At 36.2% G+C, this 135,124-nt stretch overlaps 4 protein-coding genes across 8 annotated transcripts in view; 1 reads left to right on the top strand and 3 right to left on the bottom strand.

The window, feature by feature from the left end:
• Positions 1–17,812: 17,812 nt before the first annotated feature.
• Positions 17,813–44,774, bottom strand: Rab3 (RAS oncogene family member Rab3). 4 transcript variants are annotated; one of them, XM_017905775.1, is made up of 4 exons: positions 44,559–44,774; positions 28,638–28,859; positions 26,991–27,281; positions 17,813–21,424 (listed from the first exon to the last, which is right to left on the bottom strand). In XM_017905775.1, exons 2-4 carry the CDS (start codon positions 28,857–28,859, stop codon positions 21,272–21,274), a joined length of 666 nt encoding a protein of 221 aa, XP_017761264.1. In that variant the 5' UTR covers positions 44,559–44,774; the 3' UTR covers positions 17,813–21,271. The 4 variants fall into 4 exon arrangements, with proteins under 4 accessions (XP_017761264.1, XP_017761261.1, XP_017761265.1 ...); XM_017905772.1 differs by lacking the exon at positions 44,559–44,774 and adding an exon at positions 29,537–29,680; XM_017905776.1 differs by lacking the exon at positions 44,559–44,774 and adding an exon at positions 29,365–29,442.
• A 2,635-nt stretch (positions 44,775–47,409) lies between these two features.
• On the bottom strand, positions 47,410–68,192 carry LOC108551554 (facilitated trehalose transporter Tret1). Its single transcript, XM_017905768.1, has 5 exons — positions 67,741–68,192; positions 53,081–53,301; positions 50,504–50,917; positions 49,429–49,994; positions 47,410–47,994 (listed from the first exon to the last, which is right to left on the bottom strand). Exons 1-5 carry the CDS (start codon positions 67,770–67,772, stop codon positions 47,674–47,676), a joined length of 1,554 nt encoding a protein of 517 aa, XP_017761257.1. The 5' UTR covers positions 67,773–68,192; the 3' UTR covers positions 47,410–47,673.
• Positions 68,193–72,865: 4,673 nt separating this feature from the next.
• On the bottom strand, positions 72,866–79,165 carry SCAP (SREBP cleavage activating protein). Of its 2 annotated transcripts, none has more exons than XM_017905770.1 (13): positions 78,910–79,165; positions 78,276–78,458; positions 77,957–78,190; positions 77,710–77,890; positions 77,461–77,606; positions 76,294–77,389; positions 75,922–76,195; positions 74,786–75,849; positions 74,555–74,714; positions 74,298–74,481; positions 74,082–74,221; positions 73,795–74,006; positions 72,866–73,612 (listed from the first exon to the last, which is right to left on the bottom strand). In XM_017905770.1, the coding sequence occupies exons 2-13, from the start codon at positions 78,389–78,391 to the stop codon at positions 73,433–73,435; spliced, it is 3,987 nt and encodes a 1,328-aa protein (XP_017761259.1). In that variant the 5' UTR covers positions 78,392–78,458; positions 78,910–79,165; the 3' UTR covers positions 72,866–73,432. The 2 variants fall into 2 exon arrangements, with proteins under 2 accessions (XP_017761259.1, XP_017761260.1); XM_017905771.1 differs by having other exon boundaries at positions 78,934–79,165.
• A 15,452-nt stretch (positions 79,166–94,617) lies between these two features.
• Positions 94,618–135,124, top strand: part of LOC108551553 (probable G-protein coupled receptor 158) — a 254,840-nt gene continuing 214,333 nt past the window's right edge. Inside the window, exon 1 of the mRNA XM_017905767.1 lies at positions 94,618–95,980. Coding sequence (XP_017761256.1) covers positions 94,618–95,980 — 1,363 coding nt within the window. The remainder of the gene's footprint in view (positions 95,981–135,124) is intronic.

Here is a 135,124-nt window from a genome sequence, read left to right as displayed (position 1 = left end):
TCTCCATTTCTTGAATCTTTATTTGACCATCAAAGATTTCTATCTTGTATGTCATATGGTTAATCGACCTAGAATGCAATAGACATATCATACTTTACATATTTATATTGCTGCTACAATTTTTTCTTGCTATAAAGTATAATTCTTGGCATCTACGCTGATGATATTCCATGACTCCAATATTTTTCTATTGTTGCACGTGCCTGTTTATTTCAACAGGATATTGTCTTTTCTAACTTACACTATTTAATTACAGCTAAAGGTTATGTTAATACAAATACATTCTTTTCGTGATGCAGGCACAACTGCATGGACACAATAATGCTTCCGGCGTTTGTTTGTAATTTTTTCTCATTTCCCATGCACTCTTCTGTTCACTTGGAGAAAAATTAACAAATCACTCAATTTCTGTGATTATTTTAGGAAATTTTATAATTGCGTTGAAAAGGCATAGCTTTGCATATTTGTCGTCTGTCAGATAAAGAAACGAATGCTGATTGGCGAATTAAAAACGCTGTTTCAGCTGAATAATGAAGAGAGAATGGTTGGAAAGAAAGCAGCGGAAGGGGAACGGCATATTACGTCCAATCAAGAAACAGGAAAGGGGCAACATATGTATCACAGAGAAGGATGTGTGGCATGAATATGCAAATATAAGGATACTTAACTTAAGAAGTTAAGAAGAATTAGAAGTTATAAATAAAGAGAAAGAGTTAGTTTATTGTTTACATTATAATTATGTTATAGAGGGTAGAATTTTTCATTGACTGTCTTATATTTATATTTTCCAAGTAACGAAGGAAAGGATAAAGAATAAATTGAGAGATATAAAAAAAGAAACGGAGAATTATGTTGTTAATAATTAACGTGTATATGTGAAACTTCAAAAGTGAATAAAAGGTACCAAAGTATATAACCATCGTAGTTTCATTTTCTTTTTACCAAGAACAAAATCATTCGCTTTCATCTGTGACTTAATGTTCGTCTATAATTAATTCATCTACTTTTATAGTTGCATCGTGAAGACACAGCCTTAGCGAGCGTTCTAATATAAGTCTGGATATGAATTCATTGTTATTTAATTTATTATTGGTGATTAATACATAGAGTGTTTGAACCATTGCCAAAGGTACTAATGGTTTGTGTTTCCATTAGTGTAATGGAATAATTAATAATTTCAGTTCATGAATCAATTATAGAAATTTGGAATTTTTCGCAACAGAAATAGATTTATATTTGCTTCATTGACATTATTAAATATAAGATACATCGTTTGATATTTTACACCTATACTTTATCACATAGCTATTTCAAAAATGCAACATTTTCCCGCTACAAAAATACCTAGCGTATCCGGCTGCAACCAACTTCCAGTTGGCGGCCAGCGGACATACCGGTAACGAATGGTGGAACATTCTCACGCGTCAAAGTGAAACATTAAATCTCAAAACGTTTCGTAAAGGAGTGATATCGCTGATTAACGTTTTAATTACTTTAAGAAGTTCAAAATTACTAACTGTGAATATTTCTTCGGTGCTAATATACTACATGTGAAAAAAGGGATTTTGCATAGTGCAAATAGTATAATGATACGTTTGGAAAATAAAGTGGTGCGAGTGCGACATCCTATAATACTACTGCATTGTCCGTTACAGTCTGCTGTAGAAGATTCTAGATTTCGACTGCTCATTGGAATATTTGATTAGCATTACTGAATAGACAGTTTTTTAATAGTTTTTTCAATTTCTCTTCAATCTTGACGTTCAATTGCAAAGTAGCTACGTATTATCGCTTATACATTCTAAACTTCGATTGTGGATTAGGATATTTTATTATTCCTACATAGAATAGATTGTTCTCCAACCAGTAGAGCAATTATGTTACGATTGAAGATGCATATATGAAATAATGTGACGGAAAAGCAAATCCCTGTGAAATCGTTCCACACAGTTTTCCTTCCTCGCTTATATTTCTGCACTTAGGCCTTTCGATTTGATTTCTTTCTATATACCAGCGTAGAGTGTAATTTTCTCTAACGGGATTGGAAACCTTTTTTCGGTTTCGTGCGTACGTTTTCGAAAAATAGCGGGGGAAGTGTCAGTGGCTGGCAGATCGTACTGCGCAATTGACTTTTTTGCTTTCTATTTTCGAAATTTGCTTTTGGATTCGGTGTTTTCTTTATATCGGTGTAGAATGAATTCTTTCTTAACTGGATTGGCAGTTTTTTTTAGGTTTGGAGCTAGTGTTTTCGAAATCTGGAGACGGAAGTGCATATGTTTTCGAAATCGTTCTGTGCAATGTGCTTTGTTCTCTAATATTTCTGAAATTATGCTTGTGGATTGTGTTTTATCGGTATAGAGGCGTAGTGTGTGTCCAAATCAATATTCAGTTAAAATAACCTGGCACGTGCAAGAGTAGAAAAACATTGGACTCATGGAATATCACCAGCTGAAGTCATATGATGGTAAGAATTATATTTTATAGCGAGAAATAATTGAAGCCGCATTGCAAATATGTAATGGTATTTCTATTTAATTCTAGGTTGGCTAACCATATAACATTCAAGATAGAAATCTTTGGTGGTCAAATAAAGATTTAGAAAATGGAGATGGCACAGGCAGAAAAAAAGGAATGAAATCAATTTTGGTGATGGACTGTTATAACAACTAAATATAGAGAATACAGTGAGATTGAAAGGTATGTTGTATTCCTGATCTAAATAAATATTAATATCAGTGGTTGAAGTCAATGATCATTACCAATGTATTAAATTTCAGAATAATGGAGCTGAGGCATATGCAGAAGAGATAGTGGTTTAAATGAAAACAGTGAGAGGAGTAAACGCATATTATGTCGAATCAAGAAACAGGAAAGCGGCAGCATATATATCAACAGAGAAGGTATTTAAAAATATAATAAAATTTTAATCATAGATATCTCAAAAACTATTGAGTAGTTGCGACTATAATGATATATATTCCTGAACTGCACGACGAAATCTACAAACTTGTGAAGTTTCAACTAAATCGGTGTCCTGAAGGACTTGCTCTCTTCTTGTAAGTTTGCCAGCGTACTCGATGGATCTTCAAAGTCGATTTTCTCGATAACGAAGTTTCGATGAAAAAATTGTATTCTTTACTTTCGATTTGTTCTTCTATGTAGAATCATGTCCTCGATTGTAGTACCGATATTCACGTATTAATGTTCTATCCACCTTAACCATAGATAAGTGCCCTCGTACTCGGTGAATATTCAAAGTCGATTTTCTCGTAAACGAAGCTTCAAATCAATAAATGTTGTTCTTTATTTTCGATTTGCTTTTTCATGTCGAATTCATATATACTGTTAGCCGCAACACTGTGGACCGTTAATCGCATACAAGTCATTTAATTCATCAAATTTACCAGTTAGCCGAATGAAGCTATTTGCAAATGTAATTTATTATTAGTAAAAATAAAAATTAAACTATATCATAACCAACTATACATGTGACTCTCATTAGACAAAATGATGTTACATTAAGTCTAAATTTTCTGTCCACAGTGTACAAGCTTTTACAGAAAAATCCGTACGGTCTTATGTTCATCAGATTTCATAACTGGTTGGTATTTCTTCGTCTGAAAAGATGAGATTCACTGTTGATGAGATTCATTGCGTGATCTAGGAGAAACGTTTCCTTTGCTTCCTTATATCAAGGCAGAGCGAATTCTTTGTACCTGACGATGAATGGCTGGAAAGAAATCGACGGTGAAAGGGTACCCTGGCGTCGGGGTGCAACGACGGTCCAGCGAAACCTCGTGCCACTCCTCGACGGGTCGAGTGGGGTCTACACGAGAGTGTATCTCAGTGTGCATTCGAGTGCAGAAGAAAACTGCACGCCAGCGACGCGCAACCCCTTTTCTCCCTTCGAGGAAGGGCTGTTCTGCAGCTTTTGTTCGTTCTCAGCGCGACGTCGTTCAGAATACAGGATGGCCTGAAAGTGTTTGGCCAAATCATGCCGGTACACTATGTACCAATCTTTCCTATGCACGAGTAGTGATTCAATTTTGAACAAGTATGCGATAAAAATTCAGCGAACTCCGGTATTCTACCTTAGGAACAAAATTCTGGTAATTTTAATTTTAAACACGCGAGAGAAAGTGCAGTGTGTATAGTAATGCTTGCTTTGAAGGGAAGCCAAGGGAATTATGGTACCGTTCAATATTCTTCGCTTTTGGTATGAAAGCTGCATGAAAATTCCTTACTCTCGCATAACCTTTTCAATGGAATAGTGAAACACCGTGTTTGCTGTGTTGATAGTCACAGTTTCATGCATTTTGAATCATTTTGACTGCTATTTCTGTTGCATTTCAAATTTTAATTTACTCTGGAAAGAAAATAGGGTGAGAGAAGATGCAAAGTAGAGTCTAGTGAGCTAAAAATTAACAGCATAAATAAAAAGTACTCTAACTTTCACAGAGAAGGTTCACCAACAAGTATATATTCTTTTGATATGCTAAAAGAAAATAACTCTAATTTTGATTCACGTATGATAGTCCTTATTTCAGTGGACGTTGTCATTTTTTATTTGTCAATCTACCAAAAACCAGATTCACATCTCCTATTAATTATTCAATCATCTCATGTTCCAAAAATTCCTACCCCAGGCTTACAGAAATTATTATGACACGCTAATGTGTTATAGTTAAAGATTATTGTTAGAAAAATATAGAAAAATTACACATATACGTACACATCAAAAGGAAAATTGTGAAGTCATGTCTACTGAGTATGCTTAAGAAGTACTCTAATTCTCACAGAGAATGTTCACCAAAAAATATATCTTCCTCTAATATCATATAAAAAGATAACTATAACTTTGAACAGCATCTGGCAGTCCTTATTTCATCGGACATTGTCATTTTTCATTTGTCAATCTACCAAAAACCAGATTCACATTTCCTATCAAATATTCAGCCATCGCATGTTTCGAAAATTCCTACTCCAGGCTTACAGAAATTATTAGAACAAGCTAATTTGCTAAAGATCACTGTTGCAGCCTGCGATATCTTCATGGATATCTCAATCAATCTAAATCAAGGGATTTGAAGTCACGATCAAGGCTGCCGCCCACTTTCTGGTAAACGCTTCCGTTGACAAGCCATTGTTTATAGTAAAAGTCGATAGGGCGTTAATATTCATCAGAGCACAGGCTGGTCATGAAATTCCAATCTTCTCAGTGGTCGTCATCGTATGTATAAGGGAGACTGTGTCTTTTAACCTTCTTTTGCTCGCAATTATTTTGAGACGAAGAGTGAGTCGAGGATCGATAAACCGTCGGGACACGTATGACGATCTAGACGTTCGAATAATGCATGAACGTTTCGCGAGATTGCAACGTAACCGGAAGGTTGACAGGGGACCTTTGAGGCTCGTCGGGCACTTGGCAAGTCCGATGCGGAATCGGAACTTAACGATGCACCTTTCTATTAGAGGAGCTTTTCCAATAACGAGATTCGCGTTTCTCGATAATTTACCGTTCGAAATTTGCCGCAACGGCACGAAAGAATGTTCCCGAATGTTGCTTTCACGTGAACGACGCGTGGCACTGTATTCTGCTTTTTAGGCGCTCAAAGGGGTTGGGAATTGGCAGTGTGTACGGTATTGCGAAAGCACGCTGGCACTCGAAGTTTGGGATCGTTGCTGACATTCGCGTTTTCACGGTGGAGAGGATAAAATGTTCCAATGGAGCATTAATTAGAATATCACGAGGTAATATATCTTCGCTTTAATTGCTTCATTAAGGAATATTTTAAAAATATTTTACCGAATTATAGGTATTTTTTGATTGGAAATTGTAATATAGTTAATAATTGATAATATATAAACAATAATATAATTAATAATTAATATAAATAATAATAAGGATTTTTTAAATAAATAATTATTATAGCAAAGAAACAGTTATAGAAATAAATGTATAACGTAATATTTCATTTGAGAAGAAAAATATATTCGAGGATTATGATTGATATTACGAAATATTAATAAATTTCTTTCTATGACCCTAATATGGAAATTATGGTAATTAATGGGTTAAGGTGTGCAATATCTCAACCGTACATTGTATGTATATATAATTAACTCTACAATATCTACAGTTTTTACGTAGCTATGTAAGATTAAATACGAGTGCAAAGAGCTAAAAGATTTAAGAGTAGAAAAATAATTTTTTGAGGTATTAATAATTATTAACAATTGATTAATACTTGAGAGTTAATAATTAAAATATTAACTAAAATAATTGAGAAATAAATTATGGAAAATTTATTTATTTCTCTGATTTAATAATCTTAAAAAATAATTTTTCTACCCTTAAATTTTTCATCCCTTTGCACTCGTATTTAATGGAATTTAATGGAAAGTTAATTGTTATTTCTCGTCAAGGAAATTCATATTGTTTCGATACAAGGAATAATAATGTTTCGATAAATTCTTACCTATATTTTCGTTTTTATTCAGAATCTGTGACTTTTTGGTTCTATTATTCTTGGAAATAATATATTCTCTATCTGTTTACTTTATTTCGCTACTATACGTATACGTAAATGCGACACAAAAGTGAATCCATATACTGCGATTTATCATCGACTAAATGCGAAAAAACGTTTGAACATGCCATTCTTTTGTCGCTTGTGTAGACCTCAATTTTTCTGTTTGCTTATATTTCAAAGAGAAACTGGAACTTTGCATTTTCCTCGATAGAGATATCCGTATCCAAGCTGAGTAAATTTTATCTGGTATAAAGATGGGAAACAACAATTTTTTAACAATATGTCAAGACCAGATAAATCAATTTCAAATAATTGTTTGTATCAGTCGGTTCTTTGGAATAAAGTAACTCGAAGCTTTCAATATTCCATTGTACATATCTTTGATACGTAAAATACGACGAAATTGAAATTATTTTGCAACGTATCGCTGTAATTACGCATATTTGCTTTCATGGGGATACATTTCATAAGAATACCATGATTAAATTTCTCATTCCAGGAAATAAAAACAAGATGAAAAGAATTATATTATATCGGTGAAAAAATGTTTAATTAATTCGTTAAAATTTGAAGCATCATTTAGAAATATATTTTTTCGAAGTACTGCAAAATAAAATCCATATCTCCCACATAGTGACGTAATTGGAATTCAAAATCATATCAGGAGGTACTTACTTAAGTATATAATAGAATAAACAATTATTTAATTTCGAAATAATTCGAGGAAAAATTATTTATTTCTTTAAATTAGCTACAGTAGAGCCTTTATGGTAGCCGTTAGAGATGATCACTCGGGTCAGTAACGAATAAGCAAATGGAGGTAGTAGAATAAAAAGTGTAGATTTTAGATTTCACACGATCGATTAGTTACCTTCTCATTTGCATGAGCCTTGATATATTTACATGCATTTCCAACCTCACTTCCATGCAACTATTTTTATCCTTAATTATTCGTATCTTACTGATTATGCCAATTATTGCATAATATCCATAACCAATACACAGTTATTACTAATATATAAAATAATATATTACTAATACTATATTACAAATACTATAAAATTATTACTAATACTATAAAATAATTATTTCATAATACCAATAATAATTATTATATTAAGATCCAAATATATCGAAATAACTTCTCTCCAAATTATATAAAATAATATATTACTAATATTACTAATACTATATTACTAATATTATAAAATAATTATTTCATAATACCACCAATAATAATAATTAAATTAAAATCCAAATATATCGAAATAACTTTTCTCCAAGTTAAATAAAATGATATATTACTAATATTACTAATACTATAAAATGATTACTAATAATTACTAATAACTACATATTACTAATACCATAAAATTATCACTAATACTATAAAATAATTATTTCATAATACCAATAATAATAATTATATTAAGATCCAAATATATCGAAATAACTTCTCTGCAAATTAGCCAATAATTTCTACCCAACTTTCATACGGATCATAATTCCTGTGCAAATGTACCCCATTTATAGAGTATGTCAGAAAGTGTGCCATTATTTTATCACGAGCTATATCCGCGTATTTATGGCCGACTCGATGGAAAGTTTGGCTCCTGCAGCTATGCTTCTTCAATGTCGATAACTGTCACGTGGAAAAAGGCTGACAAATATCGGCAAACACGACAGCATTTCTTTGACTTTTCTTTCGCCGGATGTCGGCCTACCTTCCCTCGTTTCTGGCTACATCGACTTGCTTCTCGTCGCAGGCGATTCCAATCGATCGAGTTATCCTTCTGCTACGTGCCAAAGTCCTTCCACCATGTGACACATGCCGAGGAGAATAATAGATGTTGATCGAGAAGCAGTCGAACCAGCTCCGATATTGTTTTAACAGTTATTTTTAAGATCGAAAGGAAAAGAACGAGAGAGAATTCGTATAAATCGAAAAATATATTGGACATTCAGTGGTGGCCGTATAAATAGGGAAACGACATTAACGCCACGTATAGCCACAGTCGCCTGATTTAAACCCCATTGAACATCCGTGGAATTACGTAAAGAAGGAAATAAAAATCGCGAAGCCTTGCAATCGAAATAATTTGCACGTTATAATTAAAAATGCGTGGAAAAATGTTTCATTCGACTCATGCATCACATAAATTAACCCTTTGCACTTGGCGATTTCTTCATCACAGAAAAATAGTAATTGCCATAAAGTCGAGGATATTTTTAATAAAACGGTAAATAAAAAATCGTATGCAAATTAAGACATGGAATTATTTTACCTCGATATTCCACGCATCGTTGAGTAATTTTAGATTTGATATATTAATTAACATCGGTCTTTTGAATGTGATTAAATGGCGACTGAGAGGCAAAGGGTTAATTCTATGCCTCGTCACTGTGCTGAGGTAATTAAAATATAGGGGGGTCAACAAAATATTAATTACTTATATTTAAATTCGTACTTTTTGAAGGAAATTCGCGTTTTTGTATTTAACTCCTTGTCCAATATTCTCTGTTTCCAGTAATACATTTTTTGATTAAAAATCAGATTAATCATTTTTGATTAAAAATGTTAATTATACAAGTTATACTCATAAATAGTTGAAGAATCATACTTTCAACATATGCAAAGAGAATAGGAGAAATATTAGTATTACTCGTAGGACACTGCAATGAATATTTATTTATTTATTTATTTAACACTTTGACTGCCAAACGGTGGCCATTGGTCACCGGAGCGCTTAAACTACTCGTAAAACTACAATTGTAAAAGTTGAATGAAAATTGACAGTTAGTGCATTTTGAATATAATCGCGAATTAGAAGATACTTTGAAATAAAAAGTGCCCTATTGAACAATTAAAAATTTTTATTAGAAGGTCGATCGAAAAAATATTAAAACATATCTTGCATCTATCGAGGTACACCCCCGTGGCGTCCTGAGCGAAACATATGATTTCGGCGTGGCAGTCAAAGGGTTAACGGGTGAACACCCTTTATAAAGAAATAATACAGTAAAATAAAAATAATTAAAAAAGTAAAAGTAAAAATAAAACTAAAAGGAGCACAATTACATACAAACTTGTACAGGAAGATACACTGTTCTACATCATAAGTACGCAAAAGGAGACTGTGAAATACTGCAGTGCTTATAACTGAAGATTTGTAGCCCCTAGCAGTCTGATTGCTTCAGCCTTAAAACTATCTGAGGATAAATTAAAGAAGTGAATATAAAAGATAGCAAATATCTCTTTCACTAATATTTTTTTCGAGTCTCGTATAAAGTCTTGGATAAAGTTAGTACTGTTTCTGGTTTTCATCTTAGATTTTATTCCAGCTGATTTTTGCAGATGATGGGAATAGCGAACAGTTGTCTTCATTTATCCTGACGATGTTTAATAAAAATTAAACAAACGAATGGTATTGGAACGGAAGTTCTCCAACTCAATTAACGACCTCCTGCGTCTCTCTCGTTCCTAGTAGTCGAGTAATTTGCATCCTCTTAAAAAAAGAAGAAGCAATGCACCTCTCAATCTCCGATAGAAAAGAAACGCGAATAAATAAAAATTGTGCGATTAAAATTCGAGTTTAATACAATTTATTTCTCTTCTTCGTCGATTCTGTATCTGATAAATTCCATATTTTAACGATCGGAATAGCTGCATTTTATTTATAATTATTCATTTTATTTGGAGTCTCTTTGCTGTTTGCGATGAACAATAATTGCCATTTGTTATTATACAGTTGTCTTGGATTTTACCAATGTCGAATTGCTCCCCGAGATACCGTTTGCCAAAGACAAAAATGAATTTATGTCCCTGGCAACTTTCACGATACTTCTTCCAAGTGTTAACCCATATGCAAAGATCTCGAGAATATTCTGACTCTGGTATCTCTATTATAATATTTATTGACATTTACCATACGTGTATCGAACAGATACCTTCTTCAAGCCGGTTGACAAAAGTTGAGAATAACGGAAAACAGCTGAACGATATTAGCCTAAATGTTTCCTCATAAATTGACTGACGGAATACCACAGAAGAATCTCACTTCATTATAACGTTTTCGTTATAAATCTTACTGGAATTTGATATACATACATGTATCGCGACAAATTTCTCGTTTAATATCATTGACGATAATTGAGAATAAGAAATATGAAAACGGGGAATCAAATATACAGGGTGTTACTGGACGGGTTATACCATCGAGCAGGTGGTGATTCTACGCGCGAAAGTAAGTGGAAAGAAAAGGAATAACGTTTTTCCGTTTGAAGCTTCGTTTACGAGAAAATTGAGTTTGAGAATGTGTGGATAATACATTTATTATTAGTTACATTACATTAGGTGAACTGTCGAAAGTGTCGACTTTGCCGACGTGTACATAATCTCGCTCTTCTTATCGGTGAATCGTGAACCGATGTCACATCATTTCGTTGCTTTACTTTATCAAAAGCATTTGTTATTCTTTTCTTCAGCCGCGAAAGATTCTCGCTAGTTTCAGCATACGGCGTTTCTTTAACATGACTCCAAATGTAGAAGTCTAGTGGATAAAGATTTGGTGATCTTGTTGGTTAATTTATTGTTCCGTCTTGTCCTATCCGACATCGATGTCGTTCATTTAGAAGTAATCGTGCATTTCGTGAAAAGCGAGGTGGTGCTCCATCGTGTCGAAATATTAGCTTTCGTATGATAGACAATGGTAAAACGACAACGAATGCGAAAGTGTAAATGAAAATGATCATGCTACGTGCAGGCTTGTGCCAATTTTGAAACTCAATTTTCTCGTAAGAGAAACTTTAAATGAAAAAATGTTATTCCGTTTTGTTCTACTTATTTCTGCACATAGACTCACCAGCTGCCCGATAGTGACACTCTATATACAGAGAGTATATACACTTTGGTCGTGCTATTTTTATTTCATTAACATAATCAATTTCCACTTTTGACAAACTCAAGGCGAGAAAGGAAAGGAGAAAGAGCACATGATTAACGGAAATAAAGTCTTTTCAAAGACCTCGTAATTATGTAGCACCAGTGCAGCCTTGGTTGTACCACTAAAAATATCAATTTTAATGATACAGTGCACACGTGGCTCACGCGAGGCGAAGAAAAAGTCACCAGAAATCAGTGTAGCAGGGAACGTGATAATCTTATAATTGATCTGAATTGCGATTTCGGCGTTCGTTAACGTTTCTCGCTAGCGAATGCAAAAACCAATCGTTTCCTGGTAAAGGTCTCGCTTAATGAAGCTAGATCGATGCCACTTAAAATTCCTTCCTCGTTTGGTTACGTGCCGGCAAATGTCGCGCCCCTTTATGCCAAAATTATGAAACCCCCGCTCTTCGTTACGGGACAATTAGGAATTAATTGCTCCGTGGAACTTAACGAGTCCCAACCTCCGGAGTTTCAATCGATCGATGTTCCTTCGCGAGATGCTGATCTTGGATGCCGACTTCCGACATCTTCGGCGGCCCAGAGGTCGCTGCTGAGTTGCTAGATACGTTCACAGAGGTATAGTAGCGATAGTTCTTGCAGTATTTGATAATTTGATTATCAGATTTCACGAAAGAGAAGATGACAGGTTCAAGAAACTGGAACCTTCGAGGAAACCTTTGGTGAAAGATGACGTGCATAAATTGCTAGGTCATTCGGATATCTTAGACAGTTCAAAGGTCACTGCTGAGTTGGTAGGTACCTGAGTTTGATAGGTACAAGCAGTATAGTGGCATTATATTCCGTTCATCGAGAATTTATAGCAAATATAAATAACTAATAGCGGTCATAGATAAGTACAATAATATTCAGCATGGAAATGCTCAAAAGGATTCACGAAACACTCTCAGTCATAACTGTTTGTGAGAAAATCTTCCTTCACTTCAGCGAAAGTTTTAAATTCTTTTATTAGGGTAAAAAGCAGCCTCAGGCTTATTGTTAGTTGATTTCGACCTCAATAGTTCACGTGGGTACCATGGATCCTCGACTTTTCCGAAAGGCCCGTAAGGCATGGCAGGCAGGTGACGTCCCATCATGTCATGCACCGCGGGCCCGCTTGACACCCCCCGGCAGTGCCAAATTTCCAAGCGCACTTCCTCGTAGGAAAAGAGTGCTAAAAGTTGTACAAAACAGAGGAGAGAAAAGTGATCGTGAAGACCCCGGATTGTTTAGTGAGCCAATGAGACTATTAACCAATCAGGGTGCCTTATTGACACCTTGAGAAGCTTCTCGGGCCCAAAGAGTTTCACTAGTCAGGACAGTCGAGTCCAAGTGTTTCGAGGAAACTTCACAAATCGAGCTATTTATACTAAACATAATAAAGTTTTAATCTTGCATACTAAACAAATTTGGAAAAATTGTAAGGGTATCTTTCATCCTCGAGATACCCAATTCCTTCAAGCTGCACGTGAACAATGATCTGATTAAGGTCCGAGCTGATGCAGGAGTGAGATTAAAGGGAACTTTGGTTAGCTTTATATGCAAGGGCCCCTGTTAAGGACTTTTCACAGTAGATCCTGTGCGTCCACGTTCGGTAGCCATTTATCTGCATCCTTAGCATCGATCACGTGACCGTTTTGTTCACATTTCCTTCGAATTTTCGTTGAACAGAGTATAGTTCTCGCAATATCGTAATTTGGCAGATTTCATAAAAGAAAAGATACTGATTGACAGGTCAAAGAAACTGGAACCTCTGAGGAAATCCCTGGTGAAGTATGACGTGCATAGATTGTTAGGCCAATAAATGAATGATGAAAATGAAAAAGGCAGAGGATTTTTGTTCATACAGATAGGGTGTTGACAGAAAAATTGAATCTTGTATTCTTTTACACTTGACTATTTCCTTTTAGAGGTTATTTCAGTGTAGCATGGGTAATAGACCTAGTAGACAACTCGAATGTTCCTCGTAGTGAAATATTAATGCTGATTCAATAGAACTCAGCTATAAAATTTGTCACAATGTACGTTCATGAAATTTTAAGTCCAAGTGTCATTCAAGCAGAGTAATTGGTTTTAACTCTGCATCATTTTAGTCATAAATCTAACAATTCGTCGCGAATTTCTATAAATATTTCGAAAGAGACACGTCGTGAAACTGGTGGTGAGAAACGGACGTTATACGATGTAATAAATCTCTATACGTTTATTGCTTAAGACATGTCTCGGTGTTCCACTTGCTATGCAGCCAGAATGTCTTGTAAAATATTTCTATGGATACCCTGAGAGGATTTTTATGTCTCAATTGTAGCAATATCGTTGGTAACGAATTTTCCTCGCGAAGGAACTATGACAATAGTAATTCAAGAAATTTTTTAATTCTCTGTAAGCGATCATTTTTGCAAATCAAGGAAAGCAGTTGATTGTCGAAGAGAGAAAGTAGAATTACGTGGAAATTAATTTTACATGCTATTTTCTTCGTCCTAATCGGGTTAATGGATAACGCTATTTTCGTGGAAAGAAAAATTCATATCCCAACTTCCGAATTTTATTCGAACGAGATAAACTGTCTTTTATAATCGAATTGACATCAGAATTGACATTCAGTAATGACAAGCGGGTTAAAAAGCAGTTTAAAAATTCCTAAAGCCTGCACCAATAGACTTACCTTCTTCTCGACATACCATGTCTTTGTATATTTAAAAATTTGTACAATTAGGAATAAATTATAATGCATTTTTTACTAGTATTATAGGATACCATTTCGATAGAAATTGCGAATCGGCCATTGCCAACAAAAACAAATTATAAATCGATCAATATTTTCAAGAAGCAAATGGAAAAGTTATTTTGGGTAGCAAAATTAAGTTGCGTGGCCCCTACGAATAGGTGAAGCGTAGATTAAGAAAAGCATAAAAGCAGGGCCTTTGACGACCAAAACAGAGTCCTTAGAAATTAACATTAGATTTACGAAACCCGTCAATTTGACGGATGGGTTGCTCCAATGATACGACGGTAACAGATTTAGTTAACTTCTATTAAGTGAAACCCGTCAATTTGACGGATGGGTTGCTCCAATTATACGACGGTAACAGATTTAGTTAACTTCTATTAAAACCGTTAATATTGTAATTATTTTTACATTAAACTAATCGTTAAAAAGAGAAAAAACACGTAGTTTCCTTTACCTGTAAATTTCATAGGTGTCAAATATGTAGAAATAGGTATGCAGATAGCGTCTGTAAACCTAGTATTAACCCTTTGCACTCGAGAGGTGACTCTCAGTCATCGTTTGTTTTAATGCTATAATTTAGATAATGAATGATGATAATTATATTCAGAACATCGAAATAAAATTATTCTACTCGTTCGTTTCACACGTAAATTCACGATTTTCTTTTTTTAACTTTAGCATAAACAGTATCAGTGAGCTTATAAAAATCTAAGAAGAGCTTCGAATTGCATCTTCGCAACGAAGAAATCTTCGAGTCCAAAGGGTTAATTGTGACTGACAAGAGCGTGAGTCTCTCGTTGTTAGAAAGAGAGTTAAATTAGAGTGCGTCTTTGTGTGTTTTCGTTGCATATCTTGGTACTCTTTTCCAAAGTTAAATTAGTTTTATGAGTTTTATGTTCGTGTTATTCTATCTTACTTTTCTGTCAGTTTTTGGTGTCTCAAAGCCAGTTTTCGCCATTCTACAGAATATAACAAACCAATAACAATAGAGATACATTAAAATATGCAAAATATTTTGCATCTCTGCATCTTTGCATCGAAGGAACCATCTCAACGCGAAAATAGACCTTGCGAGCTCTGCCATAAATAATCCGGGCATACTATTGTTACCTACCGTGTTACCTCTATGCAATGAAAGTTATCATAATACACATGACTGAATATTTCTTTATTTCTTCAGTCTTCCAATTGTACAGAACGAAAATTACGAGTGCCATACATTCGTGGTTTTATTTCAGAAGCTAAAATGCGTAGCCAAGCTGGGGTAAAAACGAAAACACATTGGAGTTAAAAACGAGGTTTCCTGCGCGCTAATCTAACGTGTAAAATAATTAGAACGCTTGATGCTTCTTTTAAAAGAACGGGAACGAATTTGCCACTGAACCTAATACCTGGCGCGGAAAATTCTAATTTAACTATGTGACCGCGTCGCGTCAAAGTCGGTGAGGAGGTCTAAAAGCTTGGCAGGAAGCACTCAACAGGAAATGGTACCGGTCTGGTTATCAGAAGTTCGTCATAGCGCGCGTGTTAAAAGCCTTTTAGCGATCACTTTATGCCGAGGGATTTGAACTTGAGGCCCTAGAATATGATCGAGAAGTTCTTCTAAAATGTTAGATACTCGAATGCTCGGAGTGCTAGGTACCAGGATGTTAGATAAGCTCTTGTACATAGGGTGTTAACACGTTCACGGTTCGTTGAACCGTAGACGAGACGAGCCTGTTCCTTACCTACGTGTTTGATGACCTATCTCAACGTGTACCTGAATCACTGGAGTTTGAAATCAGGAATCATATGTTTTTAACACAGGGTGCAGTTTGTTTGAATTTTCCTACGTATATCACAGCGTATGATATACACGTTCAGGTGGAAGAATGTTAGCATAGGTCTTTTTATTAATGAGGTTAACGTGATTGACAATTATAATTTAATTTAACGTCCTAGTACAGTATAGCTTCCGAAATCTTAATTAGGAGAATAAAGGAAACTCTGAAGAAGCTTAGGTTAGCATGTTGAAAATGTATCACTGAAATTATTGTGCATTACTTATAATCCGATATTATTAATTATAGGTTAAATGATGAGTAACCTCTATAATAGCATAACGAATAATTCGTTCGAACAGTGTAATTAATTTTATGAAGTACCTCACTTCGCTTCAGTACACGTCCTTTCTTTCATATAAAATTGGTGTTATGTGACGTTTGTAAGATTAGTATCTTTATTTGAAATGGTATCAGGAAAACCATACTTAAGGGGGTATTACTGTAATCCGTCATATAAAAATCGATATTTTGGAATTTTTTCTCAGGAAACTATGTTACATATTGGCATGCAGTTTTGGTATTTAGATTTATTTATACTTAGAAAATATTTATAATTTTTTTTTAACGAAATTATTGAAAATTGTGGAAATTATATAGCCTCAAGAAAATCGTGTTTTTAAAAAAGAGCTAGAATGGCGAACGTGATTCCGGTCCATCTGGTTATCCAAAAGGAAAGAACTAAAAAGCATCTTAATTAGTATAAATACAGCTATAGCATGAACTACCGAAACAGCGAAATTTCGAAAATTAAAAAAATAGTAGCATTTTGAAATTTAAATATCGATTTTCCTCGTATTTTCAGCCTTTGGGTGGTAAAAAAAATAGAAAAAATCGTCAAATTTTGAAATCCATGGTTCACTCGATAAAGTTACATCGACTGAAGGTCTCTACCAAATTTCGAGTCAATCGGTCAACTAAAACGCGAGATATCCCGTCAGCCAGTTCGAAAAACACGGTTTCGAGAAAAACGCGTTTGAAGTTTTCCGTACCCATTGTACAATGCCTATACGTCACACTTTAAACATCTATAACTTCGCTAATTTTACGAATTCGAACAAATCCTTTCACACGAACATTCCCAGAAATATACACTTTGAGAAAATGTAAAAAAAAAAAATCGACATTTTTAAGCCGGATTATAACAATACCCTCTTAAATAGCTTAAGACACAAACAAATTACGATTCAGTGCAACTCAGAATATTACAAAATTTGTAAACAACAGATATAAAATAAACAATTATCAAAATTTTGATATCAAGTATTAACAATTAGAATTAAAGAATTAAGAAACGTTATTCTTTCTGTAGTATAAAATAGTAATTGCCAGAGAAGACAGGTATTCCCTATTTGAAAGTTCCCTTACCTCATATCCTCAGATGCTAGGGAATTATTACTATTCAAGGCTTCCAGGTGCAAGTGGTGTCCAATAAGCAAAATATTCCAAAATTTCTCCAGCATTCCAGCCAGATTCTTCAAAGGTCAAACGACACACCGATATTATCTATGCAAGCCTAAAATTCTCGACTTGGACACTGAAGGTTGCACTCTATGTCAAACAGCAAACGTGTCAAGGTGTCTCGGGTGAAAAATATGCACCTGTCTCAAACTAATCTTCACCTCGAATCGTGAGTGTCAACTGTGACTGATTTTTGAAGAATCTCAAGAAAGAGAAATAAAAGATAAATAGAGAGATTTTCCAACGAAATAAAATCCCAATCACAGGTAAGATCGATGTTTGGAGAACAAAGAGAGTGACAAAGAGAGACTCGTGATTCCGTCGATCATCACACCTCCACGTTAACAGCACAGTTTTATTTTTCACCGATCTGATCGATACAATCGTACAATTTCTTCGATCGATAGATTATATTTTTCTTCTTTTTTTTCACGTTTTTTTTAATCTTTTTTTTCATTTTTTTCCTGTTTAGTTCCTTTAATTCTCGATTACACGGTGGCGCAGGCTGCTTTCCGCGACTTCTTTTTGAGTCGTATCTGAGTTGACACGAATAAGTAACGCTTACAGTACACTTCATTACAGATTCAATAATATATATATATATATATTTATATATTTATATATATATAATATATAATAAGTATTTTTTATATAAATTTCTTTATGTACAGAGGGCAGCTTGCCTAGTAGGTTCGTAACGCCGAGCAACGACTGAAGTAATCGATTGGACGCTGTCTCTTTTTCATTTTTTTTTCTCCTTTTTTAATATTTTTTTTTTTTTTTCATTTTGTTTTTTTTTCTTCCTCGATGATAATTGACGCCAAATATCGATGCGCTTTGTTGCTCCTTCCCGACTATCGATTCGTGGTCAATTAATGGAATGTTTAAAAAATCCTAAAACTTGGAATACAAGCCTCTTCGTTCAACGAAGAAAATCAAGGAATGCCCCACAATTACTTTTAAGAGTTACTCGAATGTATCAACGTGCGTATGAATAATATAAATTCGACTCTGTAGATGGTTGTTCCTCGAAGTAAATCCCTGTAAATACAAACCAGTTCGTTTTCTAAACTCCGCCATTTTGGTCTGTCTTACGTTACTTTAATCGGTGGATCGATAGATATAATCCCGTTCGATAGATAAAATGGAGAGTGGACCAAGAGTGGACCAAGAACGGACCAAGAATAATCGAATCTCTGCTTTGCCCGTGCGAACTTCCAACATGATATTCGGAAAGAAAGGGGTCCGACGTGCACGGATCACGAAGCAAAATGGCCGACTTGCTCCACCTATCGGAACCTCGGTGTTCCTCCGGATCGATCCGCAAAGTTTCTCCTCTTATTGTCACGCGATCGTAGGAAACAACGGAATCTCTACCAGCCCGATACAGAATTTTTACACGGAACCAAGGAGTTCTCGGCTAAATTCCTCGCCATTCCCTTCATTTCACCTCCCCCGATCATTTACGAACTCGTCACGCTCCTATCATTAGAAATATACTCTCTAAACGTTCCCAGTAACTCCCACGCAGTTGCGTTATATTTTCTATTATTCGCGTTAGTCTAACGACGTGGCCGTGGTGAGAATGAAAGTTTCCCCGACGTTCCCCAACGAATCATTTACGTTACATTTCCGCGTTTAAATTTCCCTATTCTCCCGTCGAGCATCGACACACGTTCGACGGGACGTGCCACTGCGAGATGGCGCATCTATCGACCTCGAGAACAGCGGAAGCCTCTCAATGGAAGACGAGGCTTTCGCGAGAGTTGCTCGAGGGTTGCTCGAAAATCCCGTCTATGTGCCGAGCGTCCACGTCAACGTACTTCAGCCGTCGCAACAATTCTATTAACATCGTCTCAGGTGCCCGAGCTTCGAACGAGCCTTCGAGGATCAAAGTTTAAAGTTGTGCATCAGATCGACGTCGTCGAGATAGGTTCGAGGGAGAACAGCCTCCAGAAACGAGTTCCTCTATAAGAAGAAAGGAAACGTCATTGAGAATACCACACGTACAGATATATTTCGATTTTTCGTTCGTTACCAGAGCTGCGATTTGTCGCGTCCACTGCGCGCCTCGCCAGGTCCACGGCACGTTAAAGCCCTACTCACACTTGAGAAACTGACTTCGCTTATAAGTCCAAGGAACCATGCCGAACGATACGTTAGACACAGCGAGATTCACTAGTCCCCTCATGTGTCAACCCTATTCCCTAGTTAGCGTGCATTCGTCAAGCGTGAATGGGGCTTAACGCGATCCTAGGTCGCTTTCCAGTTGAACATTCTCGGTCATCGATCCGGGTGCGCTTGAAATCGTGAACGATTATCCAATGAACCGTGCTTCTTCGAAACGCAAGACATCCGGATTGAACTGATCCAGTAAAAATAGAGAAGAGGAGGTTGAAAAATGGCGGCTGTGACCAGTTCGTTCTCGGGATACGCTTCGAAGAAACACGTCTCGTGATCTCCTCGCTGTTGGGATGTTTCGTTCGCAGCGAGACCTTAGAGAAAATCTTCCGTTAACATTGGGCTCGATGCTTAGCATTTCGTTTCGTTTCACCCCAAAATGGCGAGCCCTTTCGTTATTGTCCAACCGTTACTCGTCGATGAATCGAGCAGAAGTTCTGATACACTTGACCCTTCGCGGATGCTTGGTTCGATGGAATGCAAGCGAATTGCGAGTAACAGAGTTTAGAAAAGTTGTTCTGCTAGATGTAGCTGCTCAGAAGCGTAACCGAGTAAAGTATTACTCCATAGTAGAGACCAATGGCGTGACAAGAACGCGTGTCTACGAGTGTCTCGAATCTTCTCGTCGCGACGACGAGTCTCGCGGCGTTGCTGTTTCTAAGCTTCGTACGACCCCTGACCCCTTCGAGCTTCCCCGTCGAACCCAAGAAAATGATTGCAACGTCTGCTCGCAATCGGACTCGGATTAGCTCGATGGCACCTCCGCGTAATCAGGCTACAACCGTCATACATATTTATATATGTATACAGGGCGAATCGCGTGACTAATCGTTCTCGTAATCGTCAGTGGGTCGATTCTCGAGTATCTGTTTGGACGTTGAAAAGAAGTTGACCATTCTGCCTCAAGGAATCCCTTGACGGACATTCGTATACAGAAGATGGGACCCTCGATGAAGTTTTCATTAACAATAAGACACACCGGGGTCGAATTTTAATTCAACTTGGTCGTTGATCGAGTTAATATCGAAAGGAGGGAGAAACTAATTGCAATTATTAAAGACTAATACCTTTGGTAGAAAATGGGCATGAGGTGTAACCTGCTACAACCTAGGTCTTTGAATAAATTGAAGAAAATACTCGTGTCTTGTAAGTATCCAGTGCGAGAGCCCGATGATCGAGTCCTCCAACGAGAAGCAATTTTTGGCTAATCGAGTTTCGCGGTTCGCCCTGCGCATATACAGTATTTATGTGCACATATATAAATATATCGATCGAGAAAGGAGGAAAGAAAAAGAGTAGAACGAAGAACGGCCGGAAACAAAGATGAAAAGGAACGACGAACAAAGTGAACTAGAGCCAGCGTTTATCACTCGACCTTCCTCCTCCTCTCTTTCTCTCTCTCTCGCTTCCTCTTCTCCCATGCACACGCACAGGTACACACTTTGCATACACACGGCCACGTGCACACGCGTTCGCACACACATATACAGGCATACACGCGTTTTCTTCTAATATTTCTTCTTTTCCCTCTCTTCCTCTTCTTCTTGTTCATCGTCATCCTCTTTAGAACGCTTGCAGAGCGATTGGGTGGGTTACCACGTTCTTAGCAATTACAATCGTCCGTTGGATTGGTCGGCTGGTCGGTGAGTCGTTGACCTTTCGCCTGGCCCATTCCACCCGCGATCAGGGTTGGATCATTGTCCAGGGACTCGCTCATCTTGTCGCATATGATGTCCACCAGCTGCTCGAACACCGTCTGTGGGCAAGAAACGGTCAGGTTAGGTCGTTTGTCACCCTTCCAAGTGCCCATTAACACCTCCTGTCCTCGAGGCATAATCAATGAAACGGATATAACGAGGTCGTAGGTCCAAGCATTAACGTAGCCCTACCCAGATTCCTGCAGGTCTTGCAGCAACACTCTACTGAATCACAACTGTCAATCGTCACTTGTGATATTGAAAATTTTTGTATAGTGCGCTCGAGAAGAGATGGCACAGCGTGTTTTCATCCTCACTAACTCCGCTCCTGACTAACTCCGCTGACACTCCCTTGATTACAGACATTGACCGCTATTGGCCCAAAAACAGGTGACGAAGATCATTGACAGGACGTAGCGAGACTGAATGACAGGATATGACAGAATTGGTGTACTATGCATTCAAAAAGAGATGGTACAGCGTGTTCACATCCTCACGACTGACTAAGTCCGTTGACACTCCCTTGATTACAGACAGTGACTGCTATTGACCGAAAACGGTGACAAAGATCATCGATGACAACGTCACTGTCGGTGATCATGATGGTGTCAGAGGATGTTAGCTGTAAGAATGTCAACACGCTGTGCCTTCTTTTCTCGAATGCACAGTACTGTCTTCACAGCGTTGCTGCGTATAGTGATCGCTATTGACCGAAAAGGGAGACAAAGATCATCGGGTGGCCGTAGCGAGATGGAGTGACAGACGTTAGTTTTCTGTTTCATAATAACTTCAAAGACTATGCCAATTCTGCCATATCCTATCTCACTCGGTCACTCTACAGCCTGCCAATGATCTTCGTCTCCGTTTTCTGTCAATAGCGGTCACTGTCTATAATCAAGAGAGTGTCAGCACAGTTAATCAGTCGTGAGGGTGAAAACACACTGTGCCATGTCTCCTCGAACGCACAGTAGTCTTTGTAGTTATTATGAAACAGGAAACTAACGCCAATACTGCCAAATGCTGTCATACTCGATCACGCTACGGTTTGCGAATGCTCTTCGTCTCCATTTTCTATCAATAGTGGTCACTGTCTGTAATCGAGGGAGTGTCAGCGATATTAGCCAGGCTGTAAACACGCTGTGCCATCTCTTCTCGCACGCACAGTACAATTTATAACCTCGTGCCGAAAGATTTGACATTGAGTACAAGACATAGTACTCGTAGAAGTTGTCTGATGAGTTGTACGACGTGCAATACTTTTGCAAACGTGTTCCACAGAGGAAGAAGCAATTTTGAGTTGCTCACTTCTCGAATTGCTACCTGACCGACTTTACTACTCCATTATATCGCTTCCACCAACTGTAATTTGACCTCCAACTGATATCTCTAGATCATAAGTGTACTTTAGCCTTCAGCTGGTATCATTGAATCACAGGAATCGCAGTTGTACAATTTTAAGATCACTATAGACAGCTCTTTTGTCCAACCTTCGTGATCCTTTGGTATTTATCATTGACTTGTCATTTTTGGGACTGTACTTGGGACCAGAGTGCATTGTATGCGACCATGATATTAAATTAATAGAATTGATTAACAATGAGATGTTTATGAAAAAGTATTCGTCGTTATTGGTACAAAATATCAATGAGCTTATGGATGACCTAATATTAATTAGGTAATCAATAATGTTAGTTAGGTAATCAATGTATTGTCATGGTAATCTAAGACGTTTCACGCAACTTGCAATTTTTCTCGTATCCTCGATGTTGATAAGAAATATTTGCGCGAATATTGTTTCATTTCGTCATGGATCGCGTATTTTATTACATGCAAGTGGACCACTTCGTACATGTAATATGTAGGTCTCGCTACGTGGAGTTCGCGAAGTGTGATACAGCAACGAAGGAGAGACGGCCTTGACCGATCCCTATTATACATTCGGCTCGTATTTCAGCTATAGGAATCCTGATCTTTATCTCGGGCGTGATAAAAAGCATTTCTCTACGACATAGCTTTCATTTTCGGATTGGTTAATCTTCGAGTTGCTCAATATTTTTCTGAACTAGACCTAATTCCTATCTAGCCACGACCTAGTCAATGTATACGAACATAATAAGCGCCTTTAAACCCAAATACATGTAATTAAAAGTTTATTACGAACAAATATGAGGAACTCCCAATTCCTTGGCATCCACATTCCTACATCGAGTGTAAAAACCTGAAGTCGAAATTTGGAAAACTCGCGTCACTATAGCGTCTTCCATCTACTGGCCCAAGATTGACACTGACTCGAGCAAACATTTTTGTCAATCAAATGTTTAACCTCAATTTTCTCATTACACCGCTTTTGAGCATGGTGGACAGCATAGCAAAAGAACCGATGATCCAATTACTTTGAAATTTTTTGGACCTATGTCCAAGACACGTGGCTCTGGCACTAATCACTGCCTGAGAATCTAAAAATTCGGCAAATTTTTCAACAAAATTGTTTCTTAGGAAAAATTTGCCTTTCTCTATCATCTTCGACTTCGTGATTTTTCTTTGAACTTGTTCGAGGCTCTAAATTTGATAACTGTGGTTAGTGCGATAGCCACATTGTTTGCCTTCACTCGCCACATTCTTTCATCCTTGGCAGACTTTTTCTCTGCGCTGTATCCTGTCCACCATCAAGATCCGCTCCATTTTGGAGACGGTTAATTCAAGATTTTTTCCCGGACACTTCCGTTGAGGTATCTTTTATCACAATTTTTTTCTAAGTAGCTTAAAGTTAAAAGTAAAATCTGTGAAAAATTTACACGGCTACCTTCTTTCAAACATTTTCTATGAATTTTTAAATGAAAGGTTATGATGGAGGTTATGTTATACTGGTCTATCCCCTTGAAATAGATTTAAATTTGGAATTCCTTGGTATTTTAATTATAAGTGTTGATATTCCTATTAATATTAGTCGTTAGATGGTGATAATACAATGCGACAAGTATAACCTAATTATGTAATGAGAAATTGTGAGGTGTAATCCGAAATATTGTCACATAAATGTCTGTTGCGATATTTAAATCTACCCAAACGTTTTCCAACGTAAACCCCATGGTTCGTGTTCTACAGTGTGAAGGTAGACGGAGACAAGCATGGGTAGAAAAATCGATCGAGTGGACGTCGATATGTCAATGCCAATAGGTTCGACCCGTTGTGCTAGGGTGATTAATGGGTGCAGATGAGCGGTAATCGAGGATACCTGGTCGAAGGTAATGGCACACTGTACACACACCTCGTGGATGGAAATAAGTGTGGAAACGTGACGCGATAACCTTTCCAGCACGCGATCGCTCTGGAGCTAGATAATGGACTGGGTAAACAGTCGCGGAAAAATGAAAATGGACGTGGTTCTACCTGACGTAGAACACCTAGTGTCACCCTACACGGTGTGACAAGAATTAACCCTTTGTACCTTGACAATTTTTCGATTCCATCGACCAGCTTATAATAAATGTTCCAATATTTTTGTCTACAACATACCTTCATTCGACAGTACTAATCTTTCTTTACGAAACCAAATTTCACTTTTGTGGTAACGAAATGGGTGAAGCCCTGAGAGAATGCGAAGAAAGTTTTGGACGTAGAAATAGAAGAGAGAATGATCAGTATTGGATTAATATGTGTGAGTGGAATGGATGCATGGATGAAAGTGACCAGATTTGTGTAAGAGGATCGAGTTGAAGGACTATTTAAGGTAGAGAAAATTAGGTATGTTTTTGAAGGTTAAAAATTACTGTAAAATGAAGGGTTACATAGAGTGTGAGGTCAGTGTAGAGGGGCAGTTGTGAGTTGTCGTTGAGAGAGAGAGAGAGAGAGAGAGAGAGTTGTGGAAGATCAGTTTTGTACGAGTCAGAGAATTGAAAGTATAGCAAGTGAGAGAGTTGTGTTATCTTTAATAAATTTGTTATTTTTATTTTTAAGAATATTCAATGAACTTGTTATTGTTATTGAAGAAGCCTCATTATTCCTCAAACCTACAAATTTTTATCTATGAGGAATTTAATCAAAATAATCCTTAAAAAGTGTTAGCTCATCCTACAAATTAGGGGCTCGCCCTATAATAAGAACTATATTCATGATCATGCAACTCCTTTTGCCAAGATATACCAGTTTGAGGTGACTCGACAGACACTAAAAATCAAGAAGCATCATTACTCCTTAAATCTGCAAAATTTATCTACGAAAGATTTAATCAGAATAATCCCTAAAAATTGTTGGCTCATCCTACAAATTAGGGGCTCGTCCTATAATAAGAACTACATTCATGATCATGCAGCTCTTTTCTCAAGATATAACTCTGTGGGGTGACTCGAGAGATACTGAAAATCAAGAAGCATCATTACTCCTTAAATCTGCAAAATTTATCTACGAGAGATTTAATCAGAATAATCCCTTCATATAAGGGCTCTTTCTAAAAATTGGGGGCTCGTCCTATAATATGAATTACATTCATTATCATACAGCTCTTTTTGGCAAGATATACCGCTGTGGGGTGAGATACTGAAAATCAAGAAACATCATTACCTCTTAAATCTATAAATTTTTATCTACGAGAGATTTAATCAGAATCATCCCTAAAAATTGTTGGCTCATCCTATAAATTGGGGGCTCGTCCTATAATAAGAACTACATTTATGATTTTGTAGTTCTTTGTGCCAAGATATAACAGTTTAGGGTGATTCGAGACATAATGAAAATCAAGAAGCGTTATTACTCTTCAAATCTACAAATTTTTATCTACGAGAAATTTAATCAGTATAATCCCTTAACTATAATATAGTAACTATTGTATTGTACATTGATGATCATGTAACTCTTTATGTCAAGATGTACCACTGTAATGTGACTCTAGAGGCACTAAAAATTTCGAGATGCGTGTGAGTATTGGTTTTATGAGAGTATGAGTGTAGGTTTTATATGTGTGAGTACACGTTATGCGAATAATGGGGTAGAATAAATGAAAGTCATTTCAGATGATATAAATATATATCATAAATACGTGCGAGTGGAATCTAGCATGAATGTTGTTAAAAAATGTTTAGAAGAATATGTCAGAATGAAATAGTTACGTGACAATCGTCAAATAGCAAACATGTGTTAACCACTTGCGGTGCAATGAAATTCACGGTTGAGCGTGCCAGAACAGTCGAGTGCAAATCACTTCGGGGCGCGTTCAGGCAGCGTTTGGGGGGTTCCAGAAGAGAATATAAAGACGCATCAACTGATGATGAAGTGGAAGCAGAAACTGTGCCTCGGTAAAGAATTTCATTAACAGTTGACGTGCCACGCACGTTATTTTTCTTTCTGCAACAATCGCCTGACGACGTGTGTAACACGTCGCTGATGTTCCGGTAACAGAAGCATCTCGACGTGCGTGGCACGTCTTTCCACCGCAAGTGGTTAATAAGAGTGTGAGAGATGGAGAAGAATTTTCTAGATAGCGTGAATCTTTTCCTTGAAAATATTATATTGCGAATTGGTGTCGTTATTTAAATTTTATTCTATATTAATTTGTAACAAGAAATTGGTTTCCATTTCTATCCGCGTTTGTTACCATTTTCTCTCACTCACTGTGAACTTCGGATTTACCTTGATGTTGATGTTCTCTTTGGCCGATGCCTCGAAGAACTGGACGCCCAATTGGTCCGCAAGCTGCTTGCCTCTCTCGGTAGTGATTACCCTCTCGTCCTCCATGTCGCATTTATTGCCGACCAGGATCACCTGGGCGTTGTCGCACGAGTAAGTTTTGATCTGTGTGACCCAGTCCTGCACCGAATTGAAGGACTCCTCGTTTGTGATGTCGTACATTAGGATGAAACCCATCGCGCCTCTGTAGTAGGCCGTGGTTATCGTTCTGTATCTTTCCTGGCCTGCCGTGTCCTGAAATAATCCACGCGATCAGTGGAACCGAGGTTTCAGATTTCCCAAATGCAACAATCCGTTATGGAGTTGGTGTCTATTCGATATTAACGGGAAATTGATTATTTCGTGGTGAACATTGGTATTCCAAGAAGGAAACGTAAGTTAAGCGGCTGTCGTAAACAAGGAAGCGATAATGCACGATTCGGGTGATAAATGAAGCCACGTGCGGGCAAACTTGCGGATAAACGTTCAGAGTTATATTTGGTCCGCGACTCTATTTCACGCGTGAAATTCTGAAACGATACACAGATGGCTGGGAAAAAGTTTTCCCAGCGAGTCACGGTACTGCGTGATGGTACTTTCCTTTCCCGATCTTGACAGTGCTTTCGAGAAATTGAAATAAATTGACGACGAGAAAGAATGTAAAGCGAAGAGGAATGATGGAAAAAGAAATTGCATAAAGAAGAAAATAAATTGAAAATAGTGGATTGAAAGAAAGGAAATGAATTAATAATGCATTCCAATAAATTGAACAATAGGGAAATCAATATAATGTTAATATTATGTTCTTTGATAATAGATATTCTCACGATTGTTAGAATAATTTGGAATAATTGAAGTAATTATTTCAATACATAAATGAAAATGGTGTGATAGTATTATTTATACTAATTTGGAATAATCATTTTAAGATAGTTATTCAAGTTTGTAATTATATATACTAATTATGTATTCTGATGTTACTAATATTACTTAGTATCATATTCTCTGATCATAGATTTTCTCACAATTTCCACAATAATTTGGAATAATTGAAATAATTATTTCAATAAATAAATGGAAATAGTGTAATAATATTATCTATATTAATTTGCAATAATCATTTTAAAATATCAATATAAGTATGTAATTATACAGAGTGTCTCCAAAAAAAACTTATACACACTTTAATACCTTATTCTTCCTAATTTGTATTAATTTATTATAATATAAATATAATTTATTTATAATCACGCAAAGTGTGTATACTTTCTTTGGGACACCTTGTATATACTAATTATGTATACCGATGTTACTTATACTACTTAATATCATATTCTATGGTCATGGATTTTCTTACAATTTCCACAATAATTTAGTATAATCGAAATAATTATTTCAATGCATAAATGGAAATGATATGATAACATTATACATACTAATCACGTATAGTAATGTCACTAATTTATGATAATCATTTCGAGGTATGTATTCAGATTTCTGTACATGTGAACAGGTAACTAGGAAGTGTAACATCGACGTGGTATAATTAATTTATTGTTCGATATTAATTAGTTTATGGGACTGTAAAGGGCAGTGTGCATGTATACTGACCCAGATTTGTAGCTTGACCCTTTTGTCGTGTCTGAAGACCGTTTTCACCTTAAAATCAATGCCCACGGTCGATACGAAGGCCGAGGTGAAGGAATCATCCGCGTAGCGGAACAGGAACGATGTTTTGCCGACAGACGAGTTGCCGATGATCAGCAACTTGAACATGTAGTCGAAGTTTTGGTCCGCGGCCTCCTTCTGAAATTTTGGATCCTGGGCCGCCATCTGTCAAAATATCTCAGTATAAAGAACCCGATATTGAAAATCAAAATCAATTAAAAATTACCAACGATACACAATTTATCACACCCTATACAATTCTCAGAATTTGCAAATATTATCATTGCAATAAATTCGAACATAAACATAAATACAACACGTGATTTCTATATAATACATTAACTATTTCCAATCATGGTAACATAAATTCACAATTTTCACTCACAAAACTCAAAAACTGGAATAATTTTGATAAAGGTAGAAAATAATAGTAATAATAATAACGAAAATTATTCAATCCCTAAAATATTTGAAAAATTCTTATAGAACACCTATAAATTATCACAGCACACTGGCTGAGAACCACTATACTATACAAAGTTCATTCATCCTGTAATATTGTAACAATTTCTCCAGATATATTCTTTCATCAATGTCTTTGTTGAAAGCACTCGAATCACGATTATCCTGACTACTAAATTTTCCAGCCTCGCTATACTCTCTTTACAACCTATCAAATCACGATCCACATCGTCTCTGTCGACACTAGAACCCGTCTATCCCTCTTTCCGTATTAACGGGACCACTCTGAGAGTCTGCCATCTAGCCTGGGCAGAGCAGTACTGCTCGGCAATTAGCATTATCTCGAGGAAACTAATCTACAGACACACTCATGCCGGTACCGGAAATCTGTTGTGCGGAGTAATTTCAACGATGGACATCATACGAGCCATCCTTGTCCTCATTTCCAACACGGAGTCCTTCACAGGCGATTTGTAATCCTTCTTCGAGGTCCCTGGCTCGCTTTTCGACTCCTGTTCCGCCATTTTACGAGCAGGGAATCTCTCTGCAGCTCGAGAAGAGGAGACAGGAAGGTACCTGGCACTGATCTCGATGATCTTTGATCGAACAGCAAATGGCAGAGTCGTTTAGAGCGATGCTAGATGAAGATAACGAGTACCGAGGAGGTTTCCTTGGGCCTGGAAATGGCCACTGGTCGATGATAGTGTCAACGTGGCCACATTAGCGGTTTCTTTCGTTCCTTTCCGCGTTTGCTCGTTTCTTGCCATCGTCCTTTCGGCGGTATCGCGGTTTCCTGATACGCATAAGCACGCCCACGCAGGGCTGGAGGAAGAATGGTACCAAATAGGGGCCATACTTCGAGCCTATCAACGACCTCATTTTCTACCAATTATTCTCGATGTATTTGTCCATTTCCACTTAACATGACGAGACTACTAGCACCCAGTATTTCAATAAGGCACGTGAGATAATGCAGAGGATGATGGGAAAAAGTATAGTATCTGTCACTTTTAGAACTGATACAGTAGACCATTGTATTAGCACAGCCAATAGAGTTTTTAATATTTCAATTTACGTTTAATTTATTCCTCTAGATTGTTTTCGTTGATTATATTATATTTTGTATCGTCATAAAATTTTATGCAAATTTTTCCTACGTGTTAGAGTAGTAGTAGGAATCTCGAATTCTTGTTGAGCGGAGTAAAAGATGCTTAATCATTCTATAGTGTAGAAGAGAAACTTAGGTAAGCTGTTATTATATATTTGAAATCTTCAATGTTAGTTTAGGTAACGAGATTACCAAAATTGATTAGGTTGAAATGCAAAAGATATTATTTTTTAATTCATTTGTTACGCAGTATAGATCATTTTATTTTTATTGCGCTATGAAAGAGTTAATCGTGGTACGTTCTAAAATCAAGCCTTTTGGTGCAGAGTCTGCTCTTGTGTTCAGAAGAGCCCAATAATAGTCTCTTAAGTGTCGAATTAAAATTGATTTTGTTTTATGCTTGTAGTGACATTCACAGACCTTAATCTATTCGTCAATGATAATAGATTTGCATATACGAACAATACGTGTATATGGTACAATGAAAAATAGAAGAGGTAAGAGAATGGCTGGTTAGAGACATGTAGGTATAGTAAATTAGATGTACTAAGCCATTTTTTATCCTAATCATAAAGGAATACGAATTTTAATTATTAGTTAAAAGAATTACGAATTTTAATTATTGGTCAAAGGTGTCATAACTACCAATGGGATCAAATAGAAGAGAATGACAGAGGAAGCAAACGAGATATAGCGATAAAGCATTGGCATTGACCAGTGGTGCTCAAATTACAAGATTATTACAAGAACCATATTCCACCTATGAAAAATAGTCGAGACTTGCATTTTCTATTGGAATACTACTCTTTTATGGTTATAAAAAACAAAGTCAAATAAAAAAATAGGTATATTTTGTCACAGGAAAGTTCCTTTTGAGGAAACCAAGTTTAAAAAATTTCATTTGTAGTTAGTGGAGTGTTGGAAATTTCCAAAATCTATTGTTTCCTCTCTCTAAGAGTCAAGGAGTTACCTTGGATACCTAAAAAGTCTCAATATGAGATCTTCTGATACAGATAAAGCATCATGTGGCCATTTATGTTATTAATATAGCACAAAAGAAGTACATATTTTAAGATATAATCAAAAAATTACATAATTTATCAAAATTTTGTTAAAAGTAAGTGGAGCATTTGAAATTTTCAAAATCTATAGCTCTCTTTGTAAGAGCCAAGAAATTATCTTGAATACCTAAAAGAGCCTCAAATGAGCTCTTCTAACACAGATATAACATTAGTATTAGTCATTTACATTCTTAATATAGAATAAAAGAAGAACATATTTCAAAATATAATAAAAAATTACATAATTTATCAAAATTTCATTAAAAACTAGTGGAGTGTTGAAAATTTTCAAAGTCTATAGCTCCCTTTCTCTAAGAGCCAAGGAGTTACCTTGGATACCTAGAATAGTCTCAATATGAGCTCTTCTGAGACAGATATAACATTAGTATTAACCATTTATATTATTAATATAGAACAAAAGAAGTACATATTTTAATATATAATTAGAAAATTGTATAATTTATCCTGAACTATGTCAGCACATATTTTCAAGGACCTAAAGGTACCTCTTCTTTCTAAGTCATCCTGTCATCTTCTCACGTGTACACAGAACATTCATCGTGTATCAAACATAGACAGAAGATGAATGGAGTGTCAAATATCTCAAAAATATCAGAACAAGCTGCGTTTGGGATCCATAGAGTTGATTTAATGATCTGTGTAAATCGAGCGCTTTTAACTCTTTTGATGGTGAATGTAAGTCTGCACCACTTTGAAGCTTTGTTATTCTATCATCCTGTATTCCACCAAATGCAATTCCCCGATACATCTGTAGCCATGACCGACCACATGATCGATAATCCCACAATGGGGACAATCGAATCCGATAACCTCGAACTACAGGTCCATGCAAAAGGCACGTGGCTCGGTGGAACCACCATTCATCGATCCTCCCAAGGGGAATTCGCGACACCAGAAATGGCGGAGCACGAAGATCAAGGTATGAAAAAGAATGATTGAAACGTGTCACGTGCTTCTTATTGCGATTATAATCCTTGAAATATCTGCACTGCTATATTCTGATGTAGACAAGATTGAGATGCAAATTGTATATAAAATATTTGGGTGGTCGCTATTAATAGGACATCCTGTATAACGTCATACACGTTTGATAATAATTCAAGTAACACAACGAAGATAGACAGATATGCATGTTTCTAGTTGAGTTATATAAAATAAAAATAAAATGAAAAATAAAATGGACGAAATACGAAAATCAAAGTATGAAAACGACTGATTGAAATGTGTCACGTGTTTCTAATTACGATTATAATGAAAATCTCCATTTTTCTTAATTTCTGGAGATTTTCAAATGTTTGCAGTGTTACATTTTCGTGTGACAAGATGGAGATACAAATTGCAATTACAAGATATTTGGGTGGTCACTTTTAATAGGACACCCTATATAACGTCATATATGTTTGATAATAATTCATGTAACACAACGAAGATAGACAGATATGCATGTTCCTAGTTGAGTAATATAAAATAAGAATAAAATGAAAAATAAAATCAACGTTAATTTTGTTGAGAGTGGTATATAGTATGGAAAGCAATAATAAAAATATATGGAACTAGTTATTTTCACTTGTTTGGTAGATATAGTATTATTTCTACCAGCGTTTCGTCGTTTGCGATAACTCTCTCCTGTAATTGTAGCCACGGGTTGCAGGAAATGGTAATGAACGAGTCCTGCAAGTGACTACCAAATAGCGAGTGTTATCTCGTTTGCATGAAACGGTGCTTTTGCCACATAACTGTTCCCATATGCTAAAGCCATGTTTCCAGAAACTTTTATGCAAATTACGCGAAGTTTAAAGCTGTTTGAAATAATCAAATAAAATCGGCGTATCACCTTCGTTGGAAATATTTGTATTCAGTTTGTATTTAGACAAATGTGATCTTGTTTGAGGTAGTCATTAGAGTTTAATAAGTGACACACTGCTAATTTACGAGTTAATGATTTAAATCTATATAAAATAATTAAATAAATGACGGTAGTACTTTTGTTAGAAATATTTATATTTGATTTGTATTTAAACAAAGGTGATCTTATATGTTGGTAGTAACTACAAAATTTACGAGTTAATGATATTCATGACCTTTTTTCCAAGTTTCGAACTCACGCGAGAAAATCAGACAAATATTCCGATGATAATATTCTATTTTATTATTCGACACACGTGCATGACAATAAATTACGTTTCCTTTAATCTGACTAGTAACGATCGGTAATGGGCTAATTTAAATACACCTCTCACCTATCAATGTAATAAAAAGACTCTGATAAAATATTCATGAGACAAATTGAATAGTAGAACGAAGAAATGATACCCTTATAACAAAGAGTAATTTCTCTGTGCATTTGAACATTTTATAAAATTTATCCCCAAAAGTCTGAGAATTTGGAATATTATTGCAAATTTGACGAAATAATTATCTTACAATAATCAAATATATTATTATTAATAATGTATTATACATATTATGTATAGTATATAATATAATATAGCATATATAGATAGTAGCATATTATATTATATTATACAATATATTAAATATATTATTAATTCGTAATGTCGCCAATTTTTCATCGTTTCTGACTGCTTCCTATATCACCACGAATGTTATATATCATAATAACGAAAAACGTGGAAAGTTTCCAAAAATTGTTTTCATAAAGTACTTCCAAACTTTTCTAAACGTAAGTTGACATAAATTGTCTCGTGAAACTTGCGCTATATCGGCAGTTGGCAGCCGTGTGTCGCTTCATAAGCAGATATAAAGACAATTTCGTGTCCGTGACTTTTTCCGGATACCAGGTGCGACTATAGCCATCGAGGATCCACGCGCATCACGTGAAACGAAGCATTCGAGAAAATTTTCAACGAATAACGACGAAATCGTAGTGAAAGAACAAATTTGAAGGTATGATCAATTTCACCCACTAAAAGTTGCTAGTGAATAGAGCAATTGGGTCAAGTGAAGTCAATCAGCCTGACGAAATTTCTGACTCAGGCTAACCTAGCAGTCATAAGCTAAAAAATTATAATGACATAAATCTACGATGCAGAAGTCAACAAATTCTAATCATACATCATTAATCTCAATTTTCTCTTCAACATCACTATCTTCTCTAGCCTAATTTATATAGGTGCACGTTAAAATGTAGAAGTAACTAAGTCAAGTCGTGTATAATTATTATATTATTTATTATATATTTTACTGTCTAAAGATGTCTTTTGGCTTATCCCTTATCCAAACAGTGTAAAATTCAAGTATGATTCCAATGTTAAGAATCCCATATCCAGGCATCTCTACCAAAACCAAGACAGTGCTTAGTTGCAGTAAGAAGCTAAAAATCATCCTGCCACTATATATGTCGAACAAAATCCATAATTTTATAAATTTCAAACCAGAAACATTGATATACATTGACCCAGACCTTGATCTTGATATGTAGACCTTGTATACCTTGCATTAGTTCAAAATTGTGCCTAGCAATACCAATCCGTCTTAACAATAGAATACTCGAAAGTCGGAATTGAGACCTATCTGATGATCCAAAATCACAATGCTAATCTAGTTAAACTCAATGCACTAACATGAGCTATACAGTTGCAACTTTATAAGACCTGTATCCCTAACTCCTGGATCATAAACAGAATTTCATAAACATCAGAGACACAAACCTGTCAAATTGACAGGGCTCATTGACACCAAATAGCAAGACGTCATTCGTTCCCATCAAACCCTAACTCAAAAACCTTCGACTAGGTACCACGAGAATTATCAGGGGTACTATAGTGGAATTTCCGAAGTATGCAATTCCTGACTGTAGAGGGCACTGATCTCGTTCCCCATAGGTTATTAAATTAAGAAATAGACCTCGTCCAACATGACAGTAGCGATATGAACATTACGAGAATGGCTGCTCATGCATCGTGAACATGCAGGTCATACGCTGAAGTTGCATCTTGGTGGTCTGGTTTATGGTCACGTATATTCCTTTGTCTGCGACGAAGTGCCTGCAGCCAGGGAACAAGACGATTTTAATCCAACGTTTGCAAACTTCGTTCAACAGCGGGACCAGGGACAAAAGAAAGGAGCAGCGATTTCGTGTTCAGTTATGCCTGAAAATAAATTTCAGATGCAGAGGGTCTATAAATAAACTGGACGCCGAGGCACAGACACTGCGAGCTTTTTACGCAGGGTGGGGGGCTCTTATCGATTTCCTTCATGCTCGAGCCACAGCGACAACTCCAGATTTCCCTCGGATTTCAAGTCCTATCGTTTCTGCCTCGCTTGTTTCTAGGATGCTCGTCCAACTAAAAGCATCCCCGTCTATTAGAAAAAGAGCATCTAGACACTTACCAGACCACTGATAAATACCCGATCTCGAGAAACCTTTGGGTAACCAGGCTTTTGCCTTTCGCTGTGATTAAGTTGGCCTAACGTCGCGTTAGACTGACATGTCAGCGACATCGACTGAGGAAGGAGTCGAGAGTGGATGACGAGGCGTCGTTTGGACTTCAAGGACTCATGATGGGGACTTGAGAGGGAGTGCAAGAGATCGAATGTAATTTGGTGATGGAAGATGATCACCTTGGGATATCTAGCTACTGGTTATTGCAGAAATATTTATTGATAGGAGACTAATGCAATTTTGGGATGTTAAATTATAATATTGGATTGTTTTAGAAGTGTACTTTGAAGTACCACCTTCGTTGAAATGCTACTGTGAACCAAATATGCTTAGTACCCTGATGATATTTGGAAGTACAGGCTGTGAAATTGGTAATGAGGTAACGATACCGTAGATAGTCTCCAGGGGTGCATAATTTTGTGTGAATAATGTTCTGTGGAGTTACGGAGTAAGCAGAAAGCTATGCATGTTAGATCACTATGTTATGATGTAACATAGTTGGAAAATCCTGAATGGATTATGATTTATGGTTTATGATCAGGGTATATTCAAAAATGCCTAGAACCTTTGGATTTAATAAATCACTCCTGTTATCTGCAGTTTGAAATAACCCCATGTGTCTAATAAATTTATGTATCTATGAATTTATCCCATATATTCTATACAATAATGAAGCTACCAATCTACTAAATTGAAAACAAAATAGATTGTATTTATTAATGTAATAAAAATAATAGACAGTTTTCTCAGAAAATCAGTTCTATTTGCTTGAACAAAGGATATTAAATGGAAGCAGGTGACTATTTCACGTCCAAAAACAATGTGTCGAAATTAAAAATGAATTTATCCCATATTTTCCATACCACAATGAAACTACTAACCTGCTAAATTATAAATAAAAATGATAATATTTATTAACGTAATAAAAAGAGTGAGCAATTTTCTGAAAAAATCAGTTCCATCTGCTTGAACAAAGGATATTAAATATGGCCGAAAATGGCGATGGTTATTGAAAGAGCAATAACGAAGACACGAAAGTCGATGGGAGGGACCTTGGATGGCTAGGTGGCTCCTGATCGGTGGTTGCATCGGAAGGAGGCCGGAAGTTCGATAACCTATCTCCAATATCGAAACTCTGGGGAAGATTTCGCGGGGAAAACGCGTCAGCCACCTGCACACCCTGTTCCAAACGCCAGCCAAAGAAAGTGGGACAAGGTTTGCGATAATCATATCGCGAGCTGTTAACACTGACGTGCTGCGCACGAATGCATCTACGGCGACGCGATAACGCGTTGCACGATCCTTTCTCGACGTAATATCACGAGAAGGAAGAAAGAAAGAATCCACGAAGAGGCGAGCAAACCGCGATGCAGTCGTAAAGACGACCTTATCGTTCAAAATTGCAGCCCAAGTTCATTTAGCTGAAATTCACTCAGCCGAACTTCACTGACGAGTGAACCCTGAGTCAACGAATGTTCATTGAACACGAAACACCTTCTTCTCTAGCCTAATTTATATAGGTGCACGTTAAAATGTAGAAGTAACTAAGTCAAGTCGTGTATAATTATTATATTATTTATTATATATTTTACTGTCTAAAGATGTCTTTTGGCTTATCCCTTATCCAAACAGTGTAAAATTCAAGTATGATTCCAATGTTAAGAATCCCATATCCAGGCATCTCTACCAAAACCAAGACAGTGCTTAGTTGCAGTAAGAAGCTAAAAATCATCCTGCCACTATATATGTCGAACAAAATCCATAATTTTATAAATTTCAAACCAGAAACATTGATATACATTGACCCAGACCTTGATCTTGATATGTAGACCTTGTATACCTTGCATTAGTTCAAAATTGTGCCTAGCAATACCAATCCGTCTTAACAATAGAATACTCGAAAGTCGGAATTGAGACCTATCTGATGATCCAAAATCACAATGCTAATCTAGTTAAACTCAATGCACTAACATGAGCTATACAGTTGCAACTTTATAAGACCTGTATCCCTAACTCCTGGATCATAAACAGAATTTCATAAACATCAGAGACACAAACCTGTCAAATTGACAGGGCTCATTGACACCAAATAGCAAGACGTCATTCGTTCCCATCAAACCCTAACTCAAAAACCTTCGACTAGGTACCACGAGAATTATCAGGGGTACTATAGTGGAATTTCCGAAGTATGCAATTCCTGACTGTAGAGGGCACTGATCTCGTTCCCCATAGGTTATTAAATTAAGAAATAGACCTCGTCCAACATGACAGTAGCGATATGAACATTACGAGAATGGCTGCTCATGCATCGTGAACATGCAGGTCATACGCTGAAGTTGCATCTTGGTGGTCTGGTTTATGGTCACGTATATTCCTTTGTCTGCGACGAAGTGCCTGCAGCCAGGGAACAAGACGATTTTAATCCAACGTTTGCAAACTTCGTTCAACAGCGGGACCAGGGACAAAAGAAAGGAGCAGCGATTTCGTGTTCAGTTATGCCTGAAAATAAATTTCAGATGCAGAGGGTCTATAAATAAACTGGACGCCGAGGCACAGACACTGCGAGCTTTTTACGCAGGGTGGGGGGCTCTTATCGATTTCCTTCATGCTCGAGCCACAGCGACAACTCCAGATTTCCCTCGGATTTCAAGTCCTATCGTTTCTGCCTCGCTTGTTTCTAGGATGCTCGTCCAACTAAAAGCATCCCCGTCTATTAGAAAAAGAGCATCTAGACACTTACCAGACCACTGATAAATACCCGATCTCGAGAAACCTTTGGGTAACCAGGCTTTTGCCTTTCGCTGTGATTAAGTTGGCCTAATGTCGCGTTAGACTGACATGTCAGCGACATCGACTGAGGAAGGAGTCGAGAGTGGATGACGAGGCGTCGTTTGGACTTCAAGGACTCATGATGGGGACTTGAGAGGGAGTGCAAGAGATCGAATGTAATTTGGTGATGGAAGATGATCACCTTGGGATATCTAGCTACTGGTTATTGCAGAAATATTTATTGATAGGAGACTAATGCAATTTTGGGATGTTAAATTATAATATTGGATTGTTTTAGAAGTGTACTTTGAAGTACCACCTTCGTTGAAATGCTACTGTGAACCAAATATGCTTAGTACCCTGATGATATTTGGAAGTACAGGCTGTGAAATTGGTAATGAGGTAACGATACCGTAGATAGTCTCCAGGGGTGCATAATTTTGTGTGAATAATGTTCTGTGGAGTTACGGAGTAAGCAGAAAGCTATGCATGTTAGATCACTATGTTATGATGTAACATAGTTGGAAAATCCTGAATGGATTATGATTTATGGTTTATGATCAGGGTATATTCAAAAATGCCTAGAACCTTTGGATTTAATAAATCACTCCTGTTATCTGCAGTTTGAAATAACCCCATGTGTCTAATAAATTTATGTATCTATGAATTTATCCCATATATTCTATACAATAATGAAGCTACCAATCTACTAAATTGAAAACAAAATAGATTGTATTTATTAATGTAATAAAAATAATAGACAGTTTTCTCAGAAAATCAGTTCTATTTGCTTGAACAAAGGATATTAAATGGAAGCAGGTGACTATTTCACGTCCAAAAACAATGTGTCGAAATTAAAAATGAATTTATCCCATATTTTCCATACCACAATGAAACTACTAACCTGCTAAATTATAAATAAAAATGATAATATTTATTAACGTAATAAAAAGAGTGAGCAATTTTCTGAAAAAATCAGTTCCATCTGCTTGAACAAAGGATATTAAATATGGCCGAAAATGGCGATGGTTATTGAAAGAGCAATAACGAAGACACGAAAGTCGATGGGAGGGACCTTGGATGGCTAGGTGGCTCCTGATCGGTGGTTGCATCGGAAGGAGGCCGGAAGTTCGATAACCTATCTCCAATATCGAAACTCTGGGGAAGATTTCGCGGGGAAAACGCGTCAGCCACCTGCACACCCTGTTCCAAACGCCAGCCAAAGAAAGTGGGACAAGGTTTGCGATAATCATATCGCGAGCTGTTAACACTGACGTGCTGCGCACGAATGCATCTACGGCGACGCGATAACGCGTTGCACGATCCTTTCTCGACGTAATATCACGAGAAGGAAGAAAGAAAGAATCCACGAAGAGGCGAGCAAACCGCGATGCAGTCGTAAAGACGACCTTATCGTTCAAAATTGCAGCCCAAGTTCATTTAGCTGAAATTCACTCAGCCGAACTTCACTGACGAGTGAACCCTGAGTCAACGAATGTTCATTGAACACGAAACACCTCGTCATACCTTTCCCTATCACGCAAAATTGTAGCAACCATTCCAAATTAGACACGAATCATCCAAAACAAACGGAAATCAAGCAATGGCTAGGGAATCAACCCTGAGTCAACTGATATTCTTTTTATTTTTATATATAAAATTTTTAATTACATACGGATAATGATTTAAATATAATTACCATTTTTTAAATTCCTTGATTTTATCCAAACCTTGGTAAAACCTAACCTAACCTTCCCTAAAATAGAAAACTGTATATATACTCGAAATAGAAATAAATAAAGCGCATTTGGTACAGTTCAACTCACCAGTTGTTATAGTTCTGTGAGACTCTCCGTTATTGTACTAACTATACGTAGTTATCCGCGTTAGGATCCATCATCACACTTCTACTCGAGAGTTAGAAGAACGTTTTCTTAGTCACCGCGATAATTGTCCCTTGACACGTCCCTTAGATGAGACCTAACCTCGAAAGGTTCTCACGGAACTGCAGTTTAGAGGTTAGGTAATGTAACTATGAAGTCGTGAACTGATTCTGCGATTATGTCAGCTGAGCTGACTGTTTATGGTTAACCTGCTGCCAATTTCTTGATAGAAATTTTTATATTTAAAGATCGATATTATTTAATTTATCTAATTTATGCAAATCCCCTTTAATTTATTTAATTTATACAAATTCTTTGTTGTGATTTCTAAGTTGGGATCACGATAGATGATGAATTACATAGGGATGGCAAGATATTGGAATTGTTTTTTTATATTTAAAGATCGATATTATTTAATTTATCTAATTTATGCAAATCCCCTTTAATTTATTTAATTTATACAAATTCTTTGTTGCGATTTCTAAGTTGGGATCACGATAGATGATGAATTACATAGGGATGACAAGATATTAAAATTGTTTATTTCTCATTGAGAGTGAAAGTGGTAAAATTAGACATTCCAAAATTTCTTTCATACGACTAAAAGATCATGGCCGATCAAGTAAAATGGCTACCTCATTGTAGCAAGCATCGGGAGAGTCTTCATCAGTGTACCGCTTCCCAAGAGAACTACTTTGAGGGCAACCACTTTCATACTTAAGAGCATAATCTGAACACTTTAGTGGACATTTAGTGTCCTTACTTTTCAATTAGGATTATGTAGAAAGCTCGTGTCTTAAGTTCTATCAATTAGTCGTTAAAATCCTTATAAACTGTACAATTTTAAGTTTGTCATGACAGTGTCGCAACTGGTTTATGGTTTTATTCGAATCATCGTATATAAGGATTAATCGAAATTAATTTAATCGTAAATAAAAATTAATCGAGATTAAATAAATTTTGTTATTTAAAAAAGATTTACATAATCTCGAAACGAAAAAATATTTCATCCAGCATAAATTCATTTCTTAATTTATTGACATTGACTGACATGTCTCTAGCAGGTCGTCTGCCCACCATGTGATAAAACACACGTAAAAAACGTTATCGAAGGATCAAAATAATTAAAAACGAATCTACGATGCTTAATCTCTTGTAAACATCGTCACTGCGCTTATAGAGAAAGTTATAGAGGACTATAGATACCGTCGAGGTTAACTCTAACGTGGAAAAGCTAGCAAAGCTTCTAGGCATATTTGTTTATACCCATAAATTATCTCCTCAATCAGTACTGAAATTTATAGTTTCCATAGAAATCGCTATAATATAACAATCTTGCTGCAACTTCCAAGAAACGTGACTTTGAAAATGTTACAGAAAATGGCCTTGAAATAAAAATATCCTTTACAATGCATACCCCTGTTAATGTATTGACGAATGAAACTTCGAAACTACGATCTTATCATTAACGCAAGACTCTGCAACTTTCGCGGGAAATAAATGTTTCAAAATTAAACGAAAATTAAATTGAAATCCTTACAAAGACATCTCCGGGTAGCAAGGTTCGGTCAAATTTCCTGTACACGGTAGATCAAGCAGGTCGGAAGCAATTACGAAGAAGAACGTCGATACATCGTCTAGGAAAGAACTTATGAATGAAAGTTCATTCGAAGTCGGAGAGTATCGAGAAATAACTGCTCGACGATATCGATGAATCGTCAGGCAAGTGACTTTCGATGGTGGAATCTCCCAAGCACTCGCCCCTCTGCCTCGGCTAATGCTCTTCAGCCACTGACACACGAGTCTTTGTGCCCGAAGAGCCTCTCAGCCCCGGATATCTTCGATTCCTTCGGCTAAACGCATTAAGACATTAAAATGAAATAACCTGTACACTGCTCTATCTTTCTCGCATCTCGGACATGTCAAACCCCGTGGCACCTCGTTACCTGTTGCCTGAAACATCCACTCGCTAATCCCATGATCAAACCTCGAGCAAGCTTCACAAGAAATATACATTGACGAACCCATAATACAGCGAATGATGAATCGTGAACAAAAATTTACCCATTCGAAGTGTCAAAATGATAATTTGAAAATTTATTGGGGAAGATCATGAAGTGGATTTTAGGAAGATTCTCTGGTACGTATTTTATGGTGGAAACTGAGCCAGGTTATAGTGGAAACGTCAATTGCACGTTTACTTAGATGCACGTACATTCTACTTGTATTAAGACGCTATTATTTGTCATTTGTCTTCAAGTCACCACTATTGACAGGGTGTCCATTTGATGTTCACAAGTGAGCCAAATTATCTCGGTTAAACGAATGAACCTAACCAAAAGACAGAATACATTCACGATGGTGTCAAATTGACTCCCTGTTAATAATAGTAACTTGAAGTCAAATTGACTCCTTTAGTTGACAGTGACTTGACGTCAATTTCAGATGCATGTACATTCTACTTGTATTAAGACGCTATTATTTGTCATTTGTCTTCAAGTCGCCACTATTAACAGGGTGTCGATTTGACGTTCGCAAGTGCTACAAAAATAGTGGTCACCACTCGTAGGATAAACGAATAAACCTAAAAGATAGAGTACATCCACGATGACATCAAATTGACTCCCTGTCAATAGCAGTTTGAAATTAAATTGACTCCGTATAGTTGTGATGTCAATTTCACGTATCCTCAGATGCAAGTATATTTTATTTATATTAAGATGCTATTACTTGTCATTTGTCTTCAAGTCATCACTATTGGCAGGGAGTGGACTTAACCTCCATTTGTACTCAGAAAATAGTGGCACTCGAAGGTTAAACGAATGAACCTAACCAAAAGACAGAATACCTGCACGGTGATGTCAAATCAACTCCCTGTCAATAGCAGTAACTTGCAGTGAAATTGCTATTATTTATCAGTTGTGTTCAAGTCACCATTATTGACAAGGGATTAATTTGACGTTCATTATTGCTACGAAAATAGTGGTCACCACACGAAGGATAAACGAATAAACCTGAAAGACAGGGTACATCCACGACGACGAAACATATACAAACGATATATATACAACTCATATACAAAGAATGACATCCAAACAGCTTTTAAACAATGGTGCAGAATCCAATAGACCAGCCCGTCCGATCTAACCCTCGGTTTTCTTTCGACTCGCAGCGAAACCCTTCTCCAAGTCTATGTCAGATTAACTGGCGGACCAAGTGGAAAATATTCGTTAAAATGGCGGAAATACGATCGGGTGGCAGTGGAAGCTCCTATTACGTAGCGCTATGGGGCGACCGTGACGGTGGTGGCTAGCAACAGAGCAAATATTTTTGGAAGATCGATTCCCAACCCCTGACCACCCACGCCGTCCGTTACATAGTTCTGACTTCAGCAACTGGCAGAATGAACGTAGACGGAAGATGGAGCCTCCGTATATGTACGCCGTGACGCTCGAATCTGGATCCCGAAAACGCGACCGGATCGATACGCTGGATTCCTCGATATCGGGGATACCCCGGCCGATAACGTTGCCAACTCGCTAGCTGGTAGTAGCGTTTTTTCCCTATCCGTGAATAATTCCTCGGTATGCGGCACGGATACTGATTTTTAACCCCGACGTGATCACAGCTGACATGTCTGTCATCCCTTAGAGTGGTAGAGAGAGGGAGGAAGAAAGAGAGGGAAGAAGGTCAGACGGAACGGATCGTCACTGACGGTCACTGAAACATAGAACTGACAGGGTACCTAGAGACGATTAAACTGGGTACACATTGCTAAGTTCGAAGGATAGAACAGTGGTCAGAGTCTGTTGGACTTGGGGCACCGTGAAATCCTGGCTGGCCAGGTAACCTTCGACGGTGGTGATAGGAATAGAAGCAACGAGTTAGGGGGAATAGGTTGTCAGTGAGGTTCTAGCAAGCGCAGAACATGAAAAGTCGACTCGTCAGCCACGGTTTCTAGCGTGAGAGAGGAAAACTCCGAGAGTGGGAGATAGACAGAGGGAGATAGAGAGAAATCAATAAGCGGTCTATCGACGGACTGGCTGGTCGGACAGAAATGTTCAGGCTCGAAATCGCATGGCTCGAGATTTTACGAAGCTGGACACACGGACGAGTCTGTCGTTTCCCGTCCAACGAGTTGTTTTCGACGAGTACCTCCTAAATATGTTGATCCTCTCTCGGTCGATCGCTGGATAGTAGGGACGCACACCACGCGCTGCACTCGGTTCCTGCACCTCGCTTCAACGATGAAATGCCTCCGACGGTGAAACGTGAGCCCGGAGGTCCGACACACGACGAAACACACGGTAGCACAACGGGGTTTGATTCGCGACGATTTTAAAGGGACTGGACTGGCCTCGGTAAAGCCTCGCGCCACTGTAGCCCGCTATAGCTAAAATATCGACCATTTCGTGGACCCCCGCCCGTCCTCGGACCAATCCCGAGGAAGGCCGCGCCTGCGCCGCAGGCAACCAGACTGACATCTCGAAACCAACGGCAGAACTCCTTTTCCGGGGGAGGGACACTTGTTGATTTCCCGGCAATTCGACGCCTACGACAATGCATTTGGTTTTACAAAAATTTTGGGAATACCTCACTTACCGACCGTGGATAATTTATCTGTGATTTCGGAATAATTCTTGTGGGACAACTCAAGAGGGAGTTCTTGTAGTCCGGCCAATAAAATTCGACTTCTTTGGGATTTTATTCTAAGGGAACCACGATATGTTTTGGTACGCAGTTTCCGCACTTGGATTTATTTATACTTGAAGAATATTTCCAATTTTTTTCTAACGAAATTGTTCAAAATTGTGGAAATTATATAGCCTTGGATAAATCGTGTCTGTAAAAACGGACTAGAATGGCTGACGTGATTCCAGACCATCTGGTTATCCGAAACGGAGAAACCAAAAAGCATCTTAATTAGGATAAATACGGCTATAGCATGAACCACCGAAACAGCGAAATTTCGATAATTAACAAAATGGCAGCGTTATAAAATTTAAATATCGATTTTCCTCGTGCTTTTCGTCCTTTAGATGGTAAAAAAAATAGAAAAAAACATCAGATTTTTAAATCCGTAGTTCATGCGATAAAGGTGCATTCTATGAAGTTCTCCTCCAAATTTGAAGTCAATGGATTTTTTTTCAACCGAATTACAAGAATATACCCCTTTCAGTGATTGAGAAAATACCATTAGGACAATGTTTTTTAAACGAGTAATAGCTATATCGAAAGAAATAAAATTCCCGTTGATTGGTCCCTTAAATTATCGTTTCATCGGGTTATTTTCGTGAAATTGGCAACATAGCAACCGGGTTTGTTTATTTGACACAGGATTTATCGATTTGGCTTTCATTTTGTCTCGATAGCTCGTGTAAATTCGAAAGAATATTTTACTTATAATGATCACGTTTCCAGTTTCAAAATCGAAGTTCTAAATATGCCTTATAGCTCCGAGAATCCGAATGACACTTACGTGAAAGAGACGCTAGTATTGGAGCCGGAAGTCAGCTGCGAGGGACATATCGTGAGACGATCGCAATCTGGGCGGAAAATCGAAGAAGTCGATCTCAGGCAAATCTCTAAATCTAGATTGCAATACTTCGCGAACACTGTGGAATAAATTCCTTTGAAAATCTGCAATTACAGCTTGAGAAAATGTCACAGCCTGGACGGGTCTGCGAGGAAAGGGAAAAGCAAGGACGTTCGCAGACTGAAGACGCGGAAGCTGAAAGTGCCAGATATTCCCGAGAAAATTGTCAACATCGTCAATATTCTACAGCACGAAAACTTTCTGGACATCGTCGACCAGTTCTTCAAGCCAGTTAACAAGCAACCGCGAAAAAAGTTCCAGTTGAAAACGTGCAACAAGAGTCTCATGAGGCCTCACGAGCCTGACATGTCTGTGACAGCCGATCTTCACGATAAAACCGTGTAAATTGTCCTATGTTCGTGTGAATACATGCAATTCGAAACTGTTCCTAGATCTCGAGTCTATTTTACGTCCTTAAAAATTTGAAATCGTGAAGTTATTACGTTATTAAGCGTAGCGACCATCATTCACACCTTCGCCGCTAGATGGATTCCAACTTCGAGGCCTTTCTCGCAAGTTCTTGGTAAAAACCCTCGGTTTCCTATATATTTACAATCTCCAAATTTTTGATAGTATCCTCAACTCGGTCAAAATGGTCTCTCAATTTTCCTTTCTATAGTTATTAACAATTTTTAAAAATAATTAGCTCATATAAAGCTACTCGTATCGAGATAGAACTATGTAACGACCATCATTCTCACCCTCGCCGCTAGATGGATTCCGACTTCGAGGACTTTCTCGCAAGTCCTCGGAAAACCTCCAATTCCTATACATATAACCTCCCGACTTAAGGCAGTTATATACATATAAATTCCCGACCCGGTCTAAGACAGGGCCTGCTAGGAATTCTTGAATGTCGTCGTTAGGCCCCAACGACTCCACTAGAGTTCCCTCGCATACTCTTTCATACTCTTACACAGTATCTACTATAACTTATATCTACTACTGTTGCAAAAGCGATGTCCACTAACGTCTAGGGAGTTCCCTTGTAAGTGTCTTCTCCTCCCCCGTCTAAGATAGGGCCAGCTTTTTAGGGGGTTAGCCTTTACCGAGTCCATGATGAGTCCACTAGCAGGTTACTGTTGCAAAAGCGATGTCCACTAACGTCTAGGGAGTTCCCTTGTAAGTGTCTTCTCCTCCCCTGTCTAAGATAGGGCCAGCTTTTTAGGGGGTTAGCCTTTACCGAGTCCATGATGGAGTCCACTAGCAGGCCCAGGACGAAATGCAATTAATTCCTTCTCCTACCGTCTCTGCTAGCGCCACTGCCACAATAAGGATACCTGCGACTAACCGACTTAAATAATCATGAGGGAGGGGACCCTCTACACAAGTATTCTTAAAATAAATTGTATTTTATCACCAATAAATTGTACATCTCGTTAGGAGTTAACAATGAACACATTCTCGTGAAGAATCTTATAGTAGGCTGTCAAAAGTGCGAGTAAACGAGGTTTCAGTTACAGTAAGCATCCATGATCGGTCCTGTCATTCGTGAAACTAATGGAGAATCCTTTTTCTACCTCAGCAAGCTTCACAGTTCGCAGAACTAGACCTAGACTCTCGCATGCTGAACAAAGAACTTCTGACATGATACACTGCGTGATTGTGAGATAACCAAGAGGATAAATCGGGTCGTTCGCAGGAATATTAATTTTCACTTTCGTTCCCTCGAGGTTAGAGCTTGCTCTCGTCGTCGTAGATCACAGCTGGGTTCGTGGCAGCCCACTTTTCCTTGAACGCCATTTCCTCTTTCTTCGGCCTGGTCTTCAAGCTCTGCACGCCAGCGTAGTGCTCTTCGATCTCCTTCAGGGATCTACCTTCCGTTTCTGGGAGAACAAAGTAGAGCAGGACTCCGCCAGCGAGGTTGAGCAGGCAGTAGAAGAAGAACGTTCCAGGCAGTGTCATACTGTTCACCATATACAGGAACACCTTGTTCACGATGAAGGAGAAGATGTAGCCCATTGAGCCGACTATTCCTGTCGCGTTGCTTCGTACCTAGGTGAAACAAAGACATCCATAGAAGATCGAATTCGGATACCTTTAAAGGTGTTAATTAGTCTTCGAGGCCTAGGTTAACACATTCGATGCATGTCAGCGATCCTAATCGCCATACGTCGATAATATTCAGAATACATCGGTGACTTCGATTATGTGGCTTGTATTATGTGTTCCTTGGTACAATACATTAACACTTTGACTGCCATTATTTCTTATACTGAGTACACTCAGGGGGCCACGATACAATTTTCATTATTCTCAGGATATAATGACGAATTATCAAACAATATGGCAAAATAAGAAAAAGAAAAAGATGGTGTACATTATTAATGCTTTGTATTCAAGATTTCCTATTTATTTAAGTTGTTCGAATTTTCGAAAGATCGTTAAAGTAAAATAAATATAAATTTAAAGAATTAGTATTTCAGGGACCTCGAAACACCGTGACGTTAGATAGCCTATCACAAATTGCGTGCGGGTATGATTAATACATATTAATAATAATAATAATAATAAAGAGGTAATAAAAAGGGGAAACATGGCTACAAAAAGATTATAGTTATCGAGAATGTTCAGTGACGTGTGCCCCTAGCAATGCAAAAGGACGATCGAGCATACACATGTCAAGACTCGGGAGTGCGTGTTCTAGAAAGATCAGAACCATCTAGAAGGTTCCTTGAAACGTATTCCCCTCCCCCCACTCCCCTTGGGAAAACAAAAGTTGATTGGGCGCTCACGTACAAAAAGCTCGCTAAAATGCTCACTAAAGATTGCCAGAACAATCAACCCTCCAAAATATGTGCCCACTCATTGGGGACCACCATGGCCCCACTGAGGAGACAAGTACCGGTCACTGGTGACCGCCATGGCAGTCAACGTATTAACAAAAGTATCTGTATCTATCACCAGCAAAGGAGAATAATAAAAGAAAGCCATTTTTGGCATCGTCTAGAAGCGAAAAGTTCCTTTGGAGCCTTTAAGAGCATTCTCCAGGAAAGAAAAAGATGTGGGGGCCCTCCTCCCTATGTTTGCTGAAGTGGGTTACTAGTGCGGCAGGCAGACATCCTCTGTGTTGCGGTAGTGCTGAAAGGAACGAAAGGAAAAGGAAGGGATGCGTTTCGTCCCGGGGCCTGCTAGTGGACTCGTCACAGTAAGGCTACCTAGCACGCCCTATCTTAGATAGAAACACTATGAAATGTCGCAAAATTGCATATGTAGGAAGCCTTCAAGATTTTACCGAGGACTTGCAAGCAATGATGTCAGAAGATCCTTCATATTGACAAGGATGAGAACTATGGTCGCCATAAAGATAAAGGAATTACTAGTTTCTTTGAAAATGCTCTTAAAAGTCCTGCAAGAATTTTTCATTCCCAGGCGATGCCAAAAATGGCCCTTTTTCAACATTCTCCTCTGCAAAGGCATGAGACTTACGTTCACGGGAAAGAGCTCTCCAGCTAGGATCCAAGGGAGCAACCGGATCCCGGCGTGAGACAGGAACGCGGCTCCAATCATGAGAGTGGTTGGCAACCAGGCAAGGTCCTCGGTGTTCAGCATGTGATTGCTTTCCAGGTATCCGTAGACAGCAGCTAGCCCGAAACTGAGACCAGTACCGCCAATGGAGATGAAATTCAATAGTCGTTTGCCTGTGAAGTGAATAGCGAACACGCAGGTCACCGTGCCTAGCAGTTCGGCTAGACCAAGGAGCACTGCAGCCGTGTATTTGTCTATAGGAGCCTTCAGCCTCTCGAAGATCATCACAGCGAAAGTCTGGAGACTGAAGGTACCACCGAACGCACTGATGAAGAAAGCGAAAGTGACTAGGAGGAAGGGTGCATAAAAGGTCCTCTTGCTGAAGGATTTCCAGACTTTCTCTTTGTGATCCGCAGGCTTGTGCACGTCCTTGCAGATGCTCTGGAACTCCGACCTCACCTGGCTAGGAGCCACCCATCCGCGGAGCCAGCAGAGAGACTGCTCCGCTTCCCTCTGACGTCCTTTCGCTGAAAGATCATGTTATCCTAATTTTAAAGAGAAATATATTCCACTCGATCTAATTTCAGAGCTCTAACTAACGTACAACGTGATATAATTATTGGGTCATTGAAAATTCTACGTGGATTTGCAGTTGACAAGAAGTTGGACAGCAACCAGTGTCAAATCTTGCCAGTCCAACTTGAGAGACTCGAAATGAGTTTCATATTTCAATGGAAAAGCAAAGTAAGAAAAATCTGAATTGAATTTCGCGCCATTTGTGCGGAAGTGTTGCCAACGAATAAAAAGAGACAGCATGACAGTTGACAGTTCAGGGTTATTAAAAGGAGTTACATGAAAGAACAATGCACAACTTTTAATTAAAAACCTGGAATTTCTGTCAAACTTAATTCCTGCGTGAATTTTGGAACACTATATATCCCTATTGTTACTATAACACTCTTATTTGAAATTAGAAAATGATACCATTCGTGGCATAACGTCTAATGGTCAAAGAATAGTAATATAAAAGATGTACCGGCTAGCCAATAGGGACTCTCAGGTACCACGCATAGAGCAACGAAGCAGATAAGAGGATAGGCCATGTTGATTAGGGTCACTGTCCTCCAGTTGGCCAGCTTGCCACCGAGCATTTGCGTGAAGGTCCCTAGGATAATAGACATGCTCGAAGTGGCGGACAGCATTCCTCGTAGATGTGGCTGCGTCACTTCCGCCACGTAGGTCATCACAGGTGCCTCCAGCAGGCCTCCAGTTAGACCTGTCATAGCCAACGCTACGAACAGCATCCCGGTTGTGGTAGCATAATGGAAAATAATCCAGGCTGCTATGAACGGAATGGTAGTCAACATCATGGACCTCTTGCGTCCTAGGAACTGTGACACCGGTCCACTCGTGAAGCAACCGATTGGGACCAGAATCAGGTTCAGGCTACCTAGATTCGTACAGAATAGGTGTCTCATGAGGGATCTCCAGATTTACACATTGTACCAAGATGCAGTGTTGACTACTGGAACAATGTTGACTAGTAACGCGATAGCACTTTGATGTTCCCTAAGTGCAAGCTTTTAGGTTCTTGACATCGTGTTTGACATTCTAGAACAAGTCACGTCGTCACGGTTTTCGTATTACGTTAGTGGTTAATACCCTGAATTTACGCCTACACTGATGGTTTCGAGTTCCGCATCGCTGGCTGTTGGTCTATCCCACTCGTTCTACAACTCTGTACACTTGCTCTGTCATGCAGTGATATACGATCCGATTCCTCGACATTGTCGTCTACGCCAATAATAAAAACACGTATAGCCTATCTCTATGATCAATTCAGAGGCAGTGAAGAGAGATCATAACACAACTAGTCTGACCAGCATTCCTTCCGGTAGCCAACTCATTACTGCACAGTGGTTATCATAATTCGAGACACGTAAGCCTAATAATAACTATACCCCAACACTTCACCAGTTTTCCAGGATACATTGATATCCGGGTATACTTTTGACATGCTTGCCTAATCGAATTGCTTTGTGGATAGGTTAGGTTAGGTTAGGTATATGGACCCGAATAAACCCATGCAGCCTGTGCTATGCAAGTCTGCAAATGCTTTAGAAGGTTAGGCATTGACAGTGCAATAGCAGGTTCAGAGCTCATCGTTTTATCCTTTTCAGTGGTATGTGAGTTACATCTGATACACAGCACGGTTTCCATAGCAAGGTTACATGGAAACTCTATTCCTGATCGAGTAGACTTCAGGAGGATTGATTACCCTGGCGATCAGGAACTCACTTTCTATATCTGAGCGCTCATACGTCTTTTGTCTTTGCCCAGGGGCACGTGTTGCGGAACGCTCTCGATGGTTCTGATCTTTCTAGAACCGTGATCCGTGACGCGTATCCCTGCGCGATTTGTGACTGGCCATCGAACGGCTCTGGATCTTTCGAAGGCCGATTATGTATAATTGGAAGGAGTGTGGTCTTTCAAGAATGTTTGACAACACCTTGATAATGTTTGAGACATAGGACGAAAATGATCGCGTGCAAGGGATATTCATGACAGAGTTCAGTGCGAGAAACGAACGAAAGTTTACGACTGCATCCTGAGCCTTTGAAATACCTGGCCTTGAAATGACTGATTGAGTGATTGAGGAAGAAAACTTGAGTATGAAAGAAGACAGTGTGTAAGGTTAAATACTATTATATCATGTAAAACTATTAAATATAATTTCTCAAATTATTTCCAATGTATAATTTCCTTGAACTAAATAAAATTATAAATTCTTTGTATACGCAATTTTTTTCTTTTTTGTTCGTTTCTTTATCATTTTGAAATATTTCTATCTTTATACAAAAATACCTTCCTTGTGAAATAAAAGTTTTAAAATAAATTTTATTTCACAAGGAAGGTATTTTTGTACAAAGATAGAAATATTTCAAAATGATATAGAAATGAAGAAAAAACATATGGCGTATGCAAAGAATTTATAATTTTATTTAGTTCAAGGAATATATCATAGGAATATCATATATATCGTAGTTATTTTACTCTTAGAACCCATAATCCCAATAAAAGTCATATACCTTGACCATCAGGGGAACTAAACCTACCATCCTGCAAAATTTGGGCTATATCTGTGACCCAAAGGCCTTGCAGTCTTCTTGTTAGAAGCCATTTGCAAGAAAGTTGTTAGACAATTGCATAGTTGCTATTGTATTACGTTAATCTTCTCCTATTAGTAAAGCTTATTTTTCTTCTGTTAAGTATCGTGATATTATTTTAGTCGATCTCTCGCAATACGATCCAAAATACATGACAGGTTTCAGACACGAAAATTTCAAGCTCAACAATGACATAATGACACGATGAAAACCAGCGTATCATTAGACACCTGAAGGAGTCTACTGGAAAGTTAGCGAAGGGTCAGGCTATAATCCCTCTAGCTTGGTCTGCGAATAATTTCAAGCTCAACAATGACATAATGACACGATGAAAACCAGCGTATCATTAGACACCTGAAGAAGTCTATTGGAAAGTTAGCGAAGGGTCAGGCTATAATCCTTCTAGCTTGGTCTGCGAAGAAGCAGGATAAGGATCATGAGCTCACTGATCCACGTCAATTCCTCCGTGGTGACTTGGATCTCGGGATTCGTCTTCTGGAGCTCGGGGATCAGGATCGTGGAGAATCCCATCGTGGAGCCAAACGTGATCATCAGAAGGTTCTTCGCACTGACGGCGCAGAACTGCGGAAACGCCTGGCGCAGCTTCGACGTTGGGAAACTTTCGGTTGTGCCATTCAGGTCAGCCGGTGACGTTTTCTCCTCGCTCCTGAAGCAAATCGGAAAGCTAATGGTCAGTGAACAGGTATTAGAAAGTGTTTCAAACGTTGGAAAATGATGAAGTCGAAATGCATCTCGGTGTGCGCGAAGCAGGCAACGAAGATGGCGGCGATTGAAAGTATAAAATGGCCCCATCTAGCGTGGCTTCCGAGTGACTTAACGCCCACGTCGCGGCTGCTATTAACATCGTTTGTTTATAGGTCTTGGAAACAGCGGCACGATATAATGTTTGGGGCATACCAGTGGTAACATACCTAACAGAGATTGATCGAACTGGGTCTGCCTGATTAGATAAAAGCAATTCGGAAATATTTTTCTGTTCCGCGCAGATTCTTATCGGATCTTAGGGGTCTGTGTATTTGATAAGTTCCAAAACAAATTTGCACAAATAGAGGAAGAAATTCGCGATTTCTCTTCAGCTATAACAGAGTTCATTGGATAATTAATCTTGATTTCAACTGTATCGATATTTTTTACTAATATCGTAGTGAGCCAAAAATTCGCATAAATAAAGAAATTCACGAATTCTTTTCAGCCACAAGAGAATTCATTTAATTATTAATCCTGATTTCAACTGTATCGAAATTTTCAACTAATATCGTTGTATGCTAAAATATTCGCATAAATGAAGGAAGAAATTCGCGAATTCCCTTCAGCCATAAGAAACCTCGTTGAATTAATCCCAATTTCAACTGCTTCTTTATCTTTGACTAATATTGTGACGAGCTAAAAATTTTGCACAAGCAACAATAGCAATTCGCGAATTCTCTTCAACCATCAGAGACCTCATTGAGTTAATCCTAATTTCAGTTACCTCTTTATCTTCGACTAATATTATGACGAGCCAAAAATTTTGCACAAACAGAAATAGAAATTCGCAAATTTTCTTCAGCCATAAGAGAATTCGTCCCTGTGAGCTACATGCAATTAGATCGATCTACTATTGTCTTGGGCTAAGCGATCGTTGATCGACAACAAACCACAGACCCAATCCCATTGGGCATGGTTTTTTCCCGATGGAACTGGGTTAATAATGGCCGCGCCATGGTTATTCAATCGCCCAATTAAGTTTCAGCCTCTGGCGTTCCTTCAGCCAGCGAGATTTCGAACGCGAGATTTCGAACTCGTATCTCGAAACATCCTAACCTATAAATTCTTCGATGCATTTTTAAGCGCGTTAATACATCGCGAATGATGGAAACTCGTAATCGGTTCACACACATCTCATGACTCGTTTTAACTCTTTTAAGCGCGTTAATACATCGCGAATGATGGAAACTCGTAATCGGTTCACACACATCTCATGACGTGAAACTCATTGTCTTTTACTGTTAGCGTGAAGTGACCTTGTGTCACGAAGTCTGGAAATTTTGTGAACATCCGTTGTTCTGCTGCTAACGAGAAAGCTTGTAACTCGTTTAACGAGGTGACAATGACCCCGAAATGGTAGCCGAAAAGTGAAATTGTTTCTACAGCAACAGGTCATCGATGTGCAGATGCATTTCTGACACTAATTTCGCATATGCACTAATTTTGCATATGCAGAAATGATTTCGCGACTTAAGAAATGTATATATTAATTCTGTAGCAGATCGTTTTCGAAAAATAAATTTTCGTTCGTATTTCACGGTAGAGAGGACATTTTGTTGGCCCCACTTTCACTGTTTGTACTGTCAAGAATTGAATATTCAAATACACGATAAATTATTTGACTTGCAAATGTGGTACTAAAATATGGGTAAACGTAAAGATATAAAATATAATATATATTTTAACATTAAATTTTAAATAAAATAAAATATAAAAATATATAGATATATAGGCACTGAAATAGTCAATGAAATTGAGAAATAAAATTTTGATAAAATATCTAAAATAATAATTGTCAATGAATTATAATATATATTATAGCTTAGAAAATTTACTTTCTAGATTTCCTTAATTTGCAAATTTTTATTGGAGTTTGGTAATATTTTATTTCAATTTTAGAGATATTTTAGTAAATATCTAAAATAATAATTGTCCATGAATTATAATAGAAAATTCTCTTCTAATGAATGTATATAGCTTATCCTATTTTCTACATTTCTTTAATTTGCAAATTTTCATTGGAGTTTGGTAATATTTTATTTCAATTTTAGAGATATTCTAGTGAAGAATGGTTTTGAAATTTGTCATTATTTTTAGAAAAATAAGATCCGTATATGGTTTGAATGATGATGGTGATGCAAGAGGTTCATCATTTATTTTTCAATCTCCTTTGTACGTTCTTTGTCATTGACATAGTTGCATTCAGCGTAAAAGGGACTGTAGCTTTGAACTGTTGTGATTACATAAGCGAAGGTTCATGTCCCCCACTTTTACGTAATGTTAAAGACCGTTCCTCGCAGACCGGTTTGCTCAGGTAATGCAATCGAGTTCACAAGCCAAATTGCACTAATTTCCTTCCTTTTACTGTTTTAATAGCGATCTTGCTGCTCTAATTAGTTTCGAAAGAGCAACTTCGAAAACCGGATGAATTAAATTCTCTATTGGAAATTTTCAAGTACCTTGGTTATCTGAAATCTGATTTCGTCGTTGGAAAACTTCGAATGTGTGAAGATAATGACAATTAATTTCGATCCAATTTCAAAAATAAGCAGATTTGCAATCGAGGTTATAATATTGATAACTGGAATGGTGATAACCAATGAACAATATAAAATTTGCGAGCCTATGCCATTTTCGTTATACTCTTATTATCACCGATAATTATTCTTCCATAATTAAATAAAATCAGTAGTTGCGGATACAAAAGGTGCTGGAATTCAGAATATTTAAAAAAATAATATTAAAGGAAGAATGTCAATATAAAAATTTAGACCTTTTTATTTAAACAGAATTTTAAATTAGAAACGTATTCCAAATCTCAATCACTGTCATTTTATTAAAATAATCGTGATTACTTAAAAATTCGTGATTCAATACAATTTTGATTTTAGACAAATTTTTTTATTCCATGATAACTCGATGACACTTCAATTCTTGGGTTTATGCAACATCTGGTATATTCGTATTTCTCGAAATATAAATTCAAAACTGAAAAAAATTACAGAATTTTTATACCGATTTTTATAATATAATTCAGTAATTAAGAATTAAATATAGTTTTAATTCGGCCTATAAAAATCGACTTTCGGAATTTTTTCTGAAGAAACCATGATATATATTGGGATGCAGTTTTCGCACTAAGGTTTATTAATACTTAGAGAATATTTATAACATTTTTTTTTTACGGAATTAATAAAAATTGTGGAAATTCTGTAGCCTTAGATAAATCGTGTTTTTAAAAAAGGGGCTCGAATGGTTGTCATGATTCCGAACCATCTGGTTATTGGAAACGAAAAAACTAAAAAGCATCTTAATTAGTATGAACATGAGTATAATATAAACTACCAAAATAGCGAAATTTCGAAAATTAAAGAAATGATAGCATTTTGAAATTTAAATATCGATTTTCTCGCGTTTTTCATCCTTTGGATAGTAAACAAAAATAGAAAAAAAAGTCGGATTTTGAAATTACTACTTCATACGATAAAGGTATATCTAATAAATATCTCCTCCAAATTTCGAGTCAATCGGTTAACTAAAACGCGAGATATCCCATCAGCAAGTTCAAAAAATACGGTTTCGAGAAAAACGCGTTTGAAGTTTTCCTTACCCGTTGTACAATACCTATACGTCGCACTTTAAACATCTATAACTTCGCTAATTTTACGAATTTGAACAAATCCTTTCACACGGACATTTTCGAAAGCATACACTTTGAGAAAATGTAAAGAAAAGAAAATCGAATTTCTAAACCGGTTTACAGCTATACCTCCTTCATAACCTAACTATACCTAATTTTACGCTTTCCATCCTCTCAAATACATCCAATATGCTTAATATCAATTATTCAATTGCTTTTCTTCTTTTTCAAAAACGTTGCAATCCATTGTACCTGTTTTCCTTAACCTCAAATATGTGGACCAAACTCAATAGAATACCAAGTTAAATTCCTGAGTTAAATGCAATAGTTGCTTCGCCACTGGGAACTATCTAAGATTCCAAGTGGCTGCACGTAAAAGGAAAGGCAGCACGTGCAAAGATAATGCCGCGAATTAAGTCAAAGAACCGTGTATCAAGGGATTAGAGAAAATAAATCATCGCGAGTCTATTACGCAATTCTTGTTGCTTTGTGTACATCGACGAGATTAAGAAATTTTATCGAGCATCTAATATTTTTACGCGATTTTGAATTTTATGGAGGTTTAACGTTTTTATCGTATGACGCATAATCATTCTCAATAATCATAAACACGAGTTAATAACGAAGAAACGAAACGAATTTTTACTCTACTATCCAACACCCTGGAATGTCTTTAGCAAATGATGCTAAATAATTTTCGTCAGAGGTTATAGTTGCAACATAAAGTTGAGTTGAAATTTTTAGGTTATGTTCCTATTTCCGTATATTAACTTTCCGCAGAAATATATGAAATCGAACGAGAAATCATTTTTATATCACTCGAAATTACTTGACGTTTTGAATCAGTGTATGTGTATTCATTGTTACATGTATTATACCAAATATTATTTATCTTACGTTAAAAGGAAGATTGTAATCCAATATGGAGGACTATCAACTTAGCCACGTTTATTGAATAGGTCTCTAGATGTTTGGTACTAATAGATTATTATATTTTATTTTATATAAGTATTATTTTCCTACCATATTTTATTTCTCGTAAGAAAATTATAGTAAAGGAGAATAATAATTAGATATCGTCACAGTGGCGCTAGTGTTCCAGTTTTCTCACACTTTATCCGTGTGCCTTGGCTTCAAAGGTTATGTAGATGTAAACAAAAAGAATTGGCCGTGTGTTTTGAACAGACCTGTATAAACGACATCGTGCTTTCACTATGTCACTCGGTTATTAACATTCCTATGACACTGAGAGTGCATGCGTTATTTATCGCGGATTAAGAACGAGAGCTTCGACCCAAATAACACTATAATCATCCTGAGCAAAATTTACGATTACGCCATTGGAGCCCCAGATCCGAACACCAATGCCGATACCACAACAACTTTTTCTTCATCGTAGATGTTAAAAAGACGATAAATTTAATAATGATATTACATCAGAAATGATTATCAAAGATACAATAAATCATACTAAAGATAGTCGTGGATTATGCGAGACACCGAGAACTGTAATAGCGATATGAAGTTTTAAGAAGTGATATACTATTTCAAGAACTAAAAATCATTGCTAAACAATTGCATTTGTGATTCGTATTTCGATAGAAATTACTTGAATTCGACGTAAATATATAAAATGCTTGTCATTTCTTATTCATTTTCCCACTTTCTTCATTTTCAATTTAAATTCATAATTGTCAAATAAAATGTTAACGTGAGATACTATCTAAAAGTCATTCAGAAACTTTTGGTATTTAAAATGGACGTAATTCGTACTTCTATAAAAATTAGTTGACTTTGATGTAAATATATAAGATACTTATTTCTTATTCATTTTCCAAGTTTCTACATTTTCAATTTAAATTCGTAATTGTCAAATAAAATGTTAACGTGAGATACTATCTAAAAGTCATTCAGGAATTTTTGTTATCTGAAAATGGACTCTAAAATGGCTCTGCATGATTTATATAAATCACATACTTATATATATGAAAAAAGAAATCCAAAAATATTGATTAACTTAAAATTAATATTATTATTTATTAGAAAATAATATTATAGTGAAACTGATTTTCTTTAACAAATTTCATGATATTGTTAAAATAATAAATTGCAATAAATTGAAAACAAATGGCACAAGTTTTCTATGAATGCGAACCGCCATTTTATAGAAGAAAGTGGAAACAAGGCCTGATTTATTACTATCGTGACTTTCAAAATGTCGTATCTTCATGGAATTAACGATACCTAAGTACAAATACAGAAAAAAAAAAATACTAAATAGTAATCTCTCTTATATATCAGTGTTTTTTCTATAGATATAATCTAGTTTACAGAGTCAAAGTGATAAAAACCGAGCTTGGAATTTTGTTTAAAAATTAATCATCGTATTTAGAATCGCTCTGTACGTCGAATGTACTATAGATATTACTCTGAAGCATTACGTCCATCGTGATTATGTCTCACGACGCCGTGCTTGTAAACCCTCGCACAATCTACGATTTAAACGAGCCTGCGATTAATCGTCAAGAATAAGTCAAGCATCATCGACAACCAATGGAAAGAAGAGAAAAAATTTCGAAATTTTTAATTCCGTCGAAACGCAATTTTCGATAATCTTCTCCGATCGTTTAAAATTACTATAATTGGTACTTTTAAGCGCCGCCATATTGGAGTGACCTTCATGGTGGCTAGGTTCAATCAAAATGAGTCATCGTCAAGAAAAATCCCGGATGTATAGTATGGAGATAAATAAATTAAGATGGAAGAAGATTGTAAATTAGAGTACCAAATTGCGACACTGATTGGTAATTTGGGACCGTGGGCCCCATTTGGAGCCATAGTCCTTAGGCCTGTTTCAAGGTCACACGTGGTGAAAAAATAATGACTTATGCCAACGATACTTAATTCATGAAGAGAAGAAGATATTAACTCTTTCAGGAATATACTGGAATATAGTATATTAGATATAGTATAGGTGTACATATAGTGTCTCGCCAAAATAATTTCGTTATTTTAAACGGTATAGAACAATGTTGCGTACGAAAATAGTAATATTTAACAAAATACATAATATGAAATAAATGGTAATTTTGTGGATGGAGGCATAGAGGAGATATAGAGGTCATCCTGATTCTTTTTAAGAAATGGATCTTGCAATTCTTTAGGTTAGATTTCGATAATGAAACGTATTCAGGGTATAAAAATATTCCGACAGATTTTCCTTTCTAAAATGCGATTTTTATAAGTAACACTTTTGCATGTTGCTCAAAATGACGAAAATATTTAGGTTGAACCGGTTCGTTAGACACATTGTACATGGCGGGACCTGCGCAGGCTAAATAGAGTGAAAGCAGCACGCATGATCAACTATCCTTTCATTTTTTCTTAGTATAAGTGTTATTATTAAATTTTAACAACAATAATAATAATAATAATAATAATAATAATAATATTGCATTTATCATAATCATCATCCTATTACTATTATTACTATTGCTATTGTTACTATTAAATTTCAACAATAATAACAATAATATTGCATTTATCATCATTATTATACTACTATTATTGCTATTATTATTGCTGTTGTTATTAAATTTTAATAACAACAATAATAATAATAATACTGCATATACCATGATTAATATTCTACTATTGTTGCTGTTGTTGTTGACCTTGTTGTTATTACTGTTGTTACTATTAAATTTTAATAATAACAATAACATTTCATTTATTATGGCCACTATGCTGTTGTTGTTGTTGTTGTTAATATTACATTTTAATAATAATAATATTTAATTTATTGTGATCATTATACTATCATTATAATAATAATTATTATTATTGCTGTTACTATTAAATTATCATCCTTTATTCATTAATTACTAACAAGTATATAAATCATTACTGTAACGATTGCTCGTAAAACGAAACACTACTAAAGGTATTATAATTATCATTTACCATGTGAACTTATTATTCGAACATTTTAATCTACTATTATATCATTGACATTGACTCTGTCAAAAATTTCAGATTCTCATCGATCCTCTCTGATCCGACATTCAAGACACGACCACCTCGACCACTACCAGAATTTTTCGCTGCAACATGGCTCGTGCCGGACGTCGAGTTTCACGTAGAATTCAAGCTTCTGAACGCAATCGTCCAGCAACGAACGCCATAATTGCAGTCGCAGCGGTCGTTGTCACTTATCTCGTGGCTTCACGGTCCAACTTTCTCGCTAAATCACTATTTGCGAGAGCTCAACGCGCCGATAAGCGCGAACAGATCTCCGATAAGCTAGGAAAAAATCGGCTCATAGATCCGGCATTCGATGCAGCGTACGAGGAATTTCGTTGATCCTTTGCACGTGCTCGACACACTTCGTTTCCCCGCCATTTCTTCGCGAAGCAATGCTCGCTTCGTTTCGCAGAAAATTAACAGGTAATCTTTCCTCTTTGTTTTTCCTTCATGCTCAGAATGATGGGAATCGGTATCTTTAGCGGCGTCGATTAAGTTGTACCCGTAACTCACAATTTTTCTTATCCGAGTCTTCACGACGCTAAAGAGGAAGCGATCACGCAATTACGAGACCAAGGACGGGCCAGCAGAAATCTCCTGTCGTTTTTGCTTCTTCAAACCAGATTTCGCCACGGTCGATTACGATTTGAATAATAGCTTTGCGATTCAATCACGTCCTATTTTCGTTTTCCTCTTTCGTACCGGTTCTAGGCATTTTGGAAATGTATTCCTTTGTTAAAAATTTACCAAAAATTTTTTGGTTAAAGAAGAGTTGGAGTCCAAAAATTTTCTGCTATAAATTTATATTTTATTTATATTTTTTGCTCGCCAGTAAATAAGAAATCGTATAATAATTAATAATTAAGAATTATTCGTTTTCCTCTTTCGCACCCGTTCTAGGCATTTTGAAAATTTAACCCCCTGTTAAAAATTCACCAAAAATTTAATTCTTTGTAAAGATTTACCAAAAATGTTTTTGCTAAAGAAGAGTAGAAGTTCAAAGATTTTCTGCTGTAAATTTGTATTTTATTTATATTTTTCTCGACAGTAAATAAGAAATTGTGTAATAATTAAGGAGTAAAATTATTCGATTTCGATACCTCGCGCACCGTTACATTATTTTAAATTTGATATATTAATTAATATCGATCTTCGAAATGTTATATTACGGTGACTGAAGGTCGCCTCTCGAGTGCAAAGGGTTAGTAATGATCCAAGTCTCGTGCACTTGGGATAACGTTGATCGGCCTTTACGAATAACCTGCACTGACGAATTCTCTTGCATAACAACCACGAGCTGGAACGAGGAGTACATAATTCTAGGGAAATTAAAAAAAAAAATATGTAACTTCTGCGGTGATTTATGGGTCAGCTGGTTTAACATTTCGTTTCTCACCTTCAGTACGTTTACGATGCATCATGGCAAAAGTTTATTACAAACAACTTTTAAAGAAATTCTGAATGAAAATTGAAATATCATAAATGAGAAATTAATAGGTAATTTGAACTATGGGTACACTGAGATTTATTAAAGATTCACGAGTAATAATTTCTGCAATAATTTTCAAAGTCACAATTGTGCAGTTAACCACTAGTAATTAGATAATGAATTGATTATGACCTGATGAATTATATATGTACATTGCTATTATATTACTGTCAAATTATTTTCTATTTAATATTTAGCATTGTTATTTACTATTTACTTATATCATACTATATTATATATATAGCAGAATATATTGGGCAATTTGAATTATTGAACCTCTGAGATTTATTAAAGATTAATAAATAACCAGTAATAATTTTTGGAACAACTTGCAAACTTGCAATTATACATTTACTACTAATAGTAATGATTACAATAAATAGATTATAATAAATAGATTATAACCTGATGAACTATATATGTACTTTGCTATTATGTTACTATAATATCGTTTTCTATTTAATATTTATCATTGTTATTCACTATTTCCTTATCTACTATTATATTTGATTATATATATAATACAAATAAAATATAAGTAAAAATATAGCATATTATATAGTATAGTATAATATAAATATAATATAATATAAATATAATATAGTATAGTATATTTTTACTATAATTGATATATAATTAATATATTATATTAAATATAATATACGTGAAGTATAAGTAAAATATAACAGTAATCATTTATAATAGTAATATAATAGTGTAGGAATAGTAACACAGTACTTTATGTATTTATGCGCAAAGAAGCGTCAATCGTGCAATTTCGTAATAGTGATTTATGATATTGGAAGAACGAGGATTACATTGCAGAATATCGCTTTTAGCTATTTGTGAAGTGTTTAAGTGCGATAATCTCAGCTGTTTTTCCTGCTATTGTGAAACACACAGCAAACACTGCACTACAAGTTCTGAATAAAGGACTCTAACAACCTGTTAAGTTTATTTTAACACATTCGACTAGCAACATTCCTTATAGTTACCAAACAGATCTCAAATATCTTTTTCCAATTGCTTACTCGTTCTTTAAAATTGCCACAGAAATTATAGAAATGCTGTATAGAGATACATATCCAATCCAAAACTAATCTAAATACGTTCTATATCGACCAAAAAGAGTGAGTAGTTATTTTTCATGTGTAACGTGTTTCTCCCAATCCAATTTACTCGATACTTGGTCTTATAGCACGGATGTGCCAATAAAAAGAATGGGGAATTCAGTAGTACAATTTCCGTCAATGCGATCTTTATCTGAGAAACCTTCGACTTGAGTAAACGCAACGAGTTATGTGCAAAGTTTTGTTCTTTCTGGCAGAGCATTGTACAACAAGCTCTTAAGAGCGACCACTGGTAAAATAATAGTAATTATTACTAGTGGAATACAGGAATTCGAAATGCAAACATATAGAAACCTGGAAATCCTGGCCAGGAACGTATAAAAATTTTCTAACGATATTATTAAATCCCTATACCTAACATTAACGTGATATTTAACATTAAGAATTTCAAAGTGCGAATGTTAAATATAATTAATGTTAACATTAACGTTAACTATATTGTTAACTAATTATATTGTTAACTTTGAAATTTTTCCAACTCCGTGGAATAATAATTACAACGCATTTTGCCAGTGAGAAGTTCAAAATAAAAAATTTTCTTTCGAAAGAAAAATAATTGTAGAATGCCTTTGTATTTGTATGTATTTGTATTGTCCATGAATGCATTTGTATTGTAATTAGTTGTATATAGCAATATATTATTAGATTAATATAGAAATTGTAATAATATTATACAAATAAAATTTAATGGCGAATAAAATATATTTTGTGGAAGAAATTAAAATAAAATTTTGAACAATTTTTGTTCTTTCCTTTTCCTAATTTGTTACGGTGGAAATTACTATATGAAATTTTTGTGTACTTAAATAAACCATTTAAACCTCAGCCATTATTTTTCTTATTACAATTAAAATTCAAAGAGTATTGCATTGTCCTAATAGAACATTTAACTGATGCCAAAGTCGTAGAGATTTTTTTACATAGCTCAAAAATATGTAAATTAGGATGTTAGTGATGTATAAAAAATAAAAAAAATTCCCTATCTTGATTCACCTTGAACATACGTGAAATGAAAGGAAATTCTGTTGGCGAGAGAATGAAAAAACAGTTAGTTGAAAATGAATATTCCTTGCTACATAAAAATATATATTTAATAAAATATATATATAATAAAGGAATATATATTCATTATATATAATAATAAATGTATACTATATTAAATATAATAATAAATATATTTTCTTTATAATACGAAAATAGATTATAATAAGTAAATATATAAAATCAAATTACGAATAATAAATTTACATTATTAATAAGATTGATTAAATAAATTGTAATAATTAGTGATAGACAATAATTAAAATTAACTATACATTATATGCTGTCTCGCTCATCAAGATATGAAGGAAGCAATTAATTGCAAAATTATTATTGCCTCAATCACCTTTTTATTCCCTCTGATAGACAAAGTTATAATTGACAATTATAATTTAATTTTATTCGTTACAATGCAAAATGAAAAATCACGTTATGAAAATAATTTATTGTCAACAGACTGTTTCTTCATTCTCGTTTCTTTACTTTTCTCCTTTCTTTCTTTCCCCATTGTTGATCCATCAGATCCATCGGATCAGATCAGAGACATCAGATTTTTAACTCGCATTTTCTTATCTTTTGTAACATATGAGCTATTTACAATCAGAGTAATCAATCAAAAGAGTTTTTTAATTTCTTAAGAACTTGATCGATGCTTAGCATTTTATATTTGATATAAATTTCTACTTATTATTTCATTTTAGTAGATAATAAAAAATAAAAATAAAAGATACTAAAAACATAACAAAATAAATAAATAAATAAATAAATAATAAGAAAAAAACCGTGTAGAAAAATCTTTGCAACTTTAGCACCAATTGATCAGTGTTCCTTGTAAATGGGCCTTTAGCTTAAGATGTCAGTTGGTGTCATTAGTTGCTGATTTAATTACCAACCTTCCTATGTACGGACTAGTATCCTAACATAAAAATTGACGTTACAGTTAAGGCTACAATTAAGTGCACAAATAGAAATAATATATACGATTTAGTTCAAGGTAATAAGCAAATAAACAATAAGAGAAAAATTTTGTTTTCCTGCAAACTCAGCTACTATATTGAGTATATCATAGAAGATGTGCTAATTATTCGTTGATTTGAAATTCCAATTAGATCTCAAAATGTACTCGAATATAATATGCAGTTAATTATTTTTTTCTTCGAAGTGTTTAAATGTTTCGAAATGCTGAATGACTATTATCTAAAGTTTTTTACTGCGATAGAAAATTTAAAAATAGTTTAGTAGAAAATTGGATAATAATATAGCAAGCATTGTTAGTAAAGACGTCACAAGCATGAACTAAAACCAATATATCAATCACGAAAAGAGTTATCCAAAATTGAAAATTTTATTTTGACAATTTGATCGTCGATCTTTTAAAATTTTCGATACACGAATGTCGAAAATTTTGGACACTTCAATTTGTGAAATTGTAAATATTTTAATTTTTCGTTACCCAAAAGTGAAAATTTGATTTTGACAATTTAAACGTCGATCTTTTAAAATTTTCGATACACAAATGTCTAAAATTTCGGATATTTAAATTTTTGAAATTTTGAAAATTTTAATTTTTCGTTGTCCAAAAATGAAAAATTGATTTTGACAATTTGAACGTCGATCTTTTAAAATTTTCGATACACGAATGTCTAAAATTTCGAACACTTCAATTTGTGAAATTATGAAAATATCGATATCGAAATTTTTTAAACGTACAATAGTTAAAATATTCCAATTTTGTTCAATATCGAAATTTATTACATTAATTACAGACAACCTCTGAGCAATTGTAAGCTAAGAATATTTCGTAAGGTATCAATACCAACGATTGAAAGGAAATATGAAATATTATTCGATTATGCAACATTTTGTAAGAATGTTGAGAGTATTATTAGTCCATTGAAGAACAATAGCTAGAAGGGCAAACTATATTGTTTTATAATAAGGCTTCGAATAATTAAAATGATTAGATCAGCAAAGAAAAAGAAGACTAAGATCTGTAAAGAAAAAAATATAATTTTCCATTCGTAGTGCAATTAGTATAAAATGATGAGCTTAAGGAACCAAAAATAAGTTATTTCTAAATAACAAAAATGAAACTTTAAATCAAGTTTTGTGCTGATATAAATAAATAGCAGATATCAAAAAATTGTACAAAAATTTGTTTCTCAGTTCCAAAAATTAAATTTTTTGCGAAATATATCTAATGTAATTAAAACTCCTACATCCTTATAAGTTTTCACATTCATAAATTCTATTTTTTTAACATCCTGTATTACTATAACATAATCATGGTAATAATGATAAATGGAATAAAACAATTTCCAAGGAATATAGTTTCCTTTGCAATAAAAAGCCCAATAAACAAGGTGATTTCAGATAAATGATAAAGCATGCCTAAATATATGTTACTTGTTCACTAAAATTTACTTTGCGATAAGACCATTGTGTCACGCAATGATTTCTCGCCAATTATGTGGAAATCAAACACCAATTAAAAAATTAACTAAGCACTAAAAACCCGACAATAAAATAAAATTGGTATCACTGAAAAGTTGTGAAATTTCGAAGAGCATTTTGAGGAAACAATTTTAAAACGAATATCAAGAAATATATATTTTTCTATAACGCAATTTTCTTAACAATATTTCAAAAAATATTTTTTGATGACATAAACAATATTTCCTCAACCATATTAGAAAAATTAATTTTAATATTTATTGAAATCAAGTTCAAAATACTTCGATTACTCGTACTTTAAACTCTATCATAGTGTGTCTGATAAAGCCCCCAGCAAACATTTCATTGAATCACAAAGACAATAAACATCGTCGATAATATTTTTCTCAAATTTTGATTGAAAATAAAAGGTGAAAAATAATTCATAAAGTGAAATATGTTAAGGAAATACAAATAATTGTTCTCTCATGATAAACTTGCTAAATAGTAATTACTTCACTATTTCCGTAATAGATTACATACATAAAAGGCCGGTAAAAGTAGCAAAAAGATATTACAAACCTGGTTGTATCATTATTTGTTTCCTGCGCCATTTTATGTCAATGTGTTATTAATTTCACTGTTCTCGGATTGTTTTCAAATTTTTATTACACGTGCGTTCCTCGTATGTTTTCACAAGTACAACTTCTTCGGTATAAAATTTGTTGACTGTTCAAATAAAATATTTGCCAAACTTGACCAATCTCAATGATGAACCGTTGGTGACAAAAATCAGTTTTTCCTTGATCAAAATTAATCGAAGTTGGTAATTTAAAAAGAAAGAAGCCGAAGATAAGTATCAAAATAATTTCACAAATGTGTAATAATTAGGAGAAACAACGATAATTATTTAATCATTCTTGTCCAGCTTTTTATTCATCTTCCACTTATATTTTTAATCGGTTCCGCCTCTTCATGAAGAATTCTTCGAATTTTTAATCACAAAGAGTCTCTTCATAAAAGAAAATATTTTACAAAATTTCCTTCGCAACTTCTCCCTCGAGTTTCTCTTTGACAATTTTCTTCTTTCAAAAATTTCTTTCCAATTCGAAGTTTTGCAATCTTCCAATCTATTTACTTCACATTACATTCGATTTCTTCGGTACTTTCTTCTCTCTCGTTTGCCTGTATCAGTTTACACTTTCTTCTTTGCCAAATTTCACCAACACGTGGCAAACGACCCAAACCGGTCAAGCAACAAATTACGCATTCACCGGTCAGCTGTTGGTCCAAGACCCGAATGAACGGCTCATCGGTGCCATTCTTCATCCATAATTAAAATTCTGATCTTCAAAAACTTCGATTAGAAAACACATTTGTGGTACCTTGCTCAGTTCCAGATCATTGACCTTGTCAATCGCGTGAAACAATAGAGAAATTGGCAACAGCACTGCTTCTTGCCAGAACAGGTGCACGAGGCTAGACTAGCTTCTTGTTTCTTTCATCTTTTTGGATTTTCCGCGACGGAGCCGATCAGTTGCTGCTTAGCTGGCCTCCTCTGATTTGCAAGAACTGGAGAACGATGATTGACCGTGTGTTTACACGTTGACTTCCGTTTGGAAGCCGAGGAGAGAGAAGCTAGTCCTGCGCTGGACTGTTGTCAGACACACTAAACGACCAACGAAAGCGAACAACTTAAGTGTTCCTTCCGATTCCTCCTCCACCAAACACATTTACACAACTGCTTTCACGAATGGGTACATGTGACCTGTCCCCCTCTATTCTGCAAATATAGGCTATTACACCTAGACTGGTGGATAGTCTTAGTTTAGTCGCAACCGGGGAGAGTACTGTTGCTAATCCTCTTTGCAAATTGATCAGAATACTCTGGTAGCTGAATGCTGGTGATGGGAGGAAGTGACATTAGGAGTGGTGTGTATCTAGACATATTTGGGGTGGGGTGAAATATCAGTATAAACTGTTTATAAGGCTCCAGTAGTGATTAGAGGTATGAATATGAGGTGTTATTACCTTATCTTTAAAAGTTTATTAGAGAAAAAGTCTCATCATGCTTTTGAAATTCATTCAAGTGGTTTGGAATATGAATACAGTCTGGTATTATAGATATCCCAAACTGGTATTGCTCTTTAGATCCCTCATGGTATTACTGGATCACTGAAATAGTTTTAAAAATCACTGACATGTAATAATACATTGAATAGTTACATAGATTAGAATAGGTCATATGGATCTTTTATGATATTTTGGAATTTACTGAAGTAATCTAGAAAAATTATTATATCTTAACATTACATTAAACTGTGGGCAGCATATATTGGGTTACATATCATATGTGTCAAAATTGTTTTTGAAAGTCTGTTAAGGGAATCCTCTTTGACATCTACAATTTATTGAACTGTTCTAAGAATATTTCTTAATCATTTGTTTATGAAGAAACCATATGTACCTCTCAAAACAACAATTTATCTTTGTGTAATCTATAATTCATTTTGGATATAAAAAAGAAAACAATTTCCTTAGCTTAACAAATAATGTTGAACATAGAAGGGACTGCATGCTAATTACAATAGCTTTTAATGTATCACTTATTCTAACACCTGCTGTTTATTGCCACAATAACTATGGAAAACTTCAGGCCTTCATTTTGCTGTCTTATAATTTCACAGATGATTATGTAATGTAAAACTACAAGGTTCTGGCAATGATAACATTATTTTTAAATAAATTAAAATATTTTTTCCTACATGTGAATTCCATTAAGTATTCATTAAGCCCAGTGCTTTATTTAACATTATATTTAAAATCATTTGCAATCTTATCAGTGTAAAAAGGTTATCAAATTATTACCTCAATCTTTATCATAATAATTACGTGCAATTAAGAGTAGTATGTCATACGTTAATAATTAATTTCCAAGTTATTATAACATAATTACAGTGAAGGTGTCGATTTCACTATTTACATTGTAAGATTCGTAAAAATATTCGATCATCTGTTAACATTTCGAAAAGTAGTTATAGGTATTCAGCACAGTGGTACATATATATTGCAGAAAATTCAAGTATGCCGTATCGTGGAAAGGATAACATACTTAAGCGTTATTTAGATAAAATCAAGTCTGCTTATCAGCAATACCATCCATCGCGAATGGACTACTTACATATGTGCTTTTGCTTGCTCCTAACATAATCAATTACGCTCGAGTAGGCTAAGTTTTAATTAATTGTAACGTGCAATTAACTTTCAATTGTATATAGTCAACTTCTACAAGTCTTTGATGAGCATAGAAATTGAAATAACGTTGAATTTCTCTGAAGTTATACCTCTAATTTTGATATCTAATTTCCTCAACACTTTCTAAGGTTTAATGTTAAAAATACACAATATTAAGATGAACAACAACCTCTTATTTGGTTCCTTTTGAATATGCATGAATATCCTTATATAATTTAACATTAATGAAACTCATTTGCTGCTTGTTATTTAGTTTTATTTCAATCTTACACTTGTGCGCCCTAATATCAAAAACATTAATTACAAAATATGGTACTATTCAAAATAATAAATGTATATGTGCCAGAGGATTATATACTGTTAAATGATAGCCACATACTGCTATTTAATATAACAAAAGATTAACATATGCATCCGATATTACGCACGCTGTCTGATCATGGAATTATACTCCACCTATATCATTTATTGATCTCTTAATTCATCACTGTTGAAAAGACTTGTTCTTATCATTTTATATCCTATCATGTCGGTAACAACATAATCCTTATCTAGAGGAAAGTTCCACCATATGTGGACCATATTATAACTTGACAATATATTAATTTTCCATTGCATTCATTATTTAAAATATAATTTTTCCAGAATATTTACCAGTGAAGTAAAAATGATCTGTTATATCCATCACTATATTTTCTTTAAGATTTTTTTTTACTGGAAAAAATAGTGACTTTTATCTGATAGAAAAATATTTGTTAAGCTGCATCAATTATTTACTTATTTTATCAAGTCTGAAAAGAAAGGACCGAGGAATTGTTCAGATATATAATAAATTCATTTTGAGGGATTGTAGCAACAGTAAGAAGATGTCGAGGTATAGTAAATGTGAGAATTTATTAAGAACAGTATATCTGGTGTATGAGATATTTGCATATGTTAAATTAATTAAATAAATATAAAAATCACGCGGAATTCTAAATGAATGTTAGCCAGCCAACTGCATAGTTAGAAGCACTTAAAATGTTTTTTTCTTTTTTTTACTATTTTGTTCTATTTTTTCAATTTCTTTCAATTAATAATTCCTATGAATACAAGTGTCATGATCTGATATGACTTAACTTTGGTTAAGAAAAATATATCTCTATTATTAATAGATCAATGACCGAACACTAGTTGCCTTGAACAGGGTATCAGAAAGTAAGAGAGACTTATTGATACAAACTGTCATACAATTCAGTCTAAAGGCATATAGATTAATGTTTTTAACATTCATTTCATAACATACATGCCAAACTTCAAAATCAAGTAAAGAATGTCCTGACAATTAACTGGAAATATTTGTGTAAAAATTTCTAAATTGTTAGAATCTTTAAAAATTTAGTTACTTCTGGCAAATTATTAAGTCTCAATACACAATTGGAAGTCCAAGTATCATTATTTATCACATTGGAAGCATAAATACTTATACATAATAGAACACTGTATTTTGAAGCTGAATATAAAATTCTAAAATTTTGATTTAAATGTACATCCAGCTAATTGTTAGAGACTCTTTCTGTAACATTAAACATTTGCTTCAACAACAATTTCATATATAATTTCACACATAGATTTAATTAAACCACTTTTGCACACGATTTTATCTCAGACCAACATTGTCTATCCATTCAAGAGAAGAATGAAACATTGGTTCAACATATATCCCCTGTACCATTGTACAAGTGCATCCTACCTAAATGTGTCGCAAAATGTACATATTTTTCTCTTCGAACTATAATGAATCGCGAAGCGGAAAGATAGTTTACACAATTGTTAAATCTTCTACGATGATGTATATTATATAAGTATATGTAAAATAGGACCCATTTTAGTTCGTTCGAGAATAACGATTCTCCTTATAAAAATAGACCGCTAAAGCTAAACAAGACTACACGTTTTAATACACGGGATGTTAAATATTAAATTTTTTAACCGAAGAGTTCCCTTTCAAGCGTTAAATTCGACATTTGTAAAGAACTCTTGACAGATAAAATTAAATTATTCTTCTGTCAATCCGCTAAATGAATCAACATTTAGCATACAATTCTAATTAATTGTAAGTTTGAAAGCCTTCTTTGATGTTATGTAGATGGGGCTACATACTTGAAGACTGAGATCTGTTTCCACAGTCCTTTATTACAACACTACTTTATTTAGTTTGACTAAATAAAAACGGAATAAAGGCACTCTTAGACCATGATTCAAATAACAAAGTTACTTACAGGCAAAAAAGATCTCACTATAAGTTAAACATTCGATACATAATGCGTCAATCCTCAAAACAATTTAACTTTAAATTTTCACTTTGATAAACCAATATATGTATATCTTATTACTTTCTATTATTATTATCTACTTGTTTTTATAACACAGAAGTGAAATACCAGCACATATCTGTGTTTAATAATCCCGGTTTAACAAATGCAACTTCTGCATACAAATCTGTTTCGAGATCTCTTAAATAGAAAAGGAGATAACAAATGACGCATATGAAAATGCTCCTAATTGCGCCGTGAAACAAAACGGATGCCTCGAAATATAACACAGCCATTTTTTCTTTAGATAATGAATGGAAATACCAAAAATTATTCGATCCTCTGGTTTTATTATCTAAAAATATTTTCTCTATCACGTATCACTGTCTTTAGCTATATATTTCATATTTCATAGTACCTTTGTATTGTTTCAAATGTACACGAATGGTCCCGAGAATCGACTAAAATTTTTCATAGTTCTTGAACAAAAAGAATAAGCATACATATGTTTCTCTTTTACTGTCACGACAGAGTACAAATATTAAGGCGCAACCATGACGTAGTCAGTAATGTAAAATATTTATATTAAAAGTGTGTACGATACTTTTAAAATGTAAAATGTACATCGTGTAAAAATCTATATTCCCATTAGTGCTGGGACTTTGTTAAGTATTAAAATTAAATAAGAAACGAAGCAGCTATGTACAATGACGCATATACAGATCTTAGTCTAACTTATCAGAAACTAACGGGAATCTGACTATTCGCAATTGTCGACCGAAATCGCACACCACACTGTCCCTTAATGCTAACATTTGCTTTACGAAAATACAACTATCCTTGTGACCCAACCTCACTTCGCGTATAGGCTCCCCTGTTCTGACATCCCAAACTACTAGTGATCCCTGAAATTATATAATTCACAAACATTCCTTTGTTATTTTTACAAACCCGAATATTATAATGTCTATTCTAAAGCAAAAGTTACTGTGAAATATTTTTAACTATCAAAAATAAATGTAAGAAAAAGCATTTGCATTATTAAATTATATTATTTGATTAAAAGCAAAATAATATATACACATACCTGACTACTGGTTATGAGTAGATGATGTGTTAACATAACTAATTGTAAACTGTATGCTGATCTGTGTGCTGGAAGAGTATGTAATAAGTGCCCTTGAAATCGCTCCCATACACACAATCTCTCATCAGTACCAATGCTTATCACATATGAGACCGAGCATGTAATAGCCGCTACAGCACCATCGTGAGCTTGTATACTGTACATACATGTCCCTATAAACCAAAACTAAAATACAAGCTTTCTGTATAAAAAAATGAAACTTTCTATTTAAAATATAGAATAAATACCAGTTAGGAGATCCCAAACGCATAAAAGACCATCTTGAGAGCCACTACCAGACGTCATAGGGCTCATTCTATCGATAAAAAGACAAGATATGGGACCACAATGACCATGGAGAGTATACAATGGCAACTGATCTTCCAACCTGAAAATTAATTTGAAATAAAGTAAGCATTAAGTTAGCAGAAGTCTTATAGATATTATAAAATAGAGTTACACACCTATATACTTTAAGAGTATGATCCTGACTACCAGTTAAAACCCGACCCCCTTCGCTGTCGAGCACGGTTATTGCTTGCTGGTGTGCTTTATGAGAACTAATTTTTATACAACGAAGATCTTCTTCAGATTGCATAATGTTATTAATATCCATAGGTGAACCAGCACTTCCAGTTCTAACATGAGCTAAAACAGGGATAGAATAAAGAATAATATGTCTAAGTAGTAATATACACAAAACCTTTATAAATGAGCTTACTTCTTCTGTAGGAGGTAAAACCCCAATCAATCTGTTGACCTTCACTATAACTTTCTAATTGTAGAAAATCAATAGATCCATTTAACTTAGCTGCTACCACTCTACTACCGATAAATTTTACAGCAGATATTCCCAGACCTGATCCATCGTCAAATAAACACTGAAATATTTATTTTATTATTTTTTTCTAAAATACTGATTACATTAATGTTGATTTTTCGTAATATTCACCTTAAATTTACCCGTAGTACCTTCCCAAAATTCCAAACTTCCATTTGCACAGCCTACAACTATAAGATTTTCCTGGTAATCCATGCACCAAATGGGAGACACTGTATGTGTAAGTTGCACAGTTCTATCCGTATTTAATGAGAATGCATTGTTCACTATACCAGATGAATTTAATTTCTCATTAGGAATGCACAATTGTTCTAAGCTTTCTGAATTCCGTAGCTCATCTATGGATTTATTGTGTTCCTCAAAAAGATGCTTATATTGATCACCAAAGTCAAAGCCTTGCTCATAAACTTGCTGCCCTGATGACAGTTTCATGGATGAAAATTTGGTATTTATTGTTGATTTTAAGTCCGGAAGATCATAAGCATTATCTAAACTTCTGCGGGCGCTTTTCCTTCTCTCGAAACTAAATTCATTGATTTGATAATCATAGTCTAATGTGTTCCCCATTGAATGTCTTTTATTATTATTATTTTGTCCTCGGTACACATTATATAATCCAGGAGAGGATTTTCTATAGTGTACAGCTGATGCTGCTGAGTATAATCCAAACGAATTGGTATTCTCCATTTCTCCTCTCGAAGGTGGCGAACCACTTTCGTAATCCGACATTAACTCATCCATATCAGGTGTCACGTGATTCAAATTTTTGTAGGGACTACTAAAAAACTGTTTTCGGTCTATATGCACCAACTGTTCACCTGACGTCGTATCCCACACTCTGATGTGCCCAGCCAAACACGTGCTGGCTATGGTGTTACTATCTGTAGCAATACACTCTACTTCTTGATTATGACCCTCAAGAACTAGGGGTGATGCTTCTAAAACTAACTGTGTGGCTGAATCATGTGCCTTCTCTGGCTGATACCAACTAGCCCGCCATTCGGCGTAGTTCCTAGAACAAATGCATCTATACAGGACAACCATTGTATAGGCAACAACAATTACACTAATGAGACATAGCACCGCCGCTAAGAATATTTCCATCGGACTAGAGGGAATAAAGGGAGCATCCGCATTAAACCCTCGTGCTTCAGATCTGGTTGGTAATTCCATGTCTATAATAAATTCTTAATTTAGTAATTGATGATTAATTTTAATTGATGGTTTTTCATATTATGTTCATATACCTGAAAAGTCTAATGGATCGAGAGCAGCAGTTGCAAAACTCTGCCACTGAAAATGTTGCACATCGTTCGGATTACTAATTTGTTTTACTAATTGTGGACTAACAGCATGAGACAGTTTCACTGTAGGTAATATAATTATTCTTCCACCGGCGGCAGAGATATTGTACATCGAAAGGATCGAAGACCAATGATAAAGTGATAAGCGATTCCAAGGTGGAAACTCCGCTGGTCTTAATTTATTTAATTCATCAGTAACATTATTTGTCAGATCATCCTAATGTATAATAAAATACGGTGAATTAAAATTCATATACTGAAAATTTCATATGATTAAAGTTTAAACACAATAAAAGTATATGATTCTTAAATTACCTGTTTATTTAAATGATCTGGATCAATGGTAGCAGAAGGCATTGACATTGGTTTCATGGTGTTCAATTCAACATAATTATTTAAAGACTGAGCTCTGTCTACTGTATATCCCTCAATATCTGATTCTGGCTTTAAAGTTTCACTTAAATGTATGACGTGCTCGACAATACCAGAATTATAAATGATCATGCTGATCCAAACTACCATCCATACCATAAAGGCACGCTGAAATATTCGAGTTCTTGCCCAGAAATGTACTAAACGTAAACGTTTTGGAATTTTACCCAATGTATGAGTGTTTTGTGTATTAGGTGCTATGACATTTGTTGGACCATTAGACAAACCATTTAACCTGGGATGAGATTTTGATCGAAAAATATTCGGCTTTCTATTTGTTATAGTTGTCGTAAATTGCTGTTTACGCGTAGATGGTATATTTGGCAAATGAAATTTCGATGTTTCACTAGACAATTCTGTTCGTTTAATATCAATGACAAGAATTGTCGAAAAGAATACCATTTGAAGAAAAAAATCATTGACCAATCCAACAATGGCAAATATACAAAATTCTTGTATGGCTGGTACGAAAGTAAACAATCCAATTGTTAAGATCGTTACTTCTGTAAGCAGGTTTTTAGTGATGGACCAACCCTCTTTGGACAGGGCTTGAGCAACACGTATCTTCACATCCAAATGTGCCGGAGTACTCACTACACTTTTGGTTAATACCAACACATTTTCCAATCCTACGATAATCACCAAATATGGGAATACTTCTTTTCCATTTAAACTTAAAGTTAAGCCAAAAAAAAAGCATACACCCACAGTCATAGATAGTGAACCTATTACTGTTACAGTGGCACTAAATGCTATTCCAATCTTTGATTTCACTAATTCTATTTTCCGAACAGAGAAATAGACATAGAAAAATAAAGCAAAAAATGTCATTATCAGTGGGAAAATATCACTGTAGTTAAATTCACCAGGATAGAAGATATGCAATGTTTCATCAATGGAGATATAAGTATCATTATCATTTTCCACTTGATGAAGGTGATAGTAACTTTTCAATCTATGTTGTAATCCTTTTATAAACCTGAAAAATGATTTAATTAGGTAATGTAAACTATAAACAATGATCTTGACATTTGTAAATTAATTACTCACTCGGGATCATAATCTTTTAAGTAAATAGTTACTGCATATTGTAAAATTCTTTGTCTAAGTCGCAATGGATATCTTTTTATTCCAGTTTCTTTAAGATTCATCCCAAACATTATTTCAGCTAAACTAATTTTACCTTTTTGTAGATTCTATAATACATAATTGATAATTATATAATTATAACAAATCATCTTCTCAATAATTTATTATTTTTGGATTATATAAAATACAATATTTTCTTAATGTTCATACCTGATATGAATATATGGTATTTATAAGATTCGTATCTTGTGCATATAGTTCAATACTTCGTTGCCATAAATTTGCAGGGGAAAGAACAAGGCAGTTATATTCTGGCAATATTTCTGACTTTCTGCCATTTCTTTTTTTAACTGCCTCAATATGTAAGCATACTTGACCAAGTGTCTTTAATCTACAAGATACAAGACAATTAAACATACAACTTGATTCAAGATATTATCAAATACAAGACACTTACGTCTCTGGATGCTGATAATTTTGTATAATTTCCAAAAGATTAAAAACTTCATGCAATGGACCCCTAAAAGCATCCATTAATGTTAATTCCTCTGTCCATGGTATAACTCCAACCCTTAATACCACTTGTTGAACATAAAACACAGAGTTTTCTGTGTTATTTTCAGGTACAATAGTATGATTGATTATAGTCCTTGGCACATTGCCAGGCATTGGTAAATTGACCAAAGGATAGCTGTAGACAAAATTAATGGTTGTCTCTTAATTCTTATTATTTGCAAAGCTATGAATGAAGAACACTTACAAAAAGTAATACTAACCAGCATAGCAATACAATTGAGATTGCCAATGAAATAACTGCAATAGGATGAGAGGAGCAAAACAGGCCATGGGCATAATATAGCCCTGCCACCCTATCTGGTAAACTACGAAACATTATACCTTAAGGCTGCCCCACTAACATGTCTTATTTCATGTAGATATACATATTACTACCATTTAATCTAAAAGCATATGAAAAAGAGACCAACAATAGGTAACACTGACGTATGATCAACAAAGTTATAATAGTACATCATAATCATTGAAACACAACCATAAGTAAAAACATTCATAATTTTAGCCAGTAAAACGAAATACACAACATTTTTTATACATGAGATTAGGTATTCGTGTATGTAACACATGCGAAGATTTCGAAAAAGTAAAGAAAACGTCCACATATTTTTCTCACGTTATCAATGACATTACGCAATTGATAGATCATTCAATCCACATTTTCACAAGAACGAGAAAGGGTCAACAATGTGCAGCGTATAAAATTATAGCAAACAAATGCGTTTTCATCCGAGTAAATTCATGACGCAATAACGATCAAATAAAAAGAATGATAGACGATGATGGGATACGACGAGAATACACGTCGACGAATCGCAAACGTTACACATGACTTACGTATGCGTATCACACTAATTATACCATTTCTTTTGAATCACTCTTTATCTTCTTTTACTTGTGAGATTAACAAACAACACAGCAACAAGTGAGACTATCCTCCTCATTGACATACTGTTAGATAGACAATGTCACGATTCTTCTACCACCATATCATAGAAGGTTCTCCAAAAAGTTGCACTTATAAAAAAATAAACGCAGTAAATAATACACCAATACTGTACAATCAAAAATATAATCTGTCACACTCGATTTAAATAAAATTCAAAACTTAATACACCAGGCAGTATAACCCTAATTAAAGATACAAGTCCGCGCGATTTTGAGGTTAGGTTTGATCTTCTGTTCTACACGTTTTCGAATAGATAATACGAGAATTGATCTTGCAACACGACATAAAACACACCGATAACTCACACGTGTTCCGAATCGCGCGTCATTCCTTGAATAATCGAGCACGAAGGCAAGCACAAGTGATGGTGGTCGACTTCAAACGACACGAGTAACCCGAACGGCCGGCGTAAATTTCCCGAGTGCACTGGCCGGTTTCAATTTAACTCGCACGATACTGTACGAAGTGCTAATTTATTTTTAAACGGTTTAGCCGAGCCTCCGACTTGCAACCAATCGCAGGTACATTAATATTATACAGTCAGTCGCTCCCCTCATGTCTTTACCGCGCACATGCTAAAAAATTTTATAAATCCATGGAATGGGACCGGCTGGGTTCGCCAATTCAACAAACCTTCGCGATTTCTCAACCCTAATAGTTTAATCAAGAAATCCCACGACACTGACGAGTGTCTACATATAAATAAAAATACCGACTAGTCTAAACGCACGAAACACACCTCTTATGGATCTATATGTACTACATTACTCATCTATTATCATAACTAAATTTATATTTTTTGATAAATGATATAAATTTACTATATAAATACTAATGACAAGCGCTACAGTACTCTCACTGCAGCAATTCGTTTTCTACGTCAGAAAATTCATTAATTCACTCTGGTCTGTAAACAAGTCTTTTTACATGAGGTAAATGAGTCAATGTAACGTCTTTTATTTTTGCTTCCTTTTTTTCTTTTTGATGATTAATTCCGAAAAAATTTAATTCGCATATTTTATCTTAAGTAATTAAATTTTTATCTTAATTTTCTTTTTTTTTGAAATATAAATAAGAAAGTAAGTGATGAAATTACGTAGTACAATTGTTTAATACGTAAAAACAATAAGAACAGTAATACTTAAATTTAAAAAATTGGGAAATAATTTACTTATAATATTTTCAGATTAATAATTATATAGATTATATATGAATATTTAAAATATTTATTGTCTTTTCATTCCTTTAAATATTATATCATATGTATTTTTGTGCTACTTCATAATGTAAATTTTGCGATAAGATATGTTAATAAAATTCAATGAAAATTTTGTTATGTAAATTCTATTTAAAATAAATAAAAAATAAGATACAAAGGAACGATAACATATGTTTTGTATTTGAATTCTATTTCTAAAAAAGAGAGCAGAGGGCGATAGTATTATATTTCCCGCGTTTTGCAATGGCGTTTGTTGGTGAATGTATACTCGTGTTTTGATAAAAAATTATATCAAAAAGTGACTTTTGTTATTATAGATATTTTCCAAAGACAAAGTTAAAGACATGTCGTTTCATAAAATGTTATTTCATTTTTCAAAAAAGTGTCGATAATTTTTTTTAGTTTTGATTGTCATTTTGTGTATACGTATGGAAAGAACGATAATTTCGAATCAATTTTTCATGTTCCATGTAGTTACTTTCTTTCGTGTGTTTAATACCATTACTTTAATACAATCTTTCATCAATAAATCTAAAGGAAGCGAAAGAAGAAAGAAGAAAGAAGTAGGAAAAGTAACTATAATTAGTGACGAGGTCATCATCATAAGGCTTGAAATATCAGTGAGTTCTATTAAATTTTACGAATGATAAAATTGCACTCGTTTTTCTATTATATATAATTTTTTTTTTTTTCTTTTTATTAAACTTCATTAAACTTTTTTATACGCATAAAAATAAATGTTTGTCCAAATATAATGGCAAACAAAAATTGTCAAATAAGTATTTCATTTTACCGATAATAATAAAATGCGCGGGAAAAATGGTGTCGGTTTTCATAGATAACCTATGAATTTTAAAGACATTTATTAGTCAAAAAGTTGTATACTTCGAGCTAAACTTACTATACTTTTATTGCGGTACATCTTGCTGGTGTTAATCGCTTGTACTATTTATGAACTACTATATTGCATTGCATAACATACATTATTTGAATTGTTAATTTGTACGCTAATGTAAATCACTTTTCAGCATTTATTAAATTCAAAGGTTCATTTGCATTTGTACAAATGAACTTTCAAATTTTTTAAATTTGTATAATGATTTAGGTCTAAATTAACCTATGAATTTCAAATTATATATGAACGTGAATTTCTACTAATCTAAAACAGTCGATACGGTAGAATTCAATTTTATCTATAAGTACCAAAGTTACCCGTAATGTACAAAGATGAATTTTGTTTTATAAACAAAATTTTTCCTTAATGTCTTCGAATTTATTTCTTTAAATTAAATTTACAGTCACGTTTAAAATAGATAATTTAAAGTTTAAGTATTTTTTTTACTAACTTTATTTAACATAATTTTATGATTGTAATGAATATTAAATTCCAAGAAAGTTTACAGAAGTGTAGGTGTGTTTGATTTACAAACGTATAAGTAAGAATTGTAACGTTCAGCATGAGATAATCGCACTTTAAAGTGACTTGCAGTTTGTACCAGAACCAGCTAGGTCAACCTAAGTAGAATGTTCTGGACACCTGATCCTTTAACTTGACACTTAATCCAGGATAAAGAAATCGATCCTCACCGCAGATCTTCGAAAAATTTCTCAGTACTCGTACAAACTGCAACATTTTGTCTCTCTTATTTACTAACAAAGTGGTTCAAAGTAAAATCAACTTTTCTTCTTCTTGTTAATAATCGGATTAGATATTTTTTTTACGATTATCGAAATTAGTTATTAGCAAGAAATCAATTTTCAGATCGTATTTTTTTCTTACCGATAAAACAGTTCTCTCTATTTTTACTTAAAAATTTTCACGTCCACAATTTTTCAAATTTTTTTTTTCCTCTTTTCAAGGAATACAAATATCTCTGGAGGACACAGTGAGTCAGATCTTCTTCATTTTTTGACAATTACGAACCTGTTGGACGAGAAATCATGTTTAAACACACAATTGCACGTTTCCTAGAAATTTTCCTGTTCTAGTTGCGTGCTATCGCGTGATATTTCCTGTCATTGACTCGAAACCGTGACCTTGTATGAAATTACTGCAGTTAAATCGAATCGATTCTGAGCCAAACTTCTCGGCCTACGGAGCCTCGAGCTTTTTGGATGGCCTTTCGCCATGAGTTATCTAATTTTATAGCTACTTAGCTATTTTCACAAGCCCACCCACTAAATATCGTGTCTTAAAACAGAAATGCAACGCACTATATGTAACTCACGTTACATCAAAGTATTTCAGAATTATTCGCTCTTATTCTTTCAAAATTTTATGAAGAATGATTTGAGAATTTTAATAGAATTGTCCTTTAATTATTCCGATCTTAATTCCTCGATAGAATTTTGGAAAATTAACATTTTTCTCATAGCTGTACAAAGGATACTACAAAGTCCCAAGCATAATTGGTTTTGTGGATTTTTAAATATTTTTTCGATTTTAGATCCTTAAAGATTTCCAAAATTCATTAATGTAATTTTTCATCTAATCTCCAACTTTCTTTCTCTGTTCTTAATACCTTTCTCTGTTTTTTATCTGTGAAGAGTATCACTGTGATCATCTAGACATAGTCTAGAGAGAACCAGTTTGTTAAAGATGCTGAAAGATTTCTAAAACATTTCATTAATTTCATATTCTACTCAAGGACTCCTCTATCTACCTTCACTTCCAAGATTTTCTCTTATTCTTTACTTTAGAAGTATCATCACCAATGTCATTTAGATAATATAGCATTTAACGTTATCGGACCCGCTTGTTTAAAGGAGGATTTGAATAATTTCAAATTCGACGATTTTTATAATAATGGAAAATTCCTGATTGCGAGAGATCTCATGGGAACCGTGTGTAATCGATTAACTTTTAAGTGTGAAGGTTATCTGCCACTCCTTACGGCCGTCAGATATGAATTTCGTGTGTCACGCGTATACTTGATGACCCGAGTCATACATGGTCAATATACATTTGTGAATACTGATTTTTGTGTCACTAAATGTCTTCTTTCTGAAACTTGATTCTATTCCTGGTTAGATGCTGGAATATTCCATCTTGGGAAATCATATTTGCTATCACACTAGAGTGAGAATAAAGGCATAGAGTGTCAAAAATAACTGTTCTCTACCATAGTAGCATAATTATATAAATTATAACGATAAAATTCTATAGCATACCTTCAATATGGTATGTATTGTTCGTACATAGTTTTAGTCCCTAGATGAGATATTGTTTTCAGACATACTTTTTATGTCACATTGCATAATGTTATTGAACATGCATATGAGATTTTCATATTTTGTTTTCACATGCAAACTTGAACTTTGTGACTTGTACGTTTTTAAAGATTTGTTTAAATTTCCACTTCACCATTTAGTTATATATTTGATCATTTAGAATATGAACTTCAACTACGCTTAACTTAAATCTAAATTTTTTGGTATTAATTAATGATATTGCTATACACTTCTTTTTACTTTCACGTTACTTTTTAAGAAATATCGGTGTTTCAGATGTCCTGATTTCTTAATTGAATTCCTTCTCATAGATTATCTTTGGATGAAATATTTATTTCAATACTATATGATTACTCTTATATTATATAATTATGTGATTATTTATCTATCTTTAGAAAATGTTTAGACTTATGTCTAAATATTTATCTATAAATATTTATATATAATTTGACCTTTAATTCCCAAGCAACAAACTCACTGTATATCATGTCTAATGTGAAATACTTATTTCAAGTTCCTCAAACTAAAGTATTATTAACCTCAACGTCGTTTCTATTCCGAAAGAAAAATCAAAATCACCGAATCTTCTTAGAAACCAGTCAGGTTCTTAAAAAATACGAGTAAACACGTTAATTTCTTTGAACTTGAATCCGATTTTAAGAATTGCAAAAGCTAATTTCTGATTTTCAATATTCACATTGACGTACATCCAGGTTCTGTTGGCCATTAATATTTATTAGAAATTGCTGAATGGAATTAATTATTCAAACCATCGTGTAAGGTGATTGCTTTTCTTACCCCATTTATTTTTCACGACTTGTGAATTACCGTGAACTATAGACGAATAATAGATAAGTGTGTCACGAGTTTCTCGTTTCTTAATTATACTTGATCAACCTCTTTGGCCAACGTATTCGCGTTTCTGAAAAAAATTATTATTGCAAATTGCTTAGTGTCGTCAAACCATAGTAAGGTTATGTTTCGATTTGAATAAAGATATATTTATATGAATCTTTTAGATTAGTACTATGAGTTGTAATTTTTTGAAAATTTTTATTGGGAGATTGGTGATACTTTAAGTGGCCTTTTATGTATTGGGTATATAACTTTCTTTCTTGCGATTAAAATTTCTCGTCTTCCTGTTATTATATATAAGTTCAAGATTCTCTTCCTCTCTTTATCTTTCCTGTTATCGAACTCATGGACTTTTACTGCGCCGAGGTTTTCTTCAGCAGGTTATCACTGACGAGTCTATGACTATTTTATGTGACAAAGCTTCCAAGCTGCGAAGAAACGTTTATCGTATAAAATGAACAACGAAATTCTGATAGTGAATTTTCATACGGTCAAGTTCAGATCTGTTAATTACTATTTATATAATTCCTTCTTGTTGCTATACGCTTGAAACAAGTGGTTGAAGGCACCGCAAGTTATGAAAATACGATTAAGCAATACTTCACTTACGTATATGTTGCTGATCCAATTATCGAATAATATTCTGTAAAGATTACTGATATGTATAACACGTACGTCACCAATGATCTTATTCACGTAATCGTGTTTTTGTTCGCTGTCCGACGCTTGGTAAAACGTCTCGAATGCATGCTAATTTCATCCATGGAAATTTTTCGCTCTCTGAAACATTTGTCGCGATTTAAAACACAAAAGAAATAAGCTGAAAGTATCAAAAGTTTCCGATCTGTCCCCTTGGCTGATCTCTTCCATACTTAAAAAAACAACCATTCGTGATTCATCTTTTGTTATTCTATCCCTTTAAAATGGCGATATAACCAATTGAAATTGCAGACCATGTTTAATTTGCTCCTCTTGATGCCGAACGAACTTAATACTCAATTAAACAGATCAAAATTTCCCACGGAACTGTGGAATATACAGAAAAAAATTGCAATATGAGTTATATGAAAAAATGTGAAATATAAAAAAAAGGAAAAAATTGTACCAAAAATCAAAATGTAAATTTTGGTTCTGTAACAGGGAGCAGTCTCTATAGAATCGTCGAAACCAGGCATTCATACTCGCTCGCTTCATAGTAATAAAATAAAAATAAAAATTACACTGACCCTGTGAAAAACGAGGAAATAAGGATAAGAATTCAAAATTTAATCACTTTCCGCTATTTTTTTATTGTCTCCCGGCAAAAATTGAGATAAGATATTTAAATTATTCTCGAACACCCGGTATACCTGGGTCTACCGTCCATTCAACGAAGACGAGAGTGTGTTTTCATCGTGCCGGGCGTTTGAAGTCGAATTAACTCCGCATTGTTAGCCGGTGTCTATCTCGACCATTCCATTATCCCGCTGATTGACGTACCTAATTGCATCAATTGCGCAACAAATGGAAATTAGGCTGCTGTGAAATGGTCAATGCCGTACCGCAGTCAAGCATCTACGTGAATATACGCATCGCGGAAACGCGCGGTAAAAACACTTTCTTCGGTAATTTTCGGCGGTGTTCGGGTTACGACCGAAGGACTACGGACCCCTCTGGTGGCGAATTAAGGCAAATAGCCTGGCACGATAGCGTTGACCCGTGGTTAGAAGGTTGACAGATTTTGAACTTCATGAGGATATTATGATTAAATATTTCCGATAGAAAGACGAATAGAATTGGGAAGTAAATTTGGAAAATAAATTGGAAAATGAGGAATAAGATGGAAAAGGTAAAGTTTCTAAGGAGCAGTAGAGACTTCTGACTTCTTGGAATCGTGGTTTGTTTTATTTAGAAATAATTTTATTTGCAGATGATCTTGTGAGTTATCTAATTCTTCGCAACTATCCAATTTATAGCTATTCAGCGATCTCCAGTAGTAAGCATAAAAATGTTTATATGGAATTAAATCGAAAGGCTGAAACTCAAAGTCTCGATCGTGTTTGTAGATTTTATATCTTCTCTTAAATTTACTGAGAATTCGGAAATAAAGATGATCCAAGTTCAATTATGTAATATTCAGCGTAGTTGTGCATACAAATTTCTTTGCCACACATATCGAGAATCGAACAGTCATTGTTCGCGTCAAATGGAGGACTTGTTGATTTTAGATCACGATAGAGAACTCTTACTCGGATTAAAACCAGACACTAATCTTGACATAATTTAATCTGCAATAGCAATTCATCTGATCAGAATAAAATTAACAAAAAATAAAAAAATTGGAAAAATATCGCATTCTATAGAATAAGAAACAATTCATAAGAAATAAAATACGTAATAATAAATTTAAATACGATGTATCGAATCTCGGGTAATATTCTCTCTTTTGTATTACGAATACTTGAAAGTCGCATTTTCGATAATTTTTCAGATCACCGGTTAGTTATCAATTTTTGATTCATCAATGTCCAAAGTTTAATGATCATGCGTCATACTTGAGTACTGCCGAGATATAAATCGTTGTGCAAACGATTTTTACAAATAATACCTTTAACTCCTGCTTCGAGAAAATGTTAAATAACCATAAATATTAACAAATTATTCATTTTATTTTTCCGAAATTGTAATATTTTGTACTTGCTTTATTTCATGATCAGTAACCTTGACCATGAAGTTCATCAGAAGTTTGTTATCATTATGCACAAGTTTGCAATTTTATTTCACATGGTTGTCAGAATTGCAGATAACACAGTCTCGATAACAGATTTTTCATTGACAAATCGAAACTTCCCTGTGGTCTCTGTAGGTGGCACTAGTTATCAACACTTGAGAACAAGATGTTTAATAGATCGTATCATTTTAATTCGAATTATTTCCATGGTTCCCTTGTACCATTTTCAAGTCGCATGCAACGTTATCGACTCAGTATCGAAAACGATTGTAGCGTTAACGAAACGGTTGAATATATAATTACATTTCGTAATATTCAGTTATCATTTAAAGAGGGCTATACTGTGCAGATCTCTGGGCGCACTTTTTCTCTTTTTAATACTCTCGAAATTTCTATTTTTTGATTCTTGCCGTTAGATAGAAATGTAGTAGTGCAAGTTACATTGGTATTCTCTTCGTTTTATTTTAATAATTAACATTAACCTGTTTTTGTTATTGATTTATATTACTTCGTAAAACTCTATCTTACACGTATATCACCTATTGCTTTTGTTATTTCGTTATGATACTATTTTACTCATTATCCAACATCAAAATAGGCTGTAACTTTCCGGCCTTGTCCATTTTTTCCATGTTTGTTTTCTCTGTTTGACATAGTTATAATTTAAGATTTGACGTGTTTGTGTTTTTCGATATAATGCTCGGTAGTTTGTTTTTCCATTGAAATGATAGTCACTATCGCTATCAAAGATACAATCAGTAACATATATTTGAAGGAATCCTTCATTACCTACAATGGGAACATTATAGTTTAAATTGCAGTTACTACGATTGTCAGTTGATCACTTTACTGTTAATAAATTCTATTTAATTCCTCATATAAATATTTTATATTACTATCTTGGAATATTGCTTTGTTCACTATATTGTTCACACGTACCATTCCTAGATAAGCTAGAATACTTGTACATTTATTATCGACTGCAATTGTGTAGGTAATTCAGTTCTCTGAAATATGATATTGAGCAATGGTAACTTCTGACTGTTATTTATCGACCGATGGCAATTTCTGGCTTTTGATAATTTACCATAAAATCAATATACTGAAATATTTTTTTGCTATTTCAATAATTTCATTTTTATCATAATATTCGACATTCATTAACACTTGTGTTATAAGAAAACAAGTCATACAAGTTTTTTGTTAGCATTATAAGAAGTACAGTTCAGTAATACACAAATTCTTTTTAAAGGTATAGTTTTATTAGATAATTTTATTGCTATAAAGATATGCAATTATTTTTAATAATTAATATTGTAAGAATATACCATTGAAATTTCTATTCTTTGTTCAAATTTTTCTTTAATTTATATAAAAGGATTGAGTTTGAAGTAAATAAAGTTAATGTTTATACATCTTAAAACCATGACAGTTCAATTTTCGATTTATCTAACGGTTTTTTTTAGAATTGTGATTTTTATATAAATATTGACTGCTACGTTCAAGATAGGCATTCCACAAAACTGCACAATCACTTTCAATATTACAAGAAATGATTTTGTTTATTATAATATTTAATAATTTATTAATTTTTGTACCTTTATTTTAACGTATATTCCCGATAATTTATCACAACTATAAATTTAATAGTTTACAATCTTTTTGCAAATTAAAATATGGTTTGGAGTGTTAATTATGATATTAGTTTTCGTTGTAGACTCGTATTAAAATATTTTTATTGTTTTTTAATAACAGGAGCAATACACAATAATAGCATATAACGTGATTAAATTGTTTTATAGCGTGAAGTTATTCTTGCTGACATAGCGGTGAACATGATACAGTGAACTTGAAACGTCAAGTAGCGATATTTATCGGTGATGTGATACTTTAGGGCAATATGTTACATTATTCGAGTGTACTCAAATACTTAATTATCTTTTATCTGTGAGTAGAAAAATGATAAAAAATTAATTTAAAAATACTAGAAGTAGGTATAAATATATTTAATCAAGAAAATTTGTATGAAAGACAAAAGAAATTATTTCAAAATTATTTCAAGTACATTATTTTTGCAAAATAATTAAACTGACAAATAGTGTTTACGAGAAAAAATAGATGACCGTACTGATATTTGTTGAACGCTAGTAGTTTGCTTTTTAAAGAAACGCTCGATCACTATCACTATCAGGGACCATGAGCAGCAACAAGTGTCTGAAGAAACCCTCTTTGCCTGCAGCGAAAGTGGTGTGGTCAGATCGCATTAGAATTACTTCAATCGGCTTGGCGTCAGACTTGGATGTGTAAATTGATCGCCCTGATCGAATTTCTTGCGAGGATTAATCGCTAGAGGCGCTCTTTGTCAGTTGGCGGGCTAACCAGACTATTTTTGCCGACATCTTAGGTATTATTCTATGAACGTCAACTTTTTATTAAATGCTCCAGTAAATATGATACTGCTTTCAACCTATCATTTTCAATTATTTTGTAAGGCATTTATCAAAAGTGTTTCTTATCGCAATATGAGGGCTTTTGTAGGAATATAATACAAAACAGTTACAACAAATGTAAGCCTGAAAATGTTTTCTTATATATATGAAAGGTTATGTTTATGAGATATTTTAGAATTATAATAATTTATTATTTAAAAGAAATGCAACTACTTCTCAGTTAAATTTACAGAAGTAAGTGTTCCTATTTATTCATGAATCACCAATGTATGCATAATATTGATTCCTTTGTATATATGAATGGTGAAAGAAAAACTTGTTTGACTACCCAAGTTTACAAATATTACTTTACAGAATTTTAATGAGTAGGATAACGTGTAGTAACATGATCAAGTGCATGCACTCAAATCAATCAACAATGCAGTAACGTATACCGCAATATCAACAATTTTTAACCCTTAACATTTATGCTTTCTGCTATAACTCTTTATTAACAAAACATTTTCATGTCTGTGAGGATTTCAAGTTATATTTATTGAAAGTTATTAGATCATTTTATATTCATATATAACTTGAAATGTTTTTCCATGTTAATTAATTCTCAGGTAACTATGAAAATTATTATCTGAGTTATTTGTACGTAGGGCTTAAATTATTCCAGACATAATGTTTATAAAACTGTTTGCTGAACCATGATAATTCCATTAATAATTATTTTTCTACTACAATAACTAACATTTTATTAATTTCTTCATTTTTATTATAAACTTAAACCTTAGATAATTCTTCACTAGCAATAAATTTAATAATTCTCATATCTTTTGCAAATTACATCTATATTTAGGCTTCTATACTACATCTTTGTTGAAATATTCATATTGTACTTTGAATTTGTAGGAGATCAGGTAATTTTGTGGTTATGCATTGCAATTAGTCATGTGACAAGTTCAGTCCATTTTTAAGTCACACATGTAATACAAAAAAGAATACAATAAGAAAGAAGGTACAAGAAATCTAGGTATCTTACACCTAATTTATTCACAATGAACCATGAGACTTTTAGCCTTTTTAAAATTTCTGTAAGAAATATTTTCAACTATTTCTTCCTCTTGATGGTTGTATTTTGTTTTCTAATATTTATCATTAACAAAATTTAATTTTGGACAGTAATAACCGTTTGTTCTAATGCTATCAGGAACACTTGTGGCATAGTTACAGGGTTTTGGCAAGATGGTGTCGTGTTACCCGGAAATTTTCCTATTGGTACACTCTTGCGGTCCCCGTAGGAGCGAATTCAGGAAACTCTAGACTTTTCATCTGGACTGTACCTTACTCGAGTTTTACCATTCTTTTGAGTAATTCGGATCTGGATCGTCGAGTTATCGTTATTTCTTACTAATTTTCTCGGTGAACTTTTCCCCGATTCCCTTTTTATTTTTAAGGCAACGAGGGTCGTCGAAAGTTTCCTTTCATCTACAAAGAAATTTCAGGCCGTTAGAACTTACGTTTAAATGCGGACGAACGAATTATCGTTCTGCTACTCGTTTTACTTTGAGCAAGAAATGAGCGTGGTAAATTACTAATTTGAAATTGAGTTAAGTGCTCAAACGTCCAGTATAAACGCTGTATACCGCTGCGTTCTGACAATTATGCATGTAGTTGTGTCTTTTACCACTGATGTGTGTTACTATTTGTAGATTACTGGATAATTTTCTTGAATTCTGATAGCTGCATACAAATTCTATTATCACAGATGATATAAATTATTTTAATAACAAATCAATACCTTAACCTGGTATTAAGTTATTTAAAAGAAAGAAATATAAATATTCTAGTATAAAATAAAATAAAATGTTTAATTTGTTTTTGTAACAATCTTTATCGTATCCTGTTTAACTTCCAATACTTTCAATTGAAAGAAACATCCTGTATATATCTCAAACAAAATTTAAATATTTTATTGGACAAATTAAACATGTTATTTTATTTTATACTAAAATATTTTAGAGTTAGTTAAATATGGGTTTGAAAATAGTTTAAATTTATTTAAAAAGAGTATAAAAAAGCACCTATGAAACTTTTACTCATCAAAAGTTACTTAACAAGTTCAGATATTTAAAGAATCGGTTCTCTGAAACATTCTAGCTTTATTCCATGAATATCCCTAGATGTCCCTAGTATTTTTTAACATAAGGAATGTATTTTAAAAGCTCTATGCAATTTATATTTATATATACAATTCTCTTTTCGCACTTTGAAGTTCGTATTGCTGTATCGAGTGATTAGAAATGAAAATTTGCTGACATTTAAATGCATTACATTCGATAAATTGCAGGGGAAGGAGCGCGCGTGGAAATGGTGATTTATTCAGTGGGCAAGAAAGAAAAATAGCTGCGTGTTCATTTTGTATTCAGAGGCGTGCATTTGTTTCCATGATGTGCCATAACATTTTTCTCCGCCTGGGAAAACTTCGTGCTGTTACGCATTTTCCAGTGAATTAGGTATCGACACGTTATTCGCCGACGTCTCCGCGTTATAATAAATTGTCATCGATGCTCCGTAACGAACGAGTATATACCACTTTAATCGTTGTCGCGCAGTGTGTATTTCATCGCTTGAAAAATTAATTTACTGCAGCCGTTGCTTTCGATTACGTATAAAATATACGTTGCTTAAAAAAGGACCTGGTAAAATGGTAATTGAACGTGTTACGGGCCGAATATTTATTCAGCTTCGTTCCAAAGTAAATCGATTATGTACAATTGGGTTGATCGAATCGTAAATCTAGCCGTATGGTTAAAATTATTATAAGGAACGGAAAATGTCAGGAATTTTAACTCTTTCTTCGTTCTTCTGTCAGGTATTTAAATTTCTAAATGAAACTAATGTTAAACAAAAAATGTGTTAATACAGGATTTAAAAGGTAATCATGTGATTCCAGAAAGTCGAATCGTTTATCAAAATTGTATGGTAATAAACGAAATTTTAGTTGTAGTACCTATAGGGTTAGTTAGGTCTCTAGGTTAACATTTTAACGAGTTTAATATAATAATTATAAATCAATTTTTATTAGAAGTCAGTAATTTACTTTACTGTGCTTAGATCTTTGGTTTCTAATTTTTATATTATTTCTTAGCCTCTTTAATTGACAAGCATTGCATTCTTTTTAATCTATTTAATAGATATATGTTACGTTTATAATTATGTAATAATCCTGATATTTTTAATGAAGTAGATTAATTATTCGCATGTTGTAAAATGAATTTACGGATAAAGGAAATCGAAGAGACTAATATCGTGAAGAAAATTGCATTGCCTTTCCTTGCCTGATTTAAATAACAATTACAAAATAAAATCTAACAATTTTATTAAGGGGATATTTTTGTAATTCGGCCAATAAAAATTGACTACTTAGGAAATTTTTCTGAGGAAACCATGATACATATTAGCATGCAGTTTTCGCTCAATGATGTACTAATACTTAGAGAATACTTCCAATTTTTGTTTAACGAAATTATCGAAAATTGTGGAAATTATGTAGCCTCAAGAAAATCGTGTTTTTAAAAACGGGCTCGAATGGCAAACGTAATTCCGGATCATCTGGTTATCCGAAACGAAAAAACTAAAAAGCATCTTAATTAGTATAAATACGACTATAGTATGAACCACCGAAACAGCGAAATTTCGAAAATTAAAAAAATGGCAGCGTTTTGAAGTTTAAATATCGATTTTCCTCGTGCTTTTCATCCTTTGTGTGGTAAAAAAAAATAGAAAAAACATCAGATTTCGAAATCCGTGGTTCACTCGATAAAGGTACATCCACTGAAGGTCTCCACCAAATTTCGAGTTAATCGGTCAACTGAAACGCGAGATATCCCGTCAGCCAGTTCAAAAACACGGTTTCGAGAAAAACTCGTTTGAAGTTTTCCTTACTCGTTATGCAATACCTATACGCCGCACTTTAAACATCTATAACTTCGCTAATTTTACGAATTTGAATAAATCCTTTTACACAGACATTCTCGAAAGCATATATTCTGAGAAACTGCAGAAAAAAAATATTGATTTTTCTAAGCCGGATTACAAGAATATACCCCCTTAAGAAGTTCGAGAAAATATCATTGGGACAATGCTTATTAAACGAGTAATACATGTATAGAAGAAAATAAAATTCTCATTGATTGGTTCCTTAAATTATCGTTTCATCCGATATGAAACGGGAATTGATTTATTTTTGTAAAATGTTCATTACAGGAATATTCCTTTAAATTTTCTTCACGTTTTCTTTATCCAAATAACGCTATTCAAGATTGTAAATCTACCAGTTGGTACACAAATACCAGCTGAATGTTCTACTAGGATACAGCAGTGCACGAATCTAACACGGAAAAGACGTAAATCCAGCAGGAGTTTCTCGATAACGATTAGCGTATTACACCTATCGCGTCACACACGGCGAAGAAAAGACAGATCCGGTTGATTCTAATAAAATCATCCAGGTGGGACATGCGCGTTGTGTTCGGCATTGGCTGCCACGGGGGTTGGCAAGTTTCAACCCTCAGTCTGACGCCGCGTGCGAGCGTGAGTGGATCTTGGCGTTCCCTCGCTCGGAAACGCTCCTACCCTCTCGGTTCCGCGTCGATTGTCCGCTGGGAACAATGACTCGCGAGACGACTGATGCCTGTCGCTCGAAATCCAAAGACCCCACCTGAGTCGCGATGACCAGGTCGCATGCATTAGCCTACTAGGTGCAACCTAATCGTCCCCTCGCGATTCGCAAAGAAAATGAACATTGACAGCGGGAGGAAGCTCAGGAGGCTGGATGTTCGAAACTGTTGCAGAATTGTCAACAACTCGTGGCTCGATAGTGGAAATCGTGGCTGGTCGCGCTGTCGTTCTTGACTCCGTGAATCGATCGCGAAATCGCGGCGGGAAAATGTGGTAGCTAGACGCGGCAGGCATCCGTTACGTGACAGTAGTATCATAGTGAAACGCAGTGGTGCGCACACGTGACGAAAATGACGGTAACCGCGTTGAAATGCAAGCAAGGGTTGCCAACCGACCGGATGACGTGACTGGACCGAGGTCTGGACAGCTTGTTGCTCTTCATGGCCGCGAACACTGATCTAAGATGAGTGTCCCATGCCTCTGGTACGCCCTCGTCCTGCTCACGTGCACGCTCTGGCCTGGGTTGGCCGGCTTCGCTGACGAGGAGGCGCAAATCGAGAAGCCGAAGGAGCTGCTGCGTCACCAGCAGAACCATCGACCGTCGTTCATCGACCATAAGCTGGTCGACAGGCTGGACGTGCACGAGATCACGGAGACTGCTATATACCCGGATGATCGGGACGACCGTCTGTCCGAGGAGAACTTGCAAGCTGAGGATCAGCAGACTTTCAGGACCAAGTTGGAGACCAACATCGAGAAACCGGCTACTCAGATCAGACACAGTCGGTCCAGGAGCCATTTCGTTAGACAGGCCAAGTTGGACGACCCAGACATTGTCTATGTGTCTGGTGGGTCTAGCAGGAAGACTCAGCAGATGGACGATGAGTCTCAGACTGAGAGTGTTTCGGGTCAGGATAAATCCAGGAGCAAGAATTTGGGATCTACCGTGATCTCGGGTCAGGATCTACGATCGTCCGGCACGATCGACGAACGATCCACGGTGGATTTGGATAAATTGCTCACCAGACTGTCCGAGGCTGGCTCTGATCGTAGGAAAGAGGGCAAGGCGTCTCACAAAGGGGATTCTTTGAATAAACTGAAGAAAGTGATCACTAGGAACAGGTCTCGGGAGTTTGGCAATCGAACGGCGGGAAACTTGACGGAAGTGTATGGGCATGTAATACACGGGGAATCGAGCGATGATAGGAACGGCTTGAATGACACGGAGATTATTATTCCAGAGGACTACGGTATCTACGACAACGACGGGAGCAGGAACAGTTCGGAGAGAGGGAATTGCGAGAATTATGGGAAGAACGGGGACCAGGGCAAGTCGAGTAAGGAGCCTGTTCACGTGGACATTGTCACGAGGTTCCTTCGAATTATCGAGAATCAGCATCTGCTGGGCGAGAACTGCACCGCTGGGACTGATCTGAATTTGGGCGAGGGCATCGTGGACCAGTACGCCCAGGAAAGGTTCCGGTTGGAGGCAAATCTGGCGGTGAACAGTGCTAACATGCTGACCAGGCTGTGGAAGTATGCTCCGGAAGTGATGTTATCCTCCGAGTACCTATTACACGCGAGCATCTTGTCGATGGTCGAATTTGACGAGGACATATTCGCGGCTGGGAACTGCTATGACAAGTTGCAGTACAGGGATCGTTGGCTTTATTGCCCATTTGCTCATCGACTGCAGGACCAGGACGGTATCCTCGTTAAGGACCTGGCCATCGAGTACAAGTATCTGAGCAACAGCAGTGAATGGTTTTACATTGCCAGGAAGAACGCTGAGCGTGTGATCGCGAACAATGATCAGTTCAGTCGTGGTGAGTTACTCGCAGTTGGATCGTTCTTCGTCTTCCTTCAGATTATTTCATTATTCTAAATACGATAATCATATTCTGACGTATTTTATATCACGTGACTGCTAGAGACATGTCTTCTCACTACTGGATGTACGGTGACAGGGAAACTTTGTGGTGCCCGATAATTGCTCGATTACTAGTGGCTTGTAACAGATTTGCGTTATTCACGTTTGATGATTTTCTAGTGAGATTTCTCGTATGATATACAGATAACTTAATTTCGCATCACTATGTCGAATACTTTGTATATACATAACACGAACTTTGTGAAACATAGGGTATTTCACATGACAGCAGTTAGACATGGTGAAACAGGGGTCAATGTGGTAAGAAGCTCAAAAGTTCTCAGACAGAGGGTATTGGGTACGAAGATGACGAAACAATGGGTAACAAGTGGGAACTTTGTCCAAGTTCTAATATCGTCAGATAAAGGAAATGGGAAATGTCGTTAGCCTAACGGAATTATAGTCGTGCATCAATTTGATGTAAATTAGGCGAGAGTAGCCGGGACAATAAAATAGCGCTGGGAATTAACATGTCAGCTGTTGAAAGTAAAGCTATCGAATAAAGGGTAAATATTGTCAGGCAAATATAAATAGAATGCAATGCGATTGCAACTACGCGAATACAGGCAAATGTAATAGTGGTTATATCTGATTAAACACGCCATTGATATTTAACCAGACGATTGTAACAGGGTTCCTGCTTAATCTGACAAATAGACTGGAAACCAGATTTGGTTAAATAAATCGGGTAGGGTTGTTTGAGGAGAGAAATGGAGTATAGACATTATTATGCAAACATATAGCTATACAGCTCAATTTCAAAAGTACTGTAGAACAACGACACTCTAAATAAAAAGGAAGGTAACTATGAACGTCGCTCGGATTGAGGTTATAGTACTCGAAGATAATGAAACAAGGGATAGTTATAAATATAACCACAGCGTGCAGCTGTGTCTCTTATGTTAGTAACTCCAAGCACGTTGCTAAATGGCAACGCTGCGAATGTTACTGTCAAACATGTTAAGTTCCTGTCGACACCTAACCTCTAGCGGAACTGAACGAAGGTTTTCGCACTCTCCGCAACTTAATTTCGCGCCTAGGAAGCCAGTCTCTATCGCGGATATTGGAAACGTCGGTTCCCCGAACGAGTAAAGAGTCGACCCAGATTTTAATGGAAGGCCGGTCCACAGATTACTTCCGCTTCCCGTATGGAGCACTTCATTGTCTGTCGAAATTGAATGATCGGACGGCGGGAGAAAGAAATATGCGCGAATCATTTTGCTGGGCGGTCTTTCCTCTGCGATTTCCGACCCCGTGCAAATTCTCGGCGTCCCTCACAATCCACGCAAAGCTCTTCGGATTCCCATTAAGTCCGATTTCATGATGGTATCCGTTTATCTCCGAACGATTGCGAAAGACGCGCGCGATAGGGTTCCAGACGCGGTAGTTTACTCGGTCGCGACATCTGTGATCTTACTGGCGAAGCTCCGCGAGTATAAAGCGAACCTCGAGAATCGCAAAGGCAGTAACGCTGTAAAGATAGTACTGTGCGTTCGAGAAAAGAAGGCATAGCGTGTTTACATCTTTATGCTTAACTTCGCTGTCACTCTCATGATTACCGACAGTGGCGCCAACCAATCTCAAAGGTAATAACGCTGTAAAGATAGTACTGTGCGTTCGAGAAAAGAAGGCACAGAGTGTTTACACCCACACGGCTGATTAACTTCACTGACACTCCCTTGATCACAGGCAGTAACCGCTATTGCCCGAAAACGGTGATGAAGATCATCGATGACAACGCCACTGTCGGTGATTTGTCTGAGTAGTTTACTCAGTCGCGACATCTGTGATCTTCCTGGCGAAGCTCTACGAGTACAGAGCAAACCTCGCGAATCTCAAAGGCAGTAACGCTGTAAAGATAATACTGTGCGTTCGAGAAAAGAAGGCATAGCGTGTTTACATCCTTACGGCTAACTTCGCTGTCACTCTCATGATCACCGACAGTGGCGCTGTCATCGACGATCTTCGTCATCGTTTGTCGGAAGAATGTGAAGTTAATGCTTTAGTGACGAGTCTATGCTCTTGCATCTATTTCTTGCGTTTGTCTCACTTTGTCTCGATTCTTTCGTTCATTTTCTTTGTCACGTGACGATAATGATCAGGCTAATAGGAAGGGATCATTTCTGTCAATAAGGGAAGCGTGGTTAGCCTACATCTGCGACGGCGTTAGCATGGGTTGGTGAGGATTAGTGGGGATTCAATACGGTTTTGTTCAGCGTTCTTGTCTGCAACGCATAGTACATGAACGGTGCGATCTGTCAGTCAGTCTTCAGTGTAATCCGATACGCAGGAGCGATATCGGTCTGTTAGGTTACAGTGAGGATTGATGGACAGATCTTGTGCACATAGAGTCATTGAAATATACCTATTCAATAGTCCTCTTCAAGTGAATATTATCGTTTTACCTAGTTTTAGAGTCTTTATCAGCGAGTATTATATTGAACGAAGTCAAACGTTAAGCCATATCTATATTTATACAAATAAGATTGTTGATACTAGATCTTATAAGCCTAGTGTAAATTCCTAGTAACTATTTCATAAATCTGGTATAAATACTTTAATATCTTTTCAATAATGGTAAGTCTTTATGGTGCGAATACTGAGCAACGATTTACCTTAATTTCTGTTCATATTGCACCGAATTTTTATTTTGTAACGAAGTTTATGTCAATTGAGAGTTTCAATGAATACTATACATGTACATTTCCAATAATAAAAATTTAAAATATTGGGTTGTAACTGGATAGGAAGGATTTAGAGTTGTTAGTTGGAAGGGAACGAATACTTAGGTGGCGCCACTATCCTTGGGGCCTGATATTAGAGAGTTATTCTATATGGCGGTGTATATCTGATTTAATTTTAAAACTAGTATCGTGTCTCTAGTGACAAATCGTGTCACAAGACCTGACAGTGCTTTCTTACAGATATCGCTTTAAGTAGGAGGCCTATTTTAGTTTTCAGATGTATGCGTATTTTGCATGTTTGGTGAAGTGATGACCTTAGCCCTTAGCCTTTAACCACGGCACGATCCAGCTAGTTGCACGAGTTTCGACTTTCTTTTGGGAAGTTTGTACAGCTTGATTAATACGTTTTTGACTGCACTGCGTATCATGTTGACCATCACGTGAATCATGACTTAGAAGGGTATAGTTGTTCAACGTTCCTGTAACTTAATGTCCAATGTCCACCCCAAGATAATCGAAACACCATGATAAGTCAAATTACCAAGCTTTTCATAGGTGAGCAATTTTAAACGTCAAAATGTCCTGTCCATGAATGTAACCTTAATTTCGAATTTTAATTCGTTTTTGTCATCATTTTCAGTAATTCGTGGGGTTCACGGGGGTTTTTATGATTTGTTTTGTGGCTCCTATGGCTTCCTATGATGCTACCGGTTGGCCTTCTTGCTATAGTAGTTAGCAGGTAGGACTCAAAAGGGAGGGATGCATTTCATCCTGGGCCTGCTAGTGGACTCGTCAATAAGGTTTATTAGCAGTTAGTTAGTTAGTATAGTAGTTGCTATAGTAGTTAGCAGGTAGAAGCACTCAAAAGGAAGGGATGCATTTCGTCCTAGGTCTGCTAGTGGACTCCTCAATAAGGCCTTCTAATAGTCTCTACCTTAGACGGGGGATACTTAGGTAGCATAGGAATTTTTATTTATGGGGGTCGAGGATTCACCGAGTACTTGCGAGAAACCTGGAACCTCCGTTTTCCATCTAGCGGTGAGTGTGTGAACGAACAAATTCAGAAATATCTGTCCTTGTTTTTATTTTCCCTCCTTTTTTAACTCCATTTTGTGTATATTTTTGATATTTGAACTCATTTAATATCTTTTCATCCTTTATTTCTCCAATCACGTTGTATTCGTGTTTTTCATTGTAGTAATGAAAATTCATTTCCTGTTGGAGGTTATGTGTATACATATATTGCGTTGTTGATATGTGTTTTGATACATAAAATATAAAATCGTGCAATAATAACACGATAGCTGTAACGATCTAAGTACTCTATTATTCCTGTTCAAACACTTCACCAAATTTTCACTTTAAACTTCCAACTCTCACGCTGAACTTTGAACTCTCACTGCTCGCTCTAGATTCTCTCAACTGCATTTTTCACAGCCATCTCTCTTTCTGTATTTTTCTACTTCCAGCACTTGGCATCAAGCACCAAGACTTGAGCACGTAGAGATAAAAGAGGGTTTAATAGCTTTGCCTACAAACTTTTAATTATTTCATGAATTCTAATTTTTGTGCTTTAAACAATCATATATTTCCATATATCTCTACTTGTGGAAAGAGAACAGGTACAATTTGCATCCATATTGATGCTCAAAAATGTAGTACAAAGAGACTTACGAGACTATAAATATTCGTAGTACCATATATATAAAGCAAATTTTATTTGTCTTTCTTTTCTTTATGTAAAATAGAAATATAAATTTCCATTTAAAGAATACGGAATTACCCTTTAAATAGCCTTCAGAGTGTCCATCAAATAAAAAATAAATAAAATAATCATGTGTTTCTATGGAAACCAAGAAATTTTTGTATCTAACATATTTTTCCTGAAAATTATTTTGGAGGTACTCTATACAGAGTGTTTGTTATATACTCAGTGTACTCTATACATTGTCATTTGTTATTATATAGTTACTTTGGATCTTACCAATGTTGAATTGCTCCCCGAGATACCGTTTGCCGAAGACTAAAATGAATTTATGTCTCTGGCAACTTTCACGATACTTCTTCCAAGTGTTAACCCATATGCAAAGATCTCGAGAATATTCTAACTCTGGTATCTCTATTATAATACTTATTAACATTTACCATACGTGTATCGAACAGATACCTTCCTCAAGCCGGTTGATAAAAGTTGAGAATAACGGAAAACAGCTGAACGATATTAGCCTAAATGTTTCCTCATAAATTGACTGACGGAATACCACAGAAGAATCTCACTTCATTATAACGTTTTCGTTATAAATCTTACTGGAATTTGATATACATACATGTATCGCGACAAATTTCTCGTTTAATATCATTGACGATAATTGAGAATAAGAAATATGAAAACGGGGAATCAAATATACAGGGTGTTACTGGACGGGTTATACCATCGAGCAGGTGGTGATTCTACGCGCGAAAGTAAGTGGAAAGAAAAGGAATAACGTTTTTCCGTTTGAAGCTTCGTTTACGAGAAAATTGAGTTTGAGAATGTGTGGATAATATATTTATTATTAGTTACATTACATTAGGTGAACTATTGAAAGTGTCGACTTTGTTGACGTGTACATAATCTCGCTCTTCTTATCGGTGAATCGTGAACCGATGTCACATCATTTCGTTGCTTTACTTTATCGAAAGCATTTGTTATTCTTTTCTTTAGCCGCGAAAGATTCTCGCTAGTTTCAGCATACGCCGTTTTTTTTAACATGACCCCAGAGGTAGAAGTCTAGTGGATAAAGATCTGGTGATCTTGCTGGCTAATTTGTTGTTCCGTCTCGTCCTATCCGACATCGATGTCGTTCATTTAGAAGTAATCGTGTATTTCGTGAAAAGCGAGGTGGTGCTGCATCGTGTCGAAATATTAGCTTTCGTATGATAGACAATAGTGAAACGACAACGAATGCGAAAATGTAAAATGATCAGGAAAGTGTCAGTTTAGTTAATCGGCCGTGAAGATATAAACACGCCGTGCCTTCTTTTCTCGAACGCACAGTACTACTCGTTTGGTAACACCCTGTATATCCGTCTTCCTCGGAGACTTGTGAGGACTAATTCCTGTCGTTTACACTTCCTGTTGCGAGCTCGTAAAGGTCAAGTGTATGTATTGTAACAGCTACATGGTGGTTGTTGTACTAAGAAGATCAGTTTGCAAGTAATATAAACAGGTCTGTCACAGACTGCTTTATCACTCTAAGACCTTCTTCAGACGAGAGAAGCACAGCAACTGCAGCAGAGTACACAAAGCGTTAACATATATAGCTAGGACCAATTGCATGAAACATTCTGTAAACTTACACCTGTATATCCTCGCTTTCCATATTTTACAATACCCACCACTCTAGTCAAACTACGCAGACATATTCCAGGCACATTTGGTCACGTTCATTCAAAACCTTGGCTAGCTATGTCCTGTTCCTCTTGCATACTAATTTCGCATACTCGGTCCTTTCTCGGTATTTAGGAGCTTAGTCACTCACAATATACACTTTTATGGTATACGTTTTATAATTTTCATTTTAAGCGTTCGTGGTATACAGAGTGGGCCACCTAACCTCGTTATCTCGATTATTTTTAGGTTATTTAACCATCGAGTCAGTAAAAACGTATTTTTTCGTAAACGTTAGTATATCAAGAAAAGAATGTTCAAAATAACGACACTTGACACTTCGTCGTTAAATTAACTGTATTATTAAAAGCAACGAAATTATAGAGCAGCCTGTATAGGGATAAAGATGGCGGTTTCACGTCACAAGTGCCATCTGGTGAGCGTATTATAATATTTAGAAGCTTGACCACTCGCAACAAATACTTTTATGGTATAAATATTACAATTCGTATTTCATTCGTTTATGCTATGTACGATTAAAGATAGCGGTGTTTCGTGACGAATGGAATTACGTGGTGCCATCTGGTGACTATGCGAAACATTTAGAAACTTAACCACTTGCAACAAATATTGTCATAGTATAAACATTACAATTCGTATTTCAATCGTGCATGGTATATACGATTAAAGATGGCGGTGTTTTGTGACGAATGGAATGACGTGGTGCCATCTGGCGAGTATGTGAAATATTTAAAAGCTTGACTACTCGCAACAAATTATTTTTTAGTATAAATATTACAATTCGTATTTCAATCGTGCATGATACATATCATTAAAAATGGCAATTGACTCGTGACGAGTAGAGTGACGTGGCGCCATCTGGCGAGCACGACATTCGAAATAAGGCGTAGTCTCAAGCATAGAAGAACGTACGCGTGTTCGACGGCTGTTGAAGTTCGACGGTGTGAAACTTGATACAAGCTCGACACGACGATGTAGTCATTACATCGGCCGACGAATTAACGCTTAAATGTTTAATTACACCGTCTGGCGGTGTGCTAATTGCACGCGTATCGCTGCCGCATTAGCCGGAAGTTTTCCGCGTTCTCAGCTTAATAATCGCTTTTTCGCATCGCGTGCACGTACCGTGGCTGGAACTGCCGGATATACAGGGTGAGTCACGTAAAGTGTTTCAAGTACTTCGGTATATCGTGAAAAGAAACGAGATATCAAGCAATTGCTAGCGAAATGTTTTATGGTTGGAAGAATACTATAAATTAGTTCTACTGTTTCTCCTCTTAATAATATCAATATAATTCACGTAATTAATTTTCGTATGGAATGATAGAAAAGTAATATACGAAAGTACACATATATGTGTAATATTACGAAGTAATATATTACACTGTTGCGATGCTCGTATTTAAATTCTCTGATAATTAAATGAAAATGATATTTAACAGAAAATTAATAGGAAATGAGGTAAAATAATGTTCAACATGTAACAGGACGAATAATATATTAGAATATTAAATATTATTATTAATATTGAAATAATAATTTTTGAAAATGTCTTTACAATTTATAATGTTATTAATAAATATAAATTATTTATTAATCATTATAATCGATTTATTTACTGATTAATTAACCCTTTAATACTATAATATGGGTGTAAATTAATCAAAATCCATTATGCTACTATTCGTATTTATATATTTTATTAAAAGATATTTGATTTGAGGGAAAAAGTATTTCCTCACTGTAATCAGCCAAGTGCTATTTCAGGTTAAGCATCGCTCGTCAAGATCCACAAAATGATGGGTGACGTTCATTTTTCACGATGGGTTCTAATTAATTCCTGTCTTCGATCCTTACACCAGTATCTGAACCTGCGAAGCTGGTTTGGCCGAGTATCTATCGTGGGCGATGTCCAGCCTGTGGTCAGTTAGTGGTCACCAGTGGTCACTTTCTCTAAAATCCTTCCTGGTAACTACTTGACTGCTGTGGACGTTTCAGGGAGTTGCTTCTGGGTCCAGCTACTTCCGTGGATAAGCGTGTCCATCCCCCCAGGATCAATAACGGAAAGTAAACCCCTATTCAACACGAATTTTAATCTGTAATATCCACTGTGTAATTCTCGTAAAGTTACCTCAACACGAATCCCTAATCGAAATTGCTCTATCACCCTCAGTTGTTTTCGAAGTTCTCGAAAAATGTGAGTTTTTCTAAAAATACACGGTTTTTAGCAAAAATGAAGCGTTAGATGAAAAGTAAAATGGTAGGAGGTTCATTATTTTACAAGTTAGGTGAGTCTCAAGTATCACGAGTGTTTGTAACTACATACTCAGATTTTGTTAATGTTAAAACTACAAAAGGTGTCGAAACGAATTGTTTCGAATTTTTTATTTTTGCTCCATATTTTTTATATTTTTATTATACTGTTTGAATTAATGTCACTTATGCACACTGTATTTAAGTGTGCACGTTACAAGTAGATAGATCCAAGATTAAAGAGGGAGGGGATTGTAATTCGGTTTAAAAAAATCTATTCTTTTTTTTTACATTTTTTCAAAATGTATGCTTTCGAAAATATATGTGTAAAAGAATTTGTTTGAATTCGTAAAATTAGAAAAGTTATACATGTTTAAAGTGCGGTGTATAGGCATTGTACAACGGGTAAGGAAAACTTCAAACACGTTTTTCTCGAAACCGTATTTTTTTAACTGGCTAACGGGATATCTCGCGTTTTAGTTGATCCATTGATTCGAAATTTGGTAGAGGCCTTCAGTGGGTGTACCTTTATCGCGTGAGCCATGGATCCCAAAATCTGACGTTTTTTAATATTTTTATTTACCATTCAAAGGACGAAAAGCACGAGGAAACTCGATATTTAAACTTCAAACGCGGCCATTTTTTTAATTTTCGAAATTTCGCTGCTTCGGTGGTTCATGCTATAGTCGTATTTATACTAAATGAAATGCTTTTTAGTTTTTTCGTTTCGGATAACCAGTTGATCCGAAATCACGTTTGCCATTTGAGCTCGTTCTTAAAAACACGATTTTCCCAATGCTATGTAATTTCCACAATTTTTATTAATTTCATTAAAAAAAAATTGCAAATATTCTTTAGGCATAACTAAATCTGAGTGCAAAATCTGCATGCCAATATGTATCACGGTTTCTCTAGAAAAAAATCTCAAAAAGTCGATTTTTATAGGCCAGACTACAATACCTCCTTAAACAACGAAGGGGTTAACTTAACCCTTTGCACTCGAGAGGCTACTCTCAGTCACCATTTAATAAAATTCTAGAGATCATTGTTAATTAATATTTCAAATTTAAAATTGTCCAACGACGCGTGGTGTATCGAGATAAAATAATTCTGTCTTGCAATTAATCTGTACTTCTTAGTTACCGTTTCGAAAATATCGTCGACTTTATGACAGGAAGTCTTCGAATTACTATGTTTCTGTAACGAAAATATCTCCGAGTGCAAATGGTTAAATTATTGTCAAAACGGAAATATAACTGTATTCGTACCACTTCGACTGTTACTAACTGTTATTATCCACGTAAATTGTATTTAGGTGCATATTGCAGTTCGATGGTTGTACTGCTAAATGCTCCGTGCCACCGTAGTCGGCTCACAGTTGTTCAGGCACGTAAGTAAGCACGTTTCGAATCAATATCTGATCGCTGTTGTACTAGCACGAGCCGAGTTTTCTGAAACTCGCGCTTCGGAATTCTTACACGAACTCTTTACAGACACCCTGTATATTTGCTTGTTTTAAAATCGATTTGCTCTCCTTTCAGCGAAATTGTTTACGATTTACGACGGGATATATATTCATCGTTTCCGTGGCGTGCTGCTCGCAATTTCGAGATTCGCACTTAACATATTGTAACTGAACGGCCTCGCTTCCCGGAAAACTGGTAATAGCCGTGGAATGAAAAGCGAGTCGTTATAGCAAGGAAATGGAATACATTTGTAACACGGTGTCGTTCCCTAGATCGTGTTTCCTCTATCTGTCAGAAATTTCTAGGATATCCGGACGCTTATCGTTCTTTCGGAGGGTTTAAAATCGGATTAGGTTAGGTTCAAATTTGATTCGAGTGTGGATCATCGTATTACCGGGTATCAGGTTTCGTTAATCCCTTCGTTTACGACACCGTGTGGGACTCGTGGTAGGGAATCGGGTCAAACATGAGAGTGACGGGTGAGAGACGTGGTTAGTAAATGGAGTCCAACGTAAACAACACGTGTCAGACTCGTGATCAATTTTCGTCGATGTCTTTTCGTCTCAGTTACGTGTCATTCTTCGTCACGTTAGTACAAAATGGCTCCACGTGTGACTGATTTTCCTGTTGATCGTGTCACGCCCCATTGGAACTTCGACACTTTTCAAACGAAAGTTTGGTTTGATTTATTTTATATCTTTACGATTTTTTCACTGTTCTGAGAAAAATTTTGGGCGGGTGATAGAGTGATCTGTGACTGATAGTAGAGGAATCAGTTTGAAAGTTTTCGTTGGTTAGGTTAGGTTAGGTTAGGTTAGGTTAGGTAATACCTGGATATTAATTTTGTCAAGGAAACTGGTGATTTGCATAGCTAGAACAATAATAATTTAGACATGCTTCTGCAATGTTCAATGATTGTTTTCGTTAGTAATTTCGTTAGTCATTTAGGCTTGTGGTTAAATTTCGTCAATGTCTTTCTGCCTCAGTTATGATGTCTGACTCTGCTGTTGATTATGACACACGCCATTAGAACTTAAATCGTAGTGCAAGGAGTTAACGAGGTTAGCTCGTTCACCTAAAATAGTACGAATTTTTTCTCTGCTGGATGATCCATAGATCTTTGGAGAATAAGATCTCAGTTCAAAAATATCATAGATCATCGTATTACCACGTGTTACGTGTCATTAATGACATTAGCTCGTTTAGATCAAATAGTACGAATGTTTTCTGCTGGATGATCCATAGATCCTTGGAGAATAAGATCTCAGTTCTAAAATATCATGAATCATCGTAATACCACATGTCACGATTCATTAATGAGGTTAGCTTCTGAAATAACTAAAATAGTACGAATTTCATCCGTTGGATGATCCATAGATCTTTGGGGAATAAATATTACGAGATTTAATGTGTTCGTTTTCGGTTTGGTAAGTATTTAATTCTCTAATGGAGGTTCGAGAGGAGAAATATGTTAAGAGGTTCTTCATTGAAAGTGAATTTAGGTTAGGTTTCGTTATAGGTTATGTTATTAATCAGAAGTTTCTGCGATATCAAAATTTATTTCTGGAATTGTGTGTACCTGATTTGTCAAGAGAGTACATTTGTAATTCTTATCTTTTAGAATAAAGTATAAAATTATTATATTCACCAGAAAGTAAGGTTAGATTTTTGCAGTAGATGGCGCCACTTGTGTTTAGTAATGTTCCTAATCCGGAATGTTTCTTAGTGAAATTATTGCTTATAGAGGAAAATGGTCAATATATTATTTAAATAAAATTATTTCGCCAATCTAATATTTATTCTTCAATTTTATTAATATTTTTATTCGCCATCGGAACACGTTTGCAAATTTTTCTGAGATAATCACACGTGTAGGAATTGCAGTTTATTCTTCATTTAAACACTTTATAACGTAATTCTCAGCCAAGAAAAACTTTCTCATTCCTTTTTTTTTCCTGCTAAGCATATGCTATCTGTATGACTGTGACACTGATTAATGTGACTCCCTCTTGTAACTGTTTGCTCCCTCTGACACACAGATACATGAATTCGTCACGAAAAAGGTGACGTGAGATATAACTTCCTGAATGTTTTAAATTTTCTCATAAAATTTTTCGCAGTCCTATGGGGATAGGAATTCGGTACAAATATTTACAGTAAGTGACTGAATTTTAAGGTTAGACATAGTACTTCAGATTAGAGTGTGAAAGAAGAACATGTCCAGCTAAGATAGAATAAAAGTTTCAAAATTAAGAAAATATATAACATATAATACGTGTAACTGATAATTACATAAATTATACATATTATTATATAACCAAAAAGAACAATATTTACCATTTTAGTGCCTTAAAACAAAATTATTTTTCACCTCTAAAAAAATAATTTTTAAATTCTACTGTTAATTCATTTTTCAAATTATTTATTCCCCCCTAGTGAATATTACAAAACTCAAATTTTAAGTCCCTGGTTTATAATTAAAAATTTTTAATTAGATTGAAGAACCTTATTATAGTATTCAACTATAATAAGAGAGTCATTTTGATACGTGTATGTCTACTTCCATTTCTGTTTCTAATCTTCACCCGTCCACTATACTGGGTATACCTAACAAGTGAAATTCCTACAAAACACATTTCCCCCAAGAGAAGAAAGTACAGAGTAGTCGATTCTCGTTGACCCAGGGTCGAAGGAGCGCTCTGTGAAATCAAATCGAATTTTCGTAGGAAAAAAGCTTTTCTTTCAAGAATGTTTCATCTCGGTCCAACTTGCTTGGGTGCAATATCAATCTAAAGTTCCACAACAGACCTCCGCCACAGGAGTCCATAACGAAACGAGTTCGAGCGTCTCGGCAAACGTTGTCGTTTCGACAAACAGAAGGCAACAAACACGAATTCGTTCTTCCCTGGAGGAACGTCCAACAATGGGGTCCTCGAGTGGGGCCACGACTGGGCGAAGAAACCAACGGCGTCCTTTTCGAACCCGTGAGGAGCTGGGAACAGGAGGGATAGGACGCAGAGGGCGCTCGGCAAACGAGCCAACCGCTGTTTACTTGGCCCGACTGTTTCCGTTTGCTTTGCCTGTAAACGTGACGGCGCAAGAGGGTAATGTTTTTGTCGCAATTGTCGAGAAGAATCCGGTTTAACACGTCCCGTGTCACGTGGCTCGCATACGTGCCACGGCGAGCTTCTTCCAGCGTGTGCGAACAGTGGCAAAGGAATGTCCACTTTAGTACTTTTACCATGTGCAGCGCATTCTGGCGGTGACAACCGCAACTACGGAACTGCTTGTCTTTTTCTTCCAACTTAAATTTATTGAACTCTGTACCCTCACTGGTGGATTTGAGTATTGTCAAATATTTCTAGGGAATTATTAGAGTATCGGGTATAGATTACTAGAGAATCCTGAGAGTATTACAGAATATTGGTTGTCACTAGAGAATTATTGGAGTATCGGTAGATATTACTAGACAATTATTATAGTATCGTTATATATTACTAGTGAATTCTTAGAGTATTACCAGATATTATATGTCACTAGAAAATTATTAAAGTATCAGTGGATATTACTAGAGAATTATCAAGGCATCAGTATATACTACTAGAGAATTCTTAGAGTATTATCAGATATTAGATGTCGCTAGAAAATTATTGGAATATTACTAGAGAATTGTTAGAGTATCCCTTCATATGAATACAGAATTCTTCGAGTATTATTGGATATTAGATATCATTACAGAATTATTTCACTGTCAGTAGTTATTACTAGAAATTTATTAGAGTATTATTAGATTTTACGAGAGAATTAGTAAATGTTACTAGGGAATTACCAAAGTATTCCTGGCTATTACTAGAATATTACTAGACATTGCTAAGCTTTTAATAATCACCAATAAGCAATAGCAATATTAATTTTCTCTGTGTCAAGAATAATTTTCTAAAATATAGGACTTGATCAGTCATTGGAATATCGGATTTGATTTATTAAAAATTGAAAATCATAAAAGGATGAATTCAAAAATTTAAATTTCTTTCACATCTTAATTACGAGATCAATTCAAATGAGAAACCCTGTCCCATACAAACGACAGAAACAAAATGAAGGGAAAGGAGGAAATTTAACAGCAGATAATCGGATATATGCTCGTGGAACGTGTAACGAGCTAATTTAGCTCACGATTCTAGTCAACACCGGTACATGGTTCGCAAACGACAGCTAAACTCGACATCAGCGCCCACAGTCTGTTTCACAGATGACGACTGAAGTCGGCGTTAGGAACGAAAGGGTTAATTACTATCGTTATCGTCGACCCGCAGCGCTGATACGCGATATCGCGTATCACAGCGACGGGAAACACCCGTCACTTCCGCTGTCGCGATTCCAGCTTTACGAGTCCCTAAAATTTCCTATCGAAATTTCGACTCGACACCACCAGACGTCCTGCCAGAACCCTCTTTTTCACATAATCCTGAATTAATGAAACATCGAAACATGCACAATGCAACTAAAAATGGTGAACGGTACTCTCGAAGTACCATTAATATCCTCATAGTATAGTACAAAAAGATATATTAGGTTGGTAGAAAAATAATTTCGTATTGCTTCTTTTCCATTTCTAATTAAATAACCTAAGTAAAACGTAAATCATCTCTGCATACAAAATGTTTATTATCAATATATAGAGCGGAGTCAGCGCTTTTGAACGATACATAACATAACCACATTTACAATTTATTCCAATATCAAGCTACAAAAATCGAAAATGCAAAAAACGAAATTATTTTTCTACCAACCTAATAGTATATAGTACTATACAGTATATAGTATAGTATAGTATAAAGTATAGTATATAGAAATATATAACATAGTACTATATAGTATATAATATAGTATGGTGTAAAGTATAGTATATAGAGGTATATTATACAGTACTATATAATATATAGCATAGTATGGAATAAAGTATAGTATAAAGAAATATATTATATCGTACTATACAGTATAAAAAGATATACTGTTTATACGAAGTACAAACAACTAGAAATTACGAGAAATTACGAGTAATTACGAATAATTTGCTCGTTAGAAGTATTTTCACCCTTTCGCAACCTTAACGATAGTAACTATTCCTGTTCCACGAGAAGCACTATTGTCACCAAGATGGAATCGCTCGAAGTCTCACTTTTTCCAAAGACCAATAGCCCCAGAAAGTCTGACAATCAGTCGGCGCTTGGAGCGAAGACAAGAGGATGCAGACACGCCCACGGCGCCGACAAATGCAATTTTCGCGAATTGTTTCGTCAATTGTTCCGGGAATTTCGCCCGTCATTGTTCGAATTTCATTCGGGAAAGTCCTATGCCGCCGCAGGAATTTTCAATGAATATATTAACAATTAACCGAGAAGTAGGAAGCGGTAGACCGCGAAATATCGGGCGGGGAATGAACCATAGCGTTACAGGCTCGGAAAGCGGGCCAGCTGAAGTGGATCGAGAGGCTGAAGAGTTTAAACGAAGCATTGTACTTCGATTCAACCGCGTTCGACCAGCCTGTTTAATACGTCTCATCGATTTCGAGCCTTAGAGCTTCATCCGTCGTCCCTAACCTGCGATATAATCCCCCGGGCTGCGGAGTGGCAGTTTTAATTCCGTTCGATAAAGCGTTCCAACCTTTCGCCGTATTTATTGTTATGTTTATCCCGTTGCTTCTGCTCGCCCCAGGAGAAGCCCTGTGGATAAAAAAAACATCTGAGAAAATTCAGCCATAGACTGTTTTTCCATCGCGATATCTATCAGTTACAGAGGTTATTTTTGCAACGTCCCTCGGACGCCAATAAAACCAACACGGTGTAAAAAAGCTGGGGAAGCATCGACCATCGAATTTTCCCTTCGAAAATACACCGGTACACTTTCGGCTACCCCGTTGCCACGAATCCTTCGTGAGCTTTGCATCTTCGCAACAGCGACCAAAAAATGTATCTCGGTGATCTTAGAACTGTTCCTCTTTGAATATTCCGAGCCACTGGTCTGATAAAGAAACGTGGATCTTCGAGGAAAATTTATGTTCTTCGGATTATTCGAATTTTTATCTTTCTTGGCCTTTGGGATCTTCAAATTTTGGGAATAATAACGAGTAAAGAATTTCTTTGTCTCGTCAGAGATAGTGTCGAAACTTGGGATAATATGAGCAATGATCGTCGAGAAAGATTATAGTTATCCATCTATATTATCTAGAATTAAATTACATCGAAGACATGTCATTTGTTTGTTTACCGAGGTATGAGAAAGATTCTAGAGTTTCTCGTCTTTCGATGTGTATATATATTCTAAGGAATTATTCCTAGGTGAGACGAAAGTGGACTTAGCATTTAGTGGTGCGAGCAGAGCGAGGATTGTTTGTCCTGTGACAAACAAAAAGGGATCCTGAGTGAGTCAATGTTGGCTGAGAGTCGGTCATCTGACAATGATAGAATCCTTTGGACACGTGTTCGGTTCCAATGTTCTGGGGTATTGTCGTGCAAGTGTCGAGCTGTTTCTCACACTACCCAGTTTGTAGCTACACCCTGTAAGAACATAGCATTGCTCTCTAGAGTCGACGATCTCTGGAGTTTCGAGTGAAGGTTCCCAAATTTTTTCCCTGTCTCTTACCCAGTATCGTACCATTCTCGTCATTGCTAACTAATTTTATTTAATGACTCCTACTGTCAATATTTATTTTGCAACCCTGTCTCCATCTGGTTCCCTAAGTAAATAATACCTTCATCCGATTCCACGAAATTTTTGAGACTTTTGGGCACTCGTCTTTGTCGTGGAGATGATGAAGACCTGTTCTATTTTAAGCATTTACATCTGAAAATGTATAATAAGTGTATAATAAGTGACAACTTCCTGCCATAAATTGCACGAAAGCAAACCAGTCTACCTGTCTTATACAATCATCGATCTCCAAATAGAATTGTTAAACTATGACCATTCTAGCGTCACAGGTGGACCAGAGGAATATCAGTTGTACATTTTCGAGGTATAAAACCTGACTTAATACGACAGGATTGTAATGAGATAATATGTAGGATTGGAATGAGTACGATCCTGAAAGAATATTAAGAATGTTATGTAATGTTTGGGCTTAGGACGAAAATGACCACGTGCAAGAGGATTGACTGCAAGGAATGTTTATGACAGAGTCCAGTGAAAGTTTAGGGATACGTCCAGAGTGGTTGAAGTACCTGGCCCACCGTGGTTGCGTGAAAAGGGAAGTATGAGTATGGAAGAGGATAGAATGAATAGTTAAATATAAGGGTACAAGGGCGTGAATGCACAGTGTTCAAAGACAGACCATCAGTTGCAGTCTATCAGTTACAGTTTTAAAAGTCAGTTGTAAGAGTCAGTTTTAAGAAATATCAGAAGAGTGTGCCCATAGCGAATCTCTTTTATTTTATAGCCAGCCGCCGTCATTCTTTTAAGAAGCTGACAATATTATCTTAAGTTAATCCACTCAAAAACGGTCCTACAGCTATTTCCACGAGACTATTCGCAGGTCAAAACTCAGCTTAACCTAACTACCAATTCTGCGATTAAAATATCGTAATATATCATAGGAATAGTAGGTTTGAGACTGAATACAAAGGAACACTTGGGTCTACCTGGCTGATGACGGGCAATAAACAGCAACCTAGGCTTCAGACCGAATGTTGTAGCCGAGTGACGTCTGAAGTGCACGTGGAAGGACGAGTGACCATATGCAAAGATCGAATGAACGGGATATTTATGATCGTATGAAATGCAAGTGAAGAACGAAAGGCGCCTGAGTGTTTAGGGTACCTGACTACCAAGAGCGAGGCCATGGAAAATGCGTGATTGAGAAAGAAAGCTTGAATACGAAAGAAGACAGAGTGCAAGGTGCAAGGGCTGTCCTAAGATAGTCCTATCGTTGAGGGTCAGTTAGAGTCAAGTCCTATGAGGTGTTTAGAAGACAATCGGTTACAGTCGTTTACAGAGAGTCCTTCACGAAGTTTGAAGAAAAGTCGACGTGGGAGTGTTAGTTGGATGATAGTTCAGTTATTAGTCCAATCTCTTAGTTTGTACTTTACTCCCAAGTCTCTTTAGCTCGTAATAAAAATGTATTGGAATTAAACAACATCCTTTATTCCCTATATTCGCTAATCAAAGTATATTCCCTACATATATGGCAACACTAGACAGGACTCAAAACGGATAATAGTCCTGACGAGGCACTCGGATGCCACTGATCTATCTCCTTGTCTCTCTTCCCTCTTTCAACATTCGATCAATTCAGCGTAGTCGAGCTAGCCAAGTAACCCAGTGAACCCGAGGCCGCGTTTTCCTTTCCACTTTCGCCGACTTTTCACGGGGTTTTAGCTTCGAAAGTAGCGATGCTCGTTCCACTTGCCGGGATCGATGCGATCGCGTCACAAAAGCGACCGCGATTCATCATCAGCCCTCGCATGAGCGTTACTCGCCCCCTCGTTGAAAGCATAACTCTCGCGGGACGCGTGCAACCGCGGACTCGCATTATTTATTTGCGCTGCGGTCCCGGCTGCTCCTTGGCTAGGGACTTTTCAGCCGGCTGCGACAGCAGCGCCGCTTTCATTAGTTCGCCGCCGCGGTCCAGCGGGAGCTGCAAGCTGTCTCGCGTTTCCTCTTACAGGACGGAGAATTTGTGGCTCCCCTCGGGGCTTCGTGGCGATGATCTTTGGAAGTTTGAATTGCTGCATGGGACAGTTCTGTCGAGTCATTTCGCGGAGTAATTTCCTGCGAAATGTTCAGAGGGGATTCGGGTTTGGTTTATTTTACCTGTGGAATGGTCTTGATTGCATAACAGGCAAGTGTTATTTGCAAATAGCATCGTGTTATCTAGGTTAATTAATACTACCGTTTATCTGATCATTGTGTAATTTTGTTATTATCATTCATTATCGAAAGATGAAAAGGGTATTTTTCAAAAGAAGTATAACGACTAACGTTTACACCTTCACCGCTAGATGGGGACTTTTCGTAAATCCTTGACAAATTCTCGACTCCCATAAATAAAAATTCCTATGCTACCTAAGTATCCTTACTCACGAGTTCACTAGCAGGCCTAGGACGAAACGCATCCTTTCCTTACGCTCTTCTACCTGCTACCTATCCTAGCAAGATGGCTACCAGGATACCAACCCCCAAGCACTATATGAACTACACCATATAATAACCCCCGTGAGGGGAACCCTACGAATTACTGAAAATGATTACAAAAACAAATTTAAATTCGAAATTAAGAATTCGAGGACATTTTGACTTTTAAAATTAGGAATTTGGATGCATTATGTTATTTTAATTTATAACATTCGTATTCTCGAAACGGTTTTGTTTAGGGGAGTCGTAAATCAGGGCTGAGAAGTTAAATCCGGGATAATGTTAGATGCTAAAAGAGAATTGTCAACCGATGGAAGATTTTAAGCTGGTTGCATCACGATGGTGGATAGAAACAGGTTATGCTCTGGATCGAAACGCATGGGCGCAACTTTTAATCTCAACTTTAATTTCCACCGACTGCCTTTCTTCCCCTAGGGATTATTAGTTTCCCTTTTGAGCAACTCCGTTTTCATAAATGTCGTACACAAAACTTTCATAAGTGTGAATATTACGTGAAAAATATGAAATTGCTTTTTCAATTTTGTTCCCCCTTTTTTTTCCTTTTATCCGAATAAACTCGAATCAAGTTAAGCAATAACGGAAAATAACTGCATTTTTACGTATTAATTACCAGTTTTAAATTATTTATATTCAGTGTCTTAATTTCAGGTTTTAAATTTTCTCAATTTCAGGAATTAATTTTAAAATTTTTTAAGTGAAAACTTAACCATATACGGTTTATTTTAAAAGTTATAATATTTTGTGAAAATGAACTCGTGACTTTGTGCATATCTTTCTAGTGACTTTATTATTCTGACTGACTGCGACTGAACTTTATACTTGCAAATTTACAAAAATTAATTTGAAAATTCAAAAATTCTGTTTAACAATTTACTTGCCGAAAATAAGAAAATTCGTATGCGAAAAATCGGATCAATAATGCGAGTAAATTACATATTCCAACTTTTGAAATTTTTATATGGCCATTTTCAATACACATTGCTTCAATTCCATATTTATTTCATACAGTGTACTATATATTCTTGATTTAATTTTGATTTATAATCTGAGATTATAGAAAACGGTAACGATTAGATTTCTCAAAACATAATGAAAATTAGGCATTTTCTGTTTCAAAATAAAAGTTATGGCAGATTAATTCTCATCGAAAAATCTGTTGCATATTTTCATTTATCTTTTAATTACCCCTTGGCATTGTGAGTCAGATTCGTTTAACAAATGAATTCCATCTATTTTTTCAGAGTAACAAACTGTCTAAAATTTTAAATATCGTTTAACTCACGCGAGACCCATTTGTCGACTTTTTTATTTTTCTATTTGAGCCAAGCGACGAATAACGGTAGAATGGATTACTTTCACGCGAAACGCTATTTCTCTTGTATTTTGTCGCGGTTTATTTTCAGTAATATCTCTTAAAACATTATCGGCGATGGAATTTTCCGGCCTTCTCTCTCGGTTCATTTTCTAATGAAAAATCTCCCGCCTCGAATTTCACGAATCAGCGTTTCCCCGCTCTAAAATTTATGTAACTCTATAATTATCTCAAAATGTTAACCATAAATTCTTGCCGTCTCTAATTTCCCCCACGCTTTCTCCATTTTCCGTTTAAACAAAAATTCGTAGAAAAAATTATTCAATATTATTAAATTATTATAATAAAATCGAATATTATTATAACACTCGTATCGTACTTTTTAAACGCGTTTCACGATGATGATAAATTATAAAGTATAGTATAATAAACATTATGATAACTTTTCCATTTTCAGCAATCACTGTATCGCATTTTCAAAGCTAAAAAATCATGACACATAAATAATGTGGTGTTTGTGACAGTTCCGTCATAAATCTTGACAACATTCGATACACTTGTGCTACAGCGATATTTTTCTATCGACCATAGGACGTAATTTAATCAGTCATCGTCGAAACGACACTTCACGTACACAAGTGGCATGTAACACGCGAGGAAGTATGAAATTGATTTTACTAAATAAAATGATAAAATAAAATCGAAACGGAAAATCCTTCGTACTCCTCCAGTCATTGTTAATCCATTCGGGATGAAAATAAACCTGGAACCTTAACTTTCTATCAGATACGCGTAAACGACGTATCTCTTGCTCAGTGACATTTCGTTTTATCGGTAGTTTCATTTGTTGTTTCATTGGTCCGCGGTTCCCTAAAAGTTCACTTTGTTATCCGCATCCCTTTGTGAGCATGACGCCATCGACACACCGAAATATAAAAATACAAATGAAAATTCAATACATTTAATACCATCGTGCTCAACTTTTAGTCTGGATGTAATGGAAATTGCGAATAGCAAAAAAGTTTGTGCAAACTGTGTGGGCGTATGGTTTTGGCGGAAATTAGGAAAATACCTGGCGGAACCGAAGATAATTGAATTCTCCGCTTTAACAACGTTTCTAGTTTGCCAGTAGCAAGGCATATCGAAATCAGCTGACGTTGGCATGCACCGCTATACTTAGGCGCCAATAATTATCGAAATTGATTCCCTTGACACGTTCATGAGTCGAAGAAAGTGGATATTTACTTTGAAGGTTGTTCGGCCCAAGAAAACGTGACTCATTAAATGTCAGATGCCTATTTATAGCGGAACCTTTGGCTTATCTGCTCTATCGGACCAGAGAATCGCGATAACGATGAAACTCGATCGTTCGATTTCTCGATTTCCCAAAATTTCTATGACAGGACGATCACAATTTTCACTCTAACGATTTACCTTATAACTCCTTTGTATCGAGTTTTGCCTAAAAGTCATTTTTCGATGACTGGGTTAGTCTGTTTTGTCATTTTCTACCATATTTAATACCTTTCTTTAAATTTCTTTTATCATTTTCTAAGGTATTCGAAAGTTACTGTTCCGATCGTTTGAATTTTCGCGCCAAAACATCGATTTCTTCGAACAAATAGAAATAGGAAGATGGAGGTATTCTTTTTAACGAATTTTTGAAATTTGTGTCGATTTCTAGCGTATGAGAATTTTCTGTAGAAATCTTTTACGCCATTTTCTAGAGTACTCGATCCTTTCTGTTTCGATCGTTTGAATTTTCGCGCCAGATTACCGATGTTTTTCGATCATATAAAGATAGGAAAATAAGGGCTATGTGTCGATGAATTTTTAAGGTTTGCATCATTTTCTAGCATATATATCCTTTTTACAAGTCTTTTCCGTCATCTTTTGGAGTGTGCAATAATTTTTGTTTATATCGTTTGAATTTTCGCGCCAAGATACAAATCTTTCGAACAAATGGAAATAGGAATATAAAAATCATTTATCTACGAATTCTTAAGTGTTTTATATCATTTTGCACCGTATCCAATAATTCTCGAACCTTTTATGTTATTTCCCAGAATATCCGATACTTTCTATATTCCATAAGTTCATTTCCGACGAGGTTATGTTCGATTTTATTAGCTCCGAGGGAAAGTTGATTGAATGATTTCTTTTTTATCAGCGCAATGTCGGACTTTCTTTTAGGTTAAGTTTTAACACCTCGACAATTTTCTGTAACTGAGATTTTTCGACGAAGTTCGCCAATTAAAAATTTGCTCGCATTAAACCCAAACGAGGATTCTTCTGGCAAAAGTTTTCCACTCTGCCTCCTCGGAATTCTTTCTTGGCCCCTTCGCAGTGGCAGCTGGGACGATAAAAAAGAGATACGAAGGTGATCGAGCTGGTCGTAAAGGGGCATTTATCGTTCAACAAATTCTCCACGCTAACTTTTTCCATTAATATTACTCGTCGATGCCTATCATCCGTTGAATGTCCTCTTTCCCGTCGTTATCTCGCCCGTTGTTGCTTTTTACTTGTTGGCTGAAAACTCGAAAAATCATCGTAATTTATGAGCCATTTGATCATCAGGTGGTGGTCTTAAGGATCTTGAAAGTCTGGCAGGGGGATTAAAGTTGTTCACAAGGTGAACCATTTTCTGGAAGCCGTATCTGTTAGGTTAGGTTCAACTTGGATAGATATTTCACCCTTAACTGCTACGATGAAATGCAAATTCGTTAACTTTCCTGCGGGGTCTTGAAGTGCTTCAATAAAAAATCATGAAGGAACTTTAACAAAGTTTTTACTTTGTAGTATACGTATGGGGAAGAATATTATTATACATGTTAACAGGTTAGCATAAGTATTAAAAATTGCGAATATAGTAATAGTGACATCGAGTTACTATCTATTAATGGCTTTCGTAACACTATTCTAACCTCAAATTTTCATATGAGTTTACTGCTTGTAGTATACATATGGAGAGGAATATTATTATATGTGTTAACAGGTTAGCATAAATATTAAAAATTGCGAATATTGTAATAGTGACATCGAGTTACTATCTATTAATGGCTTTCGTAACACTATTCTAACCTCAAATTTTCATATGATTTTTACTGCTTTATATTTTCGCAAATATTTTAATATAACCTGCTAAAAGATATATATACAACTTACTATTTCCCAAGTGAGAACTGTCATTAATACACATACGCGAGAAATTATAAAGTTTAGTCCAACTCGAGACTACGAAAACATTTACACGTACCTAAAGTCAAGATTATGACAATGTTTATACCGCCTGGTGTATTCTACAGTTTCGCTATAGCAGCTAATGGCTTGTATTTAGAGTGTCTCAAATGCATAATTCCAGATGACGCCTTGCCTTCTGTGTGTGAAAATGGCGTCTCAATTCAGCGCCCGATTATCGCAATGCAAATGGATTCCACGCTGGACCTAAACTGTCATTAGTAAATCTAAGCAGATAACATTCTACTACTACACTAACTCTCTATTTCCACTGTAACAGTACAATTTGTTCCCCGATTAGTATAAACAAGCTAGACTGGCGAGTACAAAAATAAAATTCAATTACACCGTAATTGTAATATGCAAATTAGTCGAATATACTTCCGAGCATTCTCCCATTCATAACCTCACTTAATTGGCTAATATCGATTATTCACGACGTATTGCGCGATGATCCCATTTATATACGCATACACGGGTACATACATAATGCTCACATACATAACCTTCAAATACGAACATGCACACATGTGCCTTGTCAATTTCACTTTTAAAGTGATCACAGTGCGAATGAACAAGTTAACCGTATCAATTACTGGTCATTCAACTAACTCGATTAATCCGGAGGAAGCTTAAACCAAGACAAAAGACACGTATCAAACACAGTAGCGATTGTACTCGAATTGAAACAGACCCCGACGGATTGTCAGGCCAATAAAAGATCCATAGCTTCTCTGGAAGAGACAAACAATCCGTTTCCAACCAGAAGCATGTCCTGTTCAGTCATTCTCAGCGAGTTCCCCAATCTTCCGCTCGAGTCGCCACTTTTCACCAGACTGAACAGTTGAACCCAATAGCGACCTTTGACTCGGCCATCCTTTCCAGAGAACAAAAGCTTGCAAGTATCGATTCTCCTCAATTGGAAACGCACCTCGTTCTAGGTTACAGTCTAAGCGCACCGATGAAGAAAATAACGAGAGAACTTGCGTAAAGGTTGGCTACAACGGCAGGATGAATCGGGATTCGTATAATCGCCTCATGTTCCGCTAAGTGATGAATAGATCGAAGCTGCAGGACCATCGACAAAGAAAGGCTAGGCTCGAACGTGCTGGTAATTAGCTCCGCAGGTACTAATTCCCTTCCTACAGAAGGGAAAACTCACTGGCCCTCTTTTCATCTCGCGCGATCGTTCATTTCCCGATCTAGCCCCTTTGTATCCGCGATTCGAAGAATAGCCATGGACCTACCAGCTCGTCCATCCCCTTGTTCCAACTGACCCGAATCAGTAGCCACGACAATGACCGCGGGGTTATTATTGCAAGGTAAATTGGAATCAAGGGGGACGTTATTGGGTTCGTTTCTTGTCGCATCCTTGCCACGACAATGGGATCGTAAACATTGATAACGGGCTGGAAGTTAACGACGACTTTATGGTTAACGAGCTCCTGAAACAGTTGCTCGAGCAAACTCGTTTGCGATGCGGGGGCATTCCAGTTTCTCTCGATTTTCTTCAGACGATACGTTTCGTTCCTTGCTTTCCCGGTTGCTAACTGTGGTTTTGCGTGGTGTCCAGATCTGGAATTGCAGATTCCACCCCGGCGATGTAGCGTGTGAGGTAACTCCTGCACGCAATCTCCGTCGCAAATTAAGGTTGCAGAGTGGAGCTGGAATTTCGGAACGAACAGAAATGGAGCGTAATGCCGGTCTTTTTGCGACATCGACGTGTTACTTATCGAACACGGGTTAGGTTTCTTTTGTCCTTGACAGAGGTTTCATCGGTGATTCGGAGTAACGATCCGGTTTTATTAATTAGGTGACATAAAAGCTGACAGAAATCTGACCCAAATTGGGATATCTTCGTGATAGTTTTATTTACGATGCTATTTACGTCTATGGAATTGATTTTAGGATATGACAAAGGTATTGGCTGTAGAATCGCGCACACTATAGTGTTCGTGGATAACAGCTGGTTCGAGGGAAGGGTTGAAGTAGTAAAACGGAGCTGACAATTTCAAAGATGATTTATGACCTTATCTACGTGGCTATACGCTGAAGGGAATTTTATTAGCATCAAGAATGCAATAGAGGATTCATAGTGATCTATGGCGCCTGTGGCCCACTATCCGCCCAGCTGCGCAGCGTGTAAACTCCATTACACGCGTCACATTCGATTCAGCCCCGACACTCACCAAGGAATTCACCTTCTTACAATCCCAGCTTAGCTGTCTTTTGTCCAACGGTGATCAGATAAAGTTAAGCTCGAAAGGAAGTTAGGTTAAACTGTTCTTAATCCCTGGGACCAGTCGAGAGTGGATTGGTCCAATTGTGAGCTAATCTTTGGCTCTCGAAATCCGTCGGTTTGGAAATCCTCTGATGATCGAACCAGGCTGTTATAGCGCGGACAGTCGGGGAAGATGGTTCCGTGCATCATTCCAGACGGTTACAGGTCTGGAATGGCTGACGATAACTCGGACACTAGCCGGAAATGCCAGAATTCTGGGAATACAGGTCGCCGGACGACAAAATATTGACCCACCAAGCGAAACAGTTGGCGATCGCGAAATGGCCAGACCATGCTGTGAACGTTTAACAGGGGAGGCAAATTTGTTCACCAACGTTCGATCGTCAGGATAAATGTTCCCCTTCTGTCCGGCCGTTTTAGTGCACCGGGGGACGGGCTTGTTTCAGGCCAAATACTGTCAGTCCGTGTGTCATTGTTTGGCCAATTTCCTCAGAGATACTGCCACGTATTTTCGTTCAGGCATGACAGAATTTGGATAGTTTGCTAGTGAAAAGGACCTAAAGGGTCTACGGATGTCAAATTGCAGCCTGAATTTTGCCATGTAAAACTTTAGGTGGAGTAACAATGACTGCATTTAACAAAATAGTAGCACTTCTCTAGTAGCATTGCAACGTGTACAGTTCGTTCAAGAAGTGATGGCACAGAGTGTTGACATTCTCAGGGCTGACTGACACCGTTGACACTTCCTTGATGACAGGCAGTGACTACTATTGGCTGAAGAACGTGTAGAAGATTATTGCTCCATTTTCAATAATCCTGAACTGTCAGCTGTCACATTGTCTTTCTTTTTCGTTGGTAATACCTATACCGTACAAATGGCGCCAAATTCAAATCTTACGTGAATTTTGGCACACCTTTTAGTAAGGTTCCTATCTTCATGAACGTTAATATTAATTTTGCACAATTTTTTTTACGCAATTACGAAATAAATATCTAAAATTAGTTATTTTCACTGGTTTGGTAGTTTTAGTGCTAGTATATATACTTTAAATTTGAGCTTCATTTTTTAATCCCTTGCACTATGATTTAATTCTAAAATAATTTTGCATTAAAGAAGCATTTGATATTTTCGAGTTTATAATAAAATTGTGCAAGTTTATAGAATTTATGTGGAATTTATTTGTGTTGGAACATTTTGAGTATAATCTTATTTTCATAATTCTTCTTCGTGTACTGTGGTATGAAAAACTTATGGTTGCTGAACTCCCCATTGTAGCGTAAGGGGTTTACTGTGATTTAGAGTAATTGACTCGTGTATTTAGCTAACTTCACACAGGTATATTCTCACTTTCTTTCCTTTTTCGCCTGCTTTACTCGATGTGGGCATAAACGATATTTAGGCACGTCGATCCAAAACCTCGTGCACCCTTCTTTCACACGATAATCTCAAGTACTCGACCAAACACTCTTCTCTCTTTGACACTCTAGATCAAGAATCCTTCGTTCACACATCCATCGCATTGTCTCAAATACCCTCGTCTAGCTAACTTGTAAAACGGCGTCTTTGTTAAGTAGCGTCTTAAACACGAGTGGATTTTTAACCCTTTGTAATCCTTGTTTGGCCTCGATACGATGTTATGATGGTTTTATCATGTTCTTGTATTTTTCATTTTCTTTATTTTACTTCCGACTGAAAGGCGAGTCGTGATTTAATATTCTATAAAAATTGAGGTACCTATAATTGCTAATATTTGATATCGATATTAAAGTAATGTAACGTAATATAATTAAAATATAATATTATAATAGAAGTAATATAATATAATATAACATTAAATTAAGACATTACATTGACTCCTCCAATGGAAATATGAGGTACGAAGAAATAATATTCGAAAATAAAATTTTAACAAACACGAGTAATAAATTACTATTTATTATTATTATTATTATTATTATTATTATTATTATTATTATTACTGGTATTATCGAATAATTTTATTCCTTCGTTTATCCCTGCAGAAGGTAATACCGTTATTATTATTATTATTATTATGGTATTGCAATTACCAATACTATTTAAATTCCAATCTATTTATTCATTTTCTACCCTCGTACAAAAATACGCATATAAACGCAAATACACACGTACTGTCATATAAAAATACACATTTGCCCGAGCATCGTCTGCCTAATCTTCATCAGCAGTTAACAAAAAGGACCAGCACATGGAAATTTCCACGACGCTAGGGATTCTACTTATCTCTGTTTACGGAAGCATCCACCCCAAACATAACGACCCATCCAAGCGCCCTCCTCGAAATACGCGTTCCTTCCCCCAAACGGAAATATTATTCAGAAAAGCTTCAGAAGGCACGATTACTTGCCCGTGCCACGCGTGCCTTCCACCCAAATGGCTAGATTTATTCGAGCACCGGCAGAAAAATCGTACATATGGGCAAAGAAACCAGCCAACCCTTCCCAACAGCCCCCGGAATCGCCGATACAACCTCGAGACATCGATATCGCGTGTCCATGTTAAATGCAGCTCGTGCCTCTACGTACCCGACCCTGCTTTCGACCCTTCGCCACCCTCCACGCCTCTTGTTTTCCCGATGTTCCAACCACTCCACGCTACTTTCCCGACCACTATTATTGGCTGCTATATTTGTACGGGCGAACATAAATTATTACACTGGTCGGCGACTAGGGTGCCTGCTACCCCCTGTCCGACCGTCCGCCAACCACTTCGACCATATCCACTCGTGCAAAGCTTCTTTCCCGAAGGGAAAAGTCGTCGCTCGGTACTTCTGTCTCTGGTGAAGGCTAATCGAGAGGCTTCTTCCGAGAAGGGGACCGCTCTGCCTTCGCGATTGCGAAGAACACCGACCAACTCGGAGATTCTGGACCTGACAGAGGGGTGTGAGGGTGTCGATAGCCCTCTTGCGGTCGATTCACGTCCTGGATCGATCACTTTTTTCGTCGTTCTGTGGTATTTAACCCTTTCGGTACTACTACGGCCTAATGGCGGCGGTCATTAAACGTTCTCTAGGTACTACCGTCGCCTATTTGCGGCATCCACGAAACGTCATCGATGACTGTCGCGATCCGAATGAAAAGTTTAGTGTCAATCACGCTCGAGATTTCTGTGAATACCGCAAAACACGTGTTCGTGGCTTCCAGTGCAACCACTCTTGTGCAAACCTTCCTCGTACCACGAATGTATAACCGCGGCCAGCTCCTCCGTACCGAAAGGGTTAAGCTCGTGACTGGGCTTTCCGGGAGTGTCGAGATTAACCCGTTAACTCTATACAGCACAGGATTTCAGGTAATAAAATAGACCCGGAACGAACGTTTTAATAAATGAATTAGGCAAATGGCGTGGTTTTCCGTGGTTCTTCGCGACGATACGGTTCTTGATAGCGTTGCGACGCATTCGAGTTACGTCCGATTCTGGTAATGGGGTAATTTGGAGTATAATCGGGAAGAGAATTCAACGATTACAAACTTTTTTATTATTCCTGCACTTTGCTTACAGTTAATGGGGAAAACGTGTCGAAAATTCTGATAGAAATACGATTCAGAGAAAATGAATTCTGGGTAGAATGAGCAAATAGCGACATTTTTCGATTGCTTATATCTTCTGTGCGAGGTGGAAGTTTTCCCGTGGTTAGTACACGATACTTAGTTCTAATCAGTGCTGCCACATCACATTAATTATTATTTAAAAATCCTAGCCATATCTGTGGCTCTCTTACGGCGCACCAGAGTACCATGATTCACAGGTTGAAGATCGCTCCTCGGGAGAAAGGATCCATGGGGTGCGATGATCGATCACTGTGGTCAGATGGCGCGACGATCGATTACTGTGACTAGGTGGCGCGACGATCGATCGTAATGCCCAGATGGCGCGACGATCGATCGCTGTTCCTAGGTGGCCCGACGATCGATTGCTGCGACTAGGTGGCGCGACGATCGATTGCTGCGACTAGGTGGCGCGACGATCGATCGCAATAACCAAATGGTGCGACGATCGATCGCAATAATCAAATGGCGCGACGATCGATCGCTGTGGCCAGATGGTGCGACGATCGATCGCTGTGACTAGGTGGCGCGACGATCGATCGCAATGCTCAAATGGCGCGGCAATCGATCGCAGTGACCGAATGGCGCAACGATCGACCACTGTGGCTAGATGGCGCGCCAATAACGACCCTTACACTCTGTAAATGGCATTCCCATGCTCGCGGTTGATCGAGCTTCGTCCAATTAAACCCTTCGATTCCAAGCACGACCAATGAGCTTCGAGATTTTCCAAACCGACGAAATCGATTGGCGATCGCTCGCATAAACGCCCTATCACGAAGCTCGCTTTGATTTCGACATTTCATGAAATGCTTGGTCCGCGGACGATTAAAATCGGATCTTGGATGGGTACCTACGGTATTTTAATTTAGGAACTGGGATTAAGGGCATCGAGGTGGATCAACGATCCACCAAAGTGCCGGAACGTCAGGCTCATTTCGAAATCCCTTTCGTTCCAAGAGCGAAAATAGAGTTCGACGATGGTAGTTCTGGCTAACCATTGGCCCAGGGTTTAATTAAAAATCCTTCGCGCGAAGAGCATTTGCTACTCACCGGGATTAATCGCGTTTGTAATTGCCGTGCCAATCTACGCAGCCGGTCTCTCCTAGGCTGATAATCCGCTTATTTTATGCAAATAATTGCTTTTCCTGTCGCTGAAATAATTTCCAGCCCGATTCTTCTCGAATCACTTCTTTGATCGTTTCTTAGGGAAATTGGAGTTATCGTTTTTGGAGTGCAATATCGGGAAAGTGGAGGAAGGAGATTCTAAATGGGAAGAGGAAGCTTGGGGATTAAGAAAGGGCAAAAAGAGCAGAGAAATGGGCGAGGATGAAGAAAAAGATGAATTTTCAGGAAACGTTTAGGAGAAGCCGGTTTCGTTGATGTATTTATGTAAAAACGTGGATTCAATTTATGAAAGTGGCAGCACCATTTGGAACACTTTGGGAATAAAGTACCCGAGGACAGACTGCGATGATTCTTTGTTTCGTATCTTTCGGTGTTACCTTTTCCTGTGCTTGACATCCATCATGAGCGCACCACGTCGCTCGGCGAATAAAATAAAGACGTCAAGAGATATGAAGCAGAGAATCGTAGCAGCGACTATGAATCGATAACGTTGGAAGCGAGTCGTATGAAACGTGAGACAGAAAAAATCCATTGAGTGATAGGACTATTCTCTAGGTACTGCTATTTTAGGAATATCAGATAAGTCTCATAAATTCTGCAACAGAACGATAACAAGTGTACGTGATAAAATAGTAGTATTACGATTTTACGAATTTCTTACAGTTCAGATGTCTCCTGATCCTCTTAGGATTTTTCAAAAATTTATTATCGTCGATATACCAATTTAATATTATTTATTAACTCACCCTTCAACATTCCTTTTGCATGTATTTATAGTCCATGATTTTAGACGCGTACAAAATACTGAGGTAGTAAAAACTGAGAATTCTGTCAACGTTATATGAAATATACTGACAATACAGCAGCTTAGTATAAGCTGAAGAATGAAATGAAAAGTAACGAACTGTCGAACAAAGTGTTTCAGCTAAACAAAAAGTTTTATACATACATCCTATAATTAAAGGGAAATTCTTGTTATTTGGCTAAAAAATATCAATTTTTCTTTTTCCACATTTTCTTAAAGTATATGTCTTCGAAAATGTCTATGTAAAAGAATTTGTTCGAATTCTTAAAATTAGCGAAGTTATAGATGTTTAAAGTGCGGTGAACAGGCATTGTACAATGGGTAAGAAAAATTTCAAACGCGTTTTTCTCGAAACCGTATTTTCTGAACTAATTGATGAAATATCTCACGTTTTGGTTGATCGATTGACTTCAAATTTGATAGAGATCTTCATAGGATGTACCTCTGTCGCATTAACCACGGATTTCAAGATTTGATGTATTTTTCTATTTTTTTTTTACCACCCAAAGAACGAAAAGCACGAAGAAAATCGATATTTAAACTTCAAAATGTTGAATTTTTTTAAATTTTCGAAATTTCGCTGCTTTGGTGGTTCATGCTATAGCTGTATTTATACTAATTAAGATGCTTTTTAGTTTTTTCATTTCTGATTACCAGATGATCCGAAATCACGTCAGCCATTTAAACTCATTTTTAGAAACATGACTTACGTAAGCCTATACAATTTCCATAATTTTTAATGATTTCGTTAAAAAAGAAAATTGGAAATATTCTTTAAGGATGAATAAATCAGAGTGCGAGAACTGCATACTAAAATGTATCACAGTTTTCTTAGAAAAAATTCCCAAAAAGTCGATTTTTTTGGCTAGGTTACAAGAATACCATCTTAAGGACTCTTCCTGTCTTTCAACCCTGTCTTCCTTTCAAATATTTTCCATTTTCCAAACTAATTTGTCTTTTTACACGAACATCCGCTCTTTTCTTAATACGATTCCAAAAAGACGCACAGGCACATCTAACAGAATCTATCTCTAAAAAGAATCTCAAGCATTGTAGATCACGATGCCTTTATTCTCACATCTATCACTCCGTTCCAAACGCCCTCGACTCGTTCCACATAATTTCAATCATTTCCATTCTGTCAATAGGTTATCGACAACCTATCTATAATCGTTAACGGATCTGTAATCCTACATTGTTCTCTGGTTCTGCCAGATATTTCTGTATTGCGACTACGAGCCCCGTAGATCGAGTAAACCCAGTGGAAAATGTACGATTGTTCGTTTCACGAAGGGAAAATAGGGGAAGGTATTTTTCTTAATCCGACTGTTCTTCGGGGCCTTTGGTTCCTTTGAGTTCGGTTCACCGTGTAAAACGTTGGAAGAATGGCTGCGACGCGTTGTTCGGCGAGCCTTTTAACGACGCCTGTTGTTGGGAGACCTCGCGCTCCAGTGGCGCGCTCTGCCGGCAGCGTTTCATCATTAACCTTACGAGCGGGAGTTCCCCGAAACCTCAGCGAATTTCGCACGGCAAAAGGAGAATTTTTTCTCTTTGATGTTCGCCGTGTTAAACCCGGCAAGAAAGATTTTCGACGCGAATTAAAACGTTTGTTCTTAATTACTGTAAATTCGATGGACTGTGGCTCAGGTTAGGTTAGACGGTAGACCTTAATTGCTTCCTTTTAACCCTTACGGTCGAGCGTTCACGTGACACTTTGCACCGGGGTATCTCTGGTGTCTTTTCATCGTGTCGACTATCTTGGGACCATGGTAAATGCCGCATAGGAGCTCAGAAATGAGTAAACTCGCAAAGACACGAACCTTTTAATAGCGTGCAAAGAAGTTTCTCATAGCCTCGTGCACCGTCTTTATAACTTAACGTTGATAATAATAATTCTTCGACGTCATTAATTTGGAATTAATTACAAATTTTCGACACGAAATGTGGGAAATTTTGTTGTTGTTCGAAGTGATTTCGAATATAGTAATAAGTACAAAAAGCTTGTGTCACAAGTTCATACAGTGTGCACTTATTGGCAGAACTTGGAATTCTTTCTATAATACATCGATTAAAATTAAAAATATCTTTGGAAAAAATATTTATTTATATGTAAAATATAATTTTTTAAATTTTAATGAACATATCCTAGAAAACAAAGTATATACAGAAACTGGCAAATTATTATTTCATTTTCAAACTTTTGTCAGAAATATTTTATTTATATATTTCGTTATTTATTTAACATCTATTTTACTTAATAAGTTATTTATTCTCAGGTTAATTATTAGACTATGAATATTTATAATAATTATACATATCTGTAATCTACTTAGGTGACTGTTGAGATTTATTAAGCTTCCATTACAAGAACTCTAATCATAAAAAGCAAGCATGCATTATAATAGTGATTTGCAACCTTTCCATCTCACGGCACGCAATTAATTATAAAACTCTGCGGTTCACCAAAAAATGTACTATATTTTACGTCCATACTAAAATGTGGTTATAATTTTAACTGACTTGCAATGAAGGGAAGATAATGCTACTAATAATAACGACGAATATTATTTTACGTTAACTAAAAATTCTATTATAGTAACACAAATAGGCTGACAAGAATCATCATCCAAAATTCGATTCATATCAAAATGAAATATTTTACCAACTATCCCTCTGAAGGTAAAGTAAACATCTAAAAATAAAGGAAAAGAACAAATCCGAGAAGATAAATGAGACAAAATAAACTATACACAAATTCCTGTTTCACTTAAAATATTAGAAAACTCTGTGGTTCACCAAAAAATCTACTATATTTTACGAAAATACAAATGACGAAATAATTTATCAATTATCCTTTTGAAAATACAGTAAACATTCAAAGAAAGGGAAAAGAACAAATTCGAGAAGATAAATGACACAAAATAAACTATACACAAATTCCTGTGTCACTCAAAATATTAAAAGACTTGGTAATTCACCAAAAAATCTACTATATTTTACGAAAATATAAATGACGAAATAATTTATCAATTATCCTTTCGAAAATACAGTAAAAATCTAAAGAAAAGGAAGAGAACAAATTCGAGAAGATAAAAGACACAAAATGAACTATACATAAATTCCTGTTTCACTCGAAATATGAATTATTACAATTATTATGAACATGCACGTCATTGAAAATCCACGGATTCGCAGAGCCGATCATTCCCCAGACGACGAGCACGTTCCTCGTGATGCCAGGAAGGTTTTGTCTATTCTCGGATTCTGATTATGCCAACTGGCGTTCCTCATTATCCACCTGCGGTCATCCCCAGAATTTCGATCGCTCTTCGTCAAAGGTGATAATACGCGAAACGCTGGGCATAAACTACGAGGCCGCGCATTATTTTTCACGCGAAAGAGCGGAAGCGCGAGTGCCAAGGGTATCGATCATTGGGCGAAACTCCGGCGTGAAATTTCGTTTCGACGATGATTGGCCATCGTCCGGCAAGTGGCTCTCGCTGCCCTCTGTTTTCATTGTCCGTTTTTACTGTCTGTTTTTACTGTCCCATTTTCCAGCATCGAATTTCGCCGCGTCTCGCTGTTCGAAATTTTGTGCAATCTTCCAGCTCGTCGAGAACTGTCGAGAGCCACGGTGCTCTTCATCGCTCGTGTCAATACGATCTTGCTTTATCCAACTGTGCACACGGAGAACCGTGAACAAGGGAGCCTCTACCGACTCGTTTAATCTTATTTCGTAGTCGCGTGACTACTCGTGTTCCCCTTGGATCGCTGTTGGACCGTGAACTGAAACCGCAGAAAGAGGTTCTTTGACGAGAGAATCCTACTCGAACGAGATCCGTTTCGATTACATCCTACAGAGCTAAACTTTGGCACAGACATAAAAGCTTCTTTCGAGCTCTGCGACCACCTTTAAACGATCAATCTTTAATCCTAATTAATCAGCTGTAGGGCATTGGATAATCTGATTCTTGATTTGGGACAATCAGTGTAAGGAACGAGGAACTCATAACCATGATAGATCGTAGACCCCAATCTTCTATGACACTGCTGGAATTACTTAGACTCTACTCTTTTATGACACTGCTGGAATTACTCTGTGTGGCTGAAAAGAAGTCATCTCGTTCGGTTGCTGGGCAAAAGGGGTATTTCACTTGTTCCGTCTACACTCTGGCTAGTAATGCCCACTTTTCTATGAAACTCCCAAAACTACTACCTCCAAGTTCAATAACGTGATACGTTAACATAGGCGTAAGATATCCGCGAGAGAAACGTTATCTCAGAGTTAACTTACAATGAATTGGAAGCACTACTACGCCAGGCAATAAACGAAACGACACCATATGATTGGAAAGGATTTTGTAAACACGTAGAAACACTGGAACGCGAATATTGGACGAAAGATGGAATAATAGAAGACGCAATTGAAAACCTAGAATTGGAAATACAAAACAGTGAGTCGGATAATCAGATGACAATAGTTCAAAGATTTATAAAGTGAAGGAGTGCAGAAGTAATAATAATTAACATCGTTTATGAAAATTGATTTAAAATTTAGGATGTATTTTTTATGATAAATTAATTATGTAATTGCATCATACTAGATGGCCATTTAAAAAATCACACGATACAACATAAATATAAAAAATATGCGTATAGTACGTCACGTTTGCTGCATAATGCAATGAAAAGTTAATTAAGATGCTAATTAGTAATTAGTAATTGCAAATAATCGTGTGTTCATCAGAAGATTCTGAAGTTAATATGCTTTTGGAATGAGTCTACGCTCTTGCTCTTCCATCTGTTTCTCGCGTCTGTCTCGCTTTGGCAGTTTACTCAGTCGCGACATCTGTGAGCTGCCTGGCGAAGCTCCGCGAGTACAGAGCGAACCTCGCGAATTTCAATGGCAGTAACATTGTAAAGATAGTACTGTGCGTTGGAGAAAAGAAGGCATAGCGTGGTTGCATCCTCACGGCTAACTTCGCTGACACTTTCATGATCACCGACAGTGGCGCTGTCATCGATGATCTTTGTCACTATTTTCAGCCAATAGTGCTCATTGCTTATGATCAAGGGAGTGTCAGTGAAGTTAATCAGGTTTCGGGCTTTTGGTAGGCATCCGTTAACTCCGTGTCGACTCCTGAATCATTGATGCACTTTGGATCCCAATTGGAGATGATAAGATCGTCGTTACACGCTGGTAACAAAGAAATAAAACAGACTCTCATTAACTAGGAGCTCTCAGTGCTTTTGGGAGTGAATGTAGAGAACGAGAAGGGGATATATGACTTACACAATGATATTAATACATCAGATTTAGGAGCACGTTGAAATATCGATATGTAAGAGAGTATTATGATCCTTGAGAAAATTCAAATTCGAATCTCTGTTAGAAGGAACACTCGGATTGATCCTGCGAGCGTTCCAGGTCGCTGAGCTGACTGCAGAACCCCGCGTGCCTCCATTTATCCGCTCGAAAGCCCGAACACTCATCTTCCATTCATCGGCAGCCACCTTTTTCCCAGTCTATTCAACCGCCTGCGCGTATGCAACCACACTCGACCCATTCGATCCGTTCCGAGGCAAGCGGCGTACGGATCCTCGATTAACCTGCAACGGATTTTCCATTCGCGTGAAAAACAAGGTCCCAGGGTGCTTAATACGCGGAACACGGCACTGCTGGCCCAGTAAATAACTTTCGTATCCGCCTCTGGAACCCTTTAAAATCGATGTTTCCGATTGGACGAGCCAAGCCTGATACCAACTGGTTGTAAAATGAATTCGGGATGAAAGGAGAGGGGATGGTGGGTCAATGAGAACGTCTATCTCCCGAGTTCGTGCTTTTAGGGTCAACGGATGAGAAGAGAAATCTCGGGATTATTTATAACCTGATATTTAAAGGCGAATGACTCTATTCATAGCTTTAGATCGACGTGTACCAAGGATAACTCGCGGGAAGATTGGTATCCATTGGGATTATTGGAATTTTGGAATAGGGATTTAGAAGAGGTAGAAATTTTCGAGAAGTTCGAAATGCCTGCGTTGGGATTGGAGTCAGATTGATTAGTTCTCGCTGGTGAATCGGAAATTATCGGAATAATCAGTATAATTCTAGCCCGTGCGCGAGAAGATGTTCAATTGATGTTCCCAATTGGGCTTTGAGTTTAGAAGTAGCGTTCAGAAATTTTCGTAGAATGCAAGGTGCCTGACTTAGACTTGGGACTCGATCTGTTAGCTCGTGGTGTCAACTTGGAGATTGCTCGTGCGATATAACCGGCATGTCGATGAACGAGCTATCCAATGGCAGGGTCCCTATCTGACACCCTAAATTGAAATCGTTGAAGTTGGGTATTCAATTTCTTCCAGGTAATATTTAGAAATGTGTGACATGTCAGCTTGAGACTTGGACTTCGATTCGTTCTCTTCTGTGTTCTAAATCAGAAATTTAAGGGGTATGAATCTATCATATTGATGAGTGTCTTCTTCGTGCTTCCGACTGAAGATATACTCAATCTAGTCCAACTTGGGATCGCTATCGAAATTTGATATTGCTGGATTCAGATATTTAATCATCCACGAAGACTTTGATATTGGAGAAGTGATTACAGATTGAAATCTTGAAATTCCATAGAACCTCTTGACCCGAGCTAAGTCTAGAAGACCTAATCTGAAGTTTGTAAACCGACAGTAACGAACTCGATTGTTCTCTCAGGAAATCTTTCGTATGGGCTTCGCGATAGGGAAGGGAGGGTATTATTGTAGGGTCTTAACACTAGAACTACCAGCCAAGTCCAAATAACTGGTCCCAGAATTTTCCTTTTTGCAATCACCGAATACACACACCTGCTTTAAGAATAAAATTGGTATCAGCTCGTATTAAGAAAGAACTGCAATCAATATATTCACTCGTATTCATCGCATCGCTGAAAAATTACTATAATCCGTGCACGTTATAGTTAGGTACCCATTAAAGATAGGTAGTTCTAGTGTGAAGGGAAAAATGATTGAAAATTTAGTACATAAACACTGAAACCTCTAACGTGTGCCTAAATATATCAAAGTCACACGATGGTAAAGTTGCAAGAGCAAATGTTTGGAACCCGTCATTTTGACAGGTGAAATAATTAGGCAGCCATTATCTGCTTCACGCTTTGCTCGTAAACTCGTTTCCTCTTAGCTTAAATCCCAGCTCAGAGATTTTCCGAGCAACTCGTTCCTTGTTTCTTTATATTTGTACTCTATGCTCTCTGCCTCAATCCTCGTTAAACTGACAGTGCCATTTATTCTTCACGCTCACTTGCTTATTTCTCTTAATCCTCAACCACCTGGACTGCACTTAACATAACCGAGATCAAACAGATGCCCTTTGGTATTGCGACAATGTTCCATGTTGTAGCTTCCAATAATTTACGACACTACAATAGCGTGACCGTAGTCATGTTTCCTGTAAGAGCGGCTTGTTATATGTTGCTATATTATTCCCCGACAAGACGCGTTCGCTGCTTAGACAATGGTGGCCTCTAATGACTCCTTGTTACTAGGCAAGCGACGAAATTTTCACGTTATAAGCTCGGAGTGCCTGCTTTGAACTGGGATTTCGATCGATTAGTTTGCTAAATCGGGAGCTGTCAGAATATCGAGACTGACACTTTGACCAGGATTCCATTTTCCATTTTCTCGTCCTGTCGAAAGGATGACCGTGTTCCGTATCTAGATTGCAGCGACTGTGGGAGGTGTGGGTTCGGGGAACCGAAGGGATTCGAGTTAAAATTAATGAAAGGTCT

This window comes from Eufriesea mexicana, unplaced genomic scaffold (assembly GCF_001483705.2).
Source record: "Eufriesea mexicana isolate 0111107269 unplaced genomic scaffold, ASM148370v2 scaffold4545, whole genome shotgun sequence".
NCBI classification, from domain to species: domain Eukaryota; kingdom Metazoa; phylum Arthropoda; class Insecta; order Hymenoptera; family Apidae; genus Eufriesea; species Eufriesea mexicana.
The sequence above is the reverse complement of the archived record's forward strand: the minus strand, read 5'-3'. Positions and strand labels throughout refer to the sequence as shown.

What these genes read in the sequence shown, in the direction of transcription:
- Rab3 (XM_017905772.1), bottom strand. Translation starts at nt 29,680, where the DNA reads ATGGCGGAACAGGAGTCGAAAAGCGAGCCAGGGACCTCGAAGAAGGAT. An exon ending in GGGTCAAGCTACAAATCTGG is followed by an intron (nt 27,282 to 28,637) that starts GTCAGTATACAT and finishes GGATTATTTCAG; the next exon opens with GACACGGCAGGCCAGGAAAG. An exon ending in AAGAGAACATCAACATCAAG is followed by an intron (nt 21,425 to 26,990) that starts GTAAATCCGAAG and finishes TCTTGCCCACAG; the next exon opens with ACGGTGTTCGAGCAGCTGGT.
- LOC108551554 (XM_017905768.1), bottom strand. Translation starts at nt 67,772, where the DNA reads ATGGCGCAGGAAACAAATAATGATACAACCAG. An exon ending in ACAAATAATGATACAACCAG is followed by an intron (nt 53,302 to 67,740) that starts GTTTGTAATATC and finishes GATTTGCTTCAG; the next exon opens with GAGCGAGGAGAAAACGTCAC. An exon ending in GAGAGCTCTTTCCCGTGAAC is followed by an intron (nt 47,995 to 49,428) that starts GTAAGTCTCATG and finishes TGTTTCACCTAG; the next exon opens with GTACGAAGCAACGCGACAGG.
- SCAP (XM_017905770.1), bottom strand. Translation starts at nt 78,391, where the DNA reads ATGTTTCGTAGTTTACCAGATAGGGTGGCAGGGCTATATTATGCCCAT. An exon ending in CGATCCATTAGACTTTTCAG is followed by an intron (nt 75,850 to 75,921) that starts GTATATGAACAT and finishes AATTTATTATAG; the next exon opens with ACATGGAATTACCAACCAGA. An exon ending in CGTTTGGGATCTCCTAACTG is followed by an intron (nt 74,007 to 74,081) that starts GTATTTATTCTA and finishes TTTGGTTTATAG; the next exon opens with GGACATGTATGTACAGTATA.